This window comes from Ammospiza nelsoni, chromosome 20, assembly GCF_027579445.1.
Source record: "Ammospiza nelsoni isolate bAmmNel1 chromosome 20, bAmmNel1.pri, whole genome shotgun sequence".
NCBI classification, from domain to species: Eukaryota; Metazoa; Chordata; class Aves; order Passeriformes; family Passerellidae; genus Ammospiza; species Ammospiza nelsoni.
The window spans coordinates 5,134,386-5,278,564 of record NC_080652.1 but is presented as its reverse complement, the minus strand read 5'-3'; the positions used below and the strand labels follow the sequence as shown (position 1 = coordinate 5,278,564).

General features: G+C 45.7%; 1 protein-coding gene across 1 annotated transcript; it reads left to right on the top strand.

Annotated features, from left to right (window-relative positions):
* The first annotated feature begins 36,402 nt into the window (after positions 1-36,402).
* On the top strand, positions 36,403-133,920 carry BRINP1 (BMP/retinoic acid inducible neural specific 1). Its single transcript, XM_059486338.1, has 8 exons — positions 36,403-36,755; positions 67,061-67,328; positions 104,708-104,898; positions 110,869-111,038; positions 112,757-112,862; positions 120,392-120,628; positions 125,252-125,474; positions 131,379-133,920. The coding sequence occupies exons 2-8, from the start codon at positions 67,111-67,113 to the stop codon at positions 132,517-132,519; spliced, it is 2,286 nt and encodes a 761-aa protein (XP_059342321.1). The 5' UTR covers positions 36,403-36,755; positions 67,061-67,110; the 3' UTR covers positions 132,520-133,920.
* The last annotated feature ends 10,259 nt before the right edge of the window (positions 133,921-144,179 follow it).

Genomic DNA, 144,179 nt, shown 5'->3' with positions numbered 1-144,179 from the left:
GAAAATCCATTTAAGATTCTTTGAATAAATGTCCAAAGAGAGGGCACAGGAGCAACCATTAACTCCTTGTGCACTCTGGTGGCACGTGCACAGGAAGATGCCTTTAGCCCAAGCTTTATAAGTGCAGATAACTAAATCCTTCTGATAACCTGCTCTCAAATAAACTCACACGAATCTTCCCTCTGTTTGCTCAGACTCTTTTATGCAAATCCTCAGTTTATCCATAAAATCACAATGATGAGCTGCAGTAAAAAAAAAAAAAAAAAAAAAAAAAAAAAAAGAGAATTTTTTGTGCCTCCCATCTTAATATTTCAGTTTGTCCCTCTGCACAGACTTGCCTTCATGCAGAGCTGCCATAAATCTGTGCTGTCACTGTTATGATTATTAGTGGTTAGACCTGATGAATATTGATATGTGGCAAGCGCTCTTTCGACATTAAATACATTTGCCAATTTTCCTCCTCCAAACTCCACCCGTTAATGCTTCATCCAATATGAATCAATATTGGTTTAATAATTAACACGTTTAAACATTTTTTAATGTATATTTCATGATGAGAAGATCTATGTTTATTTTATGATGATAAAATATTTAGAGCCCAGGGAATTTTACTGTGCTGTCATCACAGCATTCATTGGGCCCTTTTCACTCTGCCTGAGGGGGCATCTCTGTCTCCTCTCAGCCCAGGCTGAAATGGTTCCAGCTCCTTCTGCAGGAGGGCTGTTTATGGGGTATGAAGACATCTGAAATATGTGGTGGGGCTGGAAGGGAAGAACAGCAGCATGGTTGGAGGGACAGAGCCCACCATCAGCTCCAACAGCCACAGAGGAGGATGGGGATCTGACCTGGAGAGACTTGGAACACAATCACCTTCAAAAGCACTTCAGATTCCTGGAAAACGTGCACAAAAGTGAGGAGGGAAGGAGAGAGACTCGTCCTGGCACTGGGAAGGCTTTGGGAAGAGCCCATGGTACTCACTGCATAATGGGGCACTCTTCTTCTTGAGGGCAGCGAGTTTGACTCCCCAGGGCTCTTTCTGTGCTGTACTTTTCTCTGTTTCTCAACTGGGAAAAGCAAAGTTAAGTTCCCCAGAGTGAGAAGGTTTGGTAGGAATTAAAAACCTTCCTGCATAAGTGAAGGGGTTATTCTTCAGTTCCATTGGAGCATGCACAGGTTCTTGGCAGTGTCAGAGGGAAAAAAACCACCTGTAGGGTGGAAAAGGCTGAAGAAATGGAGATTTGGGGATTTTGGTTGGTTTAGGAGGTTTGTGGCTCCTCAGATGCTACAGGACCTCACCACCACCTCACTTTGCAAAGAGCACAGGCTGCAGATTCATGCCAGAGGCATTCAGGGTGTGCTTTGACATTGCACTGGGTCATACATGAGGGTGGACTCTGCTCCAGCTGCCCAGGATCACCAGGAAATCACAGATAATGAAGAAAACAGGCTCTGAATTCACCAAAATCCAGGTGAAAGTTTCCTGCGTGACCATGATTAATGCAATCAGGATGATGATGTTTATTTCCATGTGTTTGTTCAGAATTATTCAGCTGGTCACAGTCCTGTGGCTCCTGAGGCTCCACTCCTGGGCAGCAGAGCAAACACCCTGTGGTGCATTTGATCTGGTCAGGTGGAGCCCTCTCACAGAGGGGCTGGGGGAATGCTGCAAGCAGGGCTGCTGATTGCAGGAAAACACTTTCCTTGCAAGATTTGCTGTGGAACATGTTTGTTCCAGAAATGGATTTTAAAAAGGGAAGGAAAAAAAAATTAAAAAAAAAAAAAAAAAAACCCAACGTATCAAAGTCATGATGTCTCCTGGGAAGAGATTTCCCTGTCAAGGTGTGTTTGCTTGATAGCACATCCAGAAGGTAGAAATGTAATGTGGTTTCACACTTTGCTTTTTGAACCCATGTAAACTTCTGGCATTCACAAAAAAAAAAAAGGAGAGTTTTACAGCTTAACCATGCATTTTGTGAAGCTGTTAGATACTTCATGGAAGAAAAAAAAAAATCCATCAAGGGCATTAAACTGGAAGATAACACCTCTAACTCTGGCAGTGCCTGAGCTGGAGGCTGAGCAGGATAGGGAGAGAAATAGTGCCATGTGCTCACCCTGTTTGCACTGCCTTTCCTAGAGGCAATTTTTGGCCACTATTGAACTCCTAATTCTGGATTAGGTGGACTTTTCCTTTCACTTGACCAAACTTATTTTATTCTTATGAAATGAAATGTAAAACAGAGCTGGAGGAAGGCCAGTTGGGTTGTTGCTCCCTAAAATTACCCTGTTGTTTGATTTGAGCTTAAGAACCTTTCTGAAAAAGAGGGATGAGAAGATGAAAGCTTGCACATCCTGCTTGACATGAGTGAACTTCCTGTGAGATTTACAAAATAAACACATTTAAAAGATTTAGAAAAAAAATAAAATACCACCTCAAATCCCTAACAGTTTTCAAATGTTTTAGTTAACTTCATTGTGATTATTTTCCACATCTCTGGTTAGGAGTAGCAATTATATTAATCCTTCTCCTCCAGGTTGTTAATCCTGGTAAAGCAACCTGTTGTTTGGAAGATTGTATGGTGTTAAGGATTTCCCTGAGAAGGTTTATTCATGCTTGGGGAGTGCATTCCTAATGCACACACTAACTGTTCATTTAGGCTGGAACTCACCCCTAGGAAGGGGGGGCTGTGCTCAAAGCCAAGGTATCAATTCACGCTTCAACCCTTCAGATCAGAAGATAATATGAAATCCCAATGGAAAACTCCACTTGTGTGACTGGGAGACCTCAGCAGAGAAATCAGTGGGGCTTTGGGTCTTTTGCTTTTTTGGGTGGGAGAGCGAAGATCACTGATATTAAAATCACTTCCTCTGAACCTGGTGACTCTGAGCCAGTGTGAGAGAGGCGAGACAGAAGATGTTCTCATAGTTATATGAGCTGGGATATTTATGCTCCAGACCTGAGTGCGTGGCGTAAATCGGATGAGACAAGTAAATTGCACCCAATGAGCAGTGAAAGCAGGCAGCAGCATCCATGTGGAATCTCAATTTACACCACAGCTGGGGTCTGCAGGAGCTGCACTGTCACTCTGTTCTTTTGAGTTCTTCTGAGCCTTCTGATGTTTACATTCTTGTAACAAACTTTTGTGACGGTGTTCACAGGGGTTCTTGGATTGGGGAAGAGACGAGGATCTGACTCCATGTTTCAAAAGGCTTGATTTATTATTTTATGATATATATTATATTAAAACTATACTAAAATAATAGAAAAGAAGGTTTCATCAGAAGGCTAGCTAAGAATAGAATGGAAAGGAATGAATAGCAAAGGTTTGTGGCTCGGACAGAGAGTCTGAGCCAGCTGACTGTGATTGGCCATTAGTTAGAAACAACCACATGAGACCAATCACAGATGCACCTGTTGCATTCCACACCAGCAGATAACCATTGTCACATTTTCTTCTTGAGGCCTCCCAGCTTCTCAGCAGGAAAAATCCTAAGGAAAGGATTTTCCATGAAAAGATGTCTGCAACAAACTTCCTTGTGTGCTTTTCTGTAAATACTTATTGTTTTCCATTATTTTATGGAAGGAGAGGAATTTGATGGACTGTTGATTTGTCCAGTATCATTGGAAAGGTGTCACTGTCATCCTCCAATCCACTGTCACTTTTGGAAATCTATAAATGTTGGAGTCAGAATTAAATTACCCCCTCTTTTTACCCTAGAAATTCCAGTGTCTGTGTCATTTTATTTCATGTCCATTTTATTTTGTGTCTAGTTCTCACTAAAAACAAAGCAACGCTGCACTGACAGAGCAGGGCTCTGAGCTACTCCTGCTTTTCCTTCCCTCTTTTTTCCTCCTAGCACAGTGGGTGTGCTGCAGTGGGACTGGCAGCACAGCACTGTGAGCTGCCAGCCCCTCACCCAGGGCCTGCAGATCCTGTCCCACAGCTGAGGCTGGTTCCACACCGTGCTAACAGCCTTAGAAAGGCTCACATGGGCCCTGCTCTGACATGGGTTGCTGTCATTTCCATGTTAATACTCTGCTGTTCAGTAACCTTTGTCCTTGTGAAATGCTCCCGTGGCTTTGTCACTGCACAGTGCCTTGGCCGAGCCAAGCAGAGTCACTGCCCAGCACAAATGGCCATCTCTTCCCTGGCTTTTCCTTTTTAACCTTCTGGCAAATAAAACCCCCTAAGTTTGGCTGCTCTGAGCCTAAACTCCTCACACTTGGCTGTGTCCCTGCTCCTTGCAGATCTCTCCAGCACCTCCTTCCCGGGAGATGTGTGCTCTCCTGCCCTACCTGCCATGGCTGAGGGATTCTGTGGGGATGGAGCCAGGAATGGGCTCATGGGGATGAGGGCAAACACTGTGGATGGTCTGTGTGCACACTGAGGGTGGGGTTTGAGCAACCTGGCCCAGTGGAATGTGTCCCTGCACATGGTAGGGGTGTTGGAATGAGATGATCTTTAAGGTCCTTTCCGAGCCAAGGAAAGCGCGATTCTGGTTCTGTGTGATTCTGGTTCTGTGATTTGTCTCTTCTTGCTTTCAGCAGCTCAAGCACCGCTCTCCTCAGCCCAGCCAGCTGCCTCAACTCCCACTGGAGCATGGAAAGAGAAACAACCCATTCCACAGCACAATTCATCTGACTTGTTTCAGACATCTGCCTTAGAAAGAGATGAATTGAACCCTGGAAGTGACAGGTTCTGTGCTTTGATCACCAGGGGAGGCTCCCCAGCCTGCAGGGACACAGCCCTGGGAGCTCCACATACCTGCACAGGGCCAGGTGCACCCCAGAGCACATTCCTGGTGCTGGTGCAGCCCAGGCACCCTCAGCACCCACCATTGTCCCCGTTGTCCCCTGCCCAGGACAGCATCTCTGTGCCCTGAGAAGTGTGAGGTCCCAGCTCACACGGCCTCATTTCTCTTGGCCACGGTGGTTTGCTATGACAGATATTCTGATCTGTCCCTGTATAAATCCCTTGTGAAAAGCTGTCAGGCCACGTAAGAAAGAAAGATGGAGCTCCTTCTTGCAAAGTGCTGACAGGCTGCTGCCTGTACACCAACAGAGCTCAGCCACTTCTCTTTCCCCACCTCTTGTCCCCTTCTTCATCCCCTCCTGCTGGTTCCTCAGCTGTTTAGGTGGCCTTGGACAGCCTGCGTTTCAAAGGACGAGAAGAGGCTTCAGATCTTTTCTCGGTCTCGGTGTTTATTAATTGTTTATCTAAAAGATTTTCTCTTGGCCCGACAGAGATCTGCACAGCAGCCAGCCATGAGCACACTGAGCGCCCCCGGGGCGGTCACCTATCTTTATACTCAAAGTTACGTATACAATATTTATCATTTTTCCCCAATGCCTTTTACCCTTATTAACCAGTGCACTTTTAGTAATAACCAATCCCAAAGTGCCAACATCACCACAGAAGATGGAGGCCAAGAAGAAGAAGAAGAAGGACAGGACACGCCCCAATTCCTCCATCTTACTTCTCTAGACCCCCCTGTACAGAAATCCTAAACCCTGTGTCTTACACTCTAATTAACTTATCCCTTCACCATTCACCCAGTGAAATCCTCCCATCCTCATACAGGTGTCATCTCCCGTGCAGGATGCAGGATCAAAGTCCAGCCACCAGACACTTCTGGCAACATTCCAGGACTCCCGAGCCCCCCAAGGGTGGTCTCGGTCACTCTGCACCTCAGTCCTGAGGTGCTGAGATCCCACACCCTCCTACCCCCAAGTGAAGGTGGTTTTGTGTTTTGATATTTTCTTTCAGTCCATCAATAAAATGCCTTTTTCCCCCCCTTCTTCTTGTCATATTTAAATCAGTGCTCAATTCAGTTCTGTTCCTGGCAGGTGTTTGTTTAATTTTCTCAAATCCCTGACTGCAAAGATATTGTTGCTCATGGACATAGATCCAAGGGAGGTTTTGTTCAGTGGCAGCAGATGTCTTCCACTTGAAAGTGCTGGTGCAGATATTGAGGGCCAGCTGTCCTTGGGTTAGGAGGCATTTTAGACCAGTTCTCTACACCTTGCTCTTCATAACTGTCTCCAGCAAGTTCCACTCCCAGATTCTCTTCCCACGGGTCTCATCACCCACTGGTCCCAGCTCACTGACCCCTTCCCCGAACTGTCTGGCATCTGACAGCACACTCCTAAAGAAAGAAGCAAGAGAAGCCCATGAAGAGAGAAAATATTTTTAAAAATATTCTTCCCTGTGAGGATGCTGAGGCCCTGGCACAGGAGCCCAGAGAGGCTGTGGCTGCCCCTGGATCCCTGGAATATCCAAATCCAGGCTGGACAGGGCTTGGAGCAAACTGGGACAGTGAAAATGCCCCTGAAATGGTCAGGGGTGGGCCTAGATGGTCTTTAAGGTCCCTCCCAGCCCAAACCATTCTGTAATTCTGTGATTTTTGACTAAATATATGAACAACAACCACACACAAAGCATGGAGACACAGAAGAATGGGGGAGTCACAAAATAATCACAGAATTATAGAATCATGTACTCACTAGCACACACACACCTACACACACATCTACATATAAATGCAGGGACAGACACTACATGAGCAGCCAGACCATAATTATTTACTGCCAAGTGGCCCTGTAAAGATCCCCAGCACCCACAGAGCCTCATCCCCTGCCCACCTGTGCAGGCACAAACTCCTTCCCCTGGAGCTCTGTGCTGTGCAGTCTCCAGCAGTGAATGTACCTGCTCTGCCTCCCAGATCTATCACATTCCAGGGCTTTCTCCAGGCCACTTCAACGAGGTTTCAAAGGTTTCTGTGCATGTTTCAATCAGTTCAGGCATGTCAGACAAGTAAGTGCTGTGGAGGTACCTGCAAATTACACCATCTGGCTGCTTCGGTGAGCCAGACAAGAGGCAGACTGCAGGCAAAGGGAGAATCCAGACCTGAACAGCACGAGGGGAGCATAAACCCAGCCATTTGCAGAGGAGGAATGTTTAAAAATCGCTCCAAATAATCTTGCAGTAAAGGTTTGCCCGTGTTATTAAGCAAATCTGATAAGCAGGACAGAATTTTCTTTGGCGTGAACTCAGCTCCATGGAAGATTGTTCCCAGCTTTGAGTAATGCCAGAGAATGTCCTGCGTGCCAGAATCTGCAGATTCCCAGCTCTGGGCCTCTGGGGGTAAGAAATGCATCATAATGGGATGGCAGTGGGCTCAGTTCAACTGATATAAATAGGGAACTCCACTGGTAGATAAGAGACAACTGAGCCTTTTTCCCCCAGATCCATTTAAAAAGTGTATGGGTTAATTTTTATGCATGAGTCTGCATGAAACAATGACATTTCCAGCTAAAGAATGAGCTGGACAGGCTTTTTGTCTTGTGTACAGCAGTTCTAGCTCTTATTAAAAACAAAACCCCTCACCTTTGCAAGGTGGCTTTAAATCAGAACTGAAGGATTATTATGGGGAAAAGGGTATTTTCAGGGTAAATAAATTATTTTTAAATAAAGTGGTGTCTTTGTCCAGTAGGTTTTACTTTCAGATAGTTTAAAAAGAGCAGGGAAAAACAGTTTTCTGGTAGAAAAATAAAGAAAACTAGTTCAGCTGGCTCAGACTGGGTTCTCAGACTGGAATGGATGGATAATGCTTTGACTGGGAATGGGGATCGGGGTTAGGACTGAGGGACAGGAAGAGCTGGTGTCACCACGATGCCAATTGTACCTAATCAGGAGGTAAATCAAAGATGCTTCTCTGTTGAGATGCTGATTCACCCATTCCTGACACCTTTTTGGGGCTACCTAAAAACAGAGGCCAGACAAAATTAAGGGAATAAAAAGGAGGTATTTTTAATGAAGGGCATTCAGGTACATTTTGGGCAAACAAAGCCCCCTAGGGGCTACACTCAAAATTGATGATGGGTCATGGGTTTCACACTTTATAAGTTTGGTCCATTTGCATATTGGGGGTTAATCTTCTAATTCCAGCTTCAGGTAATGAAGTCATTGACCCCAAGTTTGCTCCCCCCAACTCAATTTGTTTCCATCTCTCAGGCCCTGAGGCAGTGAGGTGTTCTTGATTGCCAGGCCTGGAGAGGAATTGTTGTGTCTGCCCAAAATGGGAAAGCAGCAGCTCACACTGTGTGTGGAGTTTGGAGTTATGCACTAAAGGATTGCAGGATTACAAATATATGAAAAGTACAAAAGCTAAAATCTTAAGGCATCATTTCCCTCAGCAGAAAGCTCCTAGTGGGAAGAGCAAGGAGAGGGAATAACAGTGTTTGTTTGTTGAAAGAGAAGCATGTTCCTGTTGACTCAGGCTCCATTAAATGACTCTCATTATTGCCCAGGGTGAGCTGTTGGCACTGTCACCCACCTCACTGCCATCTGGGGGAAGGAAGGAAGGAAGGAAGGAAGGAAGGAAGGAAGGAAGGAAGGAAGGAAGGAAGGAAGGAAGGAAGGAAGGAAGGAAGGAAGGAAGGAAGGAAGGAAGGAAGGAAGGAAGGAAGGAAGGAAGGAAGGAAGGAAGGAAGGAAGGAAGGAAGGAAGGAAGGAAGGAAGGAAGGAAGGAAGGAAGGAAGGAAGGAAGGAAGGAAGGAAGGAAGGAAGGAAGGAAGGAAGGAAGGAAGGAAGGAAGGAAGGAAGGAAGGAAGGAAGGAAGGAAGGAAGGAAGGAAGGAAGGAAGGAAGGAAGGAAGGAAGGAAGGACAACCTGGGTGCCCATCCTTCTTCACAGAATCCCTGGCTGGGAAGAGACCATCAAGATCCAACCCATCAACCCATGCCCAAACACCTCAACAAAACCGTGGCATGGAGCGCCGTGTTCCTCACAAACCTCATCCCTGAGCCTGTCTGGATGTGGAGGAGCAGTGCTGTGCTGGGAGGAGCTGGGAGCCCCGTGGCTGAGCCATAAATCTCACTCAGTCAGAGGGGAAGATTGATGCTCTGAGCCTGGGAACGCCGCCCGCGGTGTTCGCGCACACCCCACTCTGACACGCACACATTCCCTCCCGGCAAAACCCGGCAGCTCTGCCAGAACTGAGGAGAAGGTGCAGTCCCAGGGACAGCTAAATTGCTTTCATGACTTTCCAGCAGCATTTGGAAGACAAATTGGGGGCTTGTGTTTTAAATGTATCCCAAATTTGCATTTTGATTGGCTAACAGGCCATGCGGATTCCATGGTAAAGTACTGATCTGTCAAAGGCATCTGACAGTTTTCAACAATTGCTGAAATGGCTTTAAAACAGACCTGGGAGAGCTGGGGAGAGGGAAAAAAAAAATCAAAAACTTCTGCCTGATGAGTGAGTTCTTTCATCTGCTAAAAGCTCTCCAAGCCCACAAGCCTGAGGCTGACTTTAAATAGAGTCAATGGAGAAATATCTTCTAGACAGGGAGATGATGAAGCTCTCCAATAGTTGTTCTCCCTTTCATTCCTTCTGTCCCTCTCTCTCTTACACTATTTACCTTTGCTCTCCTCCTCCCTCCAGAAAAAATCCTCTCCAGGCTGGTGCTGGGTGTCCTCACTTCTCATGGAAGTCAGAGATGAGTCCTGGTTAGTTCAGGATGGTCCTGAAGTTCATGGGATCCTGTCCAGTTGTGAGTGACATGGATAGTTTAAGGTAATTTCTGAAATAATAATGGGATTAGTCCACTTATGGTACCTTTAAATGAGCCACAAGGGATTTTGCCACTGGGTTGCCGTTCAGACACAACCTATTTCTGGGTTCAACCAAGAAACAAGATATTTCATAAGGACACGTCCTAGGGAGGAATGAACAGCCCTGAAATAGCACTTGGCAGGGAGAGATGGAGTCAGTTGCATTTACAAGAAAGATGGATACTGAAAACCGGAGTTTCAAGCTATCAAGACTCCAAACTGTTTCTGACTCCAGAGATTTAAAGATTTCCCTCACTCCTTTTCCATGTGAAAGAAGTGAGCTCATCTTTGGGTGCCTTTTAATGGATCAGCCCACTGACCTCTGCAGAGCCTTTGGGCCATCCCCGTGCTGGGTGACATAATAATGATGGATAAGCATCATTTACCATTTTGGGGGAGAAACAGAGAAAAACATCAATGTTTCCCAGGCCTGTCCCAAGCTGTGGAGCCTGGCTCTGCACCAACCTGCCCCCTTTCCCAGAGCAGGGAGCAGCTTCTGAACCCTACAGCACATTCCTGTCCCTGCCCCACAGCTCAGCCCTAACATCCCAGCACTTCTATCCTTTTGACCTCCTCAGCATTGCACAATCAGCCCATGAGCCTGTTCCTCCTTCTGCTCCAGCTCAGCAATGCAGCATCAGCCTCAGGCAAAACTCAGCTGTGAAGAAATGATTTCGCCTTGAGGCCGCAAACCTTTGGAGACAGACTTTGTAGGCTCTACAGCCTCCAAAAGACAGATTAATCTGCTTGGTTTGGTTCTGCTTCTCTGAGGGGAGCAGACCCTGGCTGGACAACAGGTGCCCACTGAGCCTCTCTACCACTGCTCTTCTCAGCAGGGTGGAGAAGTGGGAAAAAGAAGGAAAAAATCATGTCAGGGTAAGGGTGGTTTAATTAAACAAAAGCAAATGTCCCAAGCAGCAGCAAAGAAAAAGAAAAGATTAACTATTTTCTTTCCATCAGGAGGAAGTAGAGGTTCAGTACTTGTAGAGGATGCCCTGGAAGACAAATATCATAGCAAATGCTCCCCTGCTTCTCCTTTCTCTAAGCTTTTACTGGTTATAATATAGCAATAAAATATCATATCATATTATATCATATAATATGGACTATTGATTTGGTCAGTTTGGGTCAGCTGTCCTGGCTGTGATCCCTCTCAAGATCTTTCCCATCCCAGCCTGCTGCTGTTGGAGAGGCTCAGCAGAACCAACACACCAGTGTGTTACCAGCACTTTCCCAGTTACCAATACACAGCCCAGCCCTGTGAGTGCTGCTGTGGGGAAAATGAACTCCATCTCAGCCAAACCCCACTCACCTTTACTGGTTTCAGATGGGTAAATTCCCTCAGCGTGGCTCCTAGCACAAATCCTGCTGGGTGCTGCTGTGTGTCCTCATTTTATGTCACTTTATGTTGACATAAAGTGATGTCTAAAGCCATCATCACATGGTGGCGTGTGGAAAGAAGGTGGACACTGAACTCCTGTGGGCTGGGAGAGATCAGTGCCACCCCTGGATTAACCATAATGAGTTAAATGGCTGTGGGACACGCCAGGGTGTGAATTACAGGCTGAGAGGACAGCACATCCCCAAGAGCTGCAGGGCTTGGGCCCTCTGTGGTGCGTGTGTGTGGTGAATGTTCCTTTCATGCTTGTTCCAGGAGAGATATCCCAGCATAAGGAGGTAAAGGAGCCTGGTGTGGAGGTGCAGAGCAGGAGGAGCTGCAGCCAAGGGCCTCCATCCCAGAGCAGATATCCCCAAAGCAGCTGATTCCAGCCCAGCTCTGCATGATGATGTGTGGCTTTCCCAGCTTGTGCAACCCTGGCATGAGCAATGGCTGATGAATCTCTGCACTGCTTGTGTTTGCACGCTCTGGATGAGGCCTGGGCAGATCACCCCAAGCATCCACTCCTCCTACAACCAGCTCTGCCCCTCTTCTGCTCAATAAACAGCCCTGTGTTCCCTCATTCACTCCTTCCTCTGGTGTCCTTTACCAGCTAACCCAGGTATAATTAGGGACTTGCTCAGCTATTTAATCCCTAGCTAAGGCCATTGCAGCTGTATCCTTGAGAGAGGAAGGTATTTTTCTCACTGCTTTTCCCCTTTCCCCAGGCCTCCCTCAAGAAGGATTTTCCTTTGACCTCAGCTAATGAAATGATCCAGATCAGTGACTGGGGAAAGCAGCCTCAGGACAAAGTTCAAGCCTTTTTCTTTTCAACAGGCTCTCTGTGACAGTTCATATTCAGCATTTAGCAGGTATTTATTATTAATTTCCCATCTCTCTATCAGAGCTGGATGTTCTTGGGAGCAAACTGGACATCTCAGTGGGTTAAACACAAAGATGAAGAGGAGGCTGGCAGGAGAGGACAATGTGACTCCCATGTGCAACTCAGCAATTAAAACTAGATTGTTCTTTGCTTGTTCTTTCCCATTCTCCCCTTGTGCCTTGGTGTGGTCATTGGTAGCAATTTATGTCATGGCATCCTGGGCTCCCAGGTTCTACAAATCCATCCATTGACCCCCCAGAAACAAATCCCATCAAATCACTAGCTTATAAACAGCATTTCAGATGCTGTTACATGAGCACTGATTGCAAATCTGAAGACATTTCCATTTTGCCTGGGGCCAAGTTTTTTAATTTTAAAAAAAAGAGTGCTGTCAGGGTCTGTGCAAAGGCTCTTTAGATATTCCAACCAGCAGAGTTTATTTAAAAATTCAATAAGGCAATTTTCATGGCAGCAAAGAAATAGAAACAGTGCTGGTGTCTGTACACCCAGTGAAGAGGAAGAGGCAGCCAGGATTTCATCTCCCAGATCCACTCAAGCCAGACTTTGCTGCTGCCTCGTTCTAACAGCCAAAAACTGAGGAACTTGACAATTAAATTTTCTCCAACAGCAGAGCAAGGATTGGGGAGTGAGAAGCAGGAATGGCCTTTTTAGAACAATCTGCTGCCCAACAGTCCCACTAGCTGACACAGAACAAGACCTGTTATCAGACCTGCTTCTTCATGAGGCTGAAGAGGACACACCTTCCTCTCTCAAGGGTCCTAGGGCTTCCTCTGAGGCACCCAGAAGATGGTGGAACTCCTTTGTTTGATGGCTGAGAGTGTTAAAAAGGTCCCAGAGCAAAGGCTGCTCTAACAGCAGAGCTCCACTGGTTGTAGAAGGTGGCAGAAGACACAACCCCATGGTGGTGGTGAATTCTTGACTGTAGCCTGTGACCGTGTTCACAGGGGTCTGAGGATGAGGGAAGAGATGAGGATCTGACTCCATGTTACAGAAGGCTGATTTATTATTTTATGATATATATTATATTAAAACTATACTAAAAGAATAGAAGAAAGGATTTCATCAGAAGGCTGGCTAAGAATAGAAAAAGAAGGAATGATAACAAAGGTTTGTGGCTCGGGGCTCTCTGTCTGAACCAGCTGGTCTGTTACTGGCCATGAATTAGAAACAACCACATGAGACCAGTCACAGATGCACCTGTTGCATTCCACAGCAGCAGATAATCATTGTTTACATTTTGTTCCTGAGGTCTCTCAGCTTCTCAGGAGGAAAACTCCTAAGGAAAGGATTTTTCATAAAAGATGTCTGACAGTAGCCTCCTTCTCCTGTGAATGCTGAGAGAGCAAGAAGGAGCCAGCAGCTGCCTCAGCACCTTTTTACCCAGCCAAATTCTCAGTTATCTCTGTCCCTTGGAGAGAAACCTTCACCTAAGAGGAGAGCAGCCAAGAGCCCTCCTCTCCTGAGCTTGGCCACTCCTTCTGTCTCTCCTAAACACCTGGTTGTTATTGTCTGCCAGTGTGGGAGAAAGTTCCCTGAGAGGAAGAAACAAAGAAAGAATCCTAAACCCCAACAGAAACTGAGGGGTTAACTCTGCACAGACATAGCCCTGGGAGGAGGACAGAAGGTAGGTAGGATGCACATCAAAAGCGGTTGTTCTCTGCTTTCTGTGAGCCATAAGGGCTCCTTGGGAAGCAGAGACAAAACTGAATTGCTGCTTATAGACCAGAGGTGGAAACACATGCCTGGCTGCTCTAGACCAGTAGCAAAGGCATTTCCTGCTGCCTTATGGCCACTGCTGTCTTCCAATCTGTCCTCAGCCAGGCACAGAGAACCATGCCATCCCCTCTCCTTGGCATGGCATCAGGACACAACCAAGTCCAGGCTTTGGAGCTTTGGAAGGTTCCCATTTCACGGAGAAAATAATAAATTATCGGTGCTTAGAGGAGAACAGAGACTTCCATCAGCCACCCATTCCCTGGAAACCTCAGCTCCAAATCACCCCATCCCAGGAGCAGAGGCACCTCTGTTATTTCCCCCACCTTAAGAATTCAGGTCCCAGCTCCCTGCCAGAGGAGCCAAAGGACTTTCTGAGCCTGCTGCTAAGGAGATCATTAAAGGAAACACATGAACCTTTCCAGTCAGAAGGATGAGGTGGGGTTTTAATTAAGGTAATTATACTCAGCTGGATGGGCTATTTGCAGAGGCATTTAAAATCTCTAGGAGGGTTTAGAGGCAGTAGTACTGATAGAGCACAGGAAAATCTACTGTTTGTGTGGACCCTTGGATTGGGGCTGCCAGCAGTGCTGGTGTCCTGCTTGAGAAACCTGAAGAGTGAGGTGATGCTTTGCCAGTGGCAAAGTCAAGGATGTCCATTCTAGAGAGGACACAGCTCTCTCAAGTCAGGGGAGGCAGTTCTCAGAGCATCAGCATTTTTTTCCTCTCAAAAGAGGACAAAAAAACTCATAACTTCAGAAATGTGAGGGCAGTAATTTGTGGGGAGTGGCTGGTACCTTTGTCAGGTCAGTCGGCATTTGGTGTTTGAGATTGAGTGATTTGGGTTGGGGATTTTTTCCCCTTAAACTCTTACAGTGCAGCGATTTACAATTTCTATATGAAAAGTCATTACAACTTGAAATTGGGAACTTGGCATTTGGATAGTGTCACACTTCTGACAATTCAAAACTTGTACAAGAAGGGTCAGAGCTGCCCCTGGCCTGCAAGAAGCTGGGATTTTGACAAACCAGTGCTTTCCTGTACAACCTTCCATGTGAATTTTCTAAACAGCCCTGATTGCATCCACTTAATTCCCTTTTTCACTCTTTCTGGGTAAAAGTCACACCTATCCCCCCTTGCCAGAAGCCTGTGCTGCTCTTCCTTTGTAGCAGCTTTGGGGAGCTCTGAGGGTCCCCAATGCTCATTCATTTCATTGTTTCCTCCCCCTCAGTGAGACAGAGCAGATCAATGTGACTTCCACTTCACCCCTTCCCATTGGGTGCTGCCTCTCATTTTGTTCTCCTTTTAATCCCATCTTTATTGCCAGGCTGTTCTAATGCTGCTGTTTATTTATGGCTATTACAGAGATGATGCTTTAATTGTTGGATCAGCGCCTCCAGCCCATCAGGCAAAGGAGCAGCTCTTTATAAACAGCATTTTTTCTTTAGCTCTGCCACATGCACACACCACACATACACACACAATTAGGAGCAGCAATGGTGCTATTCCAAATGAACCCCTGTGCAGCTCTTTGTGATTTTACCCTGTCTCAGAAAGGACAGCCTTTGAGTCTGTTTACTGTTCTTTCTGCACTGAGCATTTTGCTTTGTAGATCTGGAAAAAGGAAATTCAATTAGAGGAGTATTCAGGATGGTTTTTATATATATTTTCTACCAATTAGCATTTCATTAAGGCAGTTAAATTGCATTTGCCAGAGACAGACACAACCCATTGCAGAGCATTATTTTAAGATCCCATTTCTTTTTTTTTTTTTTCCATCTTGCAGGCTGAAAATGAAATCGGGGAATGATTGATTAATTATTAATTCATTACTGGTGATTGGGTTGAAGCTGGTCAGAAGGGGAAAGTGCTAAGACACAATCTTGGTTTATGTCTTCAGACAACTTTATAGGAGTTGCCTGTGGTGGATAGATGTCCTGAGGCCAAGTGGAGATGCTGGGGTGCTTTGGATGCTTGGTACCATCTGTTTTTGAGGACTGTAAAGATTATCTATCTCCAACCCCCCTGCCATGGGCAGGAGAAACCTTTCACTAACAGCCTGGTCTAGTGGCAGGGGTGTTGGAGTTAGGTGATCCTTTAGGTCCTTTTCAACCCAGTCCATCCTATGCTTCTCTGATTTCCCCATCCTGACCTCCCTCCAGGGTGGAGGAGGTTGATAGGGAGTAGTGATATCTCATCAGTATCACTCCAAAAATCTTTCTGGGCAAGAACCATCCTACTCCTCGGTTAATCCCCCTCCTCACTGTCATGCAGCTGATCAGGGGGATGAGCAATTGCTGCTGATGATAGAGGGCACAATCCCACCTTTGCCTGCCCCAGCAGGTTAAACCCAGCTTTCCTTGTCACTCCTGCCTGCTCCAAAGGCTCCTCTCCATCACTGCCCCTGTTTGCAGCGTGGCTTTGTCTCTTCATTGCTCTCAAGGTCACCATTGATCAGATGTGTGTGCACTTTACGTCTGCAGCCTTGGACGGGCAGAGGGAGGAATTGATTGCAGTCAATTCAGCTGCAGATTGAACTGTATTGACTTGTCCCCTATTCATGCAGACGAGGAGCTTTGCTACCTTTTAATTACCACACCAGCCCTGCCCTGCATCAATGGGGTGGCTGGGGGTGTGAATGGGAGTGTTGGGGGGTTGTATGGCCTTGAGAAAATCTTTTTGGGGTGGGTGTAGGGGTTTTTTTCTGTCAGGACCACAGGAGGACTAGCTGAGGGAATCCCTGGGACAGTGTCATCCTTCCTCTGTCCACAGTGGCTCTTCCTGGAGGAGTCTCTCACTGGAAGTGATTTATTTTCCATAGTGAGAGCCAAGCATTGCCAAGAGAGGGGCACTGCCGAAGGAGCAGCAGCCACAGGTAAGGTGAAGGTGCTGCTGCTTTGAACAAGACACACTTGGCCAGGCAGGCAGAGGTCACACTGGGAGAAGCATTTTACCGTCCCTGAGTATAGAGGTGCTGCTACAAGCTCCCATTAATCTCTGGATGAGCCCCTCTCCTGTTTAGCAACGTGCTTTGCCCAAATCCTGAGTCCTCTGTGGAGGAGGAAAAGCTGTTTTTGTGCTCCTTGCTTATATCAGGGATCAGAGCAGGCTGGGGTGTGTTCAGCTGGCCCTTGTGGCAAACAAGCTGCCCATGATTGATTTCCATGGAGCAGCCCAGGCTGGATTCTGGATTCTGCTCTGTCCATGGGCTCCAGCTCTGCCTGCACCAGCTCAGCAGCTCCCTGCTATCACAGAAAGTGCAGTTGGCATTTCTGAAAGGTGTGGGATTGGCATCTTTAGAAGACTGAAATCCTCTGTTCCTCCACTGAATTGATGCCAGTAGTACCAGCACTGGGAGTGAGGGAAGAGAAGCGGTTCCAGCAGGGCTGGTGAATAACAGCTTTCTTAGCAAATTGAAAAGTAAAAAAAAAAAAAAAAAAATTGCAACCAGAACAACAAAATGACTTCTATTTAGGGTCAGGGAAAGTATTGCACTTATTTTTTTTACCATTGGAACTATTTTGTGTAAGACAACAACATTAAAGGAAATGTCAAAAGAGGGTAATTTTCAAACAACAGCTAAAATCAACATTTTAAAGACAAGTGGGGGGAAAAAAAGGGATTTTGTTAATTTTTTTTTACTTCTTGCTTCCCTTTTCTACTGTTTCTATAAAGAGATCAGAAATTCTTTGCAGTGTTCTGATGTGACCAAGTAGTTCATTTACCCTCCTCCCTCAGCCTGATGTCCACCACACTTTTCCTGTCTCCAGGATTAAAGCTTAGACATGGCTTTTTTTGTAAGGATGCTGACCCCAGGCTGGGTTTGTGCAATTCCTACCCAGTCATGGGAAACTGAACTAAGACAAGCAATTAATTTTTACATGAACTATGAAAACACCATCAGCTGGTGACCAGCACAGGCCACAGCTTCCCTCTGAACCCAGACTGACAATCTGGAGGACCCTTTCCTGGACTTCACCATGAAATGTGGGTTATTTTTTTTGACTGACTGGGTAGGGAATGCTTTACATTCTGACTTTGTAGGCTCAGATGAAATAGGGAAAGGGGCTTCTCCTTTTCAATTACCTGACAAGAATAATAATACTTTATTTAACCTTGCAGCAGGCAAAGGTACTTAGATGAGATATTGAATGTGTATGTGTGTGACTATGGTTTTAGTCCCAGCTTTCCAAATGGTGTTTATATGTTTTGCCTTAACAAAAATCCCAGATCCTCTGGACAAAACATAAAAACATGCTCAGCCTTGCAGCTCCCATGCTGCAGGGATGGGTTTGTCATTGTTTGCAGACCAAGGACACCTCTTGACTATTGCAATCCAAATTTCAAGCTAACAGAGACACCAGCTCTCAATCACAAAGCCCTTCCTCCTGCCCTTGCAGAGACCCTTCCTCTCTCCTTTGCAGCATCCCAAAGGCCAGAAGTGAATTCCAGCAGTTTACAGCTCCCAGGGAGGGAATGTGCTGTGCTAATCTCCCCCAGTTCCTCGCTGTTAAAATAAATTCTTCCCATGTTAGTAAGACTCCCCCGAGGCCTCGGCAGAACAGGTGCTCACTTGACCCAAGTGTCACCTGCACCTCATATATCACATCAGCCCCAGGGGGGGAAAATGCAGCCAAGGCTCCCTCCCCACGGCCCAGGGGAGGTCTGGCTCAGCACAAGCACAGATGGAGCCCTGGCTGTGTGCTGGGAGCTGCAGGGAGTGCTCCTCTCCCAGGAGATGGGATTCGCTCGCTGTGCCCCTTGGCCAGCCCGTGTGTGCCTGCCTGCAGGGATGGATGGAGGATGGGTGTTACAGCGTCCTGTGTGGGTCGCTGGAGGTGAGAGAGAGACGAGAATCTTGTTTCTTGATCAGAAGGCTGGATTTATTGCTATATGATATATAATGCATTATGACTATACTAAATAGAATAAAGAGAGAAGTTTGCAGATGCTTGCTAAGCTAAGAATAGCAAGAAAGAAAGAATGGATAACAAAGTTGTGTCCAGAGACTCTGTCCCCAGCTTGCTCCTGTGATTGGCCTTTAATTATAAACATGGGAACATGAACCAATCAAGGTGCATCCCATTGCATTTCACAGCAGCTGATAACAATTGTTTACATTCTCTTTCTGGGGGCCCTCAGCTTCCCAGAAAATGCAGAAATCTGAAAGAAAGGATTTCTGTGAAAAAATGTCTGCGACAGATGGATGATCCTGAAGGTGCCCCAAGGGATGCACACAGCTCCTGGGGATGTCCCAAGGAGTTACACACAGCTCCTGGCTGTCCTGTGTGATGTTTGAGGTGAGGAATCTGTACCAAATGTCCTCCTACCAGCTGGCTGTGTGCTGCTTATTTGGAGAGGAGCTCTGGGTTCTTATGGCATTAGGCTGCATAACTGCTGCTGCTGGTCTTGGCCATGGAGATGAGCAGCTTCCTCTAGCTTTGGTGGCTCAGTGTTTTCTTGTGCAGCTCTCTCAGAAGTGGAAGGAAGTCAAAAATTGAACACTTCTATCCCTAGAAATGTCCAAGGCCAGGTTGGATGGGTCTTGGAATCACCTGGGATAGTGGAAGATGTCCCTGCCCATGGAAGGGGTGGAATGAGATGAGTTTTCATGTCCCTTCCAACCCAAACCATTCTGTGATTTTAGGTGTGAAAAATTTTCTTCAGGGAGTGCATTCCTTCCTGCAAAATTCCCTCTGTCTTGTCCCACAGGAGCCACAAGGTGTAAAAGTAACCTGAATGGTGAAAAATCTGAAGAAAAACAACTCAGTGAGGGAAAGGCAGGACCCAGATGTGATTCTGGAGGTGTGAGGGGGAATATTTTGATGAAAACTATGGGGAACATCCTATGTCCATGGGGTCCTGGCTGCCCACCACTGCCTGCTGGATCTGGGCTTGAAGAAAAGCAAATCCTGCCTCTCCACAGAAATTCTTGGGGACAGAGATGCCATAAAAAGAAGTTAGGGGAGGTTGTCTCAGCATTAATCAACAGGAGAGGGTAGAAGTGAGAGAGATGTAATTTTATCTGACTAGATCACATTGTATTTTTCCTATTTTTCCCTGCAGTGTTCCCAAAGTCTCCAGCCAGGTTATGCAATGATGGCTGAAAGCTTCCTTGACATTCCCAGCTTGCTCACTATGACCCAAACTCCAGGAGCGCATGTACTCTCATTTTTGTCAATACCTAATTATGTGTGCTAATTATTTGGCAGGTTATTAATAATTTTGCTAATTATTTAGACCCTGCATGCGACTGGTCATTCCAAATGATGTACAACATGGGTTGATTTCACACTTCATGCCGGGTTTATCCCAAAGTCAAAAGGGTTTATTTATATTTTTATTCATGATCAGAGACACCATTGTGAAACACTTGTCCAGTGTTTCACAATGGAACTTCAGCTGGAATTTCTAAGGAGCCAGCTCTCATTGTGTTCCCTTCCAGGCTGAACGCTCCTGTTTTGCTGAATGTAATGTTGCATAAAAACTTGCATTCACTTTTTATGAGCCCCTAATTGCAAGTGTTTGTGAGCCATCATCTAATGTGGAAACATGTTCAAACAGGACCTTATGGTCTAAGTGACCAATCCTGCCTGGTATTGATCAGCTCGTGAGCATTCCTGAGCATCTGTGAGGATGGGAGTCTGGATTGCCATACTGATGGATTTGCACAGCAAAGATGCTTCAGAAAATTAAAATCTATTCATGGAATACTCTGGCAGCAGCAAAAAGAGTTTATATATGGCTTATAAATTCTTCACCAAGCTCTGAGAATAACTGAGTGCTTGCAGGAAAAAGGATTGGGGATGCTCACATAGGAACATGAGTGAAGAGGAATTGCTGCATTTATTTGGGGTGAAATGGTGAACATAAGAAGCAGATAAGAAATACACAGGTGCTTTCAAAAGGCTTCAGGATGGTTTTTCTGCGTGGCTGTTAGCAAATTTATTTCTCTGCTTCACATCCCGTGTCTTGGCTGATGTGGATACTCAATTCAAGGATGGATGTCCAGTGGGATGGGTGGGAAAAAGAGAAGGACAGAAAAGGGAAGTGGCTTTGTGTCTCAGCTGTGTCATAGTGCTCACTGAGGCACTGGAGAAAGGAGGACAGCCAGCTCCAGAGCATAGCTTGAAAAGTGATGGAAAAATGATTTTTCATGATCTTTATTTCACTCCTATTAATAAACCACAGGAAAAACAACCTCCTCTATTGTGGAGCTAAAAATCTCTGTGTATTTTTTTTTTTCCTTGGAGCAGCCTTGCAAACTTTTCCTGAGGGCCGCCTGTCAGGCAAAGCCTGACTCTCTGCAGCCACTGGAGGCAGGCTGAGTATTGATATTATTTATTTCTCCCATTGCTGTAACCAATTAAACAAAAGCTTACTCAGTCCATAAAGAGCAACAGCCTGGGGAGAGTGGGAGGGAGAGGCATTCCAAACAGGCATTTTATCTCTGACACACACTCCTGGGCAGGGGATTGAAGGTCAATGCATACACATCATCCTGGGCTGACTGCAGCGCTGACAGCCCCTCGCTTGGTTTTATGAAATTATCAATTGATCTGTGATTGCAGGATCTAATCAGGGCTTGGGAAATACGGGCGGGTGGAGGAGCCAGTTGGGCTGGATTGTTCTCCTGCCTCTGGTTCTATGGGAGGGGCTCTCCAGGAACCCTGGGACAGGGGTTAATGCACAACCTTTATTATCAGCTGCCTTGTTTGCAGGTCACCCTGGCCTTTTGTGGTGTTTTATTTTTTTTGCTCACTCACTGCTGGGGTACCTGTTGCCAATTCCCCGATTTCTGGGCTTCAGGCTGGGCCCTCCCTTGTTGGGGGAGACCCTCCTGGAGTGGTTTTATGTCAGGAAAGAGAGATGTGTTGCTGTAAGACACGAAAGAACACAAGCTCACACCGCTGTTCTCAAAGTAAAGAAAAAAGAGAAGTTTATTTTCTGACTCCAACAGTTACAGTTTTCTAAAAGTGACAGCAGATTAGAGGGTGACAGTGCCGCCTCTCCAATGACATTGGTCAAACCAACAGTCCATCAACTTCCTCCTTCTCCATAAAAGAATGTAAAACAATGAGTTATTTACAGAAAGTGTGTGAGAAAGTTCACTACAAGAATGTCAACATCAGAAGGCTTAGAAAATCTTAAAAAACCAAAGTAACAGAGATGCACTGGATTCTTTTGGTCTTCAGGTTCTGTTTATTGTTATATTATCTAGAGTTTTGCATGCTGTCCACACCAGGCTCATCAGCATGCTGGAAAAGCACCACAAAATTGGCCAACAATCTCTTGGTACAAGGTCTTTTATAGCTAAACTATCCAATTAAGAGCTGACACTTAGATTATTTTCCTTTTAACCCAATAACTGATCCCAAAGAGCTGCAATGGGGACTTTGCTGCCTAATTACAAAATGCCACCCAAACCCATAAAGAAGAAGGAAGAAGAAACCCAGGAGGACACCCTGTGCCCTCCATTTTGCTTCCATCCACAACATACTAAAAAATCCCAAAATCTAAATTTCCCACCCAAGTGATAAATCTACACTACTCTCTTCAACCTACTTCACATTTTAGTGGATTCCAGTCTATTCTGGAGTTTAGGAAACTTTCTCCATGAATGAGGGTCAAAGTCAGTGCTCCCCATGGGGGTCAGGGCACCCCAGAGCAGACAGGGAAATATTCCCAGTGCCCTGGGTTTCCACAACTCACTACTGAAATGACAAAGTTGTGACCATATTCACATGATGAAGACACTCACTGGGGTTTGGGTCTGGCTGAAAGGTTTGGATACCACAGAATAAATGTCTGGCAACATTTTGAAGTCATTAAAGATCACTGGATATTGGTAATTCCTATCCCAAAGAAAACAGAGTTTTCTGGAGCCTGGCAAAGGAGTCAGAGAGGAGGAGGGAACATCAGCAAAGGAAAATCTAAGAATTTGTATTACTTGAAAAAGGATGAAAAGTGCAAGGTTTATCACAAGTCATCCTTACAAAATATGGAAAGAAGGATTTCATCAGTGATGTGCACTGATATAATTTTAAGTGAGTTATTATAAATCTGATAATATCAATTGCTTTCAGAAAAAGACCCATATCCAGGTGCGATATTATAATTTGAATCGTTCATCTTCAAGCTGCCTGCATTAGGAATCAAGTTTTTATGGCAGGAGAAAAAAATAGAAAATATCTTTTGTGACCACTCCAAATGATCAGAAAATAGAAGTCAAAATATCCCTTTCTAAGCTAATTTTGTGTTTTACACAAAAGACCTTGCACAGAATCTAGAGAAAAAAAGCTGAAATTTTTTAGTGTTTTAACTTAGCAGAATTGAACAACATGTGTGGTATAAATGAATGGATTTTTTTCCCTGGAGCTTTCCCTTCTCAAGGCTGGACAGACCTGCTCTATCACCATACTCTTTTTAGCAGGATATAATATTTTCTAGTCATCCATACTATTTTCTAATTTAATGCACAGAATTTTCCGTTCACCTCCTTTGCTCTACCACTGAAAGTGCAGCAGTCAGAAGTTGGAATCAGCATTGACCAACCATTAATTAAAAGAATAATGGCAAAGATGTTATTTCTACACGTTCCTGCATGCCTCAGCCCTACAAAGCTGGGGAACTTGACAGGACCCAGTACTCCAGGTGGGGAGATATTGATATTTTTTCCTGCTCTGAATAACCTTCAGAAGGCAGAAAGAATATCCATTAAAGCATTCTCCACATTTGTGTAGCAACCAGTGGAATTACTCCATCAGGAAAAAAATTACCATTAAATGAAATAAAAGAGAAATTCAGAATTCTTGCAAAGATCAGGGCTCTGTTGTACCAGAAGATGTTCAGACACATAAGTAAAGACATATTTTGTTTGAGGAGCTTCATGTCTGAAAGGCAAGAAGAGCTTCTGGAATCTAGAATGTCCCAAAATGAAGGATCTGTTCTTAAAAGTAACAAAGGAACAATAATGACTGAAGAGTACAAGACTTTTACAGTCAATAACAAAGGAATTTGGAGCAGTGGAGTGTGCTGTGCTAAATAAGACATAGATTTTTTTTTTTTTCTGCTGGTGTAAGGAACTATGAATGGACTGTTTCTCTCTCTCTCTTTTTTTCCTCTTTATTTTTTCTCTCCAAATGAAGGAAGCCAGAAAACAGCTGCATTGTTTAAATCCCACCTCTTCATTTCCAGGACCATGGATCCAGTCAGAAGGCAGCAGAGATGGGAGAGGTCATCCCTGATCTAGCTGAGGTGGCTCCAGCAAGCTTTTCCTTTCCATGCACCTTTTAAAATGCTTCAGTGTTTGATAAAACAAAGTCAAACTGCAAGGGAACAAAATGATTTCCATGAGCATTGCTGTGGGCACAGGGGCCCTTTGGATAATAGAACTTTTATCTCTGTTTTTGAATCTTCAGGCTGCCCTGAATGCACACAATAACAGTAAGTCATTCCCAACATGCACATTCTCCCAGAATTACTGTATTAAACAACTGTGTTAAACAGGTGGGGAGGGAAGGTATATCTCCTTTTATTATCCCTGCACAGAGGAGCTGGCTGGGAGGAGCTGGCCTTGCTGTCAGGGATGGAGAAGGTCTGAGCCTGTGGAGGTCAGCTCGGACACTCGTCATTTACACTCAAAGGAACTGTGCTGTGCTCACAGAAAACTGCAGCTGCAGGGATGGGAATAGATGGGGATTTTGGGGAGCTGTGATGGGGGAAAGGGGCTTTTTATTTTTAAGGGTAGAGATTTATGCTAACAGGCTGCAAGAAAAACTGGGGAGTCCTGGGGATGAGGTTTCACTCTTGCTTAGAAATGCTAAAAGAAATCCTCCATCAGCAGTCTCTGCACAACCTGTGCTGTTAATAACTGAGGTCAGGCTTTGGCTGAAGCTGAAATGGTTTTTTATCATCCCCGTGAGTCACAGAACTGGAGAGCACTGGTGAGGATTGTGACAGGGGTTCTTGGATGAGGGAAGAGATGAGGATCTGACTCCATGTTTCAGAAGGTTTGATGTATTATTTTATGATATATATTACATTAAAACTATACTAAACGAATAGAAGAAAGGATTTCATCAGAAGGCTAGCTAAGAATAGAATAGCAAAGAATGATAACAAAGGTTTGTGGCTCAGCTCTCTGTCCGAGCCAGCTGACTGTGATTGGCCTTTAATTACAAACATCCAACATGGGCCAAAGGGAGTGTGCAGAGGGCTGGGACAGAGTCACACTGCAGTGCCATCCCTGCAGCAAAGAACCCACAGGGTCACACAGGGACCCAGCTGGAGTCCCAGCCTCTGATCTCTTGCACATCCCAAGGAGCCAGACTGAAAGTTTCTGTGTCTTTGTTTTCAGTGTAAGTAGAATGCTCTGACTGAGAAGTGTTATTGAAACAAAAGCCTTTTCCATGTTAAGTTTGGGGTCAAAATATTGATATTTTTTAAATAAAATCTCATTCCATGTAGAGTATGCATCCATCTCTGTCCTGTAGAGATGAGTCTCTGTGTTCAGAAATGCTGCTGAGAAGGAACAACACATGCTGGAAATATGTCCTACCACATAGAACTCTTTAGTAAAACTTTGGTGGAAAATAATTTTTAATTCTTCCTTTTCCTTTGCAATGTAAAACTTTTGCTAGCAAACCCTCAAAAAAAAAAAAAAAACCAAAAAAACAACAAAGCAAAAAACCACAAAAAAAATTAAAAAAACAAACAAACAAAAAAAAAACCACCAAAAAAGCAAAAACCAAAACAAAAACCCCAAAAAAACCCCAAAAAAAACCCCCAAAAAAACCCCAAAAAACCAAAAAAAAAAACCAAAATAAAAGCACTGGCAGAGCTGAGGTGAAGCAAATTGAACAAGCAGTTATCTCCAGGCTCCCTTTATACAGAAAGCCATGATAGTTAATTCTTCACTTATTTCTGGTGATATGAAGTCAGGGGTTGGAGGTACTGTGGACTGAAAGCTTCCATTAGAAGAAGGTTTATCCAAGGGTTAGGAAACAGGGGTGATATTCTGAAAGCAACAGTTAAATTTGCTGTCTGGACACATCTTTTCTATGTTACTTTAGAGATAAGTGCCCTCAGTCTGTCAGGTTCTCATCTATAAAAATGATAAGAATATTTCCACCTTATCCTAAATGTGTTAGGAAGTAAATCTAGAAGATTGAGGCTCTCTGTCTGTGTGAGCACATATATCCACCTGCAGTTCCTCCTCCTTTTCCACAGAGACATGACTTCATTCTTACAGCAGATTCCCCAATTGCAAAAATGTTGGCTTCTACCTGAACCTTCTTTTTAATTTGCTGAGCAAAATAATGTTCTAAAGATAGCAGAAAATTCTGCCACCAGACATCAAGCACTGCCTGGGTGAATCTGACTGTGAATGAGATCAAAAGAGGAGTTTGTCTGTCCACATTGTATGGATCAAGTGGTGCACATTGTAACAATCAAACATCCTTTGACTGTATTTACTAATTATGGTTATATATAATAGCAATATATTATATATATTGCTAATATATATATATTTTATATATTGTTAATAATGTATATATAATGCATAATTTGATTAAAATTTGAGCACTATCTGTGTACTATTAATTATCAATTATAATTATTATTTGAATCTGAAGAACAATAATGTCTTTTGGCCTCAACAAAGGTGCCTTCTTCTTTTATTCCAGAACAAGCTAATATTTATTTCTGCATGGAGAACACAAAGCCTGAGATTGCAGAACTGGGCTGGGAAAGCTAAAATCTATTCCAGTGATCCGTGGGGCAATTCTGATTAATGCTCTGACAGGTTTTGCTTGAGTTTCCCTACCTGCTGAAGTAATTCAGATACAGCATCTCATAAGAGTGCAGCTAAATTTATGTTTAATTGCCTCCAGAACAGAGGTGTTTGGAGGTGCACAAAGAAAAGTGTGCATCTCTGCACATTCTGAGAGCCTGGAAGAGGCTGTAATAGGATACTTTGCCCAGTCAGAGGATTTTAAACCCTCTCACCTTCAGCATCAGGGTCAGAACAACTCCATATTTTACATGGTGCCCTTGGCCAAGGCTTGGGAACACCTCACTCTGTCACCCAAGGGTGCTGTGGAGATATCAGCAGGCTCAGACCAGGCTTGGAGTTATCTTTTGCACAATTTACCCCTTATCATTTTGGTGGTGAATGCACCAATCAGGAATTTTGTCTGTGATTAGAAACCCACTTGAAATCAATGGGAGTCTTCCAGCGAGCAGAATTTGAGTGCAGGAGTTTGTGAGACTGCTCAGGCCTCTCTGGATGAAAGGCACAGCTCTGAAATGCAATTCAAAAAAAAAAAAAAAAAGTTCATTCTTCCACACATTCCTATTTACAGGAATATACGTGCCTCCACCTCCTTCAGCACATTGAAAGGAATCTGCTGCAAGAATAAAGCTTATCAAAGCCTGAGCACATCACAATCAGCCTTCTGTGGAGATGCAAAACCTTACTGAGCAGCAGCAACACGAATCAAACCCAACAGAGGAAGACAGAGACTCATTAAAAGGCCTTATAACAAATCAGTTATCAGACATTTAAACTTGTTAGAATAAACCTGTTAAAGAAATCCTCAGCAAAGCTAATTAGGTCGGCGTTGCAGTGGCACAATGGCTCCCTTCTTCCACACAAGACTTAATGGCAGCATAAGCCTGTTAAAGGCATACACTAAATATACAATAAGCCAGCTATTTATAGGATACCTCAGTCACTTCATCCTCTAAACCTGACCTACCTACAAATTGCCCCTGGTGAGAGAGCTCTCTTGGGCTCCAAATGCCTATTGAAAACCCAGGACCATGTGCCTTGTTGTTTGTTGAAGAGACATCCATGGATGTGCCCCTTTTTCCCAAAAAAAAAAAGGGACTGGTGATGGCTGTGGAAGAGTGACATGATTGAGGGGTTTTTGTTTTCCTTTCTCTCTCTGTTGTACTCAAGGCACAGATTAACCAACAGAACCTATTCTCAGAGCTTTAATGACAATATTGATCGAGTATTGGTGAAGCAGCAAGGAAAGAAAGAGAATAAAAATAATTACTTTGCCCCTATAGAGTGGTTTTTGTCAACACGTGTAGAGATGGATGATTTGGAGATTAAAGACATTTAACTGAGGTCTGGGACTGTGTTTTTTTTTCCAAGTTCTGCCTCTGGTTTTGTTGTATAACAGGTTCTTTCTACATCCCTCTCATGACCAACAGGGTCAGTTCTGCTTCCTTTAGACTTCACCTGTTGCCATACTGAGGTTTGTGAGGAAAACCTTAGAACTTCCCTCAGGATGGTCTACAGAGCCCAAAGAGGCTTTGGTAGAGGGAGTTAGAATTCCCACGGTGGTTTAATCCTGCTGGTATGGATAACTGCAAGCCATGGTGCTCTCAGTTGTAACATTGCCCATAAATACCTCAATATTTGGCTGCATTTGTTCCTTTATGTTGTATAGGCAAAAAAACTGGGTGGGCAACTGCAGTTAGCTCAGTCCGGCTTCCAGGTGGAAGTTACACAAACACAAATAATCCTGACAAGAGTATTAGATCTGTAATTTATCTCTTGTGTTACACAGATGCAAGGAGAAGTGAGGAGGAGTAACGTGATTCCCTTGAGATTATGTGTCTATCAGCAGCAGCAGAGCTAAAAATAGATCCCAGGTGTCCAAGTTGGTCCTGAACATTTTATACAATAGATCACTCCCTCCAGAGGTGAGCTGGGTGATTTTCCTCAGGAAACACTGGAAGAGTTAAACGCTGACTGGCTGGGAGGGAATTGGTCTATAACAAACAGGGAAAGAAATGTTTATTCCTGGAGAAGGTGTCACAAGCATAAGAAGAGCTTGAGAACAAGAACTGAGCACGACAAAAAGAAACACTTGACAGCCACAGCCCTTTCAGCTGCCTTGAGTGTGCAGAATTCACTGCTGGCAGAGACTGAGCTCAAGCTATGAATCTACTGGGACACTGGGGATGGCAATGAGGGGACATCTGGGCAGGTTCAGAACTGCCACCAGCAAATGGATACCCAGAGTGGAAAATAGAGGGGAAAAAGAACCTCTAGGACTCCCCAGACTTGAATTTCTGCCTGATGTTTAACTCATAGAGAATTGATTGGTATGGAAATCTGAAACAAGGGAAGGGAAGGGAAGGGAAGGGAAGGGAAGGGAAGGGAAGGGAAGGGAAGGGAAGGGAAGGGAAGGAAAGGAAAGGAAAAGGAAAAGGAAAAGGAAAAGGAAAAGGAAAAGGAAAAGGAAAAGGAAAAGGAAAAGGAAAAGGAAAAGGAAAAGGAAAAGGAAAAGGAAAAGGAAAAGGAAAAGGAAAAGGAAAAGGAAAAGGAAAAGGAAAAGGAAAAGGAAAAGGAAAAGGAAAAGGAAAATGATTGAGGCAATTCCTGTGAGGGATATCCCCATTTCCATGGAAAGGCAGCAGCTGGGTTCAGGACTGCTCAGGGAGAGGTGTGCACACACAGAGTATGTGTAGCAGTCTTTGCTTTGGGAAGCATCCAAATAAAATAAACGATCTGGAGTTTTTATACTCGCTCTTTAACATGCTGCTTGGGGAACAGGGCCATAAAAGCTGCATCTGAACAGCTGTGTTCCACACAAAGATCTTGGTCCTAGGCACCTGGATAAGGGTACTCTCACCACGGCTCCTTCTTGGTTTACCTGACCATGTTTTCTGTAAATAGATTCCTGAATATTTTGATTTGTCCTTTCCTGCTCTGGCCACTAACCAGACTAGCCCGAGGGGCTGCGTTTATGCAGAGTTTTTTGTGAAGCACTTTCAACACAGTTCCTGAAAATCGATGGCATCACTTTGTCTTAACCAGATAAAAAGTCCCCATTGTAGGTGAGAAATAATATTGCTCAAGGCATGTGGTTACTGTGAGGTAACAACAGCTCCACTTCTCAGGGTGCTGGAATGCACCAGCCATCAACCTGGTGACTCACTGCATACCTGAGGCAAAATGCACTTATCTCAGAGTAGCAGCATGCTCTCAGACATGGCATTCCTCACTGATTCAGATTTTCTCCCAAATAAATAACAAATAATACCCAGTGGTGAAAAAAAATAAAAGTTACTGCTTATTCCTCCCCCTATGTTTGATACTTGCTTACTCCTCCCCCTGTGTTTGCCAGGTATATTGGTCCAAAGATAATGGTGATGGTCCACTCTGACCTGGACTTCTGTTGTTGAAAAAAGTGAATTTGGGTTGCATGAATCTGTTGGAACATGCTGGACTCCCTGTCCTGGAGATTTGGACCTTAGGCTCCAGAAAACAGAATTTCCCTGCTGTGTTGTGTGGCAGAAAGCAACACAGACTTGGCTGTTATTTATAATCCAGGGAGAAAAAGAGGCAAAGCCACCCCTCCCAGAGGCTGAAAACAACAGCCCAGAGAGTTTCAATGGATCAGATCAATTGAACATCATGAGCGGGACGTGTGTTTGTGGCAGGACCTGGATTTATCCTGGGGGTGGTACCATTATTCCATGCTCACCTCCAATGGAGGGCCTTCCCTGCTGGATGGAGAAATCAAGAACAGAAGCACTGACCCTCTCACTCTCATCAGAATTAGCTGAGACTCTGAATGACAGTGGGTCTTCTGCACCTCTTTTAGTCAAGTTAAACCATCTTTTTCTCATGCCTGCTTCATAATAACCACATTTCTTGCTTTGCTATCTCCTTAGCTGTGAATTTTATGGGGGCTCTGTGAGATATGAAACAGTTACAAGAACACAGACATGTTGGAGTGAGGAATAAGAAAAAGAAATCAATTGAACATTCCAGTCCCTGCATTTGACTGCACATGGGTTTCATCTGCCAACTTTTTTTTTTTTCTTTTTTTTCTGAGTGGTCTGAAGTGCTGAGTGATTGCAGATAGAGGCAGAGTGAGGCTTGAAGCCTTCTGTGCAGCTCATGATGGGCTGGGAGTTACAAGTAGTTCCCTTTTGAAAGTCACAGTCCAAGTTCAGAAGGAAACTAAACTGCAGGTGATGAATACTGATGACTTGTGCTTGGTCCCACACAATAGCAACAATGGGGAATATGAAAGACTGCTAATAAAGAATATGGATTTGTGCCTAAATGGGAAAATCAGCAGATATAAGCTCTAAAGGAAAGTATTCAAATCCTCTGGCTTCATCCTTCTAAAATTTAGGAATTCATCTAAGCACTGATTTGGTTCCCTTTAGAGTCAACAGAGAGAGAGACAATTTCAGAAGGAAATTCAAGCCATTACACCTGTAGAGTTAAAATTACCACTTTCTGTTAACTGCAGAGAATGTTTAGATGAATACCTGAGACCAAATGTCTGGCCTGATATAATTCCCCATGAATCCAATGGATCAAATCATTAATTTGTATCATCTAGTCTTGGCCAGGAACTGTCATATCAATGACAGTGGGGAAACAGTCTTTGGAGCTGGGAAACAACCAATTCCCACTGCTCCTTCTGCCCACTCCATTTTCCTAGATTTGACCTCAGAGTGGTCGCTGCCTTATTTTAAATTTCAGTGAAAGACAAATCATTATTACTTCTTTCTCACAAGACATCTGCTAAGAAGCAGACCAGCAGGAAAAAATACCAAAAAAAGCTAATTAGAAAGCTGAATCTCATGAAACTGAAAATGTAATTCTGAAACCCCAGAAGGTCATGGTACTCAGAACAATTGTCCTGAAATGTGAGTGCCCAGGACAGCTGGAGTTCAATTCTAAAGTTGTGGCATTTCTGCCTTTGTTAGTTTGAACCTGGAAAGGGATTTATCCAAATGGATAAATTTGGGTTATATTAATTTAGGAACAATGCAAAAATGGGGAACCTATTGGGAAAGGGGAACCTATTTGGAAAGAGGAGTGAATTCAGAATTTTTAAGGTATCTAAAAAGTGCACCGAGAAGGTTTATTCAGTTTAATGCAAGGGAACTAGAAACTCCTATAAGAAAAAAAAACAAAAACAAAAACAAAAACAAAAACAACAACAAAACATTTCCCAACAGCTTCTTCCCACTCTGTTGGGACCTGCCAGCATTTTGTCTTGGCTGGGAATTTCATCCTTTCCCCAGCCACTGCAGAAGACTCAACTTAAACCTTTAATTCTGCATTTGGGGTGATGGAAACAGGCTCTGCATGCTCCTTGCCTCTTGGCCTCACCCTTGAGCCCATTCACAACCTTCTTGTGCCATCCATTAGAGCAGCCTGGTGGAGCCCTTTGTGTCACCCATGCTGCTTGGGGAACACTGGGACGCTCCTCCAGCTGTTCAGGGATGCCAGCAGCTGATGGGATCTGGTTGGTGCACAGGATTTCTCTGCAGCCAGCACAAAGCACAGCCTGGGTAAGATCACTGCTTGCTGTGGTATTGTTTGCAGAGGAAAAAAAGGAAATATATTTCACAAGAGACTGGGAGAGCACCAGAATATCAATACAATGCTCACAAAGCAAGTTTAATCCATTTTTAGCCTGTAATAAACAATGAAGTCTGTGAAACCTCGACAAGAATACATTGTGCATCCTCAAGGAGGACAACACAACAGGATATGTGGGAGAGAAAAGTTTGCCTGTAGCATGAGAAGAACACAGAGTGGAGTCTGAATATCTTCACCAGCTCATGGGACTCTGGATGAGCTTTGCTGCAGAATCACAAACAGAGATGAAGAATTCACTGTGTGCAGCTGGCACATGCAGCTCCTTTTGCAAGAGATAATAATGGCACTTTGTGCTGGCCTGTTTGGGGTAGAGTGAATTTCCTCTATAGCAGCTCAAAGGATCCTGGTGAAGGTCTGTGACCAAAATATTTGTTGTTAACACACTGATGATTTCGATAATGAACATCTTGCTCAGCAGAAAAAAGGGGGGAAAGAGGATTTTAGCTAGATTAGTCATCTTTGTTTGAGATCCAGCTGGGTGTTGGTCTACCTGCGGGACATGGTGAGTGCTTGCCTTTGTCTCACTTCTTTAGTTTTCTTTTAATAATTTTCTACTGCTTCAATTTTTAAAATGAAGTTTTTCTCTTGACCACCAAGTTTTCTTGCTTTTTTTTGCCCTTTCCTCTTCCCCCAGGCCCCTGGAGAGCAGTGAGGGGATGACTGTGCTGTGTTGAGCTGAACGCTGGGGTTGACCCACACCCACAGCACAACTGGAACACACCAGGAAAACCTCTTTGTCCATCATTGTGGCAGCTGTTGAGTGATCAACATGGGCACTTCTCTGCTTTCTAGGGCTCTCAGTTCCATATGATTTCTTCCTGAACTTCTAATAAAGAGTCCAAATTACTGTTTCCCAAATTACTGTTTCCCCATCCTCATCACTACCATATGTTTTTGCTTGCCCAGTGCATGCAAATTGGAGACTCTCTCTTTTAACTCTATGTGTTGTGAATTTCTGTTCTTCTGATAGACTGGTTTCTATTTTCATAATGAACAATATTATAGTTTGAAGAAATCCAAACATTTATTTTAAGATATTTGTGGAAAGGGTGAAAAAAAGTGAGGATTGGATGTGCTAAAATTGTTAAAAGCTCCAAAAAAAATTCCTTACTGGAAGAAGAAATAGAAATCCTTGTTCAATGGAGCTTTGCTGATTTGGGGTGAAGATCCAGGCTTTGTTCATTGTAGGGAGAAGGTGAGTTGAAATACTCAAGACTAAAAAGAAGAGACCACTGAAAAGAGAAAGCCACTGAAGTGAAATAATTTTGTTTTTAAAAATGGCATCCAGAAACCTTATCTTTGACACATAAGAACAGACACATAGCCAAATATGCTGTAACCTGCTTAGGTTTCCAAAGCAGCAAATTAAACCAGTGGACTATGCAGTGAGTGTCCATTCAGATGAGCAAAGCTCATTGAACACAACAATACTGTAAGAGAACATGTTGAATACTCAATGCACCAAATAATCCTCTTTTGATACAGAGACAGTCACAGCTTTGGGAACAAGGCAGCAGCGGTGCATGTGTGACTGGAGCAGGGCAGACAGGGAAAAGCATAAGCAACTACTCTTTTCACACTGTTTTATGTTTTCCTCTACTTCTGTTTTTGTTATATTGATAGAAAATCTTATTTCTGGGCAGGACATCTGCCCCAGGAATTGGTTGACTTGGATTTTGTGGATGGAAGTGTTACTTCCTAGAGAGTTTTCATCGCAGAATTACAGAATTATGGCATGCCCTGAGTTGCAAGGGACCCACCAGGATCATTCGATGCAGCTCCTGGCCGTGCACAGATACCCCCACAACCCCACCCTGTCATTTTGAGTGTTGTCCAAGCAATCCCTCAGCTCTGGCGGCCTCGGGGCCGTGCCCATTCCCTGGGGAGCCTGGGCAGTGCCAGCACCCTCTGGGACAAGAACCTTTCCCTGATATCCAAACTGACCCTCCCCTGACACAGCCCTTGGGTGATGAAATGTTCTAGGTCTGTGAGACCTCTGGGTGCCTGAAGAGTATCACGTTATTTGTTTTCTCTCTCTCCCTGTTCACAGGAATATGGAATATCATTCTGGGTGGTGCCAAACCTGCTAGACCAAATCACAGAAGCGTTCTCAGGTGCAGTGAGGAGAGACACCCAAAACTGTTGTCTTGGTTGAGTTGGCAAATCCCACGTGGCTGCACTTCAGGTTCATGGAGCCTTTGCTTTAATTCCAAACAGCCTCATGTAGGACACAAGGCTTCCCCTTCTACTTCTGGTAAATGCCAAGAGCATCAATGAAAAAACACACCGGTGATAACCCCAAGTACCATTTATTTGTTTAAACAAGGGCTTTGACTTTGTTTATAAGTTCTGTGTAAGACCCAATTCCTGAATTTTCCCTGCTGTGGAGTTTTTTCTGTGGCCTTGCACCAGGGGAGTCTGTGAGAATCATTTCAGTCCTTTGTTTGAGCCAGTGTGACAGAAGCCAAGGTGGCTCACCAGGAAGAGTGCTTTGTGGCTGAACAGCCCCTTGGAAAAAAGGCACAACTCAGGAGATTTGGGCACCCTGCCATAGACATAAGCTGAGCTTCAGCCCTGTTGGAGCAGCTTGGAGCTAACGAAAAAGCTTCTAATTCTACTTAAGAAAGATTTGCTGAAGATTTAGCTTAAGAAAATGTTCTGTAGCCACAAGGGATGGGTGAGAGAAGGACAGAGTGTCCTTGCATGCTGGAGAAGGGCTTGTCCTTGCAGGAAGGAGGGCATGTCCCACTGCCCTCCTTGGCCCACATACTGTGCACAAGGTGGCTGATTTTTTTCCTGCTGTCAGCATCACCCAGCCCAGCCTAGCCCAGCCCCACCACTGCCTCGGGGTAGTGTCTGGAAACCTCAGGGTCCCTGTCTGGAAGCCTCACATCACAGCTTTGTTAAGCTCTGCCCATACATTGGGCTGCCTTCGCTGGTCTGCTGAGGTTTATCTGGGCGGGTCATTCCCCTGAACGAGCCCCATCTCCATTCCTCATCCCAAGCCATCCCCAAACCCAGCGGAGGGACTTTCACCTGCAGGGCACAGCCGGACTGGGAGCACAGCTGGCTGCATCCAGAGTTAGTTTGGCCCAGTTCTGATCATCTCAGCTCAGCCCAGCTCAGCTTGGCTCAGCTCAACTTGGCTCAGCTCAGCTGCTCTCAGCTTGGCTCGGCCTGGCTCAGCTTGGCCCAGCTCAGCTCATCCCAGCTCCGCTCTCCTGGCACGGCCCGGCTCAGCTCGATCCAGCTCAGCTCAGCCCGGCTCGGCTCAGCTCGGCCCGGTTTAGCTCGGCTCCCCTCATCTCGACCCGGCTCAGTCATCCTGGCTCGGCTCATCCCAACTCAGCTCAACCCTGCTCAGCTTGGCCTGGCTCAGTTCAGCTCATCTCGGCTCGGCTCGGATCAGCTCAGCCCGGCTCGGCTCGGCCCGGCTCAGCTCATCCAGGCTCATCCCGGCTCGGCTCATCCCGGCTCTCCCCGGCTCTCCCGGCACGGCCGGCGCTGTCCGCGGTGCTGAACCGCTCCCGCCCGGCGGGGCTGTGGAGCGGCTCGGCACGGCCCCGCTCCCCACGGAGAGCCGGGATCCCCGCAGCGAGGCCGGGAGCATCCTGCTCATCCTGCCCATTCTGCCCATCCTGCCCATCCTTCCCACCCTGCCCATCCTGCCCATCCTGCTCATCCTTCCCACCCTGCCCATTCTGCCCATCCTGCTCATCCTTCCCACCCTGCCCATTCTGCCCATCCTGCTCATCCTTCCCACCCTGCCCATTCTGCCCATCCTGCCCATCCTGCTCATCCTTCCCACCCTGCCCATCCTGCCCATTCTGCCCATCCTGCTCATCCTTCCCACCCTGCCCATTCTGCTCATCCTGCTCATCCTGCTCGCCCGCCAGCCTGGAGCTCTCCGGGTCCAGGAGGAGAAAACTGAAGGCGGCGGGGGTAGGAAAAAAAAAATTAAATTAAATAGATGGGGTCTTCCTGGAATGGCAACCGGCCGCGCTGCAGCCTCCTCCCCCAAATCCTTCGGATCCCCCCTCGGACAAGTTTCGACCCCTCCCGCATCCCCATCCCGCGGCCCTTCCCGGTCTCACCCTCCCTTCCCACGGCCCAGGCTCCGTCTGGCCGGAGCTTTAAGTCCCTCCTTTTTGCCCCCGGCCCCTCCCCTTCTCTAATTATGTACAAAACACTTCTTAGAATAAAATGGCCAAGCCGGGGCTCCGCCTTGCTTTCCTCTTCCCCATTCATCCTCTGTAGCCCGCTCCAAGCCCCTCCTCCGGTGGGCAAGCCCAGCCTCTCGCTTCCCTCCTGGAGCTCTTTTCATTTTTATTTCTAACCCCCTCTCCATTCTCCCTGCTGCCTCTGCTCTTTCCCCCGATGGCTACGAACTGAGCAGCAGAAGAGAGGGGGGGCACAGGAAGGGGGAAGAAAAAAAAAGCAAGAAAAAGGAAAAGGAAGAAGGGGAGAAGCGGAATTTTATTTTTTTTTTTCCCTTGCCTCTGCCCTTAATGCCCGCGATCTGGATCAAGGAAGGGGATTTTCTGTCTGAGCATGAAAAGGACTGCTAGAGCCCCAGGATTTTCACGCCTGCAGTCTCAGCCCCGCACCCAGTATGCGAGCTGGACAGAGAAGCTCTCCCACAAGTTCCTACCGAGCCGAATAAAAGCCACGGGCGAGCCGATCTCCGCCACAGAGGGACATTAGCATCAGGTAAGGCGGGCGAGCGCTGCTGCGCTGCGGCTGCGGCGCTGCCCGTGCCCGGGGCCGGCTCCCCCGTCCTGCCGCGCGTTGTGTAACGCGGCCCCTCCGCTGCCCCCGGCCGCGGGGATGGATGGCCGAGTCCCGCAGCTCCGTTCTGCACGCGTGGTGCCGGGATCCGCGCTCTGGGAGCGCTGGTTTTTACTGGGGCAGCCCCCCCCCCCCCCCCACCCGGAGCATGGCCGGAGATTGGGGTTCAGCTGGCCGTGGGGGTGGCAGGCAGCCAGGATCCATCTGTATTCCGGAGTATCCGTACATCCCGGAGCAGGGGGGGACCGTCCCCAAGGAGATGGTGTCATCTCCACTTAATCCGCTGCTCCGCTTTCGCAAGTGACAAGCAAATCGCGGAGGAAAAGGAAAGTCTGTCGCCTCGAATCCCACACTGGGCTGATTGCCTCCACTTCCAGCGGGGTTGGGAGACAGCGGCAGAGCCGGGGGAGGGTAGGGGTGGCGGGGAGCTGCACCCCACGGTGCTGGAGATGGCTTTTCCCCACATTCATTTTCCCCGTTCGGTGCTGCTTGCGAGGCTGGTGTGGAACGTAACTTTGCCTTTTTCCAGTCCTTGTGGAATGGCGGGACGGAGGGCATCTCCATGCCATTGCATCATCCCCGGGGTCTAGAGCCCCAGAGACCGTCTGGAGAGAGGAGGGGGGTTATAGGTGTGTGTGTTTTGGCTTTGGAGAGTTCCCCCGTGCTGGTACCTGAGAGTGGGGAAAGGGAGGAGGTGTCACTTCTTGGATGCAGTCTCCTGTTCATGGAGGGAACCCAGCAGCAGATGAAATGCTGGCAGAATTGGTGTTTGAATTTAGCCGTGTGATTGACATCTGCACTAGGCAGGACAGAAGGGTCCTTCATGCTTTACTCTGGCTGCTCATCTGGCTGCATAATAATAATGTGTTCATGGCAGTAAATCTGCTTTCCCAGGAGTTGTAGAGAAGTATTTGGGAAGACAGTGAGAGAGGAGGAGGGAGCGAGTAAAGAGGAGATGTAGCTTTGGTGTAAGGAACATGAAAGGCTTTTGAAAAAAAAAAAAAAATTCCTTATAAAGGAAAAATATCGATCAGCTCCGCTTGCGAGTAGCAGACAGACAGCCCTGGACTCTCTCCCTCCCACACACCCCAGACAAGCCACCGTGCTCTCCCTGGAGCATGTACAAGCCAGGCACAGGCAGCACATGCTGTGGAGCTCACAGCCCACCCCAGGCTCAGACACAGCCCCTCGGGCTCGCTCTGCAAACCCCTCTCCAAGCTCTGCAGCCCCGCAGCTCCCGCACGCTCAGCCACGCAGGTGGGATCCACGCACACTGAACGGGCAGAAATAGCTGCACTGATATTCTTATTATGTAAATCGAACCTTCAGAAGTTCACATGAGCACACACACACACACACGCACACACACACACGCTGTCGTCTTTGCAGGGCTCGCTGTAGGTGGTTTGTTCCTCCAGTGTAGCTTTCTTCTCTTGTAGTTGGCTCCAAGCATTGATTTGGGGTTTGTCTGACTCCAAAGCCCTTTGCAAGTCAGCAGAAAACCCTCTACGTTTGGTGTGTCTACGCTTGTTTTATGGCTCTTTGCAGATTCCCAGGACTCGGGAATGATTTCAGTACTGGAAAGGCAGACGAGCAGCAGACAGGGAAGCAGGGAAATGGCTGGGGGAGCGCTGGCATTTCCATACTCATCATGCCTTCTCTGATCAGGAGCTGGAGTCTGGGAGTATGGGAAGAGCTCTGCTGGAGTTACATAGCTCTAAAATGTGTGTGAGTGTGTGTGAGCAGAACCACACGCGCATCGATGGCTAAAACACACAATGCAAGGCTCCACTTCAGTCTTACCCTGGTTCAGAGAAAATCCCTCCCATCCTCAGGGGACAGATGCTCCCTTTGCATGCTCCTTTGATCTGAAATGAGAGTGGGCACAGGGGGATGATGTCACTGGTGTTAGAGGTGCTTAACATCCCCCTCTGACCTTCCTCCTCTTCCCCTCTTTCCGTAGGGCCTAGTGAGGGCACAAGCCTCCAAGAGCAGGAATTTAATGAGGCTGACTAAAGTCTGTGTTAAAACTTTGGAGAGGAGGAACATATGGTGGATTGGCTAGTTTTAGGTAAAATGTGTCCCAAAAGAAACGGCACAGGATTTGTTTCTGTTCCCTCCTAACCACCACTGTTTACTACATTGGGAGTATGTGTAAGGCGGATGCTAAACACTCTGTGGGAATGGGTCTGCCAGCAGACAATAGTCATTGTTGTCTGTGTGACAGAAATAGTTCAAAGCCGAATCCTCCCATCTTTGTGCAGGCAGGAGCCCCACCAGCTTCTCCAGGTGCATTGCTCAGGAGAGCGTGGCAGGAACTGACTCCAGAACCAGAGATCTGCACCCAGCTCCTGGGAATGGACGGGGATTTCAAGACTTTAGCCAGGACTTGGTATTTACAGCTGATGAAGAGATGTTGAGAAAACAGAAAAAATTGATTGGGGAGGGCTGGAAAAAATCGCTGAAGAACGTAAATGAGGGTGAAGAACCCCTGAGCACTGTGAGACACAGCGTTCGGAGGTGGGAAATCAGGGAGGGATGCCCCAAAAAGGGAACACACCCCGTGCCCTGCTCAGCCTGGCTCAGCCTTGTTCAGCCCTGCTCAGCCCTGCTCAGCCCCTTTCAGCCTGGTTCAGCCCAGCTCAGCCCCGTTCAAATCCGTTCAGCCCGGCTTAGCCCAGTTCAGCCCAATTCAGCCCCGCTCAGCCCGGCTCAACCCTGTTCAGCTCTGTTCAGCCTCCCTCAGCCCAGCTCAGCGCCTTTCAGCCCGGTTCAGCCCCATTCACCCCAGCTCAGCCCACCTCAGCCCACCTCAGCCCGGTTCAGCCCCATTCACCCCAGCTCAGCCTCACTCAGCCCGGCTCAGCCTGGTTCAGCCCGGTTCAGCCGGTTCAGCCCCGTTCAGCCCCGCTCAGCCCGGTTCAGCCTGGCTCAGCCCCGTTCAGCCCGGTTCAGCCCGGCTCAGCCCGGCTCAGCCCGGTTCAGCCCGGCTCAGCCCGGTTCAGCCCGGCTCAGCCCGGCTCAGCCCGGTTCAGCCCGGCTCAGCCCCGTTCAGCCCGGTTCAGCCCGGCTCAGCCCGGCTCAGCCCGGCTCAGCCCGGTTCAGCCCGGCTCAGCCCCGTTCAGCCCGGTTCAGCCCGGCTCAGCCCGGCTCAGCCCGGCTGCGCCAGCGCGGCGGGCGGGCGGTGCCGCCGGGCCCCAGGAGGGGGCGCTGTGGCTCCACGGAGCGCCAGGCGCGGATCAGCGCGGAGCGGAGCGGGGCTCGCCCGCACCCCTGCCCGCATCAGCGTCCAGCCCTGCCCGCATCATCCCTGCCCGCATCAGCATCCAGCCCTGCCCGCATCACCGCCTATCCCTGCCTGTATCATCCCTGCCCGCATCAGCGTCCAGCCCTGCCCGCATCATCCCTCCCCGCATCACCATCCATCCCTGCCCGCATCGTGCCTGCCCGCATCACCGTCCGTCCCTGCCCGCATCACCGTCCATCCTTGCCCGCATCATCTCTGCCCGCATCACCGTCCGTCCCTGCCCGCATCACCATCCAGCCCTGCCCGCATTCCTGGGCAGCCCCTGCCCGCACCCCCGCCCTCATCCCTACCCGCACCCCTGCCTCCAGTCGCCGTCAGCATCCCCTGCCCGCACCCCTGTCCGAATCTCTGCCCGCATTCTTCAGCATGTAGTCATCCTCGTCTGCATCCCTTCCCGCATCCCTGCCCGCCTCCCTTCCCGCATCCCTTCCCACATCCCCCGCCCGTATCCCCGGCCGCGGATGGAGCGGAGGGGCCGGGGCCGGGCGCTCGGTGCCGCCGGGGCTCTGCTCCTGGAGCCCCGGTGCGGCTGGGCGGGTGCGGGCCGCTCCTCCCGCTCCGGAGCCGCGGGGAGAACAGAGCCGAGCGCAGCCTGCGGGGAGGCGGCCCGGTGCGAGCAGGGATCGTTCACCCGGTGATGAAATGCAGCTACTTCTGGGACAGAGCCCAGCAGCTTTTCCGTGCCAGCAAATACTACAGGGGAAGTGAAAAATCACTTCATGCATTGGAAGTGCAGAGATGAACTTAGTGAGGCAGAATATAAATTACCCAGACCGAGGAAGCTTGTGCCCAGTTGTTTGATTTACACCATCCTGCTTGCAAAAGTATCATGAGATTTTTAACAACTGTAAAGACCTTGGCCCATTTCCTTCCAGGCCACATAGAGCAGCTTTTCAGAAAGGGAGAACATCTGCACACACACACACAGATCTCTAAACAGATCCATGGACTGGGGACTGGTCCTGCTGTTCTCCCTCTCCCCTGGAAGATGGCTGCCAGAGCAGGATGCAGAGTTAGGGAATGGTGCTGAGCTGAGTCAGGGCAAAATAAATATCTCCTCCCGGCAATGTGTGTGCTCCAGAGTGTTCTTGGGTGCCGGGGAAGGTCTTCCCCTGCCTGCTGTGCCTCTGCATGGCCACGTCCAGCTGATGTGCTGGGCCTGGAGCACGTCTGGCCAGGGCTGCAGCGGGCTGGTGGCTGCAGGTGGTGTGGGAAAGGGAAATGTTATCAAGGAGAGAGAGTTGGGGAAGCAAAGTGGATATATCTAGCAGGTACTTCTGTCTGGAGAGAGGATGGGCAGAGATGGACCAGATAAATGAGGTGACATTCCCAGGGTTTGGAGTAGGCACGGGACAGCTGTTGCTGGCTTGATGAGCTAAGCTATGCAGTGCCAGGGAAGGAAAAGTCCTGACTAGTGGGAGGGAGGAATGGGAGAAAGAGCAGAAATCAGAGGAGCAGCTGATTAACATGAACTGAAGGCTATGGAAGGATTTAAGTTTATTTCAGGAATGCTGGATCACATCCCAAGTGGAGGTGGCATAAACTGGGTATATGAACGTGTCATTTTGGAAGGAAAACAAGAGTCAGGCCCAGGATTCCCCTGAGCCTGGGCTGGGGAGTTTAACACAACATTTACAGCCCCCTGCTTGGGGAGTTGTTTTCCTGCAGCCTTCAGGCAGAACCTGCGAGCAGCTTCACAGGAAAAAGATGCTTATTTGTTTTTGCTATTTGCTCTTCTGAAATCATGTGTTCTACATCCATTTTATTGTTGCCTGCATGGCGCAGCTGGCAGAGCTCAGCTCTGCACAGAGCTGCTGCTGTGGCTGAGTGGGACCCATGGTGGCACCCGTGGTGGTGGCATTTTTCTGGGTGTTGACATGGCATTCCCCAGTGCTTGAACTCTCACATGTGTGATTCCTGGCTCCTGTTCCAGGAAAACAACCAGTTGCACTGCTGATGGATCACCTCTTCCAATGGCAATAGGAATAGCAGTAAGTCATAGAGGAGTGAATAATCTAGAGAGGGTCACCTGCAGAGGAGGATGGAGTGAATTGCCTTTGCCAGACACATGCTGTTGTTCACTGATGGAAATGCTGGGCAGAGGTAGAAACTGATGTGCCAGAAGCACCAGTACAGCTTTGCAGCCCTAGAACAATTCTCTGTGTGTGTGTGTGTGTTAGCAGTGGGCACTGTTTGGTGGAGCATTTCCATCACAGAGACATCTTCCCTCCCAGACAGTCATGAATTACAGCAAAGTCAGCTCACGGCTGACACACCAAGCTGTGAGAGGTTCTCACACAGAAGACAAGCTCCAAAAAACCAACAAAACCCCAACGATTTACTCCAGCACTTTTTGTTGGATATCAAAAAGGAATATAGGAATAGAGGGAGCTTTCCCTCCCATCCATTCTCCACACTCCCAATTTCCAATAGAGTAGCTCTGGATCCTGGAGTCTTTTCATACCTGGGACCTGTATCATTGCTGTCCTGATAGGAAGTACATCCTTTACCCTGGTATTTAGAGGAGATACATCCTGAAGCCTACGACATGTCTTCTTACAGCCTGGATTTTAATATCTTTGCATATTACAGCTGGAATATGTTGTACAGCAAGTTCCTGTGAAAAGCTCGCAGCCTCTCGCTGTAAATCACTGCAGCCTGTCGAAGCCAGGGCTGTTAACTGGCTCTGTGGTGAGTGAGGATCTCTTTCTTAGGCTTTGATTTAGAGTGTGATTTAGAACCTGGCCTGTGCTCTGGACTCCACTGTGTCCATCACGGTTTTGGATGCAGTTTTGGCCAGAAGTCCTGAGTCGGCACAACCGATCCCATTTAGCCATTTCTTTACCCTGCCCTGGCTGTGTGTGTGCCTGTCAGATACATTGCTAACACTGGAGACCCCTGTGGTAATTTATCCTCACAGCTGCAGATGCTGACTTGCTAAGCAAGGTGGAAGACAGGGAGGGTGAGCTTTGAAACCATCACCTCATGCAGGCAGCACATTCCAGGTGAGGCTGCGGGAGCAGAAAAAAATAAATAAAAGGAATTTGTGGAAAATCACAAAGCAGCTCAAGCTAACCAGGGGAAGAATGAACAGAAATGAGCTGTGACCCCAGGGAGGAGGCTGGGGATTCAGAGCAGGCAGGAGGAGCGGGATGAGCAGGTGGGAATCCTTAGCTGGACTTGTGGGCTCAGTGGAGCAGACACCAGCAGGGCAGGGCGCGGGCGCTGGAGCAGCCGGGCTGCTCTTGGCGCGTGGCTGCTCTGCAGGCAGGTGCAGATGGTGAGCGGGTAGGCAGAGCCCTCTGACATATGCTGGGGTACATATGTGGCTCTGGGTCCCTCCTGGCTCACACCACCTTCCTGCCTGGTCCAGGAATGCTATCCCAGCCATTTCCCACGCTGCTCTGTGCTGAGCGAGGTTTGCAGTCAGAATCAAAGGCGTGTTTTGAGGGAGCGGCGAGAGCTTTGGAGGTACAAGCTGAGACCAAAGAATGCCTAAGAAATACCGAGGAAGTCAAAGGGAAGGACTAACAAAGCACAGTGTTTGTGCTAAAATTGTGAACAGAGAGAAGAAAGCAGCAACAAGGATCCCTATAACATAGCCTTAAGACGAGCAGCTATTTCTAGAATTGCTTATTGTCATGTCGTCCAAATTCGGAGTCGCTTCTGCAAAACAACTCCAGGCTTTGCTGTTTTATGCTGGAGAATGCTGATAATGTGTTTATCTGACATTTCCACTCTCCTAAAAGAGAATTGTAAAGTATTTGAAAATGATGGACCATGTTTTAGGCCAGTGAATAGATAAATCTGGTCAACCAGGGAAAAGAGATCAATTAGGATTTTCCTGCAATATTTACCTAAAGTAACCAAAGAGCGGAAATTTGAGTTAAGAAATATTTAGATAAAACTAAACTAATCTTTTGTATTCAATTAGAGATACATGTGCAGCAGTCCTTTTTGCTTTTTGGGAGAAGAGTTAAGGTGAAAAGACTGATTGGAGCTGGAAGTGCTGCTCAGGGAATTTGCTGGAGGATGAGGAATGAAGGAGGGACATATTTTGCTGATGAAGCTGGCTTGGGCCTTGTTAAGACTGGAAAAAATTGAGAAGTGTTCTAACCACAACAGTAGGACACTAAAGGGATCAGAAAGACATGGATGAGTGCTGTCACTCCTGGGATAACCTTTCAGCTGTGTGGGGACATGCAAAGTCAGTGGTTGTCTGAGGACTGTCATCTGCAATGCCAGATGGAATATCCTCTGTGTGACTATTTCTTTATTGATTCCTTTCATGCTTTGTGTTTTAGTAACATTCTGCAGTAATGGACTAAGTCACAGGTCATCTGTGGAAGTATTTTTTTGGGGAGGGGGGGTTTAGATCTAGTACTACATAATTTCCTTGGGTGTCTCCCAGCTTTCTATGGGAAAGACAAGGAGTAAATAATAACCAAATCTCAATTTTCTCCCCTTTTTGTGACTGGATAGTTGTCAAAATCTCTTCTCTTGTCTCAAAGGCTGTGCTGCTGCAGGATGTGTCACTGAGTGCTCAGATATTGCTCAAAGTTTATCAAATACAGACTTTTTCATAGCTGGGCTCAATTGTCACCGACCCAGAGCAATCAGAACCACAAAAAGCCTGATCCTGCAATTGGAATCACACAGATAAATTTTTAATTACAGCCCCATGGACATTATGAAACTGATTTCCAAGGCCAAAGCCTAAGCAACAACAGCAAATCCATACACACGGTGAGTGCAGAGTGAATCATGTTTATGGTTCATCAGTATGCAGCTTCTTTGTTCCAAAATGCTGGTCAGGAAGGCAGAAGAAATATTCCCCGGGATATTATAAAGACTAACATATCATCAGAGGGAGAATCAATGGAGATTGATGGCAAATTAGATGGACACTTGAGACATTAAAGGGAAGGATGGAAAATAGAAGTGATATTATAATTGAACCATATTAATACATTTTAAATTGCTTTACAAATATTAACAAGTTAAATAAGGGAAGGCTGGAAATGATAGTTCATCTAGTCTGGGAAAGCTGGGAGTGAGGAGGGACATTCAGGTTCCAGCACAAATGTATATGAAGGTTAAAATGAAACGTGATCAGAAGTATTTTAACACTTTGATGATAGAAGAACAAGGGGACACATCAAAATTAAAGGGCACAACTTTTAAAGCAAATTAAAAGGAAATAGTCCTTTCTTCAGTGTATAGTGAAGGCACACAATTCCCTGCTGCAGGATGTGGCTGAGATGAAAGTCCGGATGGATTTGAAGTGTAAAAGGCTACATAACTTTGTAGCAATTAATAGCATTTGCAGCCCTGCAATCTGGGACAATGGTAATCAGGTCTCAGGCTTCAAAGCAGAGGATGACCATCTTCTGGGGTCAGGAAGGACATTTTTGTCTCTGCATAAAAAGAACATTATATGGTTGGCCAGGTAATGTGACTGCCTATGGTCGATCCCGCTGGAAGCTAAGTCAGCAAGAGATTAGCAAATTGCTTCTGTGGGTGCTGGATTAAGGTATTATAAAAAGGTTTTCATCAATGCCAGACGGAATATCAATCCAGCAATCTCTTCTTCTGTGTCAACTCCCACAAAAGTAATTTCAGTGATTAGAATAGATATTGAAGTGGGACATGAAGCGGGTGGTTCCAGGCAGCAGCAGTGACCCTGAGCTGCACAGCTCAGTGTCCTCTATCAGCACCAGCATCTGCAGGATGGCACAGAGCTGGGATGAGCCTGGAGGCTCCCAGCACCATGTTCTGTAGGGATACAAGCTCCCTGTGCCCAGGGGCCTGCTGCCTGGACAGAGGAGGGGGAAAAGAAACAGGGAATGCTGTCACCTCAGAGGAAATGCAGCACAAGGCTTGGAGAACAATTCGAATCCTGTCGGTAGCAGCATTTCAGTTTGCAATCTTGCCTTGACAGATTTTGAAAGAAGTTGGTGGCAAAAGGTAGCAGAACATTACAAAAAACAGGACCTTAAATACTGCCATGGGATATAGGGAACATTTGGAAAATCAGCCCTCAAGGTGTTTGTAAGATGTCACCTTAAAGAATCTGCCCGAGCTGATGCAGGGATGCTGCGACAGAGACGAGTGGGTGCATGAAAATCTGAGACTTAACCAAAGCAGCTTGGTAGGAGTGACAGGGTGGGCAGAGATCAGCTGTGGAGCCGGGTCCTCTCCCCATATTTTCCTCACAGTCCCATCCTCCTGAGGGTCCCTTGTACTGGGCACAGTCCAAGGGTCATCCACCATCACCTGCTGCTGGGATTAAAGAGGAATGTGCCTTTCTCCATAACTTTCCTCTCCCATCAGCCTTTCTGTTCCTGTTGCTGGTCACAGAATTTGGGTGAAGAGAAACAAGGCTGTTGAAGTTCAGCTTCAGCAGGTGACACTTGCTGAGGGCCACTTCAGCACTGGCCATGAGCACCTCTGGGTGAACAGAGATGCTCTCCCATGGTCATAAAGCAGTGCTCCCTTCAGAAGGATGGGCTGTGAGGAAAGCACATCAATAGATGGGATAAAGTTCTGACAGGTGTGTGACTGGGAGGAAGGAGGTGGGAGCTGGTGCTGGGAACACCAAGTTCGCTGCTGGGGCAGGTGTGAATGCTCAGACAAATTGCCACATCGGGGAGGAACGAGTCCTTTGTTTGCTGGATGGTAAAAAAGAGACAGATGTGAGTGGCAGGTGCAAATCTGCCAGTGAGGTGTTGTGGACATGTGATGATTGCTGTGCTCATGGCCTGGGCTGGGAAGGATGGATGAGGGAGTTTTTGTTCTGCAAAATTCACCAGAAAGATGCATGCAAAAAAAAATAGCAGTAAGGTAGGACTGCAATTTACCTGCATTATTGGAAGATTGATTTCTGATGAAACGAGCAGGGAAAGGAGGAGAATAAAATTTTATGGATAGCAAGAATGGGGATCAGAGGTCTAAAATGGCAGCTGTTAGTATTCTTGAAGGATTGGTTCAAATGAGACTGCAGAAACCAGTGCAAGCTCCTGATTTCCAACCATCTGCATTTAGGAAAGAGAGGGAGACCAGCAGGCTGGCCTCAATGCAATTCTGCTGGATTTCCCCCGAGAATCAGAATTGTCCCTGCATTTCAAGTACCTGAAAGCCTTAAAACACTGCCAAGGCTGAAAGGTGAGGCGAGGGTTGGGAGCGAGAATGGCTGACAGGAATAAGTAGATTGTAGTCTAGGCTGGATAATTCAGGGATCTGTAATAAAACTGCCCAGTGACAGATAGTGAATAAAAGACTACAGGTATATTATGGTTTACGGAGCACAGGACAGATGTGTCTCTAAGGAGGATGAGATAAGGAGAGGAAGGCAGCAGTGGCTGCTTTGGGATGCAGCAGCACTGTGTGAATAAAGCAGAGCTCTAGTGAGATAGTTCAATCATGGTGCTGTCACTGACATGTTATATATGACCTTGAGCAGGTCACTTAGGCCGGGAGCTTTGCAGAGGAGCTTTTTAAATGCATGTGTTTCCATGCAAAGGAGCTGAATCCCTTCAGTGCTACAGCTCTGAGCCTCCTGCTCACACAGCGGATGGGAACTGCCCAGGGAATTTGGATCCAAGTTTGGCATGAGGGAAAATCTGGATTTTTTTAAAGAATTCAGCAACCCCTATCCTCAGGAAATATAATTCCTCAAAAAGCAGTAGTCAGCTATGCTGACTCTTTACATTTCCAGCGCTGGGTAAAAGCAGTGCTGGTTTCCCTCTCCCTCTCCTCCACCCCAATAAAATGGCTCCTTCTTCAGAAATCTGGCCTGAATTAATCTTTCTTCTCATTGCCTAAGATCACTGGCAGAGCTTACTGGAATAGATAAGGGAAGAACATTCTAATTGTATCTGTTTGCCTCCCTTGCACACAGAAATGACTATTTTACATACAAAGTACATAAAATGAAGTTTGCAATTGCACACACACACACAGAGACATGTGCATTGTTCTTTGAAGAATGCTGAATCAAGGCTGCTGTTTCATATTAATCTTTTTCCCAACTTCAGCATTTTGCAGTAAATAGCAATTAATGATAAAGCTGCCTGCGTTAAATAGAAGAGCAAAAGAGGCTGATAGCTCCTTCCTACCAATGCATCCTGCTGCAGTGCTTCTCATTATTTTAAGTTTGAAGACGGATTTTGTCCATGGCTGCACTTTATTTTTTTCTCATTGCTGCTTCTCTGAGGCAGCTCTTCTGTAAAGCCTTGATACCAGGAAAGTGCAGTCCCCAAACCCTCGTGTGTCACATCACAGGGACAATTTTGATGCTGCTGGGGCATGACTTTCCCTCTGTGCTGTGGCAGGCGTGGATGGAAGGGCTGGGGACCAACACACTCTGCTGCCCTTGCACAGCTCTGGTCTCCAGACCTCCATCAGGACTCAGGAAAAGGAAAGCAACAGGAGAGCTGAGACGCGCTCTGGGTTTTATTTTTAGGTGTAAGTTTAAAATTCCAGGTGTCGCAGACATCTTTTATGGAAAAGCCTTTCCTTAGGATTTTTCCTCCTGAGAAGCTGGGAGGCCTCAGGAACAAAATGTAAACAATGATTATCTGCTGCTGTGGAATGCAACAGGTGCATCTGTGATTGGTCTCGTGGCTGTTTCTAATTCATGGCCAATCACAGTCAGATGGCTCAGACAGAGAGTCTGAGACACAAACCTTTGTGATCATTCATTCCTATTCTATTCTTAGCTAGCTTTCTGATGAAATCCTTTCTTCTATTCTTTTAGTATAGTTTTAATGTAATATATATCATAAAATAATAAATCAAGCCTTCTGAAACATGGAGTCAGATCCTCGTTTCTTCTCCAATCCAAGAACCCCTGTGAACACGGTCACAGGAAATCAACAGGAGAGCTGAGACACACTCTGGATTTTATTTTTAGGTGTGAGTTTAAAATTCCAGGCACTTGAAGGGACATGAGGACTGATTCCCAGCCCAATAATGCAGAATTTCTGTATTCAGACACTCAGGGTGCATTTTCCATGCCCCCCATGCAGAGTGTTCAAGCATGCAGCATCTGCTGGGACAGTGCTGCAGGACTGTGGAAGATGACAATAAACCACTGGAGCACAAATGCTTGCTCATTTTGCCCAAAACTGATGTTAATAAAGCAAAATATTACTTCTGAGGGGAAGCTTGTTTCCTCCTCTTGGAGAAACTCCAAGAGCAAACTAATACAGGGAGCTGAGATCTTTGGCAATGTGGAAACATCCACAGAGATTTAGATGCTCAATTCCTACACACATACCTAATTTTCTTTAAATCCTCTGCATGCAGGGAGCTGAGCAGGTGCTGCTTCCCTGAACACCTCCAGGACTATGATTGCTGTGAGCAGGGTCCTGTGCTGGAGAAAGCACATACAAAAATGGGTGCAGACCCTGCCTGAGGAGGAGCAGGATCCCTGGAACAGGCTGTGCCTGTGTCTCATTCCGAGTGCTCTTCAGGGCTTTGAGTCAGGGATGGCTGATGGAGGGAGCTCTGATGCTTTTTTTTTTTTTTTTTTTTTTTTGGCTTAATATCACAGGCACTTGGACATCACATGTTCCAGTTTTCTGTAGGGACTTTGTGCCTGTTTGGTTCTGTGGTGATCCAAAAAAAAAAAAAAAAACCACAAAAAAAAAAAAAAAAAAGGAAAGCCAGGAGAAGTGAAAAAGAAGATTTCAGAGAAATAGAGGGTGAAAAGGGATGGTGTCACTGTCTTAAAATAAACCAGCAGCATATGGCAATTTCTAATGGAAAAAGTAAATTAGCTCTCGGATTATTTCCTGGGAACTTTTCACTCATTTTTGATACAGAGCTTTGCTCATCTATTTTGCTGTAAATCTAATTATTTCATTTTAAGTTCTCTGTTGAGTGCAGGTTTAGACTAGAAGACAGCAAAGGACTCTGAAAGTCACCAGCTTAAGGAACTCAGAGAAACTCAGCCTTGCTGAGATCCCTCATGTTGTTATGAAGATCTGACAGACAGTTATTGGAATTCCTGGTAGGAATAGGTGAATAATGATTTCTCTTTTTCTTTTTTTCATCAGTTTAGCTCTGGAAGAAAAAATGAAGGGAAAAATTACTTTTAGGTATTTAAATATAATTAGTGTAGCAGGGGAAGAATGAAAAAGATTTTATATTTGAGACTAAAAGGAAAAGAGAGTAGAAAATAATTTTAAAACTTGAATTTTGTATAAATGAATAATTTTTTTTTTTCATAACCGTATTATTTCACTTTTGGCTGGTTTTGTTTTTTTGTTAACATTTCCTTCTGGATCCACTTTATAGACATCTCATCATGAAGCATTTACATTAAGAAATAATGCAGTCATGTACTTTGATTATTTTAATTTTTTCCCACCCCACTTTTTGACAGTAACTATCTCATGAATTCAATCTGAATTAATAAACATTGGCAGACAATCCCCAAGCACTTTTCTGAGCCTAATTTTAGGATGTGCTAAAAACAATGTCTCGCATCCTTTAGTGCCTATGATTGCAGTTTCCTTTTTGCTTCACACAGTTAAAGACAATTCCTACCTCAAATAGCAGATACTCAAAGGGTCCAGAACGATGGGAGATAAAAGGAGAAAATAAAAAGATCTGTCTGAAGTCAAAGTAAATCAGGAGCAGAGCCATATAGAGATGAGGATGGTCTTGACTTCATTCCCTGCTTTCTCACCAGTCTGGGGATTAATTATAAATCTCTTTCTCACCCATTAGATTTGTCTCATACTCCTTCTACTCCTACACTTTCTCATTCACACCTTCAAGTCTTTGCTACTCTTCCTTTAATCCAACTTTCCCGACTCTCCAATTTTTGCAGGCTTTCCTCTCTTCTCCCCTGCTCCTCCTGGAGAAGATTGCTAATGAAGTGGCAAGTGTTAATAACATGTCTTGGCTGTGCCTGCTGTGATGGAGAAAGGAGGAGAGAGGTGGGTGAAGGAAAGCTGCAGAGAAGGAGGATCAGGATGATGTGAGCTGATTTCAGGCTCTGGATGAGGTGCAGGAAGGCAGAGGAAGCCCCTGCATGCTCAGAAACCTCCTTGCAATGGGAGCAGAGTCTGAACTGAGTGTCTCAGGAGGAGAACATCAACATGTCTGCAAGGTGATGTCACAGACATCTTTATGAAAAATCCTTTCCTTAGGATTTTTCCCCCTGAGAAGCTGAGAGGCCTCAGGAACAAAATGTAAACAATGATTATCTGCTGCTGTGGAATGCAACAGGTGCATCTGGGATTGGTCTCATGTGGTTGTTTCTAATTAATGGCCAATCACAGTCAGATGGCTCAGACAGAGAGCCGAGCCACAAACCTTTGTTCTCATTCTTTGCTGTTCTATTCTTAGCTAGCCTTCTGATGAAATCCTTTCTTCTATTCTTTTAGTATAGTTTTAATGTAATATATATCATAAAATAATAAATCAGCCTTCTGAAACATGGAGTCAGATCCTCGTCTCTTCCCTCATCCTCAGACCCCTGTGAACACCACTACAAGGTGGGACTTGTCTCCTCAGGGATGCAGGGGCCAAATCAAAGGCTTCCAGGACTGGGGGATGTGTAAGGGAACCAGCAGAGCCCTGCCCTGTGCTGTGACAGGAGCTCAGACCAGGGCACCCTGCCCTTGAGTTGTGTGGCTGGGTCTGTGCACAGGGGCTTGTGGCACTGAAGGAACACCAGCTGTGGATGTGCACATCCAGTGAGTCAGGGGTGCTCCCTGTCTGGCTGTGACATGGTGCTGGCTGTGCTGGCTGTGCTGGAAGAGGTCCCACAGCCATCTGCTCGGTGCCACAGGTCCCACCTGAGCCTGGAGCGTCACCAAAGCTTCCTGCAGAATCCCCTGTTTGTCACTGCAGGGAAAATCTGGGCAGAACCTGTGGGTTTAGGGGACTGAAGTGTTTAAGGGGGACACAGGAGAGCCCCTGTTTTGGGCTGGCAGCTGCAGCTCCCTGAGGAGCACAGGATAAGCCCACAACAGCTGGTGGGGACAAACTCTGTTCCTGTGGGAACAAAGATGTCGTTTTGTGTGACAGTGTTCACAGGGGTCTTGTGTTGAAGGAAGAGACAAGGATCTGACTCCGTATTTCAGAAGGCTTGATTTATTATTTTATGATATATATTACATTAAAACTATACTAAAAGAATAGAAGAAAAGGTTTCCTCAGAAGGCTGGCTAAGCTAAGAATAGAATGAAATGAATAACAGAGGTTTATGGCTTGGACAGAGAGTCTGAGCCAGCTGACTGTGATTGGCCATTAATTACAAACAGCCACATGAGACCAATCACAGATGCACCTGTTGCATTTCGCAGCAGCAGATAACCATTGTTTACATTTTGTTCTTGAAGCCTCACAGGTTCCCAGGAGGAAAAAATCCTGAGGTAAAGATTTTCATGAAAAGATGTCTGTGACAGTCTTGTCTACAGGAGGAGGGACAAAACAAAAGTATAAATTAGAGGGAAGTTTCCTTGAGCTGCTCAGATCTGAGAATATTATACCAGGAATAAAATGTCCAAGAATAGCTGTGTGTCATTGTAAACAGTCACATAAGCCATGATAGATAACTTCAGGCTGTCTTCATGAGCACAGCAGACTCTAAATACTCTTCTTTCTTTGGAAACTCCTTCCCAACACCTTTGATTTCACAGGGATAAGCCAGCTGTATTTCTGTTCTGCATTTAATTTAACACTCATACAAAATTATGTATCTAGCCAACTATTTATTATCTAATTTGATGTCTGTAGTTGAGGAAAGACTATTTATCCTTTCCCACAGCAGTGTCTCTTTCTCTGGCAGCTCTGACTAGCTGCTAGGTGCCCTGGGGAATGTCAAGGCAGAATTAATTAATCATGACCAGCCATGGAGGTGTTTTTCAGATTTGGATTTGGCCAGCTGATTGCACAGGATCTTTCTGGGAGTCAGGCTGTCGGAGACACAAATGTGACACTAGCTCTGGATTGCTTTCAAAGTCACTTTGGGAAGCTGCAGGGGCGTGCAGGATCCATCCAGGGTGAGGAGTTCCAGCAGGAGAATGTGTGCAGGCTGGTGGAGGGGACTGCTCACCCCCTTTGGCAGGACACCATGCCAGGGAAACTTTGCAGTGCCACTCAGCATGCCCTGTCCTTCCCCCAGCCCACAAAGGTGTGAATCTCTCAGCATTCCAGTGGAAGCCCTGCAGGCATTCATTCTGAACGTCTCCCTTGGAGCAGGAGGAGCTGTGATGGCACCTGGCACTTGCCAAGCTGGAAGTCACCCCTGGGCCTGCCCACGAGTGATGGCAACGCCGGCCGAGTGCACAGGCTGTGCCGAAACTGCTCTGTTTGTTTTACAAACAGCTCTCAGCTCTTCCAGGCTTTCCTGCCTGCCTTTGTAGAGCCTGGCTGAGCATGTGCTGCTCTTCCTGGTCAGTGATCTCCTCCTGGCACTGAGGAAAGGTCAAGTGTCCATGCCAGCTCTGTTGGATCTGTCAGCTGCCCTCGGACCCTCAGGCGCTGCAGGGCTCGCTGTGATTGGCAGAGTCTGGCACGGATGGGCAATATCTCCCTGCAGGAGCATTCCTCCTTTCCAAAGACACTCCACAGTGTAACTTGGTCTGATGAAGCATTTCCCTCAAGGACTCTTCCAGGGGGTAACTCCATGCTCAGTTGTGTGATGGTGTTCACAGGGGTTCTTGGATCGGGGAAGAGATGAGGACCTGACTCCACGTTTCAGAAGGCTGATTTATTATTTTATGATATATATTACATTAAAACTATACTAAAAGAATAGAAGAAAAGCTTTCTTCAGAAGGCTAGCTAAGAATAGAAAGGAATGAATGATAATAAAGGTTTGTGTCTCAGACTCTCTGTCCGAGCCATCTGACTGTGATTGGCCATTAATTAGAAACAACCACATGAGACCAATCACAGATGCACCTGTTGCATTCCACAGCAGCAGATAACCATTGTTTACATTTTGTTCCTGAGGCATCTCAGCTTCTCGGGAGGAAAAATCCTAAGGAAAGGATTTTCCATAAAAGATGTCTGTGACACAGTTGTGCTTTTGCTGTCAGAGGGATGGGGCTCCGATACTACAGATGTGCCGGTGACAAGGGGTAAGGTCAGCTCTCAAGTAAATTACCCAGAGTTTTCAAAATTGATCATCCTCAAACCTCCTTTCCTGCCTTCGACTTGTTCCATTGTTGCCTAACACAGAGACAAATTGAGGCACTTTGCTCCTTCCCCACCCCAGAGATGAGGCCCCGGGCGCAGAAACGTCAGCTGGGATGGGATGGAGCCATTTGTGGGGCGGGGAGGTGGCAACATCAGCTTTTAATGGAAGTCTCAGACTCCAGCAGTGCTCACTATTAGCCAAGAGCTGTAATCCATAGTGACAGGCCAGCTGGAGCACGAGGACACATCCAGGCAGATCTGCATTCAGAGGTGCACTCCCAGCAGCTGCGTGGGGGAATTCAGATTTCCAACCACAGAGCCTGGCGCACCGGGCATGTCCCACTCAGAGGAAAAGCAGACTGAAAACCCCCTCTTCCACTGCAAATAAATCTCCACAAGTTGGGGATGCTTCTTTTTACTCCCACTGGAATCAAAGGAATGGATGGAGTTGCCTTGTTTCAGGCTCAGCTCCTCGCCCTCCCTTTTTCCTCTTGCTTTGCCCTTCTCTTCAACCCACTTTTCCCACCACCTGCATGGCAGAAATTCACAGGGAGTGATTCCCCTCTGTTACGTGCAGGGGAACAGAAATGTGGTTTCAAATAAGCAAAAAAAACAAAAAAAAAAAAACAAAAAAAAAACCAGGTAGACTTCCAGGAAGGAGGTGGAATACATCTTTTAAAAGTACGTAAGTGGTTTGGAAGACAGAGGTCCCAGGAGGTCAATGGTATTCAGACTTTTAAATCCCTGATGCTCAGGAAAACATTGCATACAAATTCCACTCTGGAAAAATCTGCATTTTCTTCTTCTTGTTCTTCTATTTTTTTTTTCCTTTAACAAGTAGAGGAGTTGGTTTTCTGGTGTGCAGAAGGGAGAGGAGCTGTACTTTGCTGTCATTGAGCTGACAGAGCTGCTTGGAAAATGGACAATTTCCTTGGGAAATTCTTGCCTTTTGACATGTGGTGGCTTTTTATAAACTTCAGTGTGAAGGAGAACCATGATCCCACAAGGCTCTTATGACCTAAAATTTAAAAGCAATAATAATTTGAGATCATTGATATCTTCTGTTCCCTAGTGCTGAAGCACTAAGATGCTGTGGGAAGTATTTGGCATTGTATGATAGTACATAAAATAAACAGCTTTATGCATTGTATAATGTATTCTAAACATATACCAATACAATACAAAATGTGTAGAAATGTCAAAACAAATTAATTGAAACAATACAAAAATAATGTGTTTATTTCCTCAAAATTAAACATTTCAACATGACTGAAATGAAGAGAGAAAATCAAACTGATTTGTTTTGACACTTTAAACGCGAAAAAAGTTTGTCAAAATTGACATTCCCATGCAATATTTCGATTTTGAGGGAGCTGCGTTTTCCTGCGAAAAACTGTTCTGTCAAAATTTTTTGACCAGCTCTGCTTAGAGTCTATCCAAACAGACAAGCATCACAGCCAAGACTCTCAAACGCTCCAGGTGGTCAGGAGATGGATTAAGCACAGAGCAGAACAGTCTCAGAGATGGAAATAAATAAAGCTCACAGCTAGAGGTGGCCTCAAGTGTGGGTAACAAAGGGCTGCAATGTTGGAGATGCTCAGGCCTGGATGGCGTTGAACTTTAACCCCAGAAAAGACTGAATTCCTCCAGTTTTAAATTTTTTTAGCATATCTGTGTTGCAGAGCTGGTGCACTGATGGGAGAGGGTGTTTGTGATGCCGGTGCAGATCCTCAAGATCCTCTGGGATTTTCTAGTTCTTGGCTTTGGTTGGAGCCTGGCTGGTACCAGCCTTCTGTGCTTGACAGATTAATACTGGTAAGGAGGAGATGGCTTTATTTTCCACACAGCCTTCTGTCCCAGTGGAAATCCCAGGCTCAGGGCTTGGGGAATAGGTGGAAATGCAGTGCTGCAGCTAGATTGGCTCTGGGATTCAGGGCTGCTGAGAACAGCTTTGGGTAGGAGTTCTCCCACCTTCGTGATACACAGCTTTTAAATCTTCTCATTATATAAATGCAGTTCCAGGTTAATGTGAGTTTCTAATTTAATACGCTGTTCCAAATTAAGAGTTAATATGGTATTTGATTATCTTTTTGCAATGAGAATCCAACCCAAGGCTCATTGACTTCAATAGACTTTGAGTAGAAGTTCTTCAATAGAAGAACCTGTAATGGCAGAGCTTGAGCTCCAGATTTCTGACTTTTGCTGCAGAAGCTGCCCATGAAATGCTGTTATTTGGGGCTAACACTCATTCTAGCTCACTTTTCTAGCCTGAATTGATGTGCAGTGCATCTAATTTCTCCTCTATGAGGTGGCTGGGCTGCAGAAGGGACTGACCCTGCGTGTTTCCAGCCTCAGAGCAGTGCCCTGCACACCTCGACCAGTGATTTGTGGAAATCACCTCTAAGTGATCCCCCTGGGAGTTGCAGGGACACAGAGCCCCCATCAGGGACCAGCTGTGCTCCCCCTGGCCCTGCCTGCAGCTCTGTTCCCCCACAGCAGCCCGAGCCATGCCACCCTTGGGAGGTGCCACCCTGCTTCCAGAGTGCCCTGGCAGGGGTTAAATGCACACAGAGTTTTATGGCAAATTCCTCTTCCACTCAGGGGTGGGGATAAGGAAGGTGGAGCTGCCCAAGGCTGGAATTTGCGAGCGACAGCTCAGAGTCCCTTTTCTCTCCCCTCTTCATCAGCCCCTGCTTCTCTTGGCTCCATCCAGCTGAGTGGTGGTGAAATGTGGTGCCCAGAGGAAGCTCCAGTGGTGCCGTTCATCCTGGCAGGCAGGCTGGCATTATCCAAGCAGCAGGAGAAGGAATGGATTTTAGTGTGGATTTTGACCCCTTCTGCTCCTCCACTCTTAGAACACAACAACCCAGCCAAAGGCTAAGCTCCTTTTAAGAGAGACAAGACAAATGTAAAGATAAACCATTTACAAGGATTAGGTAATCTCAGTTTCTTTTACTGGAAGAAGCAGCGGTAGTTTGCATTTCCCAAGCCCTGTGGAGTGGGATCACTCCATGTGAGCTGAGGTGACAAAGTCTCTTCCCAGGAATGAACTTTGGAACAGAAATATTGCACAGACTCTCAGGTGTGATACATGAGTTCATTTTCTTGGATTGAAAATTACATTATTGCTCTCCAGAGGAGTTTTGGCACCAACTTTTTTTCCTTCAGCCTCTCAGCTTACAGGTCCCAATTTTTGAAATGGAATATGTTAGAAAGACTGGCACCAGGATGGAGAGTTCTGAAAGCAAAAACCAGGATTTCTGGATGCTGGCACAGGCCTCATTAAACTGAGGATTCAGATTACTCTTTCCTGAATTTCCAGTAAAAATTGCAGGGAATAGTATGATTTTTGCTCAGTTTATTGTGTCTGGTTTGCAGGTGTTTCTTTTTCCAAATTGTGAGAAAAGTATTAAATGAATTTGGATATTTCCTCTTGTGCATAAATTACAAAATCTATTTCAGCTCAGTCAAAACACACAGCTTAAGAAAACACTTGATTTTGATTTTCAATGTATGTTACTCAACATGTAATGAAAAACAAAACACAATCTTGAACCAATCCCTTCCAAATGGAACACTCAACACAGTCTGTTCCAAAGAAAAGCTGACTTTATCAAAACGCCTTTTTTTTTCCCCCCCTTAAATCAACAAATTTCTACAAAGTGTTTTGCCTCTTATGAATTGGCATTTTCCTGACATGAAATGAGCAATCCAAAATAATTCTAAGCAGCTCTGTGGCAAGTCCCAGCTAATTCTGGAATAGTAGCATGAAGGTGCGTGGGAAGGGTACTGCAAGGAGACGTAAGAGATTTGGGTTGAATTCCTCAAGCAGTTATAAAATGATCTGGGACAAGCCATTAATCTACCCCATGTCTCAATTCCCATCCTGCTGAATGGAAAAAAGCAGCATTTCCCCATCTCCTAAAGCTGCTGCAAGGATAAAAATCTATTAATGCTTGTAAGATTACTGGACTTTGATATGAGGTGTATAAATACTGAGGAAGACAGGAGATAGAGCTGCATTTTTTGTGTAACTTAAAAAGAAATTATGGGGAAGTGGACTAACTAGGACAATACTTTAATAATAGTAGGAATAATTTCAAGTTCAGGGCAGTGCTTAATAGAAATCACTGCTCAACACCCTGCCATATTTTTTTTTTTTAATAAGCAGCTCAGAAAAGTGCAATTTATCATTATTATTATTATCATCTATATTCATTCTGTCTCTGCCACTTCACAAATGAGAGGAGTTCCTCACAAACATCTACAAAAGCGAGCTCATTATCCAGTCTCCCTATTTTTAACTCTCATTTGTGACAATAGCTATCAAACTCTTGCCAACAGTTGGGCTGCTGGTGTGCTGACACCGCTGCTCCGCAGCCCGCTGAGCGGGATTAGCTCACTGTTCCCTTGCCTTCCCCCATCTGTCCCCGGCCATCTGCTCTCCTTGCTCTCCTAAATGGATTCTGAGCTTTTTGGGGCGTGCACCGCCTTGCTGGTTGCTGTCTGTGCAGCACCCACTGTTCCAGACTTGGATTCAGCAGGATTGGCTTCGGACTCGCGGAGTTATGAGTGGGAAGGGACCCATCAGGATCGTCCAGTGCAGCTCCTGTCCAAACACCCCAACAACCCCACCCTGGGCATCCCTGGCAGTGCTGTCCAAAGGCTCCAGGAGCTCTGGCAGCCTCAGGACCATCCCCATTCCCTGGGCAGCCTTTCCCTGAGCTCCAGTCTGAGCTGCCCTGGCCCAGATCCAGCTGTTCCCTCCAATCCCATCACTGGTCAAAGAGGGAAGAGATCCATGCCTCCCCTTCCACCTCCCCTTGCGAGGAACCTGAATGCCATGACTTCTCCTGAGTCCCCTCTTCTCCAGTGTGGACAAACCTCAGCAGCTCCTCCTATGGCTTCTCCTCTAGACCCTTCACCATCTTCACAGCCCTGTGACAGTTTACCATAAACCAGCATCCTCTGGGGGAAGAACTCTTCCCTGATCTCCAACCTGAGCTGCCCTGGAACAGCTCCAGCTGGTCCCTCCAATCCCATCACTGGTCACAGAGAGATCAGTGTCCCCCCTTCCACCTCCCCTTGTGTGGAACATGAATGCCACAACTTCTCCTGAGTCTCCTCTTTTCCAGTCTGGAGAAACCTCAGCAGCTCCTCCTATGGCTTCTCCTCTAGACCCTTCACCATCTTCACAACCTTGTGACACTGCACCATAAACCTGTCCCATGTACATGTGTGCATGAGCAGAAGTTCATTTTAATTCTTTTCCCAACCTAAGGAGCACTGTGAGAAGGATCTCTGTGACCGTGTTCACAGGGGTCTGAGGATGAGGGAAGAGACGAGGATCTCACTCCATGTTTCAGAAGGCTTGATTTATTATTTTATGATATGTATTGCATTGAAACTGTAGTAAAAGAATAGAAGAAAGGATTCCATCAGAAGGCTGGCTAAGAATAGAATAGCAAAGAATGATAACAAAAGGCTTGTCGCTCCGACTCTCTGTCCGAGCCAGCTGACTGTGATTGGCCTTTAATTACAAACAAACCAACATGGGCCAATCCCAGATGCACCTGTTGCATTCCACAGCAGCAGATAATCATTGTTTACATTTTGTTCCTGAGGCCTCCCAGCTTCCCAGGAGGAAAAATCCTAAGGAAGGGATTTTTCATAGATGTCTGTGACAGATCTCCTTTCCTCACAGAGCCCTGACCCAAGTGCCTGTGGAGCCTGGAATTCAGAACAATGACTTTGGTACGTTGGACAGCAGATTTATGATCAGGATTTTTGGGGTTGGACTAGCTCTGTCCAGCACCACCTGATTTTGTGGCTTGGTGGAGTCACCTGCTACTCTTGCTTGGTTTGAAGCCGCCTCTCATTCTCCTCATCATCACACCAGGAGTTTATAATTAGCTGAAATGTGGGGACAAACAAGCTAAGAGCAGGTACAGAGCTGTTACATTGCAATTCTTGCCTCCTTACAGGCAAGGAGTAATTGGAGTTTCTGCGCAAAACCTGCTCCCTTTAGGCTGCTGGCTGAACTGCGTTAATAAAAGAGGGTTTGTGGGGTGGTTTTGGTTCACAGAATATTCTGACAAATTGTGAGCAAAGTGTTGGTAAACTGAAAAGAAGAAAAATATTTTCTCCTACAAGTCATTTGGGGTAAAAAGTGATATTTTTATCACTGTTCCATCTGAAGGGCGTGGAAAGACAAATCAAAAGGAGAAAAAGCTCCAGTAGTTTCAAACTGAGATTTGGAAACCTCCTTGGAGCTCTCACAACCCAAACACTGACATCTCCCAATCATTATTTTTTCAGCATGAGCAATTTGGTGAAAGTGAAGTGAATTTGTGGACTCTGTTGGAATTTTTGGAGAGATATTTCTCATCTTCTCTCCTTGCCTTTCCTCACCCAAAAATATTTCGGCTGATGAATATCCCGCAGGTCTAACCACTCATGCATATTTAAAACTGGAGTGGTGAAAGAATAATGTAAATTTAGACACTGATCAGAGCAGAATTACTGAGATTTGGGGTTGGATTAGCCAATCACTGACTGAAATTGTGAAATCCCACTTCCCTGAAAAAACAGCTTTACAACCATTTGGGATTTTACCGTGTTGTATGCCACAGTCACCCAGAGAGTCAGAGCCAGTGCTGAGTTGCAGCTCCAGCCCTGACTCAGGCAGGTATCAGTGTCTGCAGCCTGAGCTATAGAGACAACTAGGTCACAAGTGCCCAAATTCTGTTTTTCCAGAGCTCAGGTTTATCCTCAGCAGTTCATATGAGTTAAACTCTGACAGACTGGCTTCCCTTTCCATCCACATCGCCTGAGTTCCTCTGGCCCTGACAGAGGAAAGGTGTCCCCAGCTTGCTTGGGTTGCTGGGAAGGGTTTCCAAAGAACAAGATGTTGTCTTTCCGATATTTTCATGGGCCATCTCTCAGTTAGGGGACAGGACAGAAATGTTGCTGCTCCACAAGTTAAATCCTAAAGGTGTGGGGCAGCAATTGGCTGTCCATGAGTCTGAGTGCACCAACTCAAAGCAGGCATGGCTGAATACAAGCTAGAGTAGCACATCCTGTACTTAAAATTAAGGGTACACTTAATCTGTTCTCTGAAATGAGGTCAGACATTCGTCACTTTCCAGGGTTGAGCTCTAAACTAACATAAGCTGTTTCATCTCTCCCCTGACACTTCAGTCTCTTACTAATTTATCAGCATCCTAAAGCCGTGTGTGAAGTTGCTGAAGAGCAGAACTGTTTCAGATACAAATAGCAATTGTTAGCCTCTTCCCTCTGGTAAATGGCAGCAGGCAGAAACCTCTCTCAACCTGCCAACAAGCAAATGTGGGACACGAGGAAGAATTATTGGTGCATGAAGCTTAAAGAGATAGGGGACTTATTCCTGTACTGCAAATAATGTGTTCAGTAATTTCTCTTTCCTGAGTCTGCATTTCTGATGGAAATAGTTCACAACAACGAGCATGGGAAAACAGAAGGGATGTGTGTGAGATCAATTTGGATTTAATAGAAGAGATAAATGAAAGGTACAGGGGTTAGGGGAAAGGTAGAAAATCCCAGGAGGCAGAGGAGTGCTCACAGCAAGCAATGGAGAGTCAGAGCACCTGCATCCTGTCTGCCTGTTTATAGCAGGGATCTGGGGCTGCACAGCCTCCCTTGGATGAAACAGACCTTGCAGTATAATTTTGTGCAAAATCTATCACTCTGAGCTCTCCCACTGTATAAAAATTACCTTTTAAGTGGCTAAGTAGACATCCAGCTCTATTCTTCTTATTTCAAGAAACAATGGGAGTAACAGCGCTTGCCTGCCTTACTAGAGTGCTGAGAGCTTTAATTAATGTCTCTAATTCAATTTGAACTCCTTGGATAAAAGGCACTGCCTTGTGACAGCGAAGGTATTGCTGAAAATAGAATATAATTAACACACAGATATCAATCACAAAGAAATTAAGTGTACATTCAAATACAACTTGCACTTTACAGAAAATACTTGCCTATATTTCCTCCAAGAATCCTGTAGACTCATAAGATAAAGAACATTTAATGTTCCAGGCTGAATTGGTATTAAGAAAAGGGCATCCTAAGCCACCTAACAAACTCCAAGGGGCTTTAGGAGGGATCTCCACGTGCACTGGGGGATGAGCTTCCATGCTGGATGGAGCTGGAAAATGACGGTACCGTGACTCAGAGTCAGCACATCCAACATTTCCTTCTCCCACTGCTTGTTTGCTGTGAACTGGAGCCGTGTCCTGGCTCACCCACGGATCATGTTTATTAACAGATGTGATGATTGCATGATGGTGTTTGTTGACACGAGCCAGGAGGACCCCAGCTCCCTCCCTGCTGTGCTGTGCTTCTCTCTTTCTTGTGGGGATCTGCTGCAGAGCTGGGTGTTGTTAACTGCTGCCCTTTGCTGAAATGGTTGGCATTCACTGTGGGGCAGAAACACCTTGGGAAAGACACAAAGCAAACAGCAGGTTTGTGTTTTGGGAGGTGCTACAGCCCAGTTCTGGCCTCTCTAACAAGTTCTTGGTCTAAAGAGTCACACAAACCCCATTGTGACTCCATGCTGACAGTTGGAAAGTGAGGCCAAGACTCCACATGTAAGGGCACTGCTCAAGGTCATAGGGGGAGTTTGGGGCAGAGTAGAGCAAAACACTGGATTCTTGGCTCAAAACCCAGTGTCTGGCTCCCCCAAGCCCACTCTTTAGTCCACAGGTTGTTTCTGTGCCAGATTTAGCTGTTAGTTAGCCTGGGGTCTCCCACCCTGCTTCTTACCTGGTTCCTTTTGCCAAACCACAGAACACATTTCACATCAGTGGAGTCCCATAAAGACACCTGAAAAATTAATTTCGGATTCAAGCTTGTTAGGAGGTGGATTGAGTGCACCTCACAATATTTTCTCAGACACAAGACAGTCCCACTTTAGTAAGCTTTATAGCTTCCATGGGGACCAGCCCTGTGGAATGGATTAATCTTTAATGTGAAACAACATCTCTACAGCAGCTACAGGGGGGAAAAAGATACTACTAAAAAATTAAAGTTGATGGTGTGATAGTAGTCTGGACCCAGTTGTGCTCCACCATCCTCCATTGCCTCGGGCACCACTCCCTGACCTCAGAACTCATCCAGGCAGCTTCCAGGCTGGAGATGTGATCATTTCTCCAGTGGTCTCAAGGATGTTCTGCCCATATCTTACCTCCTGGATGAGAGCATCACAGCCTCAATCATCCTGACTCCAGCTGTGCCCCAAAGGAAAGGAAGAAAGGATGAAGACTGGTGTGTGGTGAGTTAGGGGCCATCTCCTCTCTTTCACAAGCTGATATTTCCCCAGTGTATGATATTCACATGCAGGAGGACACACTGGGATTTCTCTGAGGCCCATTTTTGTTTGGCTCTTCTCATTTTTCAGTTCTCACTTGCACTGTGCTGGAAACTGGAGGGAGGCTTTCCCCCACTTGGGTACATAAGAGCTCCCTTCCTCTCTCTGCAACAGAAATCCAATAGACAGTGAAATATTTAAGGGAAAACTGATCCAGGCTGGCAGATGAGGGAAATAGCTTTGGGTGAGTTTAATGAGCAGACAACCAAGGAAGCTGGGACAGCATGTACAGAGCAGCTGATTGTTGTCTGCACAACCAGCTCATGGCAAACACGCTGAGTTTGAGCTGATGGGACAAGAACAGCCTGGCAGGGAAGGAGCCTGGGTGGAGAAGCAGTAGAAATCCACTTCTGAACTGGAATTTGGAGGTGCTGAAGGTGGGGATGTAGTTGGGAGCATTCCCCAGAAACCACCTTGGGCTCAGGAGTGAGTGGAAGCAGGGGTGTTCTGTGCTGTGTTGCCCTCAGGGTAAGGCTAGAAACTTCCCTGGTTTGTAAGGAAAAGTAGAACCATTCTGTGTGTGATGTGAGGGGCTAAGCACTGAGAACCTCCCTGTTCAGGGCTGAAATAGGACTCAGTGGTGAAGGCTGATGTTAAAAACATATCTCCAGAAAAGGAACAACAGGAACTGCAGGTACCACCAGGTTTAATAACAGTAATATTCCATCTGCAATTAGAAAGGACCAACAGAAAAATCAAACATTGGCTGACTTTCTCATACTTTTTCTCCCCCCCATTTCTTCTTGTAATGCCACAGCTGAGTGTCATCTTTATGACTTACACATCTCAGTTCTGTGCTGCAGCTCCTCGAGCACATGCTGTGCCCACGTGCAGGCTCCCACTCCCTGGCACACACACACAGAGGGCTCCTGAGCTGCCCAGCACACCCAGGGCTCCAGCCCACCTGCACAGCAGCTCACACACTCATTGCCAAGGCATGCAGCCCTGCAATGCTCCAGGGGAAGCTCCTGGAGCAGAGGGATGGCCATGCTGGTCACGAACACCTCTGCTCTGTGCTCTGCTGCTCCCAGCAGCCAAGGCTCACACACAGTGCTGGGAGTGCAGCTGGCACCTCTAGCACATCTCTCCTACACTCTCAGAAAAATCTTTTCTTTATGGGAGTTACGAACTTTTAGAGGACTCAGGCTCAAAACCAGAAAGTTTTCTGAAGATGCACAAAGAAACCTGATGTGAAGTCTCACTGTGACAAAGCTCTGAGTAGCCTCATTTCTCCTGCTTTAAAAAGTATCTGCAGTCTCTCTGCACTGTGTTTTACAGAAACAGGTGGGTATCACCTGTCCTGAGCACAATTTGTGCTCCCAGATTTGGGAGGCAGCTTTAAGATCACTGCCAGCTCACAGTGCTGGCACTCCCTCCACAAAACCCAGAAGGCAGGAGCAGGAACCAGCTGTGAGCGTGGAGAGGACTTTTCCAAGCAGATCCCAGGGGCGAGGAGCACAGCCCAACAGGCTGAGCTGCTGCTGTGGGAGCAGGAGGGGACCATCCTGGGTGGGAGGTGACTGTCACAGACATCTTTTATGAAAAATCCCTTCCTTAGGATTTTTTCCTCCTGAGAAGCTAAGAAGCCTCAGGAACAAAATGCAAACAATGATTGTCTGCTGCTGTGGAATGCAACAGGTGCATCTGGGATTGGCCCATGTTGGTTGTTTATCATTAATGGCCAATCACAGTCAGCTGGCTCAGACAGAGTGTCCAAGCCACAAACCTTTGTTATCATTCTTTCCTTTTCTATTCTTAGCTAGCCTTCTGATGAAATCCTTTCTTCTATTCTTTTAGTATAGTTTTAATATAATATATATCATAAAATAATAAATCAGCCTTGTAAACATAGAGTGAGATCCTTATCTCTTCCCTCATCCTCAAACCCCTGTGAACACGGTCACAGGTGACACCTGTCATCTGGGGCACGGTGCCAGCAGTGCCAGGGTGCCAGCAGCCTGGCTGGGCTGAGGATGAGCCAAGGGCTGAGATGCTGGCAATGGGAGTCAGGAGAGCAGGGCTCTCTTCCAGCTGTACCCAAGGCTTGCTGTGTAACCTTTAGCAGGGCACCTTGCCCCCGGATTGCCTTCCCACTCATCATATGCCTTGTCACATGCCTGGCTCACACGGGGCTGTCCCCAGCTGTGACTGTGTTCACAGGGGTCTGAGGATGAGGGAAGAGAGGAGGATCTGACTCCATGTTTCAGAAGGCTTGATTTATTATTTTATGATATATATTACATTAAAACTATACTAAAAGAAGAAAGGATTTCATCAGGAGGCTGGCTAAGAATAGAATAGCAAAGAATGATAACAAAGGCTTGTGGCTCGGATCTCTGTCTGAGCCAGCTGACTGTGATTGGCCATTAATTAGAAACAACCACATGAGACCAATCACAGATGCACCTGTTGCATTCCACAGCAGCAGATAACCATTGTTTACATTTTGTTCCTGAGGCCTCCCAGCTTCTCAGGAGGAAAAATTCTAAGGTAAGGATCTTTCCTAAAAGATGTCTGCGACACTCAGCCTTGCTTTGCTGCTCTCCCACAATAGCCTGGGAAGGATCTCCCAGGCTCAATGTGCGTGCTCAGCCTGTCACCCTGCAGAGCCCTTGATCTTGAGGAGCGCCTCAAGGTCCCTTCATAACTGAAACACCAACAGACCCCATCCCCTGCACCACGCACACCTCCCCAGCAGGAAAGCAGGGTGAGGACATTTTTATCTGTCAGAGTTTGGCAGGATTTCACAGTTGTGTGTGTCTGTGTGTGTCTGTGTGTCCGTGTGTGCCGTCGCCAGACCTGGGTAATTATTTTGTTTTATTTCTTTTTTTGGCAGCACTTGAAAGTAAGAGCTGGGTCTTTATAGATTGCTCAGGTTGCACAGAGTATGGATTAGAGATCATCAGAGAGACATGAAAGCAGGAGACACGTTTCTCTGGCACAGCATTAAAGGGACAATAAAGGGGTAATTGTAGCCTAGGGTGCAGCCACCTCCAGTGCTTGGCCTTCACTCGCCTTTGCTGCACTGTGGAGAACTTCACGAGGGAAATGATGGAGGAGCTGGGGTGAGGATGTCTCAGGTCAGGACCTGGTTATTTCAAAGGTGGTATATGCTCAGGAGGTTAAAGGCACCACTTAAATACATGAATAAAACACTGCCAAATACTCTAAGGTGTAACACAGGCAAACTGAAGTCTTTTAGTACTTGGTTTTTCACGTCTGTTTTCACCCTGAGAGAAACTTGTCAAAGGATCCGAGCATTTTTAATCTCTCTCTCTCTCTCCCTCCTCCCTCTCCTCCCCTCCATTTCTCTTTCTCTCTCTCCTTCCTCCTATCCCCTCTCTCTTCCAACAGGACTCCACAGAATGGAGCAAGAATGAGAGGAAAAAGGCAGACAGAAAAGCATGAACTGGAGGCTTGTTGAGTTCCTCTACCTCCTGTTTATATGGGACCATATACTCATACAGCCCTCCCACCAGGACCCAGCTGCTACCAACCAACATGTCTCCAAGGAGTTTGATTGGCTTATTTCAGACAGGGGGCCTTTCCACCACTCACGGAGCTACTTATCCTTTGTGGAAAGACATCGTCAAGGATTTACAACCAGATATAAAATATACAGGTATGTCGCCTTCTGTGGGATTCACATGCTCTGGACCTGAGAGAAGCAGGGAAAAGAATGATCAAAACGATTCTTGTGTCATTGGCTGCTCCTGTGTTGTGCCAAAGCAGAATGCAACGTGGAGATTGTTTACCCAAGGTGATGGTGTTTTGTTTCCTTGGCCTGTCAGGGCCAAATGTGTGTGCAGGCTGTGGGTCAGCAGACAGTCATGAGATTCTGGGCAGTTGGAATTGAGTTGGGTGCTTGTGCAGATTCAGTTTCGATGTAGTGTAATACAGAATAGAATAATATAGTATAATAAGGTAATTACAGAATCACAGAATAATGAGGTTGGAAGGGACCTCTAAGATCATCGAGTCCATCCTGTGCCGTAACACCTCAACTATAGCACCCAGTGCCATGTCCAGTCTTTTTTTAAACACATCCAGAGATGGTGATTCCACCACCTCCCTGGGAAGGACATTCCAGTATGTTATTATTCTTTTGGTGAAAAACTTTTTCCTGATATCCAGCCTGTACCTTCCCTGCTGTAGCTGGAGACTGTGTCCTCTGGTTCTGTCAGAGCCCAACCCCACCTGTCTGCAGCCTCCCTTCAGGAAGGTGTAGAGAGCAATAAGGTCACCTCTAAGCCTCCTCTTCTCCAGGCTAAACAGCCCCAGCTCCCTCAAACATTCCTCACCGGGTTTGTGTTCCAATTTATGAGCCTTCTGATATCCATGGAGTCCTCCTTGTTATTCCTCCCTCCCACAGGGGTCACCTTGTATTTCCGATCTGCTCCCTGTGCCTTGGATGAGTTTTTGGGTGCTGGGAGCTCTGCCAGTTCCCATGGGCTGCAGGCTGAGAGCTGCACCACTGTCCCCATTCCACCTGGCAATGCTGCTTTGGTTCCCCCAGGCCCCCAGCTGGCAATGCAAATTGCTTCAAAGGCTGGGGTGGAGCGCTCTGATAGTGAGATGAAGGCGCTGCAGTGTCATGGCAATGTGCACAGCACAGAGTGAGATGAAAAGGAGCTGAGGGGGTGGGTGTTCTTCATTCCTGGTGACAGACAGTTCACAGGCAGGTTCCCAAGCAGCTTTTTCAAATCAATGGAGCTCTGGACAGCCCAAGCCTCTGTACCAAACTCGTACATGTGAACTGCCAGTAGCTGCAGGTTCACATAAAGATGTCACCACGCACGTCAGCGTGACAGTTCTCACACTGCTGTGTAGGAGCCTTGGCTGTGTGCTGCCTACCATGGATCTTTGAGGATTTATCTCCATGTGTAAGTTGGACTTGGCCCAAGAACTGTGATCTTGATTTAAGAAACTGCAGAGAGTTAAAAAAACCTGCAGAGAATAGGCAGAATTTGGATTTTATTTTGCCTTCTGGGTTTTTAAGCCTTAGCTGTCGCTTGTTTCAAACTCTTCTTGCCAGCTGTGCTATCTAGAACCACCCCTTTTCCTCCTCATTTTAATCTGAAAAGCTGGGGTGCTCACATGAACGCCCTTTTGAAGCAGCAGGCACTTTGGAGTGAAGGGGAATAAGCCAGCAAGTGTCAGGAGATTTGTGCTGAAACCCAAAGAGACTGAAAAACTCTCCCAGCCACGTGTGTATTTACATAATTATATGGTCCTGCTGTGCTTCAGAAAGACACAGCCATGCAGAGTGGTGGGCAGGGAAATGTTGGTGAGCAGCCTGTGGCACTGTGCACATGGACATGGACATGGGGAGGGGGAATTACAGGGAATTACAGGGAATCACCTGTGTGCTGGGAGTGTTGTCCCATGGGCACGGAGCCAGAGTAACAGAGATTTGTGAGGCATCAGCTCTGTGTGGGGAAGAAAAATGTTCTTGTCCTGCAGCCTCCAGGGAGTGCAGAACCCCCTTTCCCTGCAGCAGGTTAAAAATATTGTCCTGGCTTGTCCTCTCCAAAACAGCTCAGGGGGAAGACAGCCCCAAAACCTAAAAGCTGCACTGCCTTGCTTCCACTGGTGCCTGTGCGCAGAGCAGCAGAGAAAATGCCTTTTCCCAAAAGCCTTTTTGCCTGGCTGTGCTCTGCCCAGCTCCCCTCCTGCCCTGCCTGCCAACACACACAGTGACCCAGCCCGCAGATCCCTGCCCTGCTCCTCGCCTCTGGCACTGGCTGTGCCCTTTGCTAAAGAGCTGTGCAGCCCAGGATGCCAGCACAGAGTCTGGAGGGGCTGGGGGCACAGAGGCACACGATGGATGTGTTCAGACATAGCTACGAGCTGTCACTGTGGGTCAGGCCACAGATCCATCAAGCCTGGGATCCTGTCTCTGAGCATCACGGAGAAACGGGTCTGCAAGGACCTTGAGAGGTCATTTAATTGAGCCTTTCCCCCAAGGCAGGCTCAGGCATACCTGTGTCACATCTGACAGAGGTTTGTGGGGAACCTGGGAGGTCTCCTGTGATGGAGGATTCACACCCTGAGCAAGCAGCCTCTGCCATGGCTCTGCCTCCTCCACTTTTATAAAGGAGCCAAGAGTTTGTTTGCCTGTGAAGCCTGTGGTTTGTTGTTTTATCTGTCAGGGGGAAAGGAACAAATTCCCTTTTGGTTTGTAGGAAACTAATATGAATTTAAAGTCTTACCTCAGTTCAAGATGAATTTTATGTATGGGAAGTTGTTTGTTCTGTTTTTTCTGTTTCTGCTTAATATTGTTAAACCATTTATGAAAGACATGTGGAGCAGGTGGAGAACACACCACCCTCCTCCCAGCATGGGAGAAAAAGGGCATCAGCATTCTGTGTGCATGGCAGGTGTCTGAGAAAGGGGTCTTGCAGATAATGACCATGCTGGAGAAGTCACCATTCCAAAAAAAACCATGGAAATAAGCCAAAAATCCAGTGGAAGTAGTTAGGAGAGAGTTTAGAGAGGACTGCAAGGGTACCCGGGGTATTTCATGGCCAAGCACCACACAGTTGAGCTGAAGGAGGGAGCTTGGGAATGCCAGTCATATGTGGTGTTTGAAGCTGCTGGGAGCTGAGCATTCCCAAAAACACCCTGGAAATAAGACAAAAATCCAGTGGAAGTAGTTGGGGAGAGAGTTTAGAGAGGACTGCAAGGGCATCTCACGGCCAAACACCACACAGTTGAGCTGAAGGAGGGAGCTGAGTGCTTGGGAATGCCACTCATGTGTGGTGTTTGGAGCTGCTGGGAGCTGAGCACCTTGGAAATCCAACTCTGGGACAAACCTGCTCAGCTGAGGAAGAGGAGGAAGCCTCACGTGCTGCAGCAGAGCAGATGCAACGATCAGGTGGGAGTCTGGCTGGATGCTGCAGGGCTGTTTGTTTTTAATATCTGGCCCTGTTTGGCAGAACTGGTCACTTAAAAACTGAGCCCATGCATTTTTAAAGGGATATCAGGCTCAGCCTGGCTATGGAGAATTAGTGGAGCCACAGCCAATTCTCACAGTTAAGAGCTAGACTGTGCACACACTCTCCCAGAACATTCCGTTTTACTGAAACCCACAGGGGTAAAATCTCATTTTGTGGCCTCCTTAAATTGACTCCGAGAATCTGTAAAGCTGTTGGGATTTTGTCAACTGTTTAATTCCAACATAGAAGCCTCTTTCCTACCAAAAGATGGCTCTCAATTGCTCTTTGCAGTAGGCTAGCCCAAGGGAGGCACACATCCTGCATTAAGGATATCAGTCCTTTCCTTAGGAAAGCAGCTGATATGGAGCATGGGAATTTTCTGTGCAATCTTCTCCTTCAATGCCCCTTTCCTCCCATACTTTTTTAGGTTGGCTGGTTTTTAGTTTGTTGCTCTGTCAAGCAGTTCCTTGTGATTTTGCTGAGGGAGGTTTGGCCTGACCCCTGCTCTTCTCCCAGGGCTGATGGCAGCAGATCCCAAACCAGCCACAGTGACCAAGGGTTTGGAGAGGATGTGAAATCAATCCAGAGGGCTTCACCCAGACCTAACTGAAGCACTGTTGGCTGTTTAGTGGTGATTTCCCTGGTGTCCTGCTGTTTGGGAACACGGACACATCACATTAGGGCCAGTGTCATTTACACCGGAAAGCCACCAAGGCAAAGCCACTGGTGGTGCTGAGAGCAGCATTAGGCAAAATGCAGAATTTTCTCCTTTTTGCAGGTGATGCTACAAAGGAAGCAACATAAAATCATGGGGGAGTCTTCCTTCTATCATTACTGAAGTCCAGAGCATGTCAGCACCCAGCACAGAACCTGTTGCAGTGAGCACGGCTATTTTATATTCTGCATAAGCAGAACTGCTGTAGAACCTCAGAGCTGATGATATCTTTCATAGGAAGCCTGGATGCAGGTCTAGCATCCTAGAGTGAGCAGACAGTTCACTGTTAAAACCCCCAAAGTCTTGTAACCTCCTTCCATGCATTTCATTTCAGTGGATTTTAGGTCTCTTGTAAAAATTTTTTTTTTCTGATTTTCCTGGTACCCTCAGTCAAGGCTTCCACCTTGCATGTGGCATTAGGAGGAAGGCAGGCAAAGGGGGAGATGTCTTATATTAAATCATGAACAGTAGGAGTGGATACAATTGCATTAGGGAAGCACATTAGTCAGCATTGATTCATACTAATAAGGGTGGTTTAGGGGGGCCTCTGGCAGGAAAATGCTGCTTTGATCATTATCTGTGCATACTGGTGCTAATGCAGATAGGATGGCAGATGCTGAGAGTGGTTTGTGGGTTGTCTGAATATTCATTATCACCATCCTTGTTGTTATTCCTAGTCATGAGAGCCTGGGGTACGAGGTACTGCAGGAAGGCTGGAGAACAGATGAAGCTCAGCTTGGCTTTGGGACTGGGGTCCTGCTCAGACCAGAAAACATCCCTGTTACCACTGAACAGTTAACAGCTTCAGCCCACTGCTTTGAAGTATGTTGTCATGTTGTCCTTTTTTTTTTTTTTTTTTCTGCTTCTTCTCTCAGAAGTTATTTAGCTATAAGGCAAAGCAAAAAAGTGGGCTGAGCACTGGAATGCTCCATGCAAATTGCCAGGCAGAGGCACTGACAGGAATTTCCCTGATGATGCTGCTCAGCTGAAGCAAGATCTAGAAAAAGCAAAAAACAAAACAACCAAAAAAACAAACAAACAAACCAAACCCAAAACAACAACAAAAACCCAAACAAACAAAAACCAAACAAAAACAATGAAAAATTCTTTCCTTAAAAGAAAAACAAAAGGCTTTGTTCAGTGTCAGAGAGGGGAGGCAACGAGGGACAAGGTGAGATGGGCTCATCCAGCTGAGCAGAGATTGCCATTGCCAATTCTAGGGACAAGAGGGACAGGACACAGAGCTTTGGAAAGGGGAGCCCACAGATGGAGTGGCAGAGAGGTGACACAGGCAGGACCTGGATTTTTGCCCCAGGTTTGTGCTGTGGCTGTGTGTGAGCTCATTTCTGCGTGCCCCAATTCCCTCCCCACCCCCTGAGAAGGGGAGATGAGGAGATGACAGCACTTGCCTGCTCTGCATTGCTGGGCAGACTTAATTAAAAGCTGCAAGATGTTTGGACATAAGGGACAGCAGCAATATAAAATGGATGATCACACAGGGCTGCGAGTGGAACGTGCATGTGCGAGAAGGAATGCGTGTTTTCCATGCGTGGGAGTTTAATTCCATTTTCTGAAATGACAGTGGGGACAGGGAAGTCTGGCTGTCCGTGCAAGGGAGCAGGGAAACCCTGGGGTATAAAAGGATCTGCTCACCTTGTAGCTTCTGCTGCAGTGGGACCAGGTAGAGACTGTCTAATTTCATGAAATCTGCAAATACAGAATCCTTCTGAGACCCCTGTCAGGTCTGCTTAAATCAAAACTTAGTGAGGGAGGTGGCACCAAAGCAGCCAGCTCTGCCCATCCCTCCCTCTGCAGAGTGACAGGACAGAGCTGATAACTCACCAACACTTGGTACAGCAAGGTCCCAGATAGTTAAAAAGGAAAAGGAGCTTGTGAGACAAGAAAGATTGGGAGAAACTGGCTGCACAAGCTGCACAGAAATTGGTTGGGATGCTGCCTGGGGAAAAAAGCTGATTTTTTTTTTTTTCTCCCAAAATGTTGTTTCCTCAGGAGAAACAGTGCAGGTCTAGGACAAGTCAGTGGAGAGGTGAGAGGTGTCTCCATGTGATAAGAATGTGCTTGGTGTGCCTTTGAGAGTTGGATATTTTCTTGTAGGTGGAGGCTCAGTAGGAGTACGAAAACATAGGCTTGGATTATTGCTACTGCTATCTCTAGGATAGTAAGGAGAGAACTAGCAAGGTTAGGAGTGAAACTGCTGGTATTGTGGAGAGCAAGGCTGTTGTGGCTGTAGAGGTGAGCGTGACTTTCAAGGTTAAAGTGACTTGGTGATTTTCAAGGCTTGTCGGGACAAAGCCTCAGCTGATGTGCTCAAGAGCTGGTCCTGCTTCAAGTGGGAGGCTGCATTAGGGACCCCCATGGTCCCATCTAACCAACATTTGTGTTATTTCCCTCTTTCTCCAGTTCAGAGTGGACACTAAACTGTGTGCTCATAAAGGGATTTGCGCTGGTGAATGCATTCAGCCACACTAGAGATTTTTATTTAGTCCTAGAAAACCCACAAATCTGAGCAGCTATGTGCTCCCTAAATGTGTCACTCCCTCAGTGAAGAGGAAGAGAAGGATCCTGAAGCCAGCATCTCTGCTGTGCACATAGCACAGGCTACAGCAGACGTAGAAATGCATATGCTGTTCTGCTGCTTGAATTTTCCCTTAGAGGAAAAAAAAAAAATGAAGGAGGAAAAAAGATGGGTCTCACAAAACTGTCTCACAAAACTTTCAAAGTTTTATGGCACCACAAATTAAAAACAATGAGCCAGATTCTCTGTGACATAAATGTGTGAAACTGTTGACTTCAAGGTAAATTCACCAATTTATTGGCTGGAGAATGTGTTCCAGCACACCCAGCACTGCCCAGGGCACACACACAGCCCCAGGGTTTGTGTGACTGCCTGCCCTGGCTGGGAGGAAAATGAGCTTTTATAATTTCTGAGCAAAAGCAAAATGTTACTCTTACATCAGGCACTGGGTTTGGCCAAGCTGGTCAGTGATTGTGAGGGTTTTATATCAGAATCACAGAATTGTTTTGGCTGGAAAAGTCTTCGAGTCCAACCTGTGCCTGATGCCCACCTTGTCCGCAGCCCAGAGCTCTGAGTGCCACCTCCAGCCCTTCCTGGGACACCTCCAGGGATGGGCACTCCAAACCTCCATGGGCAGATTTTTCCATTAAAAAAAATTTTCCTGAAGTCCTCACCTGGCTCAGCTTGAGGTAATTTCCTTTTGTCACTTGTCACTCCCATCAGGGAGCTGTAGAGAGCAAGAAGGTCCCCCCTGAGCCTCCTTTTCTCCGGGCTAAAGTTGACTCCAATCTACAGAAGTTTGGCCTTTCCTGACTGGGAACTGCCAGGCAGATTTCATGTAAAACTGTGATTTCAAAGAGCTGAGGAACTCACCTGGCAGAAAAACGGTCCGAGAGCTGAAAAAAATAATAAGATAAAGTAAAGTAAAATAAAATAAAATAAAATAAAATAAAATAAAATAAAATAAAATAAAATAAAATAAAATAAAATAAAATAAAATAAAATAAAATAAAATAAAATAAAATAAAATAAAATATAAAATATAAAATAAATAAAAAGTTAATTTTTAACTAGATCACTTCCTGGTCTCATTCATTCTGTGGTCAGGGCATAGCAGAGGGACAGGGTTGTGCAGATGGAGGCAGCAGGGTGACAAAGGGGAGAGGTGAGGCTGCTGTTTCCTGCAGCAATGTGCATGAAAGTTCTTTTAAAGTGGTTGTGAGGTTGTTTTGGTTGTGCTAAGTTGTGGCACAGACAGAATATATAAGAGCTGCTTCCATCATTTTTTCTGGCCCTTCTTCTCTCCATTTCTCATTGGCTGTTTTTGCTGTCTCTTTATTGCATTGAATTTAATCTACTGGTCAATAGAGCAGTACAAAGAATTGATTTTGTGGTTCACTGGTTGTACAGAACAAAAATCATATTAAAAATGGGTTGATATGAAATGGATGTTTGTTCAACTTTTCAGTAAAATGAAAACATTGAAACATTTCATTTCAGGCTCAGTGAAAGTTTTAAACCTTGCTGTTTATTTTCACTTTATTAATCCAGTGAATTTTTTATTTTTTTGCAATTTTTAAGGCGCTAAAGTTCATCTCAAGATATGAAGTCAAGCAGTGCCACTTCAAAAATGTCGAAAGAGGAACATTTTGATTTTGAGTGTATTGTGTTTAGCTGTTTGTTCTTCAGTTTGAATTTGCAAGGAGGTTTTATAACCTTGAGTTAGGGAAGGACTGAAAAACAAAAAAAGACTGACTGTCCTTTTCACTCTGTGACTATGAAATCTTGAAATTCCCTGGGGTCCAGCTTTCATTTTCTCTGGGTTCAGCATCTTAGGATAAAGAAAAAAACACAATAATAATTTCCCCAGTGTGGCTGGGTAGGAGTGAGAGCCAGGATGAGCAGCAGGAACGCAGCTGTGCCTGGCAAAGCTCGTGGTGCTTCCCAAAACCAGGCTGGGTGCTGGGACCCAGGCGCTGTGACGGTGACAAAATGCACTCACAGATCCTCTCTCACACAGCCTGGCAGGTTTTCAGCCCTGTTCCACTTGACTGCATGTCTGAAGCATCCAAGGAAGCGCCGTGAACGTTCTTCTCAAACAGCATTAAGGTGGTGCTTAGCTCAGGTATGAATTGATGGGCACTGTTAGGCCTTTTAATCTTTGCTTAGGGTTTTTCAGTCGTGCTGAAGTTCTGCTGACAAGGTTTTCTTATTAGGGTTTTATGCTATGTGTTTAAAAGGGACATCAGCTTCTTTTGTTTTCCAGTCACAGGGAAGGGTTTTTAGGAGAGACAGCACGGCAATTGAAGGACAGAGGGAGCTGAGATGAAAGGGGGTTCTCTTCTCCACGTGGAATGAGCAATGGAAATTCATCCAGGCAAAAATACAGAATCCCCCTAGTTTATATTATGCCTGTAAAGGAGTGATGTACATTGGTTTACAATCAGTACATGCTGTGTAAATAAATGTGTGTAAACCAAAACCTGAAATCCATTTCCATAGTGCATGTAAACAATGAAGCCTCCCGGTGTTGTCTTCGATGTAAATGCTCATCTAAAAATGACATTACTACACGTTTATGCAACTTTACGAAAGCCACAATTTACATTCCTGTCTAGCATCTCTAAAAGCGGTTGGCAAACAGGAACCATTCAGTGATGGGCACGAACCAGACAATTCCATCACACAGCATCTCCTCCAGCCCCAGCCTTCATTCCACATGCAGTGCAGGGACTGCTGCTGTTACATCCCCTGCATAATGCAGCTCCCTGCATATGTGCAGCTTGCCATGGATTTGCATAAGCAGAATGAAGGCAGGAGCAGGGGCTGGCAGGGAATGGCTGGGGCTGAGCTGTGCAGAGCTTTGTCCTGGGGTGTGTGAGCAGGCACAGAGCTTGGCCCTGCCCAGGCTGGAGGAGCAGCTGCTCTGGCTGCCTTTGGATTCGAATGGTGACGGCTTGGGAGCATCCCTGGCAGCTGCAGGGCTTGACAGAAGGACACACCTCTCCTTCTCTGATATTCTTGAGAACGGAGGGCAAGAGGAAGGAAAGGTGTCACCAGCCTTTGTTATGCCTGGAGATGCTGAAATAGGGGAGCAGAAAATCTGCTTAGGCTCAGAAGGGCAGCCCTGCATACGAAGGTGGCACAGGGACGGTGTGGAGGCAGAGCAGCGGATGAATTCACATTCTGATGAGCAGTTGATAAGTTCACATTCTGATGAGGCTCCCATGGTCAGGCACCATGGCACCAGCCTTTGTTATGCCTGGAGATGCTGAAATAGGGGAGCAGAAAATCTGCCCAAGTTGAGAAGGGCAGCCCTGCATCCGAAGGTGGAAGCGCATGCCCAGCCATGGGAACAGTGTAGAGGCAGAGCAGTGGATGAATTCACATCCTGATGAGGCTCCTGTGGTCAGGCACCATGGCTCCAGCCTTTGAAATGCCTGGAGGTGCTGAAATAGGGGAGCAGAAAATCTGGCCAGGCTCAGAAGGGCAGCCCTGCAAACGAAGGTGGGAGCGCACGCCCAGCTATGGAACAGTGTGGAGGCAGAGCAGTTGGTGAGTTCACATCTGATGAGATGTGTCCTCCTGTGGTCAGGACACACCAGTTCCTCTGGAGAAAAGCACTCCAGTGAGCTGTGTGCCTGGAAAGGCAGATCAGTGCCCTGCCTGCTGATCCAGGGGAGCTCTCAGCTGGATTGTCCGAGTGCTAGCACAGATCTCCAGCAGGAAAATTCCCCTTCTCCATCCATAACAAAACATTTTGATCCTCCTCCCAGTGAATCCCAGAAGGAGCACAGAAATATTTTAGTCACTGAACCTTTCCAAAGAGATCTGCATCCTGCTGGGCTTGGACAAGGATGTCCACATGCTGTCCCTTCAGAGACCTCCTGAATGGTGGGGGAGTGTTCCCCTCCACATGTCAAGTGGAGGCTGTGCCCAGCAGGGCTGCTCCCAGCATGCTGTGACAGCAATGACTCTGCACATTCATCTCAGATTCCTCCAGAGCAGCACACTATGGTCCAGTGGCTTGGGAACATATTTTAAAAGCTAACAAGGCTAAGAGAAGCTTTCACTCTCTTTTTTTAATAAAAATATTTTTAGCTGCTTTTAAAAATTATTTTTTAATAATCTTATTAATTCTGTTTTCAAACCAGGCAGATGCTTATTTCAGCAGAGAAGCTGTTACATTAAAATAAAAAAGTCATCCTGTTAGATAGACAGAATAATTTTGTTCTGGCACAAGTAGCACTGGGAGAAGGCATTGTAGGGTTTTTTCTTTTTTATTTCTGGATCCCTCCAATGTTCCCCTTGGGTTCCAGACAGGATATTTTTTTCCCCTTTCTTTTTTGCTGATTGCTACCCACCAGGCTCTGTAAATGGAACAAGAAGTGTCCACCAGGACAGCCTGAGCCATCCAGGCAGATTTCCTGGGCTAAGCTGCTGAGAGCAGGTACAGAACCCAAGGACACAAAGAAAGCCTGGGCTCAGCTTTGCCTGCAGCAGGGTTTGGGCCAGCCCTTTGTGCAGGATCTGCTCTGCAGGCAGTGTGATGTCAAATATTCTTGTGCAGAGCCAGCACTTCCTTTGTGCTGCTGCCCACGTGTGTGCCCAGGAAGGAGCTGACACAGCACCCAGGTGTCCTGGCACAGCCCAGCTTCCCTCAGGAGAGCTCTGGGCAGGTGGGACCTGCTCTGCTCCAAGGCATGGGGCTGATGGAGGCAGCTTTGGCTGCCAGTGTTCACCAGGGCTCTGTTTGCTGGTGGCCAAGCCTGGGAGCTCTGGGGACCAAACCCCTTCCACACCTGCAGCTCTTCACCCTTCCAGCACTGGCATGGTGACCACAAAGTTTTTTACAGGAAGCTGCTGTGAGGTTTCCTTCACTGTGGAATTATGTTTTTTTCCTGGTCAAATACACCCCATCCAGTGAAAACCATGGAGAGAGGGAGGAGAGGAGATGGGTAGGGATGGTATGGTGCTTACACCCACCCAGCTCTCTGGGATGAGGTGCTGCAGTGCAGGCTGCTGGCAGCTGCTGCCTCCCCCTCCTCCTCCTCCTTCTCCTCCTCCTCTTCTTCCTCCTCCTCCTCCTCCCTCCCTGCCAGACTCCTCACAGCTGCCCGGCTCTGGAACCATTATTCCAAGGAGACAGAGGTGCTCCCCATCCCCACGCTCTGTGGCGTGGGAAAGCCTCTGGGCTGCTCCAGCAGCTGCCTGAGAGGGAGCCCCGGGCTCTGGCAGTGGCAGCTGGGCCAGGCTGGGGCTTCCAGAGGGGAAGGATCCTCTAAAGGATCTGTGATGCTTCTAAATCAAAGCCCTGCTGACAACACAGAGCACTAAATGCCTGCCTGGGGATCTGCTCCTGCAGTCATGTGACGACATCAGAATTTAAGCTTTAATTAAGAAATGAGTGCAGGCAGGGAGGGAAGAGTCTCTAGTCCTTATGGCTACAAAAGAAAGCTTGGAAACATGACCTGAGTGCAACCAACATCTGCTTTAATGTGCAGATGGCTCCCAGCAGAGGGGAGAGCAGCGGGGAGAGGAAGCCATTCCATCAAATCCTCAATCAGGTCAAGCCAGCTTGTGCTTCTGCTTGCAATGAAAGAGCTTTTTTGGAGAGAGAGTCCAGAAAGCTGTGCTATGGAAGAATTAAATGGAATTGTGGAAGCCTAGAAAGGCTTGGGATCATCTAGTCCAGACACCCTGCCATGGGCAGGGATGCCACCCATGAGACTGAGTTGCTCAGGGCTGTCCTGCAGCTTTTCTGGGCCAGGTTTCACACAAGTTTCACAGGAATTATGTCTGGAGGAGTGAGAGTTGCCTAACTGAACCTGCCAATGGTGCACAGCACTTTTTAGGTAGCAGCATGGAAATCCTCTGCTCTGGGGTTGAGGCAGGAGGATTCCTGGATTCCCTTGGCTCCTGGATTCCCTTAGCCCAAATTGAAGGGACGCCTTTAATGTCCCCTTGTGTCAACACCCACTGGCCCCAAACCCTGCACTGTGCTTTCTCCTGACATCAGTTTCAGCAAGGGTAGGGTAAAACCAGGCATTTTAGAGGCCAGTTAGGGAAAAGCCTCTGGATATTCTCCATCTCCCAGGGATACACAAAGCTTGCTGAAGGAGAACCCCATTTGATGGCTGTGCTCTCACCAGGGCCTGTAGGCTCCAAAATGCCTGATATTGCAACAAGCTCTGATTCCCCTGAGTGAGAGTGCCATGGAAAAGCTGCTGGAAGAGTTCCCCTGCTACTTACAGCTGGGACCAGCTCTGGACTCTGACTCAGTGAAGCATCCTGACACTTGGAGCTTGTCATTCCTGCAATCAAAGTGTCTCCTGGCAAGCTGCAAACACAGGTTTCATAGGTTTCATGGGCTGCTGGTGACTGGCAGCTCTGCTGCGGTGTGGGCTGGGTTTCAGTGCTGATTTGAGAGCTGAACATCACAGAGCACTCAGGGCATTCAGGTTGGATGAGGATGCACTGACCAGTGAGGGACACTTGAACCCCATGGCAACCTGCAGGTGGGAGAAGCTGTGTTATCTCTGGAGGGCAAATTCTATTGCTTGTGCATCCCTGCAAATTTTTTTTTTCATTATCCATGCACCCCTGAATGGTATTTTCATTATCCACGCACCCCTGAAAGGAGTTTTCTTTATCCATGCATCCCAGAAAGGTGTTTTCACTATCCATGCACCCCTGAAAGGTGTTTTCAGTATCCATGCATCCCAGAAAGGTGTTTTCACTATCCATGCACCCCTGAAAAGTGTTTTCATTGTCTGTGCACCCCTGAAAGCTGTTTTCATTATCTGTGCATCCCTGAAAGCTGTTTTCATTATCCGTGCATCCCTGAAAGGTGTTTTCATTATCAATGCACCCCTGAAAGGTGTTTTCATTATCCATGCACCCCAGAAAGGTGTTTCCATAGCGCTTGCACCCCACCCAAACCTCACTTTGCTTTCCCTCCCCCTTCTCTCATACTGGTTATTTCCTTTTCAGCAAAGGCAAACCCACCCAGCGAGTATTCAGCATTAAAAATGCCAGTGTTACCTTCCAGCTCTTGAGTGAAAACCCCAGAAAGAACATTACTTTTAGCTCCCCTCAGATGTCTGGGGCTGTCCCTGGGAGTGCAGGTGCACAGCCAGGGCTGGGCTAATCAGAGAGCCTGGTACACAGGGAAAAGCGTGTGTGGCATGGTTAAGGGCAAGCGGGAAATACAGGAATAAGACAAGAAGTTTTTTAGCTCCATCTCTGATTAAAGCAAAGTGAATAGTCCCACACTCCTTGCTCTCCTTGTTTTGCTTCCCCTGTGTTCCTCCCCTTCTCCCCCATTCATGTGCAGACTGTGAAAGTGTCAGATTCCCCCCTCCCACCCATAAAAGACTCCTCTCTGTTCCTTGGGAGTATTTGATATTTGGAGTCTGTGCTGTACTGTTCAGCAGCGAGTGTTGCCAAGTCACATGATGAACTGTATCTCAAGACTATTTAATGTCTCTTCAAAGCCCACACTTTCAGAGTCCTGTGATTATGTAAATGTCTCAACTCAATTTTTAAAGTAAGTTTACGGCCCTCATAATTGCAGAGGAAAACTTGATAATATGACTCCTACATACTCAGAAAGCAGAAGGCAAAAAAAAAAAAAAAAAAGGAAGGAAAGAAAAAACCCTGAAGTTTATCAGATTTTAAAAGTCTCATGAATTTTAAAAGCAATCTCTTAATTCTTTTTTTGAGCTTGACTCATGATTTTCAAACTGTCACCAGTGTGGCTGTAGGGATTGTAAGGCTGGTTTGTTATCTTATTAGGTAACTTACATAAAATATCCGAGCCCATGGAGACTCAGAGATGGAGTATTGCATTTCAGTGCTCATCTGGAAACAATGGTGTCTTTTCTTCTGTGGAGTTGCTCAGGATCTCCTCTTAACCCAGGTCTCCAGTCACTGCTGCAGCATAAATATTTCCCCAAATTATATTAATGTTAATCATATGAATGAGAATAGCCATAATATTGATTTTCATAATACTTAGGTTATTAAATTTGAGTTTGATGGTAGTTTTGTGGCGCGGTTCATAACAGCAAATCTCCTCAGCATGCATAAGCAGGGAGAGCAGGCCACAGAGCAGTAGCACTGCAAACCCAGGGAGAAATATATTCCCGAATCTTCCATCCTACCACAGGATTGCACAGGGAACAGACAATTGTGGCAGAGTTAGCAACGCCACAGCTGAAGTTTTGCTAATTGTTTGATGACCTCAGATGAACTGGATTGATCTGAAAGGAGAAAAAAGTTGAATGTTGAAAGGAATTGTGCCAATATTTCTATGGGTATATGCACCACTCATGGGTTCTTTATTCATCACATAATGCTTTGTGTTGGAAGAGATTTTAAAAAAAAAACTAAACAGTTCCAAACCCTACCATGGGCAGGGACGCCTTCCATTGTGCCAGGCTGCTCCAAGCTCCATTCAGCCTGGCCTTGGACACTGCAAGACATCTGGAATCCCCAGCAATACTCCTGGAATGTCTGCAGACACAGCAGCAGGGATGCTGGTGTGGTAAGATGAAGAGGGATCAATTGTTGCTTGCCTTCCCCATGCAGATTTACTCAGGCTGTGTGATTCTGTTTGGGATCCACACACACTGAAGGATGGGGAGGTGACAGAGCCAGCAGGGCTCTGTGGTCACTCAGAAATGGCTCCGTGCCCACAGAACCACTGATGTTTGAGGTGCATGCAGCTGCTGAGGTGTCTGCAGCATCTTGCACAGCCCACAGTGGATTAAATGAAATTTGAGAGTGCTTCCCTGTGAAATGACTCTGTAACAAGGGACAGAAATTACCAGCTCTTCCAGCATGTAAAAAACCAGGAACCAAGACTGTGCAAGGGGCTGAATGCTACTATATAATAAGCTTACAGGATAATTGCCAACTGTGCTTGGACTTAATTTTCTCCTGAAGAAGAGTCATAAAAATAAGTTTATTGTTGTCACTCCGGGGAACTGAGATATTTGGATCAGGTCTTTAAAAAAGACAGTATTTTATCTCCCACTTGAACAGATCAGCTCTGTTGGTGACCATCTCCTGCACAATTGTGAGTGAGCATCCAAAGGAAAAGAATTTCTATGCACAGTGGCAGCCTGTGAGCTGGCACAGAAGAATCTCAGCTCCCAGTCAAGGTCTCACAAGTGTTTGTAACACTGAAGTAGGATTTTCACTCACAGTCTTAGGGATTGTGCACTGAAAGAGGAACAGAACTGATGAAATTCCACGAGGGTGGAGGGAAACAACAGAATGGAAATGTCTTTGTATTTTAGGTGCAATAAAATTGTCAAGGTGAGGCAGAAAAACATTTTCTCCACAGTAAGGTTTTGTCAAAACGCTTTATTTTGTTAGCAGTAGAGTGTTTCAAGCTGATGAATTGGCTTCAACATCTTTTTGATACCCTATCTGCTCTGGTCAGCAGTGACTATGGTGAGAGCAAGAGATCTAAGGAACGAGCTATTTTGACAAAATTTTTGTCCAGCGAAAACATTACAAGCTGTTCCAGATTCTTCCAACGTGGAACAAAGCCAGATTCTGCAGGCCTGAAAGCAGCTACCAAAAGGAATCCTCTCCTGGGCAGCTCCAGCCACAGCTGAAGCTGGAGCTCTCCCAAACGTGAGCGATTTAAGCTTTGTCTGGAGACACGGAGCTGGAGCCCTTACCAATTACAGATGAGTTATCCTCAGGTGCCACGGGGAGAGTGCGCAGGGACTGAGCAGTAAAGGATTAGCCAGAGCGCACAGAAATATTGAGCAACTCACTACTACCTCCTATTGTGCTCGTGCCAGTGGAAATCCTTCTCAGAACGGCATATTTTATTCAATTTTTAAGAGCTCTCGATTTTTCATTGAGGAAGGGAAGCTGGAGCAGGCTCTGATCCGTAATCAATCAGCCCGCCCTCACAGGGAAGCTCTGAGGAAGAGCTCTTGCTCTTTGGTCCTTTATCTTCTCTGAGAACTCCCAGAAATTGTATTTCTGAATGGGATTGAGAGTGAGGGAGAGGGAAAAGCACAGCCAGGGCAATCCTCAGCTAAATCTCACAGACTTCTGTCCTGTAGTAAATATCCTGTAGTAACGAACCCTAGGGACAGCATCCCAAACAACATTTCTCCAGCCAGAATGTTTCAGGCTTCAAAAAGGTATTTAATCACATTGTGTGGGTAGATAACTGCCCAAGTGCCAAATTCCTGTAGATTTTACATTTTTTAAAAAAATAAGGAATTTTTAAACAAGATCTGCTGCACTCTGAAATTATGCCATCCATAACATAAACCATGAATTTATTCTCCCTGGTAATAAATCACTAGAAATGCACAATGATAAAAGGGGGAATAATAGACACGGCTCATCCAGGGATCTCCAAGCTCTTTGCAGCCATTAGAGTTCTTTAGGATAGTGGAGGAAAAGACTGGGCTTTGTTTGTTTGTTTGGAATGAATAAATTAATCATTAGTAAAATATTATGCAGTTCGTCAGATATATTATTCACTAGCTATTTGTCAAAATAACAGCTCAGTCATATATCATCAGAACTAAACATTTTTAATGTGTGTATCTCTAGTCCTGAGGTGATTTATTCAGCCTTTTGGTGTTTTGGTTATTGACCAGTTAAAGCTCCATTCCCTTGGGAGGCAGAGATGTGGAAGGTTGGGAGCTCTTGGTGAACTTGGACCATCTCTTTTTGCTGTGGTTTTGTTCAGGAGCTGAAGAAAGCAGGATACTGCATCTGGGTTTCCTTTAGGCACTGCCTCAATAGATCAGCCTTAATTCTGATTATCTCTAGCCAATGTTAGTCTACCTCAGGTAGGAAAATCCACTCCTTTATTCAAAAATAAACTGTGATCTGACTTCTCTGCGTTCTTGCAGGACCAGTGTCTGACCCCAGCACCAATGCCCTCATCCCTTCTGAGTTATCTCAACTGTTCAGTGTCTCCCCAGCTCACAGCTTCTGCCCCAGAGGCTTTAGGGCTCCCAGCTCACTGCTCCATGTGATAAATCACACAATTTCAGAAATACTGGGGGAGAACAGAGCAGCCTTTTACCAGGTCCCTCCCAGCTCCCTCTGCTGTGCCAGCGAGCTGGACTCCTTCCAGAAGTGCCTGAGCAGAGTGAAGCTACGTGACTGACACTGCCCAGCTCCCCTTGTCATTCGTGACCAGCATCCCAGAGGGTTGCAGCTCCTTCCAGGCCTTTATTGGAGTCAAACTCTGCAGCCTCTCCCCTGGGTTTTATTAGGGAAGCTGGTGCCAAATCACCCAGCTCCCTCCTACTCGATAAAAAATGTTTATAACCCAGTAAATTCTAACATATCAGCAGCTTGTTATGGAGGGAAAAGGTCACTGGGAGAGAAAGGGAAAAAAAAAAAACCAAAGTTACCCTTCCATTGGAAATGCTGGCTGGGTACAGACGAAGGAGTCAGCACCAGGAAAATATCTTTTTGATATGATAAAGTCTCATAATAGAAAATGTTGCTGCAATACAGGCCTCGTTTCTTCAGATAAATATTTAATATAGATCACTAAAGATTAATCGAGTACAGAAAAGTGTCTCTCCTATGGCTGGTGTAAAGAAAACATCTTCTCGTTAATTTATTATGGAGCCTGAAATGAGAAAAAATCCTATGGAGAGAAATGCAGGGTACGGTTTCCATAGAGAAGCAGAGCACCACACCAGAATTTATTTAGTGTGTGGGCAGAAGACTTCCCAGAGCCAGCTGCAGCGTGGCGTTCGCGTGATAAAAAATCCCAGTGTGGGAAGGAGCCTCCCAGAGACACTGCTCATGTCTTGCTGCTCTGAACCCTGCATGTCCTGAAAGGGCGAGAGCTGAGGGGCATTCAGAGCCTGGGTGCAGACTGTGCAATGGCAGGTGGAACACCCCAGCTGCCTCTCAGAAAGGCATTCAGTCCCTATGGAGTGAGGTGGTGCCCTCAGCTCAGTGTCAGGAGAGTCCCTCATCCTGGAGGCTCCTTGCTTCAACCAGGGTTCCTGATAACCATGGATGGCTCCAAGGCTCTGTGGCATTTCACAGTGATGGGCAGGAAGGAATTCAGGTGTTCCACAGTGCTGGGACATGCTCAGTCAGTTCCTCTGTGATGGGTAAAGGACAGGGTCCCTCTGCTTTCTTCCACCATCCACAGGAACCATCATCCCAACCATTTTGCAGCATTAAATAGGACAGCAACAGAGAATAAATAATGAATAGCAGCAGACTCTTTGGAGTGAGGTGGTGCCCCCAGCTCACTGTGAGGAGAGCCCCTCATCCTGGAGGCTCAATGCTTTAGCCAGAATTCCTGATAACCCTGTCCCTCAATGGCACTGTGACATTTCATAGTGCTGGGCAGTAAGGAGCTCAGGTGCTGCTGTGGGATTCCCATCTCCCACAGTGCTGGGACATGTTCAGTTATTGATGCAGGGCAACCACAGTGTAGGGAAATAATGTGCTCTGACTCCATGATTCAGAAGGCTGAACAATTGCTTTATTAAGCTAGGTTATATTACATTAATACTATATTAAAACTGTACTAAAAAGATGCTAAAGATAAACCCGTGACTGTCTGAGACAGTCACGACACAGCTTTGGCCCAATTGGCCAATTAATCTAAACAACCATCAGCAAAGTCCAATTAACAAATCACTTTGGGTAAACAACCTCTATAACACATTCCACATGTGCTAAGCAAGAGCAGCAAATGAAGATAAGAACTGTTTTCTCTTCTCTATCTCTGTCAGGAGAATGTGAATACCACATCCAGTCAGTTCCTCTGTGATGGGTAAAGGACAGGGTCCCTCTGCTTTCTTCCCCCATCCACAGAAACCATCATCCCAACCATGTTGCAGCATTAAATAGGACAGCAACAGGGAATAATCATAAATAGCAGCAGATATGGTATGAGGGGGAAAAATCAGTCACAGGCAGGGGAGGAGAGATAAAAGATCCAATTTCAGCTGAGACTGAAATGGAACAAAGAGTCAATGAGATGGAGAGATACATGAGGGTTGTTCCAGCTGGTCAGTTCCACTGATGTGGAGCCTCTGGCACCACCAGCATCTTGTGATGAACTTGTGAACAAGGAGGTGCCTCTTGTTTTTAGCTGAAGTGGGCAGGAAAATCCAGCAGACCTGCTTGTTCTCAGGAAACAGAGGAGCTCCCTCCTGAAATGCATATTCTAGAGAGCAGAAACAATTCTGGAGAGAAGGAGGCTGGAACACATTTCCACCTCTCCAAGAAGCCCATCACACCATGTCTAGTTGTTTCTCCAGAGGTAAAACTTGCTTTTTCTCCTTGATCTTTCTCTGTGGACACCTTCCCTGTTTAGGGAACATTTTTGCCAACAGGCAGTTGGCAAAACGTGAGTCTGCGTGTTTAGCTCTCCCCATGAGAGAGGCTGAGGGAGGAAGGTTGAATGCCACCCGTCAGACCCTCTGTGCACAGCTGGGAGGCGAGCAGGGGATGGAGCTGGGAGGAACATGGCAAAACCATGGCTAGAAGGGATGGCTGCTCCATTTCTATGCCAAATGTAGCTCCAAGGGTGTCTTCTGGCTGAACTCACCATGAAATCCTAAACCTCAGGGACACTGGGGGTGCTCTCTTTGCATTCTGCATCTCTCAAGTCTTGACTGCTCCCAGACCCCAAGGAACAACCAAAATCATAAATAATAATTTTTCTGGTTCTATCACAGGCTGTTGGACTCTATACAGGTGGAAATCAACAGCAGCTCTAAGCTGGGACTATCTAGAAGAAACACCAACGCATTTTTAATAGCAGCAGGGACTGTAGCAGTCATTTAACATGAAACTATTCTGTGTGTAGAACATTTATTTGTGGCATATGGCACGGATCTGGCCAGGAGAACTGCAACTGCTAATTATTAACAGTTATCTCACCCATCCCACCCTCAGGATAACCCATGGCTCACCAAGGGGCTCCTGTTTTGTCCCCTGCAAGCACCACGACTGCACTGCAGCTCGGTCCCTGTCACCTTGGTCTCTGACTGTGCCTGCCATGCTCAGCACTCCCGCTGCAGCGAGCCACAGATATAATCTATGGAACACAAATACGATTTCATAATAAGTTTTCTATGCAGCCAGGATAAAATGCCAAACAGAATCAGAAAACAATCAGTCAGTGAAACTCAGCCCTGGTGATGAGCGCGCCGCTGGGCACGGTCCAGTGCCCAGGAAGATTGAGGCTTTAAATACAGGCACCACCTGCCCTTCCAGAGACAGGAAAAAAGCGGGGCAAGGAGAGACAGGCAGGGCAGGTGGGGATGCCCAGAGTTGTCTCCTCTTGGGGCTGAGTTAAACCGGGAACAGCATCAGAGCTGCACTAAGACACTTTAGTGTCTCCCTGTACGTGGAGATGGGATTTGGCAGCAGCTGGGCTTTGTCAGGGGCAGTGGAAGGAGCAGGGACAGATCTTGGTGAGATAAACGTGCACTTGTTGTGGAGGCCTCTGGGTGCTGCTCTTGCACAGAGCCGGATAATTCATTCCTCCCACAGTTTTAGGAGCCTCCCTGCCCTCCATTAGGTTTCCAGGTTGGGAGAAGTTTGTATCAGGTTCTTTGGCAGGACAAAGAATGTGGTGTGTTAGGACACTGTGTCTGTCCAGCTCTGCACACTGCTGGGGGGGAGAAAAATGGAAAGGAAGGCTGGGAATCATGAGGAGGGGAAGGAACTCCACCAAAAAGGAGGAAGCTGGATGCCTTGGTGTGGAGAGAAGTACTGAAACACATCCCACTGCTGGAGCATCACTCAGCTACTCTGGGGATTTATCCTAGTCCAGAGAGGGCAGAGCTGTTTCCCAAGGATAAAGACCTAGCCCAGGGCAAGGAAGTATCTGTTCTCCTGTCCCCCTTCCTCCTGGCACTTGCTCAAAACTGGGGATTGTGAGGTTTCCAGTCAGTAGGAGAAAAGATCAGGACCTGCTCTCTACCAGACTGCAAAGATATTGCTTTTTATTTTCTGTTCCTCTGGTATTTGTAAGAGTTGGGGGATTCACATTTGCTTTTTCCCTGTCTCCTTTAAGCACTCCACGCTTGAGTCATATAATTGTATAACTCACAACTTCCATTAAAAAAAATAAGAATAGGCTGTCTTTTAGGATTGCGGAGGAAAGCCAGAAAATGCAAGTCTTTGAATCTCAAAACACAGAAGGCAAATAAAAAGCATTGCAGATATTGTTGTTTTGCTCAGTAGATAAATATATACATATGCATGTGCTTCTAAATTCTGGGGTTCAGTTCATTCTTTGGGAGAACAGGCTCAGATGTGCAATAGTACATAATCCCTAACTCAGGTGTGTGTGTATCTGGAATTAGAATAGGAACTGAAAATTTAACCTTGCCCAATCCTCCCCTCCTGAAACAGCCATGAGGGGAGGTTTTCCATGGAATGCAGCAATGGTTTGGGTTGGAAGAGCCCTTAAAGATCACCCAGTTTCAATCCTCTGCCACAAGAAGGGACAGATTGGGGTGACTCCTCATCTTTTCTGCAGCATCTGATGCCCTCAGACTGAATTTTCATCCTCAGAAGGATCCTGCATTTGTATTCCTGTATGATATATATTATATTAAAACTATACTAAAAGAATAGAAGAAAGGATTTCATCAGAAGGCTGGCTAAGAATAGAAAAGGAAAGAATGATAACAAAGTCTTGTGGCTCGGACTCTCTGTCCGAGCCAGCTGACTGTGATTGGCCATTAATTAGAAACAACCACATGAGACCAATCACAGACGCACCTGTTGCATTCCACAGCAGCAGATAATCATTGTTTACATTTTGTTCCTGAGGCCTTTCATCTTCTCTGGAGGAAAAATCCTAAGGAAAGGATTTTCCATAAAATGTGTCTGTGACATGCTTGCACATGGCTTTTGTGTCCTCCATAAAGGGCTGGGATTTGGGAACCTGTGCAGTGGTGATTTTTAATGGCCATACTTCTGACAGGACACGAGGAAACGGCCTCAAGTTGCACCAGAGGATGTTTTAGGTATTAGGAATTGTTGAACAGCATTGAAGGGGCTGCTCAGGGAAGTGGTGGAGTTACCGTCCCTGGAAGGTTCAAAACTTGGGTGGATAAGGCAGTTTTAATGGTGAATGTGGTGCCACCACATTGCTGGGTGTTTGTTGGACTGCATGGTCCTGGAGGTCTTTACCAAATTTAATGATTTAGTGGTTCTGGCCCTATTTCTGTTCTCTGTAACTGATGTGGGGCTGTGTTTGCACATCATCAGCACCCTGAGTGAGGTGTGGAGGCAGAGATGAACTGAGCCCTGGGCAGCAGAACAGAGCAGCAACTTCAGCCATGACCCCACCATCTGCTTTAGTCTTTCTGGTGAAATACTTTGCCCTATCTCTACATCTGTGTGGATTTTCTTCATGATTGGGTTATATTCTGGATCTGTTTCTTGGAAAAGTTGTTCATCTCCTGCTGCTTTAGCTTCTCCATCTACAGTGACACATTTGTTTAAAGGTGCTTTGAGATCCACATATCAAAGTCACAAATAACAGCTAAAGAAAACATGACTCATGATGGGGAAATTGCCAAGCATGTGCCTGAATAACCAAGTGCCTCAGAGCTTCACAAACAGATCCCAGGAAACAAAAGCATTTGCATTCACAAGTCCCTGTTCACTAGCTAGGACAGGACAAAAATAAAGCTTTTTCTTTATGAAGTGTTGCATAAAAAGCATGGTTATCTTTTCATTGCAGGCCACTTTGCAGCGTGCAAAGAGATTGCCTTTCTTCATGAGTTTGTGAATTTTTATTTTATTGCAGTCTTTTTATTTCCTCCATCAAAACATGCCTGAGTTTGAAATGGCATGACTAGGAATGAAAATTAAATACATCAAAACTGATTTTTGTAGAAATGAGATTTTGGAGCAACCAGGGAATATTCAAGGCTTTCTCACAGCTTGTGTTCAGTTTTTTTGCTAAAGAGGGATGTAGTCTGAGGAAATGGGTCACCTTTTTCCTAGAGAAAATTTCTTCAGTTTTACTGTAATTCTGAAATGTCATAGGCTTTTGGGGACTTTTTTTTTTCTTTTTTAATCTTGAGCAAAGCACAAATGTCTCTGATTATGTATGACTCGAATTTTGCTGCAGCTATACTCTGCAGCCTAATTTTTTTTTAGCCCTTAACCTCTTATCTTATGCTATTTGCTAATAATTTCAGACCCAGCCAGCATCTGAATCCTATACTGAGAGGGAGCATCCTCTGCATACAACCACTGTGGATATTCCTGCTTGAATATTGAAAAGCAACCCTTGGCCAGTGGCCTGAGTGGAACAGCACAGCTTGGAAAGCAAAGGGATGTTGAACCCCAGCTCTGAGGGTGAAGGCACAGAACTGAGGGACCATGAGGAGGAACCACTGTTTTCTCCTAAACCAACTCAGAGGAAATAATGTCCCAACACTGTAGAAATTAAGCGGCAAGGATCGAAGCAGGAGGGAAGTGTAGATTTATTTTACTACTTCAACACAGCTTTTGTTCACTCTCTCCTACCTCTGCCATGTACTCCCAGAAGCTTCGTGCAAGGCCCCTTGCAATGACTGAGACGATGGAGGATATGAGGAGATGAGAGATGAGGGTATGAGGATATAGGGGTATGAGGATATGGGATAATCCCATCCCTTGTGCCATTCTGAGCCTGGTGGCCATCTGTTGGATCTTTGTGAGCAGGCAGTGCTTAGTCTGCCTGTCCTGTTGCAAGTTTTCTTCCCTGCAGATCCCCTTTGTGCAGCCTGGTGTGACGGTGTGCACAGGGGTTTTCGGACTGGGGAAGAGATGAGGATCTGACTCCATGTTTCAGAAGGCTTGATTTGTTATTTTATGATATATATTACATTCAAACTTTACTAAAAGAATAGAAGAAAGGATTTCATCAGAAGGCTAGCTAAGAATAGAATAGGAAAGAATGATAACAAAGGCTTGTGGCTCGGACTCTGTCCGAGCCAGCTGACTGTGATTGGCCATTAATTAGAAACAACCACATGAGACCAATCACAGATGCACCTGTTGCATTCCACAGCAGCAGATAATCATTGTTTACATTTTGTTCCTGAGGCCTCCCAGCTTCTCAGGAGGAAAAATCCTAAGGAAAGGATTTTCCATAAAAGATGTCTGCGACAGCCTGGAGCACACCTTTCCACATGAAGGGTGGGCATGGGCTGGACTCTCCTCACTGCACTTTATGTGCACAAAACCCTCCTCAGCTGCCCTGAAGTGAAGGATCCCTGGTGGGAACAGGTGACTTTGCCAACTGGTGGCCTTTATGCATCCCAGCCTCCCACCAGCTCCTGCCTGGAGTGCTCGGTGGTGTCTCCATCAGCTGAGGATGACTCAGGGCCAGGGGTGGGCAACAGGGGACACTTTCCCATTACTGCCTGCTCTGCCCACAAGCCTGGCAGCTGTGCCCAGGTGGCTCTGCCAGCAGGGCTCAGCTGGGTACAGGAGGCAGGAGCAGCTTTGTATTTAAACATCATCTTCTGTTCTTTTTTTTCCCCCCCCTCCTAAATCAGTGAATTTGAGCCTTTGCCAAGTGAGCAGCACAACTGACCAGAGGAGGGGTGATAGCTCCATTTTCTAACAACAGCTCGAGTTTTGAAACATAGCTGCATGCTGTGTTGGAGAAAATTTGGTGCTTTTTCTTGAGAAAAAGGGCAATCAAGGCTAAATTTCTGATATTACTTTCCCAGTATTGACAAACGCCGTGCTCAAGCTGCAAGCAGTGCAGCAGCCAGGTACCCTCACCTGCAACGTGAGGAATTAAGGTTCAAGGGGACATTTCTCAGGCTTTTCATCTGAGCAAACTGTGAATCATGATAAGCACAGAGCAAACTTTGGGGCTGTGGTGTCACAGGCTGAGGTTATCAGCTCGCTACAGCTAAAATTAGGAAAAAAGCCTGTGGTCCACACACACCCCTATCTTCAGGAAATTAAGGAAGTGCAATTTAATGAAATTATTTGTTCCAAACTGTGTTCTTGTTACAGCCTTTGACTGGTGCTGTTGTGCTCCTAGGAGCATTGGCAGGCTCTGAACCCACATGGTGAATTTTGGGGCAGCACCACTTGCTGACAGGGTCCATGGGGTCACAAGGGCTCACCAGAGCTTCACATGGGCCAGTCACCCCTGGGTGATTTATCTGCTCTATAAATTAAACTTTCCTTGCCTGACTTCTGTTGCAAACTTGGTTACAAAATATTTAAATATTGTCATGTACTACTTAGCCACAAAGGGGAGGGCTTCATCGAGGGTGTAATCCTCTACTTTACTAGAGTCCCAATAAGCACATCAAAACGTGAAAAGGTCTAGTTTGTTGGGTGGTTTTTTGTGGATTTATTGTTTGTTTTGGGGTTTGGGGTTTTTTTTGTCAGGTTATTTTTGTGTGTTGTGTTAGTTTTGTTTGGATTTTTCTTTGTTTTGTTGGAGTTATTCGTAGTTTTTTCTTGTTCCCCCCTTTGCCCCCCAAACCAATTGGTACAGCACCAGACTGCATGGTTTGGGACATTTTTCCTGTCTGTGCCACATGTTTCTATACAGCCTTATTTGTCTCAGCATCCTGTGTCTTGGCTTCCCTTCCACCCTGTTGTTGGCTGATCCCTGCCCTCCTCCCCCTGGATTTGTTTGCAAAGAAGGGAATTGAAAGAAGTGTGGAGAAGAGAACAATCATGCCAGCTATCCTAGCTTTCAAATTCCTCAAATTCCCTGAATGACTCAGATGTTTCCATCCATTGCTTCAAAAGTGCTGTTCTTTGAAAGCTTCTTCTTGACAGCTCCTTGACATTCCAGGATCAGCTTGATTGTGAATTCTGGGTCAAACTTCTAGAGACAGAAATCCAGGAGACCCTGCTATGAAAAATGATATTTGTGTCATTGTTTTGGCAAGCAGAGAACTCAAAATGCCTGATTCACAGGTGAGTTTCTCTAGGCTATGTCAGGTATTTTAGTGGAAGAACTGTTCTGCTGCCTGTCCTGTGATTTTTATCCTAATTCACAGTGAAGGACTGGGTGTCTCTGTGCTGTCCATCTCAGCACAGAAACCTGCAGCCTGTTGGAACAGCTTCCCCAGCAACTTGATAAACCATGTGTGGTCTGGGTGAGCTTTCGGGGAGCAAACAGCTCCAGAGCAGAACGTTTGCTGTCGTTAATGACGATTGTTAAGCTGTGGTGACGTGAAGAGTGCTGCGAGCTCTTGGAGAGATGTCACTGCTGCTTCCAGCAGCTCCCATCAAGCCCATGGGAGCTGCAGGGGCTCAAAGGGGCTGTCAGCCCAGTGTGGAACAGCTGAGGTGGTGTCAGCACTCATGGTGTTAGTTCAGGAACACATAATCATGGAATGGTTAGATGCATGTGCTTTTATTAAGAGCTCCGGGTGTCAGGGGACACAAACCCAAATCTGACCCGCCATGGTTTCAGGATTGAAGATATTTTATATTCTATAGTTTTATAACTTACATATTGATTATTAAACTTATATTGTTCTATTGTATACATTGATCTCATCCAAGCATGGATTTCTCGTAATCCCCCTCAAACCTCAAACCTTCTATTGTATACATTGATTTCATCCAAGCATGGATTTCTCATGATCCCCCTCAAACCTCAAACCTTCTATTGTATACATTGCTTTCATCCAAGCATGGATTTCTCATGATCCCCCTCAAACCCCTAACACGGTTTCTCATGATTCTCCTCATGGCTAAACAATAATTACATCTAATTACTAAATAATTGTCACATCTAACAATCATATCATTTATCATATACTGGTTACACAGGTGCAGTTTCACATGATCTAGCAAACACAAGGCCTAACATTTCCCAGGGCCCACCCTTAACATTTCCCAAGCCTAACTTTCTTTCTAACTCTCCGAATTTTCTATGATTTTAAAACCTTCCACTGTCAATGGGAACGCCCACCAGCACATCTGTGGGGTGGCTGATGCTGATGGAGGCTGGTGTTGGGAAGGGTCTGTGCAGTGCTCAAGGTGTGGGGTTTTTGCAAGGAAATCTGCACAAATAACCTTACAGGGAGAGCTGGGGGATGAATGTCCACGAGCTGTTTGCACTGGAGCTGGTGGGTGAGGTGGAAGCATTGCAGCACCTGGGTCTGGTGGGGTTTGGTAACAGATCCACTGAGGGCTGGGGAAGGCAGCTGTGCTGAAGAAGTTCAGACGTTACTGTGTGTTACTGAGGATGCAGAAATCCATTACCTAGAGGTGGTCCCGAGCAGCTGAAAGGGTCAAAACCCATTCTACCATGTTTTCATGTGCTTGGATTTGAAATTTTGGTTAAGAATTACAGCCCCATCCTGGCCATGATCACATTTAATAATAAACAAACTTCATAATGATCAAATTTAATGACCTATCTTTTAACTTGTTCTTACCTATGCTGAATCACTCTGCTTTGAGTCTCTAATTTATGTCAGTTTTTTTTCTAAGAAATTGATCTTTTGGGCACCCAGAAATTCCATGTTGCTTCCTAAGAGACCCAAATGCAGTCCTATCCTAAGAGCAAGCACAACATTTGGAATCATGTTTGTCTGACTGGATTTTAATTCAGTGCTGGCACAACCTGTTTACCAAGGGGCTTTCAAGGTCACATGAAATTCCTCTAACTTTGAAGTAAATTTATTTAATTTTGATTCTTGCAACTGTCATATTGCTCTGGACCCCTTTTTTACCTCCCACACCCCCTCTCTCCAAAAACAAACCTCAGAGCTTTCAACTCTGTAACAATTTAATATCTTTAAGAAAATGATTAGAGAGATGAAAACAAAACTCTTGAGCAGGCTGAACTGCTTGCCAAAAAAGGGGGGAATATCTGAGGTTTCAGACCCCTCAGCCAACACCAAGAACATGGCCAAAGGGCAGACCAAGGGGAAAAGCAACAGGAGATTCTTCCTTTGTCCTTTGGAACCAGGTGGAGGAGGATTCAAACTCTGATTGTCCTCCCCTTGCTTCAGTCCTACCCAGGTAAATGCCCTTATAACAATAAAGCTGCTGCAGACAGCGCAGCATTTATCAATAGATCAATAGTCAATTTATTTATCTCATTCACCTGCCAGCTGTCATAAGTGAGCCTGTCTGCTTGTCTGGTTGTTATGCAAAATGCTGTTGTACTTTCAGCTTAAGTGATTTCTTTTTCATACTTCTCTGGAATGAAATTTTTAGCATTTTTTTTTTGTTGTTTTATTTTTTTCTCTCTTTCATGGCAGAGTTTCAGCCTCTGTCTAATTTGGATCTAGTTTAAATCTACAGACTGGAGGTTTTTTAAATAGATTAGGGGGGACGAGTGCCAAACCCTCACAGGAAGCTAATTCTTGCAGGTCCTTTGAAAAGCTCAGCTTTGAAGAGTGACTTCTTCATGCTGGCCTAGATAGGGAAGAGGCTGAAGGAATATTGCACTGCTCAGCCTGGGGCTGTCTGGCATTTTGAGGGCACAGACTGGAAATGAAATATCACTGACCCCACCATAATCACAGATACCCCATGCAGGCTCCTCCAAAGCCTGATCTGGCAGAACAAGATAAGCATTGTGGTGCTGTTGTCATGCTCAGCCCTGTCCCTTGGCTTTGTTTGCAGCATCCAGGGCTCACAGGAACCTGGAAGAGCCATCATCCTGAGGACTGCAGATAATCAGGGCTCTGGCTGGGACAACTGGGCTGGAAAAAGGAAAGGCAGAGCAAAAGAAAACCCCCAAACCAAGAGCTTTGTTGTAGGAGCATCTGGAAGGGATCTGGAAGATTTAGGGCTAACACAGAACTGGTTTCTGAACCAGACAAGGCTTAAATCTGTCTGGTTTGGTTCACACTCATTCTGACAGCTACTAATATTTGTCTGCAGCACACACAGACATGTCCAAAAATGTCTCCCTTAATGATGGGGAAGTGCTTGAAAGAAAACAGGGGCAGAGACACCAAAATCCCAGGGAACATCTCTCCGACATCAGGGAGTCCTGGTGACATCACAGTCAATTATGTGGGCAATATGCCAAGGGGAGGGCATGAAATAATGTTTGTGTACTGCTGTCACTGCAGAGTGTGCTCCCATCACCTTTGGGAGCAACGGGTGGCTTTCAAGATAAATTTTATTAAAAAAGCAAAGAGCCATGGAGCAGAAAGGAGCTGGTGCCTTGTCCTTGCCCAGTTCCCAGGGAGGGGTGGGGCTGCTCCTGTTTGAGTGTGCACTTGGTGGGATGCTCTGAAGGATGCACATCCAGCACCTGGAGGGGCTGGGCTCTTCTGTTTAGGCTTGTTCAATGACTCTGCTATTTTTTTTTTTCCCTTTTAAAACTTTCCTGTTCATTATTTAACACATTTAATTTCTTTTTTTGTTTCAAGCACCAGCCCTCATGGTCTATGTTGAACCTCTTTCCTCACTTACATGCTTTAGTTGTCTTGGCCATGTGGAGATGGAGAATTTAATTTGCTCTGATGGCCCCTCTTCCTCAGACTTCCCTCTCTGGGCAGAGATGCTCCTGCCCTTGGATCCTGCTGTCCTTTCTGATGGTGGGCCTGCATGATGTACCTATTCCAGCCTCTTGACTTTTCCTCCCTCTTCTGTAGTTTGTTCCCCTGTTTTTCTGTTTCCCTGGAGGGTCACAGTGCTAATGAGCACTGAGACATTCCTAGTGGCTCCTTCTGCCCCTGACATGCTGGCCTTGATGGAGGCTCATTAATGCAGCTTGAAGGGGCAGTGTTTTCTCATCCTCAGCCCTATTCAAATAAAGTGTGTCCCCTTGCTGGTATACAGGCAGGAAAGCCCTCAGTCTGTGCATGTGCATCCTTGAGGCAGCACTGCACCCTTCATCCCTCTTCCCTCCCATCTCCCTTCCCCTTTCAGCACCTCCCATCACTTTCAGCCCTTAAAGAAGCTCCTCTGGTGTTGTTGTTATCTTATTGTATTTCATATTTCTGGAGTCTCATCTTAAAGTCCATACCTTCTTGCTGGTCCTATTATGCAGCTCCTCTCTGCAGCACAGTTCCTCATGGCTTCCATAGGGGCTCCTCCTGGGCTCTCGACCCAACCCCCTTTTATCCCAGAGCCCTTCATGAGCTACAGCTGCTACCCAACCAAGGATCCCACAGCTGTAGCTCATCCAGAGCAACAGGACCCACCTATCTAATACATAGGACTCTCACTACATATATATATTCACAAGGACTCCTTTATAACAATACATATATTCAGGCCCCTACATTTCCCCCCTTTTCTTTTAACAATTTCTCCATTACACAGTTACAATATACGTATCTGTCCCAGCTCTCAGGCTGCCACAGCTCTCAGCTGTCCTATCTTCCACTGTCCCAGCTCTCCGGCTGCCACAGCTCTCGGCTGTCCTATCTTCCACTGTCCCAGCTCTCCGGCTGCCACAGCTCTCGGCTGTCCGGGGGATTCCATACCTTCTCCTTGGCTGCATGTTCTTTATCACGTCGCGGTCACCAATTGTTGTTGTTATCTTATTGTATTTCATATTTCTGGAGTCCCATCTTAAAGTCCATACCTTCTTGCTGGTCCTATTATGCAGCTCCTTTCTGCAGCACAGTTCCTCATGGTTTCCACAGGGGCTCATCCTGGGCTCTCGGCCCACCCCTTTTATCCCAGTTGCCTTCACAAGCTACAGCTGCTGCCCAACTAAGGACTTTGCAGCTGTAGCTCATTTAGAATAGCTGGGACCCACTTATCCAACACATAGATCTTACAGGGACTCGCTCCACATTTCCCCCTTTTTCTATTACTAACAAATATAGTCAAATACAGTATAGATATTCAAGTACAATATATGCATTTCCTTACAATACACACACAAATACAATACACACATTCCCCCATGACTCAAAGGTCATGTACAACACACAGCTTCTTGACTCAAAGGCCATATTTCTCACAGCTCCTGGCTGCCACAGCTCCTTGATCCAATAGCTATGTTCTTCTCTACAGCTCTTCAGGCTGCTACAGCTCTCAGGCTGTCCTATTTTCCACAGCTCTTCAGGCTGCATACCTCCATCACGTCGGGGTCACCAATTGTTGTTGTTATCTTATTGTATTTCATATTTCTGGAGTCCCATCTTAAAGTCCATACCTTCTTGCTGGTCCTATTATGCAGCTCCTCTCTGCAGCACAGTTCCTCATGGCTTCCATAGGGGCTCCTCCTGGGCTCTCGACCCAACCCCCTTTTATCCCAGAGCCCTTCATGAGCTACAGCTGCTACCCAACCAAGGATCCCACAGCTGTAGCTCATCCAGAGCAACAGGACCCACCTATCTAATACATAGGACTCTCACTACATATATATATTCACAAGGACTCCTTTATAACAATACATATATTCAGGCCCCTACATTTCCCCCCTTTTCTTTTAACAATTTCTCCATTACACAGTTACAATATCCATATCTGTCCCAGCTCTCAGGCTGCCACAGCTCTCAGCTGTCCTATCTTCCACTGTCCCAGCTCTCCGGCTGCCACAGCTCTCGGCTGTCCGGGGGATTCCATACCTTCTCCTTGGCTGCATGTTCTTTATCACGTCGGGGTCACCAATTGTTGTTGTTATCTTATTGTATTTCATATTTCTGGAGTCTCATCTTAAAGTCCATACCTTCTTGCTGGTCCTATTATGCAGCTCCTCTCTGCAGCACAGTTCCTCATGGCTTCCATAGGGGCTCCTCCTGGGCTCTCGACCCAACCCCCTTTTATCCCAGAGCCCTTCATGAGCTACAGCTGCTACCCAACCAAGGATCCCACAGCTGTAGCTCATCCAGAGCAACAGGACCCACCTATCTAATACATAGGACTCTCACTACATATATATATTCACAAGGACTCCTTTATAACAATACATATATTCAGGCCCCTACACTCTGGGTTTCCTCTTGAGGACCTGGAGGGCATTTCCTGGCACAGCCCAAATTCCCTTGGGGCTTCCTGTTGACACAGAGCCCCAACAAGTGCCTCACCCCACTAACCAGACCTTGGGTCAGAGTTTCGCCTTATTCTGTCTCCCTCAGGGATACCGACCCTTCTCCTCCTTGCTGAGAGTTTTCTCACCTTCCCAAAGCCATTCAAAATTCAGGTTCTTGGGATTTCCCCTGAGTATCAGAAAACTCTGTACTGATCCCAGCTGTACCATGGGGTGCCCCTAATCCCAGTGGAGTCTTTTGCAACTTCTTCACCTGGAAAATGAGTGATGCACACGGCAATATTTCTCTTTTTAAAATGTCTCAGCAGCTGTAGAGGCCTCAGCTATGTGTCCCAGGTGGTGGCACAGAGATTGTGGTGCCACTGGTGTCTCAGAGAAATAAAGAGTGAAATGCAGCCCAGGATGGTTTTGTGAGGAAACCATTTTGCACCCATTATCCACAAATGCAAGGCCTTGGTAAATCCTCCCAAGAGCCACAGGTGGAAGGATTCAGTGGTGACAAACAGACAAGAGTATTGCTTACCTAACCCAGCACTCTGAATTAATTTTGGCCGATTTTCTGCTTCTGCAGAAAATGCAATTAAATCTAGAGTTGAAAGCTAATAGAAAACCTGTTCTTGGAGGTGTTTCTTCAGAGACTTCAGGAGTTTCAGGCTGGAACATTCCCTAAGGCCAGATCTATGCTGTTCCCTGCAAATATAATTTTTTTTATGACCTCAATAATTCTAAATTATTTCAGTAGCCATATCTATTAATGTTAAGTCTATTTTCCAAAACTGTACCATAATCTTGGCCTCAGGTGCGTCTTGCAGCAGAGGGTTCTGTAGGTTGCATGGAAGATTGCTGGAATTAGAAGTTTGCTTTCCATGGAAAATATTGGAATTCAGTGAGCCAAGTTTAAATTGTGTTTTTTGGACTTTAAAAAGGAAGCTTAACAAGGCCATATCATTTGTTTGACTGTTGAGGTTGGAGCAGATGACAGTACTGGTGTTCCCTTCCTTTGTTTCCAATCCCAATGAATCAACAGCACACAAAGAGATGAAACAGCCAAATGCTATGTAAAACCTATAAAAAAAGCCTGAAAAATGTCACTAAGTAAATTCAAATAATGCATAACTTAGAGGGAATTGCAACTGGTTCATGGATATTCTATGAGCAGAAGATAAACATCTAACTTAGTTGCATAAATTATTCATCATAACATATTTGCTCAGCTTTTCTTGTCAGCTGGGGAAGCCACACATCCAAGCACAGGGAGAGCAGAGCAGAGCTGGGCTTTCACCTGCTGATGTGCCCTGGGAGCAGGGAGCCCTAGGGAGGGATGGCATCAATAACAGTTGGGTGGAAAAGTCTCCTTCACCGTTGTTGGGATCTCTGCTGGTCAGAGTGACCCCGAGAAAAATTGGAAAGTCTTTTTTCCCAGCCCAGTGCTTGAAGAATGAGTCAGGGCTCTTCATTTCTCGGTCTCAAGGTCGTTTATTGTTCCTTATCTATAAAATTCTTTCTCCTGCCCCACTGAGGTCCATCCAGCAGGACAGTTCAAGGCACTCTGCCTGCCCCTAGAGTGGTGTTATGTCTTTATACTAAAAACTACGCATACAATGTTTACCATAACTTCCCAATACCTATCACCTATGTTAGACAGTGAGCTTCTACTCTAAACCAATCCAAATGTGCCACCATCACTGCAGAAGATGGAAGGCAAGAAGAAGAAGGAGAAAGGCTGGGCACACCCAGTTCCCTCCATCTTACCCCCTAAATCCCCATTCTAAAAACCCCAAAATCTATTTTTTCACCCCGTGATAACTTCACTAATATTCTATTTAACTGTTGTGGCTTGCTGATCTTCATGTAAGGTTGGTAATTTGCTCCACGGGTCATAATCAAACCCACAGGTGTTTTGGGCTCTGTGCCAGGGTCTCTGAGCCCCCTGGCAGGGGTCTGGGCTGCTCAGGACAGCCAGAGGGATGTCCTGGGTCCTGACAACTGTCATGCTTTAGATGTAGATTCTGCTCAGGGTTCTTCCTCTGCATTAATGGGGACTGGGATTGTCCCTCGGCAGCAGGAAAGGCTGGAGATATGCCAGTGATTCCTTCTAAACTCCTGCTTTTGCCTCCTGCCAGGGGTGCCAAGGGGTGATGTTGGACCTGATGTAGAGAATGAACCCACTTTCCCTTTGGACACATTGTTTATCCAAATGTTATTCTCCTTTCCTGCCTTCCTTGCCCACCACTTTCCCAGTTTGCCCTGAATGGTGACACTCTGGATCTGATATATCATGGAATCCTGGAGAGGTTTGAGTCAGAAGGGACCTTAAAGCTCATCCCATCCCACCCCTGCCATGGCAGGGACACCTCCCACTGTCCCAGGCTGCTCCCAGCCCTGTCCATGGGCACTTCCAGGGATCCAGGGGCAGCCACAGCTTCCCTGAAGGAGAGCAGGGATCAATGCCTGACCAGCTGCACATTTCAGCTCTTTGCTGCTAAATTATCTATTGCAAAGCAGCAAAACCAAACTCTCTGTACTTTATTGGGAGCATGAAACATTCCCTCAGCCCTTTCTGAACACGTGCTGGCTCTGGGGTGCTCTGGTCCCTCCTGACTTTATGGATGCTGCAGGAAGCAGGAATCTGAATGTGTGCTTGAGTTTTACAGGAAGCAAAAATTGTCTCTTTGGAGAGGAAGCGCAGGTGGCATTGTTCCTATGCTTGCTAGTTGTGATCTTTCTGATGGAACATGGGTGTATCTATTTATTTATTATAAAACTTGTCTGTCTTTAAGCATCCAGCTCTGCCTCTTCCCATGCAGTGCAGCTGCTGAAGGGACCATTCCTTCCTCAAAGGGGATTTCCTTGTGGAGCAATGTCTGGGATTGGAGCTCTAATCTGGGATGATTGGAGGAACCTCTCTGTGGTGTCAGAGAACAACTATTTGTCTTTACTTTTTAAGTTTTATCTATCATGGAAATCAACTTTTTCACAATTCTGGGACAGCAGAGAACACCCTCTGCTCCATAAAGGGAATGCATTGGGGATGTATTTATTATCTGCAGACAACTTGGGAGCAAATGATCTGTTTCAATCGCTCCTTGTATTAAGAACCCATTGTATGGGGTTTTTTGCCTTTTGACTGAGGTTTTTCTAGGAAGGATGGATGTTTCCTCAGATTGCAAGGTTTGACACTAATGACTCTTGTAATGTAGTAGGAGGCGTGTTTTGTTTTGGCATTTTCACTTGGCTTGTGAAAGCAAAGAACTACAGAGGGGGCATTAGCTCAGGTGTAAGGAGATATTTTGAAGTAAATAGCTGGCACTTTGCTGTTTTGGTGAATGTAACTGCTGTCAGGCAGCGTGGAGTGTTGTGAAGGGGCACAATCAAAATAAATACCTGCATAATTACATTAAGTCAAATAACCCAACACACACAGAGTGGACTGAGTCTAGAATCAACCTGGGCAGAAAAAAATCTGGTTCGTGCTCCTGGCTTTGTACTGAGTCTCTAAATGTGTCTCGGTGTCAGGGTCTGCCAGCCAGGTGGGGTTGGTGTGCTGGGAGGACACGCCCTGATGGGAAGTGCTGCCTCAGGGCCAGGGCCACACAGTGTGAGGAATTTTGTCTCCCCCAGTCACTCTGATGGAGCCCTGGAGATGGCTGAACTCCAGACTGGGATGGGAAATGGGGAATGAACTCCTTGTTTGGCTTGGCTTTGCTTGCCTGTGCAGCTTTTGCTTTATCTGCTGAACTGTTTATCTCTCACTTTCACCTTTCTGACTCTCTTCTCTAGGAGGAGTGAGTGGCTCTGTGGGGCTAAGCCAGCTGGGATTAAACCACAACACCTATGAGCTAAATAAAATATTTGTCTTAAATGCAAGTAACAGGAATAGGTGGATGAAAAGTGACAGAGAAGCCTGTCTGGGATGGTCTGGGAGATAGCTGAAGATGGAGCAGGTGCATTGTAGGAGAATGGGTATAAATAACATCCTCTCCTTTAAGGAAGGCTTTGCTCAATATTTTTTGAAAGACATTAATAGGTTTCTCATTTTTCTGGTGCTCAGCTGGTGATGTTTCAGAGGCCTGATTTTTAGATTGCAGGTGTGCAAGCTTTTCTCTAGGCACTTCCCTCTGTGTCGTTTCAAAATGGATACCTGCAATAAAGAACTGCTTTTGCAAACATTAACTTCATTTTTTTCCCAGTTGCTCTCAGTTTAAAAGCATGGATTTGAGAATCACTTTCTTGGTTGTTTTTTTTTTTCTAAAATATGAACAAAACCTCCACTTTCATCCTGGACTCTGCCTATATCTGAATCCATCCTCTTACATTGTTTAGCTCAAAAATTGTTTTCCGAAAATGCTCTTTTGCCATACTCACAGTGCTGAAAGATGAAGATGTTTGGAGAAAATGTATTTTCTTCAGCTTTGCTTTGCTAAAGTGTGGCAGGAAGGCTTGTGGGCATTAGAGATATAACAATGATCAGCTTGGGCAGATCTGTGATCTGTAATCGAGACCATTTGCTGACAGAGACCAGAATTTATGGAGAAGTGAAAGACCTCAGAGCGTGGGAAGGTGAAAACACCAGCCTGCTTTTATTTTAGGGCAGTCCAGCTCTCTGACAGACACCTCTGATGACTCCAAGGGCACGTCCTCACCAGCCTGACCCTTGTAGTGTATGGCTATTGTTCAGTAATGCCTCACTTTTCCTCTTCTCCTCCCCTTCCCCTCTATCCGGCCTCATGACCTCATGTGTGTATCCACATGGGGATGTCCAACAGCATTGGCCCCTTCTCCACCCCAGCGACTCCCCCTGCCCCTCCAGACCGGGAGCCTGACCCCTGTTGTGTTTTCCTGTGTTGTGGCACAGGGAGTTTGCCCGTTGGAAGGTGAGGAACACAGCCATCGAGAGGAGGGACCTGCTCCACAACCCGCTGCCCCTGATGCCCGAGTTCCAGAGGAGCATCCGCCTGCTGGGCAGGAGACCCACCACGCAGCAGTTCATTGACACCATCATCAAAAAGTACGGCACCCACCTGCTCATCTCTGCCACCCTGGGAGGTAGGTGGCACCTGGGGCTGGAGATGGGGGGTGGTGTTGGAAAAATACCAATATAACCTGATGGGATGTGCCTGAGCTTGTCTGGCCCTTGCTGCTGAACCAAATAGTGGTGTTTCACCCCAGAGACACTTTTGGCCGGCTGGGTGTGTGGTGTTTCACCCCACAGACACTTTTGGCTGTGGGTGTGTGGTATTTCACCCCACAGACACTTTGGGCTGGCTGGGTGTGCGGTGTTTCACCCCACAGACACTTTTGGCCGGCTGGGTGTGTGGTGTTTCACCCCACAGACACTTTTGACTGGCTAAAGAGGGGGTGCCTAGAGCATGGATCAGGCTCATCTTGGTGGTGCCAGCCACAAGGACGAGAGGAACAGGCAGAAAGTGATGCCCTGGAAGTTCCAGCTGAACGTGAGGAAGAATTTCTTGGGAATATTGGAACAAATTGCCCAAGGAGGGTGGGGAGTCTCCTCACAGAAGATATTCCAGAACCAGCTGGATGCAGTCCTGTGCCATGTGCTCTGGGATGACCCATAGAGCAGGGAGGCTGAACCAAATGCCGAAGTGTGGTCCTTTCCAGTCTGAACCACCCTGAGGCTCTGAAAGCAGTGGGGGCACAGGCCAGGCTGCAGCTCCCCCTCCTGTCACAGACATCTTTTATGAAAAATCTTTTCCTTAGGAATTTTCCTCCTGAGAAGCTGGGAGGCCTCAGGAACAAAATGTAAACAATGATTATCTGCTGCTGTGGAATGCAACAGGTGCATCTGGGATTGGTCTCATGTGGTTGTTTCTAATTCATGGCCAATCACAGTCTCACAGTCTGAGACAGAAGCTTTTGTTATCATTCTTTCCTATTCTGTTCTTAGCTAGCCTTCTGATGAAACTTTTTCTTCTATTCTTTTAGTATAGTTTTAATGTAAAATATATCATAAAATAATAAATCAAGCCTTCTGAAACATGGGGTCAGATCCTCATGCCTTCCCTCATCCAAGAACCCCTGTGAACACCATCACACCCTCCCAAAGAGCCTTTGCAAATGAATTCAGAGTGTGAGGTGGGAGCTGTGCCCCTGTGCTGCTCTGACCAAATGTGTTTGTCAGGAGAAACACGTCCCTGTCCTGCCAGCCCTGCACCACTGCCCTCAGCTTCACAACAGAACCTGCCCATCCCTCTTTCTCACAGGATGAAAACAAATGCAGAGGGGGGAAAACATCCTTTCTTGCTGGAACTGGAGGAATTTTAAAGAGCTCCAGGAAAAGGGAGTTCAAGGAGTTGGGCAGGGAGCGTGAACAGAGGGGAAGAGATGGCCGGAAGGCTGAATGCATTAACATGGAGCAGACTTCTGGAAAAACAGCAGTTCAGTAAAATTCAAAATGTGTATGCAAGGGCTGCAGAGAGGTCTGAGTGTGCACAGAATGTGTCAGGGATGACATCAGAGAGAGCCCTGTAGGGCCATGAACTCCTGAGCAGGCGCTGCTGGTGGTGCTGCAGGAACATTTGGAGGGGTGAAAACCAGCAGCTCCTATTGATGTTTACTCCTGGTTCTTTTTTCCGCTCTGTATTATTTTCATGGCTCTTTTCCCCCTTTGGGGTGTGCCTTTCTTTCATTTAAATGCTTTTCTTCCAAGAACGACTATCTGTGAGAAGGATTCTGCCATGGTAAAAGCTCAATTTTACTTCAAAATTTGTTGTGGTTGCTTCTTCTAACGTACCTCACCTCCAGCCTTGCCACATTGCTGTGTTTGTAGTGAACTTTGAGGAATTTCTGGCCATCTGTCTGTTCCCAGAGCATTCTGCAGACGCTGGCATGAGATTACATGTGTGCATGTGGTTCATGCACAAATTAGGCAGGTAGGTAAATTGGCACAGTTCCCCTGAAGTCCAGTGGCCTCTGGTGTGGTGATGTCCTTCAAAGATCCTTGGGCTGCTCTTCCAGTCCAGGCACCCAAACAAATCCATCCCATCAGCAAGAAATGTGAAATAAAGGAGGTTTCCAAGAATTGAAGAGCAAAAGTGACTTCTTTCTTCAGGCCTTAATGAAGTCTGGGTGAAGATAAACTGCCTTTTATTGAGGAATTCACTTTTCAAGACCATGTTTTACAGAGTCCAAGACAGCCAAGTAGAGATTTTATTTTTTTCTGCTGGTTTACTTTTTTTCCCATTGACATTCCTCTTTTCCTTGCCACTCACATCCCTGAAAACTCAAAATAAGAAAGTCCTTTGATGGTAAAATATATTTTTAATTTTGCCTGGCTGAGGTTGTAAATTATTCACGGGGGCTTGTTTCTTCCCCTGATTTTACAACACAACAACTTTAAATATGCAGAGACTTGCAATGAGAACTGGTGTTGGAACTAAACACCCCACAAACCCTGAGCATGGTGAGCAATGGTGGGGAGAAAAAGAGGATTTATCTTGGCAATGGCAGTCCCAGGGAAGGTGTGGATGAAGCTGGGCATGCATCTTGCATGGAGGACACGTTCTAATTGTATTCTGGGGGCTAAACAAGAGCTCTGGGACATAAAAAAAAAAAAAAATTAAAAAAAAATAAATCATGCTTTATATTAACAACCAAGGCACAAAAATCAGGACTTTTTCATTCCAGCCTGGCTCATTTTCACTAGAGGAATGCTGAGGCTGGAATCCTTGGCCAGAGGGCAGGCAGGAAGCCTGGGTGGAATCAGCATCTGCTGTCAGGTCCCCAGCAGATCTCCTCTTGGATTTGGTCCCTACACAGCACTAACCAGGCACTAAGAAACTCAGCAAAGAAGAAAAATCTGTGCTCTGGGGCAGTGGGGATCAGTGATTTCCCTACAAAAATTGTCATTTTTTTTCCTCCAAAGGAAGAAAACAGAGAAGCCCACGAGTGACGATGCTTTTTCCTGACGGAGCAGTGCCCTGGCTCTCCCAGGAGCTGGGTGTCCCCAGCAGAGCTCCAGGCAGTTCTGCCCTGGGTTGTGGCTGCTTGTGGCTCAGCCTGGTGCCTGAGGAGGTGGCAGAGAGTGACAATAATGCAGGAAATTGGCTGGCTTTGAAATGCCAGCTGCTGCTTGGTCCCCACGAGGGTGGGACACGGAGCAGCACCTGAACGCTGCAATTTTCACACCTGGACACAGGAGGAACAGCTCTGGTGCCTTTCAAACCTGCAGAGCAGCCAGAAAAAAATCCCCAGCTCTGCTCCAGCCTGCTTCTGGCACAAAGGCACTGGTGAAGGGTCGCTTTGAGGGCATCCACGCTCTGGGATGGAGCGCGCAGAGCTGAGAGCCAATTTTCAGGAAAATCCCTCAAGGAAAAACAACTTTGAACATATCATTCACTTAATTAAAGGAGAAATTAAGACTTAATAATGCAGGAAAATTCTGTTAACCTCTCTTGATCCAGGAGTTGCTTCCCCATGTGACCCCTCCATGGGGATGCTGTGCTTTTCCAGCTCTGCACAGAGCTACACAAAACAGGTTTCCAGCAGCAGTGTCCCTGCTCAGCACCCCTCAGTCCTAGGGACAGCACTGCTCCTTCAGGAAAAAGCATCATCACTCATGGACTTCTCTGTTTTCTTGCTTTGGAGGAAAAAAATTGACAATTTCTGTGGGGGAATCACTAATCCTCACTGCTCCAGAGAACAGATTTCTCTTCTCTCTTCTCCTTCTCCTTCTCCTTCTCCTTCTCCTTCTCCTTCTCCTTCTCCTTCTCCTTCTCCTTCTCCTTCTCCTTCTCCTTCTCCTTCTCCTTCTCCTTCTCCTCTCTCCTGATTTTTATGCCCTGGCTGTTAATATAAGGCATGATTTTTTTCCAGGATAGTTGTTTTTTTCCCAGTTATTTGTGCAATTGATGAAGAGTTGATGACTGTGCATTATGGCTAAGGGGAGAATTATCCCAGATCTTCCTTCTCCTGCCACAGCCTCACAAAATGGTGGTGAAACATAATTTCTCATTTTTCTCTGCTGCATCTCCTTGAAGTTAAATGCTTCTGTTACATGAGAGATCCAGAAATTCTGGCTCAAAATACACTTTCTCACTGATCCAGCCTCTTCAGTGGCAAATGAGTTGATTCATAAAAACTGAAACTTTTTATAAAATTTCCTTCAAATCTCTCTGAAAAACACAAAGAGATGAAACTCAAAATTGCATTGAGTGGTCAGTGCAGTGACCACTGCTCCTCACAGTAACCACAGACATTTTATTTATCCCCTGTGCCTTTGGCTGTTTGCTGTATTCACCTGTTGTGCCTCATCGGATACAGGGGGCTCAATCCTCTGGAAAATGGATTGGCTTTGTTTGTGTGGACAGAGCCTGGTGTGGCAGAGCCTTGATCCCTGCCAAGGTCTCCTCACAAGCTCAACACATAAAAAATGGTAATGGTGATAAAGGAAATCAAAGCTGGTCATTTTCCAGGGAAAGTGCTTTTGTGAGAGGCAACAATGATGACATTGTTACCACCACAGCTTTGATAAGTGGTGGAAGGCTAGTCTGTTATTTTTAACAAAATATTAAAGACGAAGTTTTACATGCCTAACTTCTCCACTTAGGTCCTGCAAAACTAATTAAAAGATTTCAACTGATCAATTCTTTTGATGAAAAGTACCTTCTTTCCACAAAAAAAAAAAAAAAAAAAGTGAATTTTTCATCTCAAAGCCAAAGGCTGAATACTCAACATAACTATTGCTTGAAAAACTGAAATCTAATAAAAATATTTTGATTTTCCGCCAGAATATTTTTGGTTTGTTTTCAGGCATTTGGCTTTCAGATAAAAGCTGGAAAATTTCCAGGGAAAGTGAGGGGGAGGGCTTACTGGGATTTTGGGTTATTTTTTTCATATATGCAATAAAAGAAATAATTTGGATGAATCAAATTGTTTTAGCTAATAAGAATTTTAAAGAAAAGTAACTCCTTGTTCTCGTAAAAAAAATTATGCAAAGATGACGAAAAGTGAAACATTTTTTGGCCTTGAAAGCAGTGGTACATATTTTTTGGACCATGCTATCACTGCCAGAGGCAGTGCATTCATCAGTGGTTCATGTATCAAACCAGAACAAGCACCATTCTTCTCATTAAGAGAGTTTTGTAGAAATGGCACATTCCTCCTCTAGTTGTGTCTACTCTTCATTTATTAAATCCAAGTTTCACGTGTTAAGGATGCAGGATGGCATTCCACCTTTTAAGACCTCTCACAATGCCAGCCTTTTGTTAAGAATGGACTGGATTTTAATGTGTCTCACCCAGCACAAATTGAATTATTAGGTAAATAGTCCTTCTCAGCAGCAGAGACCTGTTTTGTTACATTAAGGTCTCTGCTGATGTTTGTCGATTCTTAACTACTTCTCTCCCAGATTCTCTGAGCTTACCATTTCAAAATCACCTGCTTTTGTCCCTTATCTTGTGTGGTATTTTCACTCTCTACTTATATTACCTGGATGAGACTCTGTGGGAGGAAAGAAGGCAGCAAGGGAGGTTAGTTCAAATTTTCTTATTTGCTTTTTCCTCTGATTAATTCCCTTTACTCATCCCCTTTCCCCTCCCCTTTTGCAATGCCACTGGGAGCTGAAGAGGTCCAAGGAACATTTGTTTGTCCACTGTACCTACCTGCACACCGTGTTCTACGTGCAGTCATCGTCCATCCCTTCTAGAAGTCAGGTCAGACAGGGACTTGCACAAAGTGAGATCTTCTCCTGTCAGGTGTGCATCATTCTAGAGAACCTGCCTCAGGTGGGACAGATGGGCAAAGCTCTGCTGGCTTGAAAAATATCCAAAATGTTGTCTAGTCAATTCAGTGGAGCTGCTTTACTTGTCTGGTGGACTCGGCCTTGCTGTCTGAATAGAGGAGGAGGTTTCTCTATGTACTCCTATGATGCTGGTGTGGAAGGGTGGATTCCTCCAAGAGTGCTCTAGGTGTGGGACTTTTCTTCCTTTAGGTGAAGTGGATGACAGCATTTTCTCCCTGCTTGCAGCCTGAAATCTCCTTTTCTCCCTGCTGCAGGAGAGGAGGCCTTGACCATGTACATGGACAAAAGCCGCCTCGACAGAAAGTCAGGAAACGCCACCCAGAGCGTTGAAGCTTTGCACCAGCTCGCCTCCTCCTACTTTGTAGATCGTGATGGCACCATGAGGAGACTCCATGAGATCCAGATCTCTACCGGAGCAATCAAGGTACCACATCCTGCCTTAGGAAGAGGGAAAGGATTGGCTTCCTTGTATGGATCCTCTAGGGATTTGGGGCAGGGCTTTGCCAGACTGATGTCTTCTTTGAGCACAAGTTGTTTTGTTCCCAGGGTTAGGTTTGCTCTTATTCAGTTGAAGAATTGATTTCCCCGCGGTCACTAATGTCTGGAAAGAGGTGGGCATTCAGCGTGGTGGTTGTGTGTCGGGAGTTTAGTTCAAGCATGGCTTAAAGAAAAAGGCCATGAAGGCATACAGTGAGAGAAAAGTAAAAGGTAGTTGCAAAGCAGTTCCAAAAGCAGTTCCCAGCCTGATTTCTATAAACAATTAGACTCTCTCAGGCATCACTTTATAAACAATAAGGTTCTCAGGCAGTCTTCCCATAACAAGCAAAACACCCTCTCTGGGAAAAGATGGCACCCTGAGAACAGATGTGGAAGTTTTGGGAACCTTTCATATCACAGTGGGAACACTGGTTTTGTTTTGTGTAAACAATTAACGGTATTGTAAAACAAGGGGAGTGGTTAGAGTTTTCTCTGTTAACCTATCATAAACCTGGATTTTGGAATATGCATGAAGTTAATTAACACTGTTATTTAAAGTGACTGATCGATCAATAAATCGGAGTTCGATGCATTAAAGGATGGTCGTCTCCCCCTCACTTCAACAGTTGTGTAGGACAGGAGACTTTCACTAAGTGTGACGGTGACTTCTGGAAGGGAGAGAGGGGGCAGAGGAGCCAGATCAGTGATGGAGGTTGGAAGGGAAAGGCAGGTCTGGGAAATTAACTCTGTGCCACCTAGGAGTGTTTGTCTCCTGGGGCTGTAAGTCTGCAAAACATCTCTCAGCTGAATTTGCAACAAGAAATGGTGAAAAACTCAGTGTGGCATTACTGAGGCTTCTGGAATGAAACGGATTGAGAGACAGCTTGGGGGTTGCAGCAGGAAGGAAGGGAAGCTGCTCAGAGAATACAAAACAGGGAAAATGGCTCTGCAAAGGCTGCCTTCTCTGAAAGCAATCATCCTACACTGGGCAGGGATTTTATTGTTGCTGAGTTCACTCCAGGGAAGGTGATGTGGATGGAGTTGTCATTGTTAGCCATTTCTGAAAGGTTTCAGCTCTCGTTATTGTTCTGTGCTGTCTCATGGCTGAGGCTGTTCCCTTCTGGATGGGAAATTGTATTGAGATATTGAAACAGTGACAGCAGATAATCACCCGTGGTGAATTCCAGGAGGGCAGGAAACCAACAGCAGCAGCACTGCAGGTCATCTGTGCCTCCATCCATCCTCAGCACAGGGCTGCTGTTCACATCTGCCGTGGGAGCACCAGGCACCACTGTGGGCTGGCAATCCATCTCTGTTTCTTGCTTTCCAATAAGAGAAGTCAGGGAATAATTCCTCTACAGGCTTCTGATGTTCTCCAATGCAGATCCTCTGTGAGAAACATCAGTCTGCAGGATCCCATTGCCAAACCTGAGGTACCCTAAAGAAAGCAGCCACAATTCCTTCTGATTTTTTAGCTTGAGATTGCACCAAGCATTAGCAGTGTCTGTGCAGGGTGGGGCATTCTTTCCCAACTAGGGAGGATGTGTTTTGGGTTATATCAGCTTGTGACAAGGAGTCTTTGAATTAAAAGATTAAAAAAGCTTGGGGAAGGTGCGGTGCTGCAGTCAAAGGGAACATTCTTTCTCTTTTCTACATCCTCTGTAGGTAACAGAAACTCGGACCGGCCCCCTGGGCTGTAACAGCTATGACAATCTGGACTCTGTGAGTTCTGTCCTTCTGCAAAGCACTGAGAGCAAACTCCACCTGCAAGGTAGGGCCCAGGGACCAGGGAGGGGGTGGAAATGGGACAGGAGTGCCCTTTGTCTGAGCCTTTCCCCCTCTTCTCTTTGCTGTGATTCTGCTGTGTCTGGAAGCTCCCTGCACACAAGGCTCAGCTGAGCAGAGCTAGGGCTGACCCCAACGAAATGCCTCTCTGACACTGAATTTTGATGGACTTCTGTGCATGATACACACACCAACATTAAAAAAAAAAAAGTGACCTCTTCCATCAGTTTTGAAGGAGAATTCTGCCCATGTCTCTCCGTCCCTCCCAAACTGCTGATTTGTGTAAGAGGTTTGCAGATCAGCTTTTGGGGCTCTCTAATGACCGTAATCTTTGGGAAAAGTCACAGAGGTTTTATTTGGATGCTAGAAGCCATGGCTTCAGTCCCAGATGGGGAGCTAGTCCAAAAGTCAACAGATAGAGGTCATGGCTGAATTAATAAATAAATACATGCTGGTTAGCAAGAAGTCAACTTCAGTAGAAGGAGGAAATTCACTGGGCATGTAATTCATGAAGGTTATTCCCAAGTTTTTTGACAAAATAAGGAAATGTGGGATTTAATTGCTAATTTGCCCAGATGGTTTTATTTCTCAAATCCTTGTACTTGCACAAATTTTAATTTTTCAGATGAATGGGCTACATTACATCTTCCGCTTTGAGTATAATTTGGCAAGTGCTGTTTTAATCTTTGGTTTCACAGAAACTGGGTTTCATTTACCAAGTAATGTTGTGGATATAATATTATTGTTGTTATTATTTGCCTTTAAAAATAATATGCAGGTTGTTTTCACTATGGCAGTGATTATCCAAATCACTGAGTTCTGGTTCTTACCTAATTAACAATAAGCAGTTTGAGAGGGTTTTACACTGTGATGGTAGCTGCTGGTAATGAAAACCCAAGGATGACACATGAGATAAGTGGGGAAGCAGCTAAATCAGTAGGCAGCTCAGGTTATAGGCAGACAAGTGGGTAAATCAATAGAGTGCTATTGGTTATCTGATCCTACAAGAGAGGAGATAAACCAAGGGAGGGGGAAGGAGGTGGAGGAAAAGGGAAAAAATTGAGAGAGAGGGGATGAGGCTGTGATCTCTGATGAGAATAGACAGAGAACCTTGGGGGCCAACCACACATGGGTTTCATGGAGCTCCAAACCCAGTGCAGGGGGAGGCTGGAGCCAAGGCAAAGAGGCAGCGAGGGAAGGGAGGAAGGCAGGAGCTCTTCCTAATGGAACAAAGTGACCTTTAAAGCTCCACCTGAGTTTTCTACCTAATCTGGAGTGTGGTTCTTGGGATAATTACCCAGGATCCTTCCTCTGCTCTGAGAGGCCTCATTACAAATTAGTCACAGGGCTGCAGCAGGTAATGGATCGTGACCAAGTCTCCCCTGATCTGATTAGCAGCCGAGCATGAGCTGCTGACAGGAATCCATGTTCCTGCCTTTGTGTCACTCCAGCTCTGAGCCTGGCTCAATAAAAGAGCAGCTTCTTCGTGACAGGGAGAATTTCTCTGTCTGAACTTGCTGCCTCCCAGCCCGGGGACTTGAGGTTTCAAAGCTGTGCCTTTCAGGAGAGACAGGGGATGGAATGTGGCACTGAGTTGGCAAGGTGGTGATCAGCCAAAAGCTGGACTCGATGATCTTGGTGGTCTTTTCCAGCCTAAATGATTCCATGAACCCACGTAGGGTTTGGGAATGTTGATTCTGGGGGAGGACTCAGTGATCATGGTGGTCTTTTCCAGCTAAATCATTCCATGCACCCACGTTGGGTTTGGGCAGGTTGATTTTGGGGGAGGATGGTGCAGGGTGTCTGGTGCTGCACTTGGGACAAAAAATAATCACTAATTTATAAACTAGTTATATACATAATTTATAATTTATATATAATTTATAACTAGATACTAGTTATAAACCAGTATCCTTGTGGGCCCAGCATCCATGGGCCCATGCTCTGAGGTATGTATATATATATACATATATATATATATATATATATATATATATATATATGTATGTATATGCATAATATTTATCACAGAAGGTCTCCTTTTTTCCCAGCCCTCCCTGGAGCAGGATCTCTGTGGTGATGCAGGGCAGGGTACCAGCAGCTCTACAGCAACCTGTTGAGAAAGGGGGATTTGTGTTCTCTGGCCAAGTGTCCTGGGCAGAAATTGGAAAATTTGACTGAAAAAAAGCAACATTTTGAAGAATTTCAGGAACTCCAAATTTCAGAGGCATGGCTTGTTGTATCAATACTGTTACTGACAGTATATGTCAATAGAGCATTGCACTATTTCAGTGAGGTACAATCCTTCTGTGCTGTTCCAAACTGTGCAACAATAAACAGCAAATGTTGCATAACAGGTCATTTTCTACATCAAATGTGGTCATATATTATATTCTATACATAATGCATGTTGTATACAATACTTATATTAAATATATTAAATTTCAATATGTAATATTATATTGTCATATATGTGTAAATACCCATATATATTATACATCTATAACTACATAAAGAGATGTATTATATACCTGCATAGCATATATGATAGCATAACATTAGAATTTACATTACAATTACTATTAAAGCATTTTCCAAGATGGAAAGAACAGTAATGGCAACACAAAACATTTCAGCTTTTCACTGCAGTGAAATGAGGGAGTATGAAAAAATACATTTAGAAAGTCAAAAGTGCTTTTGGAGTCAACATGCTCTTGCAAAATGCTTCAACGGAACTGCATTTTCAACAGAGAACTCTTCTGTGGAAAATGTTTCAAATAGCTCTAATTTAGAGCTGGGAAAATTTACCTCTTTTAATGCAGGAAGCCTTTTATATACAGTCTAAAGCCAAACATCTATCTCTAATAGTTTTTCTGGGTGAATTAAGGACATCTTCCCTTGTCAGATACTTCATATTCTGCCTGTAGTTATCTAAGACAAACCTATACCAAATCTGTGCTGCTCTTCGTTTTTAAAGAGGAACTTCATGCTTTACAAAGTGGCAAAGTTCCCCCTCTAATCAATCAATTACCTTCAAAACTAACATATCCAAGTCAGCAGCAAACTTCCATTATACATCTATTATCAGCTCCTGAGGCTGCTGTTGGGGATGAGCCCCTTCCTTGTGCCCCCTGGCTTGGATTGAGGGATTCTCCCCATGGAAATGATCCGAAATCCCAGATTTTAAGACCAGTTTGCCTTTCTTCTTGGCTGTTGACATGATGTTGTTTCATCAGTAGACAGCAGTGAAATATTGAATACATATATATATATATATATGTGGTTTTTTGGATGTTTTTTAATGTCCAAATAAATTTCTTAGAGAAAAACACAGCATTTGGGGTATTTTATTAGGGTTGTGACTGGCAGCAGGGCTTTCCCTGCTAGCACAAGCTGCTCAGTGGTGCTGTTATATTCCTTGGGATTACAGCTGTAATATTTCTTGGGATTACACCTTTCCTGCTTTACAGGTAGCAACAGAAGCACTCAGAGCAGTGGTCTCAAAAGATTGATGCCACTTGTGCTTTACTGACAACCATAACCCACTGAATTCCAGAAATATTTAGTCCCTGGGCACAGGGTAGAGCTACACATGAAAGAGAGGATGCCAGGATCACCTGGGTGAGGTGTTGCTGCTGGCACAGAGCTTGTAAAATCTCTTGCTGATATCCAATTACAGAGATGCCCAGAACTAAAGCAAAAAAATTCAAATGAATAAATTGATATAAATATAATTGATATGAAAAAAAATTAACATGCCCTTGTCTGGGGATGATGGAGAATCCGTGACTATTTACATGTATATATAAAAAATACTCCTGCGGAAACAGGCAGAGCTGTATTTCAGCTGTGAAATTTCTGGTTGAGCACCAGAAATTTCAGCTATGAAGTTTCTGGTTTCTTCTGGAAGAAACCAGAAACATTGGTTTCTTCCACAAGGCAATTTCTGGCTGGAAGATGTGAGTCACCTGTAATCCCAGCAACCTGTTTAAAGTCAGGGGTTGTGTTTGGAGTGGCTGAATTTGGGTGGCACTTGTGCAAACACAGCTCTCAGTGTGGGCTTCTTGTCAAATGCTTCAGGCAACTGGTGGGTTCCAGCAAAACTGCTTTTCTGATGAAGTTAAATATTTATAAAAGTGTTTTGTTGAGTTGGCGCTAAGTGTACAGTCTGATTGCCCCTTAAACATGATATTCTTTCTTACAAGAGGATATTTTCCTGGAATTTTATTTTTTTTTCAGAAACCATGAGTTTTATGGGCAAAAAGCAAGTATCCATGTGAAGCACTGCAGTGTTAAAATACGATGTGTTTTGGAGATTACAGAGTATTCACACTTCTGCATCTGCTGGAATGCCCCTTGCAATGGGAGGTGCTTTCCTTGAAATTTAGCTGCTTTTTCACCCCCATTCCGTCCAGAAAAAAAAAATAAATTAAAATCTCTAAAGCCAGGATCATTTATAGCTGGTACCAAGCAGCTTGTTGTGCTTTATCCAAGTTCAAATTCAAAGAGAAACTATGGAGAACTGAAGAGCCTGAGGTAATTTGATCATATTCAAAGAGCCAGAGCAGGTTGCTCCTCCATGAAGCAGAGTGGAAAATGTGTTCGTGGGACTTGGACCATGAATGAAGAGTCAGTGCACATCAAGAAGTCCAGCTCTGCTCTCATGTGAGCTTGAAAGCTCAGTGAGTACAGCTGCCTTCAGGCTCTCTGGTCCCCTTTGTGGATCAGTTCTCCCACAGCACTGCGCTCTGATTCCATCCTGAAGGAAGGTTTGGGATCACTAATATCAGTGTGAGGATTTGGTAAGGAACCATCCCTCTGTAGTGGTTGTTTCAGATAAATCATAGAATTCCAGAATGGGATTGGAAGGGACCTTAAAGCTTATCCCATCCCACCCCTGCCATGGCAGGGACACCTTCCACTATTCCAGGCTGCTCCCAGCCCTGCCCAGCCTGGCCTTGGGCACTGCCAGGGATCCAGGGGCAGCCACAGCTGCTCTGGGCACCCTGTGCCAGGGCCTCAGAACCCTCACAGGGGAGAATTCCTTCCTAATATCAAATCTAAACCTACTCTCTTTCTGTTTAAGTCACTCTCCCATGTCCTATCATTACAATCCCTGGAAGAAGCTGAGCTTCAGGACTTCCTGAAGACAGCAGAAAGAAATCTGAGCTTCTTATTGAGACACATCTCAGAAAAGGCCTCAGAGGGGTCTCAGAATAATGATCCTCTGCAGGCCAGTTTTGATGTGTTTGCAGGGATGTTGTCCTGGCCAGCTCTTTGTGTGTTCCTTCCAGTCCCCAACAGCAATGCAGAAAAGGCAGCAGGATCTATGCAGAAGTGTCCCTGGGCTGGAAATCCTTCCTTGTGCCAGTGTCACAAGCACATTCCCAGCTGGAGGGTGCTCCAAGCCCATCCTGCCTGGAGGCTGCCAGTGGGGTCAGGCAGAGGGGCAGCTTGCTGCTCACCCAGAGCAGGGCAGAGGAACCAGGGCTCCCTGTGCCTCCCACAGCCCCCTGAGCCCCCACACCTGCTCCTCCAGAGGGACCTCATTAAGGCTGAGGTGCTTCTCTGGATCCAAATGCAAAAGGGTAATGGGGGTCCCAGGGTCACCACCTGCTGTTTTTCTCTTGTCTGAGGTGAACACAACCCATCAGAGACGGGCCTGCGCTCCTGAAAGGGGTCACAACCCTTTTTGCCATTCCCGCACGCTCTCATCCTCTGAATTATTGTCTGATTTTCATTCCACTCCAGTGAGCTGTCAGGCATGGCTCTGGTAATGCAGCGCAGCAGAAGCACAAACAGATGGGTGATTGACCCACGTGCCTTCATTACAGTGCAGCTCAGGACTGCCATAAACTGCTCACACTGCCACAAACCCCTCACACTTCCACTCCATCTCTGCCCTCTTCCAAGGGAGGTCCCTGTTGGATCCAGGACATTTCTCTGGCTGCCCTGGGTGATTTGACACCCTGGCAAGGGGCTCAGAGACCTTGGCACAGAGTCAAAAACACCTGTGCCTTTGATTTTAGCCCATGGAAAAAATAACCAACTTTGTGTGAGGAGTTACAAGCCACAAGAGTTTGAGTAGAATGGTAATGAATTTGTCACAGGGTGAAAAAGTAGAATTTTGGGGTTTTTAGAATGGGCAAGATGGATGAATTTGGGCATCTTTGCCTTTTAGAAGAGGCAAGATGGAGGAATCTGGGCATGTCCTGTTCTTCTTCTCCTTCGTCTTTTCCTCCATCTTCTGCTGTAGTGGTGGCACTTTTGGATTGGTTTAAAGTAGAGACAGGCTGTCTAACATAGGTGATAGGTATTGGAAAATTATTGTAAATAAAGTACACGTAGTTCTTAGTATAAAAAGCTAACACCACCCCAAGGGCAGGGACTGTGCCACAACCCGACCTGCTGGACAGATCTCAGCAGGTCAGAGAAAGAATGTGATAGATAAGGAAAAATAAACAAACTTGAAAATCAGAACCAAGGAATCTCGACTTCTTCTTTGGTCGCAAGGCTGGGAAAAAAGACTTTTTAATACCTTGGGGGTCATCCCAACCACAGAAACCCGAGAGGTCCCTGGAAGGCTTGGAGTTGTTGTCCCCTGCCTCGTGCTCCACAGACACTGACAGGGGCTGACAGGCAGCACTGGCCAGGTAGGAGCAAACAGCTGGGAATCCTCAGGGAGATCCACAGGGAGTCTGGAGGAGGCTGGGATGGAAAACCACGTACACTGTGCACAGGGCAAACACTGAAACTGTTATTGCATCCTCTGGTACCTGAGCAAGGAGGCACTTACAGTGCTGCCTGCACAGATGGATGCATACACAAACACTTTCCATGCAGAAAGGGACAAGGGGATAGATCTCCCTGCTAATGTAAGTCTGCCAAGCAACACTGAAATCATCGGCACTAAATCCATTTGCACTTTTATAGGATTTGGCAAGTAGCCTTCCTAGCAGGGAGCAAGCTGTGAAGGCTCAGGTACCCAGCTCCTGTATTTATGCTGTGGGAGCTGGGCACTTAACTCTGCAAGGGACTTTTTTAAATCCCCTCTCGTGGTATTTTCCTTTCTTCTGTTTTCTGTTCCTTCTTATTTTCCCTTTCAGTGTGTATTTTCCTTTTTTCTGTGGAACCAAACCTATTTAGTATCTCTCAAAACAGGTCAGAGCAGCATTGCTTCTGAACTAGCACTTAGTTTCAGGACACAAAAAACACCATATCTGGGAATAAGGGAGGCTTTGCATTCAGAGCCTTGTGCTGGGATCTGGGAATGGGGTGAAAGGGTTTTGGGGAAGGGGAAGTTTCTTGTCACCCTTCTCCTGCAGAGGAGATGGGCTCTGTTCTCAGCTAAATCACTACTTGCCCTAAGGAATGCAACTGGTACTTTCTTTATTCATGACAGCTTTTAATTCTTCACCATAACTTTGAAAAGAGGAACAAATACCTGAAATTGCTTTTTAATTTACTTTTTTTTGTTTTTTTTTTTCATCCATAACCCTGTTGTTGTCTCTCCAGGCCTCCAGATCATCTTCCCTCAGTATTTACAAGAGAAGTTTGTCCAGTCTGCCTTGAGTTACATCATGTGCAATGGGGAGGGCGAGTACATCTGCAGGGACAGCCAGTGTGGCTGCCAGTGCTCCGAGGAGTTCCCCCAGTGCAACTGCCCCATCACCGACATCCAGATCATGGAGTACACCCTGGCAAACATGGCCAAGACCTGGACAGAAGCCTACAAAGATCTGGAGAATTCAGGTAACTGAGAAAAACTTGCTTTTTCAATTTGTGGCAGGTTCAACCTGGTAGAAATCTTTTATTCCCTCAGTATAATGATCTAGTTTGGCTAAAAAATAGAAGATTTTAACCCAAACCCAGGATCTTAGTCTTGAAAGTCTTACTCTTTTTTCCTCTATTAAACACACAGACAGGAACACACACCACACATGGAATTATGTGTACAGGGATATTTTCCATGGAAGTATGTGTTTGGTTAAAAATCTGATTTTTCAGACCAAACCATCTACAAATCTCTCTTTTAATAGTTCTACAGAGAAACTTCCACAATATGAATGACTCCATGTTCTCAGAAGGCTGATTTATAATTTTATGATGTTATATTATATTAAAAGAATGCTATACTAAAACTATACCAAAGAGAAAGGATACATCATACGGCTAAACAAGAATGATAATGAAAGGTTGTGACTGACTCCTCAGAGTCTGACACAGCTGGCTGTGATTGGTTATTAATAAAACACAATTCACATGTTTGGATAAACAATATCCAGGCCACATTCCAGAGCAGCAAAACATGGAGAAGCTGAGGCTTCTCATCTTGCCAGGAGAAGAAATCTTGGCAAAGGGATTTTTCAGAAAATATCATGGTGACAGGCTGGGTAACCCCAGGGCAAACCAGAAATGTGGATTTCAGGAGCTTTTTCCAGCTCAGTACCACACAAGTTTTCAAGGATTACTGGCAGTGCCTGCCAGCACAGTCACTGGTTATGTGTTAGCTGTTGTTAGTTCTGGCACAGCATCTTCACAAAAGGTGCTCGAGAGCCACAGGTTGGTCTCAGCAAACCCCTTCCCATCCCAGGGGCTCTAACCCAGCCCTGAGAAGGTGGGAGCCCCATGGAGAGAGGGGTTCCAGTCCCACATTCTGTCCTTGCTGCACTCGATCCTAGCACAGACCAGGGTAGGTAATTATATTCAGGCTCCCTCCCCTTGAGATTTGAATGGGGGAAGGTGTTTTTCATTTGCCATGTTAAAGTGACATATTGCAGTGCAATTTCTGCCATATTCCACCCAGGGCTGGAGGCTTTTCAGGGCTAGATGGAGTGATTATCTTTATGTCTAAAGCTGCTGCATCTGATTCATCACTTTGATGCATCATGCGTGAACTTATCCTCTGAGATAGAAGTTGCTATCACAAAAGACTGCAGTATTAGTGTTTTGCTTCTTTGTTTTAATAAATATTCCCAATAACTAGAGGATTTTCTTCATTATGAACAGCAGAGGAGAAATCTCTGATGACATCTGAAGGCTTTTCCAATAAAGTGGACTGAAAGGCACAGGAGTGCTCTGAAAGCAAATACCATTTTGCACAGGAAGCCACTGAAAGCCCAAAACATTTGTATTCTGCTTCTGGTCTGTGTTGGATCCTCTGTTAATTTGAAAAAATTGTGCAGGGCGAATCAAGAGTTGCTGTGATTTGGAATAGTATCTTCAAAGTCAAGGAGGCTGCAGTGAACTGAAGCTGCTTTGAATCAGCTCAGGAGATTTTTTTCCCTGTGCTTCACTGCTTGTGGGTAAATTGAGAAAAATAATACTGTCTTATTCTTGGTATTTTAGAATGGCTGGTCAAAAAAAAACGGTGATTGTGGATTAAAAAAAAATGCCAACTTTTAATTAAGTCATTTGGTGGAGTTAATTTGTTTGTTTGTCAAGGCTATTGGTTTCTGATGTAAATGGGTTTGTTGTTTTTTTTTTTTTTATTTAACACTGGCAGAAGGAAAATTTCATCTGTGAAAGAGATGTCTGACCTGTCAATTCCCCGTGGTGCCGCTTGTGATGCTGAGTCACTGCCATGGGACTGCCTTGGGGATGGGGTGACTCAGCAGAAAGAGGGGCCAAGCTGCATCACGGGAGGTGTAGTTCCAGCCACCAGCAAGGTTTGCTGGGCAGAGGAATCAAATAACCACAAATGCAAACGGACATGTTAATTAATTGGAAATTCTCAGGGTTAAGAATGAAGCATTCCCAGAAACAGGGAATATCCCCATGCATACCACTGGCTTTCAGGCAGAGTTATAAATTAATATAAATAATGAAGAAACTATGTTGGTTTTAAAGTACTTTTCTTTTTCTTCATCACCCTAATTTTAAAACAACCCCACCCAGCTTTTATTTTGCCAGATTTGCTGCTCATTTGTTTTTCCCCCGACGTTGCACTGCGGTAGCAAAATGTGCACACTGCACCGAAATTCCTGCCTCGCCCGTCTCGATGAAAAATGTACCACATTCATCATCAGAGGGAAAAGAGCCTGGGCTCCTGCACAAAAAGGCTTTTGAGGAAATTGATTTATAAGGGGCGGGAAGCAAATGCAAGGCTTTTACTGCTGAAAGGTACCCGGAGTAATCAGCATGGTCAACAGAAGCAATTATACCTGATGGTGGTTCCAGAGGCCCATGAAAAGCACACAGGCAGGGTTGGGGAGGAGAAGGGCACTGGCAGCAGCACTAAAAACACAGTGAAAACCTGAGAGATGGCTAAAAACAATCTCTTGGTTGTCTTTGGGGGGAGAAAGGAGACCAGCAGATGTCCCAGGGATGTTGGTAGTGCAATGATGATGATTATTTTTAGGAGTAGGATGTGAACTTCCACGTACCATCCATGTCAGGATGGGACTGACTGATGTACAAATATTCTTTGTTGGGCAGCTGAGCATGAACTGCAAGCAGGAAATTTCCTGCATAGGAAATCTGTTATGCAAATATCTTAGACTTTGTACAATAGGATTTAAATTATCTGATTTTTTTTTCTCTAATTCTATGGATTATTTCTTTTTTTATTTGAAAAGATGTCAGCCTTTACGAACTCTCCTTTTCCTTCTGAAAATAGGATGAAGGAATTAAAAAAAAAAAAAAAAAGATTGGGAAAGGATCAGAAATAATGTAGATAATGTAGAGGAAAAGATGGTTATACTTCTTGTTGGCTTGTTTGGGAAGTTTATGGCAGGGTCCTAGTCCAGCTTCCCTCTAGAAGCAGGACCAAAGCCAGCACTAGGTCAGGTCAGCCTTGGTTTTGCCTAGCAGAGTGTAAAATGAGAGATTTTTATACATCTCTGATCGTGTTCCAGCACTGCATTACCTCCAAGTGATGAAGTTTTTCAGAAAATCATTTTAATCTCTCAAGCTGCAAACTGTGTATTGCTCCTTGTTAGAGCGAGTGTCTCTCAAAAGAGAAGTTTTGCTCATATCTGTGAGTACCTTTTGCTGTAATTAAATATCCCTTGGCCTCCTCTTTACCAAGTGCAGCTTCCCACACCTGACTTTGCAGAGCTCAGAGCACATTGGTGTCCATCAGCTCTGCCCTCCCAGTCCCTGTCCATCCCTTTCAGGTGGGTGCCCCAGGTGTAGCAGTGCCAAGAAAAGGTGAATATCAACTCCCCCAAGCAGGATTCAGCCCAATATGAAGTTTTTTTTCCAGTGAGAACAGGATATTGACCCACCTCAGCCCCCAGGACCTTCCTCCCAAGCCTGTGCTGACACCTGGGGTTTTTCCTCTCCTGGTACAAAACACTGCTGTTGTCGTTATCACATTTGATGGAGTTCTTATTGTCCCACTCATTGCATTTCTCAAGGTCTCACTGTGTCAAATATGGTTTTCTAGCATCAAAAATTGAGTTATTTTCCCCTGAGAAAGTTGGAACCAGCTGGTTTTTCCTCATCTGAGGATGTCCCAGCCTGGTAATCAGTCTGAGCAAACCACCCTTCCCAGGTAGGAAGAAGGAGCTGATCAGAAACAGAAACAGTATCAGAATTTATGGCTGTGATGAAAAAAAACCCTCAAACAAACCCTGCATAACAGTGGTTTTTTTTTCATTATCAAACAAAATAAAATGGAAATAAAGTGATCAAAAAACAACAAACACAATAAACAGCAGCACTGAACAATATATTTTTCGATCAATTGGATTTGTTCCTTTGGCTAAAATTGACACCTTTTATTCTCACCCGAGCCCTGCAAACTATTTTATTTTATTTTCCTCATTACAAAATGCAACCCATTTATCTTCAAATGGAGTTAAATGAGAGGTAAGAATCAAAATGTTCTTTTTTAAAAAATGCAAAAGCAGGACATTTTAACAGCATCCAAACCTTTCCTCTGGGGAATTTTTAAAGCTTTGTTTTTCCCCCTTTTTTTTTTAATTACACAGCAAAATGCTTTGCTTTCAACAACAAACAGCATTTCAGGACCAGCTGAAAAACAATGTAAATGAAAACATTTTAAGTGAAAATGATTACAACTCCCAGCTTTTTTGTTTATAACCCTTACACTATAACCCATGTTCCAGGGAATTTCTGTGGTTTTGGGGTTTTTTTCCACCATGTACATTTTAAGTGTGTTGTTACACCTTGATATTCACTATAGGGGTTTTTTTTCTATATGGGTGCAGCAACAGCAATGGGATTAGTCACTTCCTGGGGCAGAGTGAGAGAGCAGCGAGTTAATGGACATCACCTTCCCCTGGCAGAGCTGATGGCCTCATCATCATCATCACCACTCTTTCTCAACCCTCCCAACAAAACCTTTGTCACAGCTCAGAAACCTCCGCATTTCTCCCCGTTTCTTTTGTGTGTGTGTCTGTGTTCCAGATGAGTTCAAATCCTTCATGAAAAGGCTACCTAGCAACCACTTCCTGACCATTGGGAGCATCCACCAGCACTGGGGGAACGACTGGGACCTGCAGAACCGCTACAAGCTGCTGCAGAGCTCGCTGGAAGCCCAGCGCCAGAAGATCCAGCGCACCGCCCGCAAACTCTTTGGCCTCAGTGTCCGGTGTCGGCACAATCCAAACCACCAGCTGCCTAGGGAAAGGTACCTCCATCCTTCCTCAGGCGTGGGGGAGCTTCGAGATTAATCCCAGCAGGCTGTGTTTGGTTGTGGGGGGTGCTGGCGTGGATGTTTGGGGAAAACGGTAAAATCTGGAAGTTCCTGGAGGTGTAGGTAACTTTTGTCACATTCTTGATCGCATTCATATCCCTTCTGTGTGGCTTTAGCTACCCAGGGGAAGGGCATCACTTATTCTTTAAGTTCTGCAAGAATATCTTCTGTCCATTCTGCTTTTTTTGTGGTTTTCCCTCAAGATCCACAGCTGAGCTTTCAGCTTCCACTTGCTGTTCAAAGAGACATGTGGAGCACAAGGTGCTTCTATCTTTGGCCTCAGTGTCCGGTGTCGGCACAATCCAAACCACCAGCTGCCTAGGGAAAGGTACCTCCATCCTTCCTCAGGCATGGGGGAGCTGGGCTCAGGGGCTGGTGGAGCTGGGCTTGGCTTTGGGATTAATCCCAGCAGGATGTGTTCGAATGTAGGGGGTGTTGGCACGGATGTTCGGGGGAAACGGTAAAATCTGGAAGTTCCTGGAGGTGTAGGTAACTTTTGTCACATTCTTGATCGCATTCATATCCCTTCTGTGTGGCTTTACCTACCCAGGGGAAGGGCATCACTTATTCTTAAATTTCTGCAAGAATATCTTCTGTCCGTTCTGCTTTTTTTGTGGTTTTCCCTCAAGATCCACAGCTGAGCTTTCAGCTTCCACTTGCCGTTCAAAGAGACATGTGGAGCACAAAGTCCAAGAGCCATTCTTGGATTGTGCTCCTCAATATCTCCAGAGTGAAAGGAAAAGCTTTAGTTTCACTTGAATACATCACATTTTTGCTGTGAGATGCAGTGTGAACCTGTAAAACCTCACTGAGCAGAAGCCTGGCAGGGTTATTATAGGTGGAGAAAGCAGATTTTCCATTTATTATAGGGGGAGAGAGCATTTTCCACTGCTACAGCAATTATTGATATCTAATAATCCCCTCCTGTTGGCTCCTTTCAGCCCTAACCTGTAGCTGAGTTGAGAAAGAGTCATTTTTGGAGACTTGCATTTCTATGTTTTCATAAATATCTCTTGCTGTGTTCTTCTACATTGTCTGGACAGAAGCAATATGGAAAATCTTGGGGGAAAAATGAGTCTGAGTGCCTTTTCTTCCATGCTTCTCTTGGAAGGGTCAGGCCAAGTTAATATTTGAAGAGAAACTGTTTGTCCATTTCCTTCATTACCTAAATATTCTGTTTCAAGACAAAATTGACAGATTGACTGCTGTCTACAGCTCTCATCCAGCTCCCTGGCGCCTGAACATGCTGACTTTTCATTTCATCACTGTTCAACTCAGAAAAATCTTCCAGGGCTTAACACCTCTTTAATTACCAAGAAATCTCATGTTTCTCGACAAAAATTTTATGGACTTACTAGGGATGAAGAGAAATATCTATTAAATGTAAGAGATTATGAAATAAAGTCTTTGGAGAGCTTCCTAAACCTGCCCCATCCCTGCCAAGTGGCTGAGCTGTTCTGACCAGGCTGAGTGCTGGAGGAGCCACAGGCATGTCCAAGTTGGAATTTTGAGTTGTTTTTGAATTTTTAACAACAACAACAACAACAAAGTGAAGCAGCAGCGAGGAAATCTCCATCCAACCATGTTGCTCCAAAAGATTCAGACAAATATGTCTTCGGCATTTATCATCTATTTTAAAAACCCAGCCAAGCAGAAAGGGAGCCTCCAAGTACTACAATGAAATGTGGGGGAAGGAGGGTGGAATGGATGATGGCAGATGGGTTTTTAACTGACTGATGTGCTTGATTTGTTTAAGTCAACATCAGCAGGCATATTATAATTTCTTTTCTTGTTTGTCATTCTGCATCTGCAGCTAGGCAGGGGAGCAGTGTGGTAGGAGCTGTGTAGTGGAAGAGGTGAAGCCCATCTTTCTCCTCACAGAGCTGGGAAATACTCTCATTTTCTAATTGTTGCTGTACAGAATGACAGAGGCTTATCAAGCATGCCAGTGGCTTTGAAAGGATGGCTTGGTTCTATTAAGAGCAAGCCTCTCCCTCTCTAATACACATAATTGTAAGCCTGCATTATACATTCAAAGGCAATGTTAAAAAAAAAAATAGATTGCAGTTGATTGTCCTCAGGGAAAGGAATAGGTGGTGCTTCCAAAAGGAAAATAAGAAAAGAAGAGTAGAGATTCTGGCAATTAGGCTGATTCTCCATGACCCTTTGCAATGGCTAAGGAGACAGAAATATCTATATCTATATCTATATATCTATATATCTATATATCTATATATCTATATATCTATATATCTATATATCTATATATCGATATATCTATATATCTATATATCGATATATCTATATATCTATATATCAATATATCAATATATCTATATATCTATATATCATCTATATATCTATATATCTATATATCTATATATCTACATATCTGTATATCTTTATATCTATATTTTATCTATATAAATATAGAAAAAGATATAGATATATCAATATATAATATAGATAAATATATATAAATGTATGAATATAAAAATATATCAATATATAAATATATCAATATAGATATATAGATACCGATATATTTGGTCTCTCCTTCTTTTGTCCAAACCCAGGAAAGTTTACAGATTTAAAACAGAGGCAAATCTGTTGGTTTAAAAAGGAGACCACTCCTCAGTTAATAAAACTTTGATGTCGAATGATCACCTGTAGTTTTATTTTAAAGCACTGGATGTAAAATAGAAATAACATCCAATGGAGAGAAGGGTTATACATGTTCTGGCTTGCAGCCAAAATACATCTCACAGCTGCTGAGGAAAAAAATAGCATTTTTTACTTCACTCTTCTGTACAGAAAACCCAAAAGTACCCCCAGAGCAGCTAGTGCTGGTTGGAAAGTGAAAGGTGAGTTTACAAAGGAAATTATTTAAGTCCCTGCCTTTTTTCCTGCAAATAAAAACCAAAATCCGTCTGGCTGCCTGTTCCCAGCATTGCCAGGGAGCCACATGTCCAGTGAGCAATATTCAGAGAACACTGCAAAGTAATTCTCATCCAGAGCTTGACCTGCAGGTCGTATTTATTGTCACTTTAGAATCATGGAATCATTGAGGTTGGAAAAGGCCTCCAAGATCAGTGAGCCCAGCCTGGGCTTGATCCCCATTTTGTCACCCCAGCCAGAGCAGTGAGTGCCACATCCAGGCGCTCCTTGGACACCTCCAGGGGTGGGGATTCCCAGCACCTCCCTGGGAATATTTTAAATGAAGATCAGTGGCTACTCTGGTACTGGTTTCCAGCTCTTGAACAGTGGATTTTTCCAGCATCCTCTTGCTCTGACACCTCCTAGGCACAATGCCATGAGCCTGAGCCATCCGGGGGGTGTGTTTTAAAAAGTTACCTCCTGTCAGCTGAAGGGCTTTGACTGGTCCTGTGTGTATTCTTAACCTGTCCCAGTTGCAAGAAAAAATGGTGGAATTTATACCACTTTGCTTCTCTCTCGCTCTCTCACACTTCCCATTGTCGTGTTTGTAGCTGATGCCCAGCTCTGCCCTGGATTCTGCATTTTTATTTAATTACATCCTTTATTGCTGCCATCAGCAGATGGTGGGTAGTCTCCTGTTTCATTTTCTTCTTGGTTTTTTTAGTCCTACTTCTGTCTTTGCTGAAAGCTAAGACATACACACACATTAACAATCACCCTCCCATCCATCCTCCACAAAGTTCATCTGGAGAACAGGAAATTTACTGGTATCCATTGTAAGATATCAGCTGAGGCTTCTTTCCCATTTTGTTCTGCTGGCTGTTAGTATAAAGAAGGACAGAACTATCCAGTGATTTTTTTTCCTAAGACAGAACACACCCAAAATGGACAAAATGTGATCACCTGACTCTAATTCATTCCATTCCTATGGCCTGGCAGTCCTTGGTTCAACAACTCAGGGGCATTATCAACACCTAAAACCTGTGTAAAGCATCAGTCCAGCACTGCACAAATCCAGGTGCATTCGACTGGCTTTCCAAACAGGATGCACAAAGATTCAGAGGGGCGGAAACATATTTGTATTGCTGAAAAGTGAGCAAAAATTCACCTGTGAGCAGAAGACAGCCTCAGCCCCCTGGGATGGTTTGGAAATGCTTGTTGCTGTCAGCTTGTGGCTGTGTTTTACAGCCACACTGTGCTGTGCTGTCCCACCCCTCTGAGGCTGAGCTGTCCCAGGGATTAAGAGGAGCCCTGTGCATTTTTTGGGGACCAGGGGTGTGACTGTCTGCCTCTACAGCAGATATTTATGGAGGTCACTGCCTTGCTCCCAAGCTGCCCAGCCAGCCTTGTCCTTTCCACCAGCAGAAGAGCTCCTCTTGGCTGGAAATAGGGGGGAAGAGACCCTGGCAGCTCTGTACCACAGAAAAAATATGAAAAATTGTCTGTTCCCATATCCAGCACTTCAAAATTTTCCTTCTAATGCCCTTCCTTTTTTCCTTGTCCTTCTTTTACTCCTTTTCTTCCTACTTTTCATTCCTGCCTGTTCTCTTTCAGTTGTTGCTGTTGCAGTTTTTCCCTTTCTCCACCCTGCCCACTGTTTCTCTCTCATTTTTCCTTTTACCTGCACATTTTCCTCTTTTTCCCAACCTTTCTGCTTCTGCTCCTTGATTATTTCTTTCCTTCCAGTGCTTTCCTCTGTTTTACACTCTCATCCCTCCACTGGCTCCCTCCCCCTAATCATCTTGCTGTTCTTTGCTGCTGTATCATTTAATGCCTTCTTTGATACAGCCCACAGCTTAATGATTATTCGGAGGTCAGGCGATGCAGGTGCCATGAATTTCACTAATCCAGCTCTGAGAGCCTCTGTCCATAATCACTCCTCCTGTTCTACAGGGGCTGAATCCTAATTTGTCATTAGCCAGTCCTCTCACTGCAGCACTACCAAGAACTTTTTGCCCAGAGGAGACAATGAAGTATTCATTAGCCAGGGGGAGGTGGAGGGGAGGGAGCAGCGGCTGCACACAGGGCTCTGCTTAGGGCTGCTGAGAAAGGAGTCCCTGTACCCAGCTTTCCTGGGGCACTGGGAAGGGGGAAAAGGGGGAAACAAGGCAACGTGGCAAGTGGGTTGAGCAAAAAAAGTGAACGTGGGCTGCAGTGTCATTTTCTAGGAGCCGTTCCAGGGCTGCAGGATGTGGGGTTGAAAGTGCTGATCCAGCAGCTGTGGGAGTGGTGGGGCTCAGAGGTGGGTGAGTGGGGCTGATTTTAAGGAAGAGACTTCAAGAAGTGATTAATTAGCAGAAGACTTTGGGGTTTTTTTTTAGGGAGGAATAGTTTTAGCAGCTTTGTCTCTATGCATCCTGGCTTCCACCCTCTTTTCTACTGTTCTGAGCTCATAAGCAGAGGTTGCTGCTTGCGTTGCCTTGTCCTGTTATGGGTCTGCTTTATAGAGGGTGGGGCCAATTGCCAGTAACCTGAAGAGCAGTTTTCTCCTGCTAGCCTGGGAGTTCTGCTGCCCTTCTGATGTCCTGATAGCCCCACAGTCTCTGGCATGGCTTTATCAGCTCTGTTCCCATGTCACTGTGGCGCTGCTGGGATCCTTGGCAGGACACAGTGCCTGTCTTGGCTCCTGGTGCAGAGTGAAGATAGAGCGCTCAGGTGAGCATTTCTAACTGGTAGCAATTTCTTAGAAGGATTTTTCTCATCACCAGAGGAGTAAACAGCAGATGAAAGATTCAGTCTAGAAATAGACTGGAATAGCTCCCAGATGCCACGGCAGGGTACCGATGTTCCGAGAGCTCTGCCTCAGACATATCCCTGAAAACACTGTAGCTCCAGCAAGATGCCAACACTGATTCCCTGTGAGGCCTTACAATGCTAATTCTCCCTTCTCCTCACCTGCAGGACGATACAGGAATGGCTTACCCGAGTCCAGTCCCTGCTCTACTGCAATGAGAATGGGTTCTGGGGGACGTTTCTGGAAAGCCAGCGGAGCTGCGTTTGCCACGGTGGCACCAGTCTGTGCCAGCGCCCCATCCCCTGCATCATCGGGGGCAACAACAGCTGTGCCATGTGCAGCCTTGCCAACATCTCCCTCTGCGGCTCGTGCAACAAGGGCTACAAGCTTTACCGAGGCCGCTGCGAGCCCCAGAACGTGGACTCGGAGCGGAGCGAGCAGTTCATCAGCTTTGAGACGGACTTGGACTTCCAGGACCTGGAGCTGAAGTACCTGCTGCAGAAGATGGACTCCCGCCTGTACGTGCACACCACTTTCATCAGCAACGAGATCCGCCTGGACACCTTCTTCGACCCGCGGTGGCGCAAGCGCATGTCCCTCACCTTGAAGAGCAACAAGAACCGGATGGACTTCATCCACATGGTGATCGGGATCTCCATGCGCATCTGCCAGATGCGCAACAGCAGCCTGGACCCCATGTTCTTTGTCTACGTCAACCCCTTCAGCGGGAGCCACTCGGAGGGCTGGAACATGCCCTTCGGGGAGTACGGCTACCCGCGCTGGGAGAAAATACGCCTCCAAAACAGCCAGTGCTACAACTGGACCCTGCTGCTGGGCAACCGGTGGAAAACCTTTTTTGAGACCGTCCACATCTACCTACGCAGCCGGACTCGGCTGCCCTCCCTCCTGCGCAACGAGACTGGCCAAGGGCCCGTGGACCTTTCCGACCCCACCAAGCGCCAGTTCTACATCAAGATCTCAGACGTGCAGGTCTACGGCTACAGCCTGCGCTTCAACGCGGACCTCCTGCGCAGCGCGGTGCAGCAGGTCAACCAGTCCTACACGCAGGGCGGGCAGTTCTACTCCTCCTCCTCCGTCATGCTCTTGCTGCTGGATATTCGGGACCGAATCAACCGCCTGGCGCCTCCGGTGGCCCCGGGGAAGCCGCAGCTGGATCTGTTCTCGTGTATGCTCAAGCACCGCCTGAAGCTCACCAACAGCGAGATCATCCGCGTGAACCACGCCCTGGACCTGTACAACACCGAGATCCTCAAACAGTCCGACCAGATGACAGCCAAACTCTGCTAACCCCCGGACTTAGCAATGGACACTTTGGTGATTGATCCTTTTGCTGTATAAAAAAAAAAAAAAAAAAAAAGAAAAATAAAACAAACAAGCGAACAAAAAACCCACAAAAAAAAGAAAAAAAAAAAAGAAAAAAAGAGAAAGAGGAAAAAAAAGTAAAAAAGGAAGAAGTAAAAGTGGGGGGAAAGAAAAGGGGGAAAATAAGATTTGTAAAATGTAATTAATATACAAAAGAGGAAAAAAGAAAAGAGGAAATTCTTCATTTGTTGAAAACTAAACCCGTTCTAGCCGCTGTATAAGACTGTCAGGCATGTTTGTTATTTCTATAATCCGTCATAAAAGGGTAACACCGTACTCTCTCTTGACCTTGGGGGTGTTGTTTGCGAGTCCTCAGGGGCAGCAGAGGAAATAAAGGGAGGAGCAGAGAGAGGGGCAAACTTCTGTACTGAACTGTCAAGTTTTCTGCTATGCAGGTGCCAAGACAAAGAGACATACAGAAAAAAAAATCAAAGCAAACAAACAAACAAACAAGAGTTATATGTAAATGTAAAAGAGCTACCATTATTCCTATAGTGGGAGTAAATGGTTAAAGATAAAAGATATTTCTTCTGTTGAGATTTATGCCAGCTTTATGTTGAGTTATTCCTGCAACCTGTGCTGAGCTTTGCTGGAGGACAGGAGGGGATGGCAGCCCTTGGGGACTACAACTGATGAGTTTTCTCACCTCCTTGGTGAGACAGGTGGAGGGTGGGTTCAGGGCTCAGGTGTTCCTCCTTTTGGGATTTCCATCTTGGAAGACATCTGACCAGAGGCAGAGGCTCAGCAGATGCTGGAAAATGGGATGTGTTGGGTTGTTTGGCTTGACCTGCAGTTTGTGCCCTGCCCTGGGCTGGTGCTGCCTTCGGTGGTGCCAGAGGAGGAGCAGCACCTGTAAATCTTCACTCACTCATCTTTCAGGCCCTTCTACACAGTCCCTAAAGCAGAGAAAGCCAAAATCATAAAGGCAAAGCTGAGTTTGTCTTTCTGCCTCAGGTGCTGGGTTTTCCAGTAGCTCTCATCACCACAAAAACTAAAGCACAATGCAAGGGAATACATTTCCAAGGAAACCTGGAGACACTGAAGGGTACATAGGTAATTTCTGTTCACTGGGAAAGGAAAAATCCTTTTTACTTTCTTATGTTTGTGTGGCTGTGAATAATATCCTTGTCTCACTTACACTTTGTCCACAAAAAAAAAAAAAAATACAGCAAATATATGAGAACATTTTATTAAAATATATGCAAAATTAGTAAAAGGGAGGGGTGGGAGGGAAGAGCACAACAACCAAACCTACCCTGAGTTTGCAAGGATAAAGCCAAATTAAAAAGAATTGAGTTATAAAAAAAAATACTAAAATAACCAAAAGGTGGGTAAAATTTTTTTGAATGTGTGAGGACATGTGTTTGGATTTAAACAAAAAGTAGGATGTTGAATGGAGTGTGTGAATGAAGGATCATCTGAGCTGGGTGATGAAGTCTGAACACTGTGGGAGGTGAGTAGTGAGGTGTTTCTCTTAATTTCACTGTTTTTTTTAGTTGAAGTTGATTGAGAAGTGCTAGTGAGAGACTGGAATTCCTGCCCTCCAGAAAGGGAGAAATAAATCTCTGATCCTGATGGCTTCCAGAGTGGAGGAGCATCCTGGGGAAAACAGGTCTGAGCAAGGGGCACAGTCCTGATCCAAAGACCCAGATTCAGGTCTGGCTCAAGATTTAACATGTTTATTCAACAGAGTTCAAAATAGTCTTGTAGGAATTTTGACTTTATTTGAAGACTTTGGCTGAGATTCTGAGAGCAGCATCACTTCATGCATTGTGGTGTTGGCCATGTGATGCCAGGGGCTTGGGCAATTAAGGCTGGTTTCAGGTTTAATTTGTGTGATTTGGTTTGTTCTCATCCAAATTTCCTGAGAAGGAACTGGATACCTTAAGGAAAATATAAATTCACTGAACTCTCCTGCTGAGCTACCAGTTGAGGGCATAAGAAAAGTAATTTGGATAATCAGTAAAACCCCAAAAAGGGGGATTAGTCACCAAAGTCTGATATCAGAAGAAGAGCTAGGTGAATTAAACAGCAAGGATATTTTATGGGATATTTCCTTTAGTGGGAGCTTTTTTCCCTACCTTGTATCAAGATCTCTCTCTCACCTGGTCAGTCCACACAAGAGGCCTTGGGCTGCCCATTTTTCCCAGTGTTTGTTTTTCATTTGCTTGGTCTTTGCTTTGTGTAGCAGAAAATCATATTAGACCTCACCATTCCAAGAATGTTCTTTATAGATGTGACATTTCTGCCTCAGCTTTCTGATAAGAGAACATTTGGCAGCAATCGTATGCATGGAGGTGAGTTTTAAGCAAATAGTAGAGAGTATTCATGGGAAATGAATGTCAAATTTGTAATTATCAATAGAAATAATGTTCCTGACAGTTACATCCATCTAAGCAGGGAATAGAAATGTACTGTTTAAATTACATGTATGACCCAAAGAGCTGACACTTGAAAGAACTATGGTTATAGCTCTAAAAATACTGACTGCAGCCTGCATGCAATGATGGGATTTGCTCATGGCTGGGAATAGTGGCTGTGCCAACACAGAGCGAAATTAATTCGATAAATTCTTTCCTTTGAGATAAGAATCCAGGTCTAGTGAGTGGAAGCCAAAGAAGCTGCAATTAAATCTCAGATCTCGTGGGTAACTAGCAGCACATTACCTAAATCTCGCCTGGTAGGGATCAAATCAATTGCCCTCATGTATCTTTAATGATGCCTTGGGATGATCATCCCCCAGCATTTACTGCCTTCAGCAATGGGGGCAGCTCCATAAACCTTAAGAAAAGTTTTGGGTGCCAACACAACATTAAATCCTGGCTGGAGTTAACACCAAGTGGATGCTGAGAGAGGCACGTGGGGGAACATTTCCCCGTGGGAAAGGGGAAGCAGTGCAGGGAGAGGGAAGGAGTTTTGGCACAGCCGTGCTGTCAGCATATGGAAGTCACCTTGGGAGTACCTGATGGTGCACCTGGAAATGGTGGCACATCAACACCACAAAGTGGGCCACGTTCCAACATGGCTACATCAAATTTTGTGAAGGAACGCAGCGAAAATGTCAAGAAGAAACTCACATGTCCTTCAAGGTAGGGAAGATGAAGTTATTGGGCTCAACCACCATTTTGGGCTCACTGAGAAAATGGAAAATAACCCAAACGAGCCAATCAAATGTGGATGATTGTTTTTGATGCTAGGAAATAAATTAAACAGGGCACATGCTCTGCTTCCACTGCTCATTCCCAAAAGCCCTTTCCCAGGCAAGGGGCAGTCTGTGACAGACAGATCCAGAAACATCCCCTAGGTTTGGTTTAGGGAATTTGTTCTGCAGGCAATAGGAGATGTGGAGGCATCTGACATCTGCTTCAGCAAGAGAAAGCAGTTCAGACCCACAGAGGGGCCACAGCAGGGCTCCAGTGGGCTTAATGGGCTCCTGAGGAAATGATGGCCATGAAAATGTGTTTGACAAGACAATGACTAGAATGGAGGGCAATTAACAGAGCAGAATTAGGCTGGGACCCAGAGAACCCCTTCACCACAAAACTCAACCCACTAACCTGCATGATCAGTTGGCATTGTAGTAGAGTTTAATGATAAAAGGGATGTTCAGAGTCTAAAGTCAGACTAACCATCCTCTGACTGCATGAGAACAAAACCCAGCTTCCCTTCTTGGCACGAGAAGGAGCTAAGGAGCAATCCATCAGACTGTCCAGCTCAGGTAATAGAGAGAGGCTCCTACCAATACAGGGCAGATACTTGTCCCTTGCTGTCATTAAATTAGGCACTACATGAAAGCTTGGAGCTTCCAAATAACCCAGAGGAAAAAAAAAAAAGAAAAGCCAATTCCAGGTGTCTCAAAGCTAAAGCAAGGAAAAAGCAGCACATAGGGCAGAATCCTGCTTCTCTTCAGATGCAGAAGACTTCTGGGACCATTTCCCTCCAGCCACATGACAGAAATTGGGAGCATCCTAAGAAATCTGCTCTTTTCAAATTATTCAAATTTAGACTCACCAGCCGGTGTGGCAGAAAGTAAGAGACGTCAGCAAGTCTTATTAACATGCTGATGCTATGGCTTCAAGAGTGTGCAGAATGTCCATTTGGATCAGGGCTAAGAGCACAGCATGAAGTTGCCATGGAAATGTGGGGGGAGGCCATTAATTAGCTATCACATGGAATCATCAGGAAGAATCTGGACCTCAGCAGCTTTGGCCTCCTCAGGGGCAAAGGGCACAGCCCCAGAGACCCCCCCAGTGACCCCTGCACAGCTCCAGGAACAGCCTGGAGCAGAAACGACCTCTTGAAGGGATGAGAAGTAGGTGGATGAGAAAGGGGAGGGGGCAACAAGCAGAGATAAAGCATGGAGATAATTTCCCCTTTTTCTTTTCCCTTCCCTTCCCTTCCCTTCCCTTCCCTTCCCTTCCCTTCCCTTCCCTTCCCTTCCCTTCCCTTCCCTTCCCTTCCCTTCCCTTCCCTTCCCTTCCCTTCCCTTCCCTTCCCTTCCCTTCCCTTCCCTTCCCTTCCCTTCCCTTCCCTTCCCTTCCCTTCCCTTCCCTTCCCTTCCCTTCCCTTCCCTTCCCTTCCCTTCCCTTCCCTTCCCTTCCCTTCCCTTCCCTTCCCTTCCCTTCCCTTCCCTTCCCTTCCCGCCTGGCTGCTCTTGCATAGAAGAACACAAGAGATCTGCTGCTTTTTGATCTGACAAGGCTCATGCCAGTGACCTTGAAGACATCAAGAGCAGCCCCAAGGCCCTGGCAAATCCAATTAATGGAGTTTGCATCCTCTTGGGTGGGCTGCACCTGGGATGAGGGAACTCCAGTGCTCCCTAAATCCATCCTGCTCCCTAAAGCCAGCTCAGGCCATGCTAAACCAGGAATCCATCCCTTTCCCCAAAGAGAAACATGGGCAAGTAAGAGAGGCTTCTTGGCCACTTGCCCAGCCTCCCTTCAGAGCCAGAATCCTGTAAGCAAGCTGTGATGGACTTCAGCTGCCATGGATGGGATGTTCATTTTAGCTCTTTAGCCCACTTGCTAAAGCACGGTTCAGGAGGACATTTGGCAGATGGTGCCTCCCGCACAGGGGTGTAGCGAGGTCCCCAGCCTGGCTGCTCAGCCCCAGTGCTGCAGGAGACACGCTGGGTGCCAGTCCCAGCTCTGTGCTCCCAAAACACTTCCCTTGGGGAATTTATCCTCGTTGAAAGGAGGAAATGGCACAAGGAGGAGGTGCTGCAAGTCTGAGAGCAGAGAACAGGAGGATGATCTGTGGTGTGTGTTTTGGGGAGAGGATGCAGGGAGACACGGCAGACAAGGCATAAGGAAGTCATGGGAGAGGCATTTCCATGTCCTTTCTGCCTTGGAAAATTTGAAATCGTAGATTAACCCTATTGGAGACAGTCAGATTATAGACTTCTTGTCCAAGAATGCACATATCAATTATCTCACCCTTACAATTTCTTTGCCTTAATCTAATTCTTCTCATAATATCACCAGAATTACTATTCATCTGTGAATTAAATAAATATGGAAATCAGTGAGGACTTAAATACTATATAAAAGCCTTATTGGACACTTCAGTCCTTCCTCCTGAATTTTTAACTGGAATGAGATGGGTGCTTTGTACAAAAGCATTGTTCAATCAAACCTTCCTTCAGTGTAACGAGAAAAAAAGGCAAATTTTCCAAGTCTCTGCCCCTTGGATATTAAAGGCATCTTCAGGAACTGCCCCAGGTGCTGTTACCTATCTTTGTGTCCCCATCCTGAGTGTTTATCTGTAGAGCAGTCCAATCTCCAGGTGGCTCCTGTCCACCTCCAGCACTTGCTTGTAAGCCAAGAAGGAAATCTGACCTTGTGTAGAGCCCTTAAACAAACAGGCCATGGGTTCCTCACCAGGAGAACTACAAAAGGAATAGCTGGAAAAAATCACCACAGCAGCAGAATCTGTGGAGGAGTGAAATCTGGTGAGGTGACCCTGAAGAGATACAGGCAGGCACAAAAGAAATTGGAATATTGACCTCAGTGCTCAGGGAGGGCTCCTTCCACTCCCCCAGCCCATCTTGTCTCTCATCCCCTCCTCATTTCAGTTTTGGCTCAGTGATGAACAAAGCCAGACCATTTTATATATATGTATAGATATATAAAACACACATCATGCAAGCAGAGCTTAAAATAATATTTCAACGCTGAAAAAGTCAAATAAATCAAACTGAAAAAAAGAAAGCAAAATGAAATAGGAAAAACACAGCAGCTCATTTTGTTTATTAGGGATGTTTTTGCCAGTGATAAATCTCTGTGAGATACCTTAATTTTTAACCACACAAGAGCTCCCAGTAAAAATTGTCCAACTGAATCATTTTGGCTGAAATTTTAGGTAAAGATTTCTTGACTGACAAATGTGGGAGGGTTATTTCTTTTTGAGCATCAGTTAGCCCTCTGTTTTAATACTGTCAGTCATGTTGTCTAGAACATAGATTTGAACAGGAAAGAGAAGTTCAGCTGGGGTGATTTTCCAAGATGCTCACACATCTCCTCAAACAGGGTGTGCCAAGGGGAGGTGAAGGTCAGGAGTTCTCAAAGCTGCTGCCAGGAACAGAGGAAAGAACGTCTGGATTTTGGTGCTGCTGAATTCAAGTGAGGGAGCCAGGAGGCTGACTGTGACATCAGAAACACAATTACACCTTCTGTGCTTCTAGATGCAGGTTTTTGTTAAGCTTTCATAGGTGTATATTATTGATCTTTTAATTGATCTATTAATCGATCTATTAATCTACATTTTGAGGGCTCCATGACAATCCAAGTCTCATTGTGTTTATTCCTGGGCATACACTGAATTAAAACAAGGTTGCCCCAGATATGGTCAGTTTAGGACTGCTCTGACTTTAGAGGTGGGAAAAAGAAGTCCAAAATGTACAGAGAGTGACTTGCTATGGCAAAGCCTGCACAGAACTGTGGCCAGAGTCTCTCTGGAGTCTCAGGCCTAAGCCTGACCTTTGTGTGAAGATGAGGAGAATGTCAGTGTGGGAATGGTTATTCCAGGTGTGCTTTATTTCCATAGCAGTTCCTGAGTGCCCCATCACACAGGCAGTGACAATGACCTTCAGAAAGATGCACAGTGATGTGCAAACACAATGTGGGTTTTGTTTCAGACTTCTGCCATCTCAAATGCTCAGGTCTAGCCTGAAAGACTGTCTTCATCTGATTTTGGGGTGAATTTCTATTCTACTTCATCTCCAGGAAATTTCTATTATGGGGTAAATTTCCCATAATAGAAATTTCCTGGAGATGAAGCAATCCTTATTTCAGCCTGTTTTCTGGAGCAGACTCCTTGAGTTCATTCAGCATCTCCCTCTTTGTGGGCTGTGCCGTAGTTTAGGACTGAATCTGATTCTGCCATGTGGTGACAGGATCCTATTCTACAAATGTCAGCCATCTAAGGGCTGAGATCTGGCTCTCAAACTTCCCTAAGACATTTAGACTCTGCCTTCTGTTAAGATTCATTCCAGGGTGAGAAAGAAAAACCTGGATATTGCCTGAGCTGGATTTAGACACTAATTCTGACCTTTTGTGTTTTCACAAGCTACTCAATTAAGGTAGATCACTCCTGCCTCACTCCAGGATACTTGTGAACTATCTCCAGACTTTCATTCCCTCTTGATATGAAAATCTAATCATGTTCATTGCTCAAAATCAACTCTGGTTGAAGACTAATGCAAAAAGGCTCAGCTTAAGCAAGCAGCTTGTTCAGGAAATGTAGATAAGAAACCCTGGCGGGTTGCTTTGAAAGTCAATAGAGTTGGATTTAGGAGGATTAGTGAGGGGTTGAATCCTGCAAGGTGCTGAGCACAAGGAGTTGCAACACTGAGGGTCTGAATGTGTGTGGCAGATGCATGGATGTCAAAGGGACTGCTCAAACCCCTCAGAGGTATTTTGGCTGGATGTCTTGGTTTGGAAAGACAGGAGTCTGCTAAGGAAGGCAAAGCCTCCCCTGAGATGGAGAATGTAAACCCTCCCCACCGCTCCATATTGCTATAAATTTTTAATTAAGGGGCTCTCAGGCAAAAATATGGGAGCAGGAAATAACATATTTAATAATGAAAATAAAAAATAAAAGGATAAAATAAACAATGCAGTACACTAGAACAGCACTGACAGAGTCAGAACCCAGCCTGACACCCTGTGGGTCAGGGTGTTGGTGGCAGTGCCATTGGAAATGTGGATGCAGCCCTCCTGCAGTGTCAGGGGTGGTTCTGCTGGAGCAGGGATCCTGTAGAGAAGGATGTATTCTTCCTCTGAAGATCCAGTGGAAGGAGAGGCAGCTGCTGTTCCTCTGGGGAATCCAGTGCAGAAAGCCGTGCTGGTGTCTCAAACCTCTGGATTATATCTGGGTAGCAATGCTTGGCTCCTCCCTCTGGGCGGAGCATCTCACAATGGGATGTTATAGTTCTTATCAGCCATGCAGTGACATTCAATAGCTGTTATCAGCAGATGTCCCCTCCTGAGGGAGGTGTGAATGTGGTCACTCCAAAGGAGAGATAAAGCAAACTGCCCACTTGGCAAAGGTAATCTGCCATGCAGATGGTAATTGAAAACATCTTGCATTGCAATCTGAAACACTGGAATTCAGAGTTCTCAATAACTGGTAACAGGGAGAATCCCAGATCTCAGGGCTGTAAAGGCCCATGAGTTCCAAGATCAAAATCCCATCTTGCCAGCCTGAATTGGTTTGTTCTTCTCAGCAGCTGATTAGGTGAGCTGAGCCTGGGAAGCTGTGATGGAAGGAAGGAGCACAGAGCCTTCCAGCCCCAGGTGAACCATCACTGTGCACCCAGCAGCCAGCGAGGGGCACAGCACGTGTCCAAATGAGCACTGATTGCATCATCTCTTAATGAGAATTAATATCTCTGATGTAGCACTGAGGCACCTCAGTCGCACACCAAGACCCCAGAGGAGCTGACATTTCACTGAGATGGAAGAAAAAGGAGATCTGGTGTCACAAAGTCTCTCAGAAGAGCACTAATTAAGAGGAAGATGCATGTGGCACCATCTGAAGTTCCCAGTGGGTTTTCAAGGGTCAGTCCCATAAAGGTGGACCAGTCCTTCATCTGCTTTTTGCTGCCCCTGGAAATGTTGGACAGGACCCATTGCTTTTACCATTTCAGTATAATTCCATTCAGAAAGTGTTTTTATACCTCTCTGATATCTGTATAGAGTGAGCAGCATTTCCTTCAGGTCAGCATTACTTGCGCATTTATTACAGGATCCAGTTAATACAAATAAAGGCCAACAAATTCAGAACAAGAAATAACATAAAATATTAGACACACAGGATAAACTCACACTCTAAAAAGGATTTGTTTAAAACAAGAAAGAGTGCAGAAGTAGATATTGAAAGAGTTGCACATGGTCACAGAGCTAGGCAGTGACAGAGGGAAAGGATGGAAAATCTAAAAATTGACCTCTTGCAGACAGCTGTGGTTGTACCCATCCCATGTCTGCGATTTTCAAAGCCTGTACCTAAAGGAGCAACAGTTAACTGGGAAATTCAGGCTTTGTTGCCAGGGTGAAGGGAGCTAAGGAACCAAACCCACACCTACTGTGTGACTAGCTGTGGAATAGCTCACCAGTTGTGGAATAGCTCCAATTTATTTGAAATATCAGGCATTGGCCAGAGGCAAGGTATTTCAGACCAGGGTACCCAGCTGTTCTAATGGCTCTGGTATATTCTAACTCTCTGTGCTCTCCTGTAAAACAATAATGCCATTTCTGCCATCGTTATGCATCACAAATCAATCTGGCTGCTCACGAACAGCTCTGACCTGAATCTGTCACTTTACAGCAACCTCCTGTAGGATTCCAGGTTTACAGCCATATAAGTGCTTTATTAGACATGGAAGGCTGGAATAAGCTGATTAAGAAACCTTTCTTTCCCCTTTTTTTTTTTCCTTTAAAATACTTAACATATACTTTTCTGCCATCAGATCAGTACAAAATAAACCTGAAGCTTCACCCAAAATACATTATGCAAAGAAATCTGTCACTAAAAAAAGCCTGAACCACGCAGGACTCCCTGTACCAACTCCTCTCTGCTCTGCCTTGGCTGCTTAAGAGGGAGTCCTGTTGTGGCAACTGTTAATTCTTTAAAAGCCTTGAGTCAAACCATCCTTGCTGTGATTCAGCTGCTGCAAGACATATTTTCTTCCTAAAAATGCAGATTTCTGGAGCAATAGTTTCATTCCAAGAAGGAAAGTTCTAAAGTTAAATGGAAAGTAGTGTTCTCAAAGTTTTGGGTAAAAAGGCAACCTTCCATCTTATCTCAGGGGCTTCAGGACAGGCTTCTTGAAGGGAAAATCTGGTGAATGATTTAAGAGGCAAGGGCTTCTCTGCTGGGTTTTGATTACTTCATGCCAGATGAGACAGAACCAGCCAAATGCTAAACTGGAAATGAAGTGTTTCAATAATTTCCCATTACAAACGTCAACAAAAATGATATTTTGCTGAATTTGCATTTCTGTGAGAGAAAACTGTTCAGCTGGGGAAAAATGAATTGGTCAGCTCTGTCAGCAGAGAGTTGAGAAGTGAAGTTCATCCCATCTGGGCTAATGGGGTGTGAAAACTCGGCCTGGCTGAGTACATGTAGACCTTTCTTAGTGCTCCTGAGAGGCTTGGGGGGAAGGAGTGATCCTTGATTTCTCTGTCTCCTGTCTACACAGCTGGAATGTGCAGCTCCAGACAGGCATAGAGGGTAAAAAAACCCATGGGGTTGCTTTCTGTATTTCCAACTCCTGTGACGGTGTTCACAGGGGCTCTTAGAATGAGGGAAGAGATGAGGATCTGACTCTGTGTTTCAGAAGGCTTGATTTATTATTTTATGATATATATTATATTAAAACTATACTAAAAGAATTGAAGAAAAGGCTTCATCAGAAGGCTGGCTAAGAATAGAATAGAAAAGAATGATAACAAAGGTTTGTGGCTCCGAGCCAGCTGACTGTGATTGGCCATTAATTACAAACAACCACATGAGACCAATCCCAGATGCACCTGTTGCATTCCACAGCAGCAGGTAACCATTGTTTACATTTTGTTCCTGAGGCCTCCCAGCTTCTCAGGAGGAAAAATTCTAAGGAAAGAATTTTCCATAAAAGATGTCTGTGACAAACTCCCACCTTGATCATCGGGCAGTCTGCAGAAGCTGCCCTCCATCACACATCTCCATGGCTAATGCTGCAGAGAGGGAATTAGCCATGAGGGCAATACATTACACTTCACCCAAACTGGCCCTTGCCACTGCTCTAAAAATGATTTTATGTGTGTATCTTTCACCTCAGTGGATGTAGCAGGGTGGTGTCCCAGCACAGAGTACGCATCTCAGGGATGGCTGGGCGTGGTGGGAAGGAAGGAGCACAGTCTGTTCTGATAGTGGGGAAAGAACTGTCCTGGATAGAGAGAACCAAACCTGGCAGACATATGGGCATCCAAAATAGACCTAGCAGCAGAATTTCCTGCAAGCTACAGCAGTGTGCAATATGGAGGGAACAAAGTGGCTGCTCCAAAAGGAGCTGGCTACTGTGTGGGATGTGATGGCCCTGGATATAG

Coding starts and splice junctions, on each gene's coding strand:
- BRINP1 (XM_059486338.1), top strand. CDS start 67,111: ATGAACTGGAGGCTTGTTGAGTTCCTCTACCTCCTGTTTATATGGGAC. Junction 111,039..112,756: donor TCTCTACCGGAGCAATCAAG/GTACCACATCCT, acceptor CATCCTCTGTAG/GTAACAGAAACTCGGACCGG. Junction 112,863..120,391: donor GAGCAAACTCCACCTGCAAG/GTAGGGCCCAGG, acceptor TTGTCTCTCCAG/GCCTCCAGATCATCTTCCCT.